Consider the following 141,433-nt stretch of genomic DNA (forward strand, 5'->3'; position numbering starts at 1 on the left):
CATTTTCAAACTCCAGTCAACTTCCCCCCCCCCCCCCCCCCAAATAAAGCGGTGGTTCAAGTCCCCAAGGCGGGAAGGGAGGGGTGCCCAGGCTCGGTGGCTGCCAGCCCCGGGTGCGGCCGCTTCTCAGGTAGGCCCCGAGGGCCGCGACGTCGCCCGGGGTAGGCGGCACCGCGCGCCAGGGTGGCGCGAAGGACGTCGGTCCTTCGGGGCTGTCTCCGGGCCGCACGGCCGAGGGGGACCGCTGGGCCACGTCGCCTACGCCCACGGCCCCGCCCCGGCTCGGCGTCCCTGCGCCGACGTCGCGCCCATCGCGCTCCGGCCCGGCGGAACTGACGCCGGCGGGCTTCCGGGGACGGCGGTGGCGGCGGCCCGCGACTGTGGGGGGGAGCTCGTGCGAGCGTCGGTGGCCGCGGGCGACGCAAGTCCTGGACGCGGCTCCCCTCGCCGCGGCTCCCCCCTCTCCGCGCCTCTCGCTCGGCCGAGCTGTCTGCCGGCAGCGACTCTCCCGGCCGGAGCTTGCGGAGCGCCGCGACCCCGCGTCGCCCCCATCGCCCCCGCCTGGCGCCTCCGAGCCTCCGCGCCTCCTCGCTCCCGTAGCGGGCGCACCTCTCCCTCGGAGCGCGTCCCTCAGCTCCATGAATGGAAATCGGCTCAGCAGGTGAGTCTGGGCCGCGGGGCGGGGTTCACCTCTCTGTCGGGGGTTGACACCGTCGCCGGAGGGTCACTGCGGTCCCCGCGCGCCCTCGCCGCGCACCCCGGTACGCGGAGCTGCGCACCCCGGTACGCGGAGCTGCGCGTCGGGCGGGCGCCCCAGGCTGCCCGCCCCCGCCCCCCCCCCACGGCATCCCCGCTGCACGAACCGGTGCCACTGCGTTGGCGAAACCGCCGGAAGGGTTGAAGTTTGGGGTTGTCCATCTTTGCCCTTTCTTTTCCTTTTCCTTTTCTTCCCCCCCCCCCCGCCCCCCGCCGGTCCTGGGGCTCGAACTCGGGCGCTGTCCACTAGCTCACTTTGCTCAAAGCTGGACCACAGCGCCACTTACGGCTTCTTCTGTGATAAATTGGAAATAAGAGTCTCTCAGACTTTTCTGCCTGGGCTGGTTTCGAACCGTGATCCCTCAGGTCTCACCCTCCTGAGTAGCCGCTGGCGCTTGGCCTGCTCTTTCTGTCAAAACGTCTGCTCTTGCGGAATCTAGAGGGACTTGCGCTCCCGTCGTTCTAATCAGAGATGAGAGGGTGAGCATGTCCTTTACGTAGGGTAGTGTGCCAGTGTGCCCCCGGAAGGCCGGGCCACCTGCCATCTCCCTTACCTGCCCTTCAGGGCACACAGCGAAGACCACTGACATCACTGATGGGATGAAGTTTACAAAATGCCATTGCTTCCAGTCTTCCTCTTCACCCCACCCCCCACCCCGCCCAAACCGTGCCTGGGGAGCATTGTAGGTAGTTTCTGAGGAACCTGGAGATGTCATTATCAGCCTGGATCACTGCTCACGAGAGGAGGGGGCTCTTAACACTAATGACAGCAGGGATTTTTTTTTTTCTTTCATTCTCTGTTCCCTAGAGAAAGCAACCATCGTATTTCTGGAAATCTGGGATTTAGGATAACTCTGGTTCTCATTGAGGGACATGAAGTAGGTGTTACATAAACAGTTTGCTTATACATTTTAAATCAAAGCTCTCTTCATCACTAAACATTCACTAATTTATAATTTTCAAAATGTTAAGGGAGAGCTTGTTATTATGGGATCACAAGTCCCTGAATTTCACATCTCTTTCACACACATTCTTGCTGTCTAATGATCTATTGTTCCCTCTCTTATCCATCTTGTTGTTGGTGGTGGTGGTGGTCCTGGGACTTGAACTCAGGGTGTGTACTCTGTCCTACAGCTCTTTGACTCAAGGCTAGCACTCCACCACTTTCAGCACAGTGCCACTTCCGGTTTTTGAGGGGTTAGTTGGAGATAGCAGTCACTTCTGGTTTTTGAAGGATTAATTGGAGATGAGAGTCTCCTGGAGAGTTTTCTGCCCCAGTTGGCTTCGAACCATAATCCTCAGATCTCAGACTCCTGAGTAGCTTAGGACTACAGGTGTGAGCCTCTTTTATCTTCAAAAAAACCCAAAACAATTTGAAAGGTACCTTGTATAAAAGGACCTAGAGAGGGGCTGGGAAGGTGGCTCAGTGGTAGAGTGCTTGCCTTGCATGCCTGAGGCCCTGGGTTCGATTCCTCAGCACCACATAAGCAAAAAGAAAAAAGCCGGAAGTGGTGTTGTGGCTCAAGTGGTAGAGCGCTAGTCTTGAGCTGAAGAACTGAGGGACAGCGCCCAGGCCCAGAGTTCAGGCCCCACGACTGGACCCAAAAAAAAAGGACCTAGAGAAATAAGAACTTTTACACATAGATTAAGAAGTATAGCATCAGTAGATGCAAAACAGCACTGAGAAATATAGAGGTGGACAGAGAGAGGGTTTTGTTACATTTCTATTGAATGGAATTTTCTGTTTCTACCATTTCTCTCTTTTTTGTGCTCCCTTTTTGCCTGTTTCACATTTTATTTTATTTATTTTTTTGTTGGCCATGGGGCTTGAACTCGTCCTGGGTGCTGTCCCTCAGCTCTTCAGCTCAAGGCTAGTGCTCTAGAACTTGAGCCACAGTGCCACTTCGGCTTTTTCTGTTTATGTGGTGCTGAGGAACCGAACCCAGGGCCTCATGCATGCAAGGCAAACACTAAGCACTCTACCAGCCCCTGTTTCACATTTTATAAAACAAAGTTTGTCTACATTGTGATGAGTTAGATTCTTACTGGTTTGTATATGTGCAAAACAGGCCCATCCTTCCTTTTAAGGTTTCTACCACATTTGTTGTTGATGGTGGTGGTGGTGGTTGTGGGGCTTGAACTCTGGGCCTGGGCACTGTCCCTCAGCTGTTCAGCTCAAGCACTCTACCACTTGAGCCACAGCACCACTTCTGCCACATTCTTTTGCCACAAATTTGATGATTTGGGGAGTATAGGTGATTTTTACAAATATTGCCATGTGGAGCCTGGTAAACTAAACCTGGAAGTTTATTAATAATCCTAATGTTTTTTTTTTGGGGGGGGTCCGGTCATTGGGCCTGAACTCTGGGCCTGGGCACTGTCCCTCAGCTCTTCAGCTCAAGGCTAGCGCTCTACCACTTGAGCCACAGTGCCACTTCGGGCTTTTTTTTCTTTTTGCTTATGTGGTGCTGAGGAATCGAACCCAGGGCCTCATGCATGCAAGGCAAGTGCTCTACAACTGAGCCACCTTCCCAGCCCCATCTCTGAGCTTTTTTTGCCCAAGGCATACTTTCCTTTTCCCACCTGGGTTAGCTTGGAACCACAATCCTCTTATTTCAGTCCCCATGAGTATCTAGTATTACAAACATGAGCACCCAGCTCTAGAATACTTTTAAAAATTATTTTTCTTTTTCTCCTTTGGAAGTTTTTTTTTTTTTTTTTTTTTTTTTTTTTTTTGTGAAAATACTATACAGAGGGGTTACAATTACATGGGCAAGATAATGAGTACATTTCTTATCAAGCATTGTAACCTCCTCCTTTGTTTACCCTTCCCATCCCTTCCCATCCCTCCCTCCGCCCCCCCCACCTAATCCTCCCCCTCAACACCCCCCCCAACCAAAGTTGTGATGTTCGTTTTTTTGACATAACAACTTGTAAATCTCATTGTTGCAATGGGTCCACCTATATCCCTATTTAAATGATTTGTTTTTTCCCTTCCTCTCCACAAATTATGCCAACATCAAATACAGTGAAAGCAGGGGTTATACCTTGGGGGAGGGTCCTTTGGAAGTTTTGTAAATATGAAACTATGCCAGAATATATTGGCAACATCTTAGAAAGTATTCATGGAGAGAAACTACGCAGTCAGCTGGTACGACTAGCTAAATATGACTCGGAAAACAAAAATTACCTTTTTTTTCTGGGGTCTTATTAAATATATATACATATTTAGCTGTCTTCATACCTGGTGAAGTCTAGTTAACATTTATCAACCATACAATTGAAACATAAAGTTAATTGTTCTTTAATGCAGTTTACCTGAGCTTGGTGTCTAATATAAAAGATAAGCTATAATTTGGCTCGATTGTTACCACCAATAAAATTTTTCTTTTTCCTGAGACTTAGATATAATTGTTATGATGAATGTAAAGTTGAGAACATAGTTGGGAAAATGTGTATTAAAATACAAAATTTGAAGTGTATATATATTTTTTGTTTAAAACACTTCAGATGCAAGTGTTCTCTAGTATGTAATAATGAATTTTGGAGTAATAATGAATTTTGCTTTTAATTCTGTTAAAAGTTTTTTTGTGTGTGTTGAACTTCCTAGGAATCATTTGTATGTTTGGATTTTTTAAATTATATGGTTACACATTAGACATAAGTTTAGTTAGTGCATTAGAGAACTTCAAATACAAATGCCATGATTGTTGGTGAATCATTCCTCACACACAAAAATTATATTTTTCTGTTTTTTGCTTTTTATTTGGAATATTGTAAATGATTTTTGTTGTTGTTGTTGGTCATTGGGCCTGAACTCTGGGCCTGGGCACTGTCCCTCAGCTCTTCATCTCAAGGCTAGTGTTCTACCACTGGAGTCACAGTGCCGCTTCCAGCTTTTTCTGGTTAGGTGGTGCTGAGGAATAGAACCAAGGGCCTCATGCATGCAGGGCAAACATTCTACCACTGAGCCACCTTCCCAGCCCCTGTAAATGATTTTTAAATATGTCCTATAAAATCTACTAATTTAGTATCATCTGAACTTTGCTGTAAAAAATGGCATAAGTTTTTGCATAATAGTGAGTTTAGCATGTGTTCTTCTGACTCCTTAGTTTAGAAGACTTCTAATGAAGCTATATTTTTTTGGTCTGATTACAGCTAAACTAAGAGAACATAGTCTGTATTTATTTCTAAATAAAATGAGGAATGAAATGTTCATATAGATTTTACTTTGTAGGACCTATGTTTTGTTTTTGTGCCATCCTAGGACTTGAACTCAGGGCCCAACCACTGTCCTGTGCTTTTTTTGTTCAAGGTTAGCACTGTAACACTTGAGCCATAGCTCCACTTTCACCTTTTTTGTGATTCATTAATTTGTGATTAATTAAAAATAAGAGTGTTGCCAGGCGCTGGTGGCTCACGCCTGTAATCCTAGCTACTCAGGAGGCTGAGATTTGAGGATCGCGATTCAAAGCCAGCCCGGGCAAGAGAGACCGTGAGACTCCCATCTCCAATAAACCACCAGAAAACTGGAAATGGCGCTGTAGCTCAAGTGGTAGAGCGCTCGCCTTGAGCTGAAGAGCTGAAGGACAGCGCCCAGGCCCAGAGTTCAAGCCCCACGACCGACAAAAAAGAAAAAGAAAAAAAAAAAAGAGTCTTGAGCTGGGAAGGTGGTTCAGTGGTAGAGCGCTTGCCTTGCATGCATGAGGCCCTGGGTTCTATTCCTCAGCACCACATAAGCAAAAAGAAAAAAAAGCCGGAAGTGGCTCTGTGGCTCAAGTGGTAGAGCGCTAGCCTTGAGCTGAGGGACAGCGCCCACGCCAGAGTTCTGGCCCCACGACCGGACCCCCCCCCCCAAAAAAAAAAAAAAAAAAAGAGTCTTACACAGACTTTCCTGCCTGGGTGGAATCAAACTGTGATTCTCAGATCTCAGACTCTTGAGTATCTAGGTGTGACCTACCAGCATATGGTCAAGGTGAATTGTATTCACAAATTAATATCTGAATTGAAACTTTTGTACAAATATTTGAGGATACATATATGTATGTTTTAATTTAAAAAGAAAGCTGGGTACTGGTGGCTCACACCTGTAATCCTAGCTACTCAGGAGACTGAGATTTGAGGATCATGGTTCAAAGCCAGCCCAGGCGTGATCAAAGTCAGCCCAGGCAGGAAAGTCCCTTAGACTTTCATCTCCAACAAACTACTCAGAAAAGGCCAGAAGTGGTGCTGTGCCTTAAGTGGTAGAGCATTAGCCTTGAGCACAAAGAAGCTCAGGGACAGTGCCCAGGCTCTGAATTCATACCTCAGGACCAGGAAGAGAGAGAGACAGACAGACAGAGAGAGAGACACAGAGAGAGACAGAAAGAGAGAGACAGGGAGAGACAGAGAGAGAAAGAGAGAAATTTTCCTATGCATGAAGAACAAAAATAAAATGAAACAAACATACATAAATGTAAATGTGGTTTGAATAACAATGAAAACAATTTTTTAAAAATATCCACAATTCCATCACACTGATAATGTCATCTTTAAATATTTTTAGGGTCATAAAGTAGGTTTATTGTTAGTTTTGAGTGAAAGCTCCATACTGATTTCTGTAGTGCTTGTGATAGTTTACATTCCTACCAGCAGTGAGTGAGGGTTTCCTCTCCCTCATTCTCACCAGTATTTGTGATTGTTTCCTTGATTGCTAATCTGACTGGTGTGAGATGGAATGTTAGTATACTATTTTACAGCTATAGATGATGAATATGTCTGCATGTATTTATTAGCCATATAGAATTCTTCTGGGAACTATGTGTTAGATTTATTTGTTCATTGTTAATTAGATTATTTGTTATTTTGCTATTTAAGTTTTTGAGCTCTTCATGTATATATGTATATATAAATACATATATGTGTGTGTATAGGTATATATTTTGTGTGTGGGAGGGGGGTCCTGGGGCTTGAACTAAGGGGCACTGTCCCCTAAGCTTCTTTTATTATTTTTTTTTTTTTTTTTAGGTCCGGTCGTGGGGCCTGAACTCTGGGCCTGGGCGTTGTCCCTCAGCTCTTCAGCTCAAGGCTAGTGCTCTACCACTTGAGCCACAGCGCCACTTCCGGATTTTTTCTTTTTGCTTATGTGGTGCTGGGGAATCGAACCCAGGGCCTCATGCATGCAAAGCAAGCGCTCTACCACTGAGCCACCTCCCCAGCCCGACCCTAAGCTTCTTTTGCTCAAAGCTAGCACCCCACCACTTGAGTCACAGCTCTACTTCTAGCTTTTTTGGTTATTTATTGGAGATAAGAGTATCACAATTGGGCACCAGTGGCTCATACCTAGCTACTCAGGGGGCTGAGCTCTGAGGTTCTCTGTTCAAAGCAGGAAAGTCCATGAAATTCTTTATCTCCAGTAAGCCACCAGAAAACTGGAAGTGGCGCTGTGGCTCAAGTGGTAGAGTGCTAACCTTGAGGTAAAGAGCTGAGGGATAGAGCTCAGGCCCAAAGTTCAAGCCCCATGACTGACCAAAAAAAAAAAAAAAAAAATAGAGTCTCAGACCTTACTGCTTGGGCTAGCTTCAGACCACAATCCTCAGATCTCAGCTTCCTGAGTAGCTAGGATTATAGGCATGAGCCACTGACACCCCACTCTTTATATATTCTTTATATGTTGTTTTATATGTATTCTTGATACTAATCCTCCATTACATCTTTCACATTTTTTGGGGGGGGGTTGGTCTTGGGGCTTGAACTCTGGGCTTGGGCGCTGTTCCTCAGCTCTTCAGCTCAAGGCAAGCGCTCTACCACTTGAGCCACAACACCACTTCTGGTTTTCCAGTGGTTTATTCCTGCCTGGGCTGGCTTTGAACTGTGATCCTCAAATCTCAGCTTCCTGAATAGCTAGGATTACAGGCGGGAGCTCAGGGCTCAGGCTCACAGCTGACCTTTTACATTTTTAAATCAAATTCTAAACTAATCCCTACATTCCTCCCCCCCTTTGGTTTTTTTGGTTGGTTGTGGGCTTGAATTCTGTGCCTGGGGCACGGTTCCTAAGCTCTTTAGCTCAAGGCAAGTGCTCTACCACTTGAAACACAACTCCACTTCTGTTTTCTGGTGGTTAATTGGAGATAAGAGTCTTGCTGGTGGCTGGGAAGGTGTCTCAGTGGTAGAGTGCTTGCCTCGCATACTTGAGCCTCTGGGTTTGATTCCTCACCACCACATAAGCAGAAAAGGCTGGAAGTGGTAAAGAGCTGAAGGACAGAGCCCAGGCCCAGAGTTCAAGCCCCATAACCACCACCAACAACAACAAAAAAGTCTCACAGACTTTCCTGCCTGGGCTTGCTTTGAACTTGCCATCCTCAGATCTCAGCCTCCTGAGTAGCTAGGATTACAGGTGTGAGGCACTGGTACTTGGCTACTAATCATTTTTTAAAGTTTTAAGTAACAATGTTATTTACCAAAGCAGTTACAAATGAATGAAAAAAAGTCTAGATATACTCTTGTTCTTTGGGAGAATTTTAAGTATTATATAGATAATTTAGAATTATTTATATTAGTTTATATGTTTACTGGAACATACTGTCCTCACAATATGCAAAGAATCTGGGGCTCTGTACAGGGGTTATTTCCAGGAAGTATTCTGTTATATATGGAAAAACCTTAGCTCAGCAAATTCTTGCCAAATTGTCTTTAACTGTTGGACTGTAGTTGAAAACTATTTTACTTTATAATAAAACCATCCAGTTCACATTTGTTTTTATATTCCTAAAATAGTTGAGTCTACCTAAAAGACAAATTATCTTGTTATTCTAGCTAAACACATTCTATTATAGGACTTAAAATTAAACTTTAAAAAAGTAATTTATTAAAAAAATTAATGTACAGGAGAGAAATGCCAGAGGAATAATTCTGTGTTCAGTAAGGTAAAACTAAAAAGATACTTTATTTACAACTGATATCTTTTCCAGACTGATGTAGTCTCTGGACGCTGGGACTAGCAGCATTTACCAGGCATTCCTACTTTGAAATTCAGTTGTCTAGGATACCCAAATAGACTCTCATTCTTGGCTCACAAAGTAAACAGATGTGAGAAAGAATATTGTGTGGCTTTCATCCATAATGGTTATGCTGTTAATATATATAACAGCCTTTCTATAGGTATTTGGAATTTCTGTGGTTTTTCTGCCATTATCTATGTAAATATTAATGACTTTCTTTGGCTAGTCACTGCTTTCAAAAACAGAAAGAGATTGTTGAGAGTCAGCAAAACGTGGTCATATAACTAATGCTTTCTCTTATAAGTGTAGACATTTGTAGCTTTGTTACAACAAGAAGTTATACATGTTTGTCAGAAATATCAGCATAATAAAATAATAAAGCAATTTTTTTATATTTAGGTAAAAGTTTACAACAGAACATTTTCAATTACAGGTTTACGTCGATACCTTTTTTACTAATATTTCTACTGATTACTCTTAATACTCACTACTAATATTTGTTTTACTAATACTTTTTAAATTATTTTTTATTATTTTTTACTAATACTATTTATTTCAAAATCCTCTGAATTTTAAAAATAGTTAAAGGCCAGGTGTTGGTCACCCACATCTGTAATCTTAGCAACTCAAAGGCTGATATCTGAGGATTGTGGTTCAAAGCCTGCTTGGGCAGGAAAGTTTGTAAGACTGTTGTCTCCAATTAATCACCAGAAAATCCAGAAGTAGAGCTGTGACCTTGAGCAAAAAAACAACTCAGGGACAACTTGAACACAGTTCAAGTGTCAGGGCCAAAATTTAGAGATTATAAAATGGGCTACTTCAGGCCAGGCTCTGGTGGCCCATGCTTGTAATCCTGCCTACTCAGGAAGCTGAGATCTGATGATCACTGATCTGATGGTTCAAAGCCAGCTCTAGCAGGAATGTCTGTAAGACTTTTTTTTTTTTTTTTTGTCGGTCGTGGGGCTTGAACTCTGGGCCTGGGCGCTGTCCCTCAGCTCTTCAGCTCAAGGCTGAGCACTCTACCACTTGAGCTACAGCGCCACTTCCGGTTTTCTGGTGGTTTATTAGAGATAGGAGTCTCACAGTCTTTCCTGCCCGGGCTGGCTTTGAACCGAGATCCTCAGATCTCAGCCTCCTGAGTAGCTAGGATTACAGGCGTGAGCCACCAGCGCCCGGAGTCTGTAAGACTCTTTATCTCCAATTAAACACCAAAAAGCCAGAAGTAGAGTTGTGACTCAGGTGGTGGAGCTTTGAGCACAAAAGCTCAGGGACAGTACCCAGGCCCTTAGTTCAAGCCCCACAACTAATAACAACAATAACAAAAAAACCTCAAAAACCCTTCTCAAGCCTTACCTGGTTGTACAGTGGCACAGCTGTCATCCTGAATTACATGGGAGACTGAATTGGGGAGATTGCCATGCCAAACTAGACAGGCAGAAAAGTCCTCAAAACTCTTACTTCCACTGAGGAAAACAGGACTCAGTGGTGGGACCCTGTGATCTCTAACTGTAAGAATCCTAGGGTTGGGCATGGGCCCTGGCTCAGTCTCAGATGTGGGCTCTGGTGGTAAGGGAGAAACTATCCTAAAAATAAGCAGACAAAAATATATCACTCAGTGCTATCTCACCAGTGTAGCAAGCTTGTAGCCTCAAATGCAAACTCTCAGTACTGCCCAAAAAGGAAAAAAAAAAAAAAATTCCCTATAGTGCTGAGAAACTGAACCTCAACATGCCTGATAGTTTATGAGATTTTTAAGCCACGGGGAATGTGATTAATAGGAGCATAATATTAAGTATAGTAGGTTTTAGACAATAAATATGAGCATAATAGTGAAGAAGGTTTTAGACAGATTTATTAAGCAAATAAGTGGAATTTGCAAGTAGGAGCTTACTAAAAGTCCCATACTAGTGTTTGCTAGTTAGCCTGGTTGCTTAAAATTTACAAAAATCAGCCAGGTGCCAGTGGCTCAAACTTGTAACTCTAGCTACTTGGAGGCTGAGATCTGAGGATCATGGTTCCAAGCTAGCCAGGGCAGAAAAGTCAGAGATTCTTATCTCCAATTAAGCACCCAAAAAGCAGGAAGTTGGGCTGTGACTCAAGTGGTAGTGCACTAGCTTTGAGCAAAAAAAGCACAAGGACAGTGTCTAGACCCTGAGTTCAAGCCCTAGAACCAGGACACACCAAAAAACAGATGTACAAAAATCAGAGGTAGCAGGGTGTTGGTGGCTCACGCTTATAATTCTAGCTATTCAGGAGGCTGAGATCTGAGGATAATGATTCAAAGCCAGCCTGGGCAGGAAAGTCCATGAGACTCTTATCTCCAGTAAACCGCCAGAAAACCAAAAGTGGTGTTGTGGCTCAAGTGGTAGAGCACTAGCCTTGAGCTGAAGAGCTCAGGGACAGTGCCTGGGCCCAGGGTTCAAGCACACACCAGCCAAAAAAAAGAAAAGAAAAGAAAAAAAGGTCAGAGGCATTTTATGTCAAATTTATAGATCAGTCTATTTTTCCAGAAGAAAACCATATATATATATATATTCATTCCTGGGGCTTGAACTGACGGCCTGGGCACTGTTCTTGAGGTTTCTTTTGTTCAAGTCTAATGCTTTACTTTGAGTCATAGCACTACTTCTAGTTTTCTGGTGGTTAATTGCAGATAAGAGTCTCATGACTCTTAAGACTCTCAAGACTTTGCTGCCCCTGCTGGCTAGGAACTGTAATCCTGAGATTTCAGCCTTCTGAGTAGCTAGGATAACAGGATTAAGATAGAAATTCTTGCTAGTGCTATGTCTTTTTCTGTAAGAACATTATTATTATTTTTTTTTTTTTGGCAGATCTTAGGACTTGAACTCTGGGCTTAGGCTCTGTTCCTGAGCTTTTTTTTTTTCTTTCTTTCTTCCTTTGCTCAAGGCTAGTACTCTTCCACTTAGCCACAGTTCCACTTCTGGTTAATTGGAGATAAGAGTCTCTGGGACTTTCCTCCTGCCTGGTTGCTTCTGAACTGTGATCCTCATATCTCAGCCTCCTGGCTAGGATTACAAGCATGAGCCACTGGCACACAACAAGATATTTTCTTTTCTTTTCTTTTTTTTTTTAACTGTATTTTTTTTTTTTTGTCTTTTCTTTTTTGGTACTGGGGATCGAACCCAGGACGTTGCACTTGCTAGGCAAGCGCTTTGCCACTGAGCTACATCCCAGCCCACAACAAGATATTTTCAATTTGTGTGTGTGTGTGTTTGCGCGCGCGCGCGCGCGCGTGTGTGTGTATGTGCATGTGTGTGTGTGTGTGCGCGTGCGTGCACACGTGTGCTAAATAAGTAAAACGTGCGTCCTTGGAAGCATAATGTATTGACAGAACTGTTTCTTCCATTAGTTACCATATAGTTCTTTGCATTGCTTACTTATGGAACAGAATTCTAGTCTTTGTCAGTTTGAGTAAAAAGAATGAGGCAATATAGAGTTCAGTATAGTAGGTTATAATTCTAACTCTGTTACTTACTAACAACACACTTTTTTTTCTGTTGGTCATAGGGCTTGAACTCAGGGTCTGGGTGCTGTACTTGAGCTCCTTTGCTCAAAGCTAGTGCTCTACCACTTTGAGCCACAGCATCACTTTTGGGTTTTTTGGTTTTTTTTTTTTGGTTGATTGTGGGGCCTGAACTCTAAGCTTGGGTGCTGTCCCTCAGCATTTCGGCTCAAGGCTAGTGCTCTACCACTTGAGCTACAGCGCCACTTCTGGCTTTTTCTGCTTATGTGGTGCTGAGGAATTGAACCCAGGGCCTCATGCATGGGAGGCAATCACTACCACTGAGCCACCTTCTGAGCCTGTCACTTCTGTTTTTTGAGTGGTTAATTGGAGATAAGTCTCATGCGTACTTTTCTGCTTAGGCTGGCTTTGAACCTTATTAATCCTCAGATCTCAGCTTCCTGAGTAGCTAGGATTACAGGCATGAGCCACCAGAGCCCAGCTAGCAGTACATTTTTGAACACATTATTTGTGCAAAATAGAACGTGAAAATTGATCTCAAATTTGTAAGGTTGGTTTAAAAATTAAATGACCTAATGTATGTGAAGCATTTGTATATTGTTCAGGACTTAGTAAGGAGCTTGCTAAATTTTATCTAGTGCATGTTATCTAATTTGATCCTGATAAGGTTATAAGAAAAAAAGTCGGGTCAGTTATTACACCTATTTGCTAGGTCAGAAAACTAACTCAGAGATAAGTATTTGATGAAGGTCAAATGATAAATTGTAGTCTGAAATATGACCTACTCTAGAATATACACATAGGCAACTGTGGAGTTGCCTATGTGTAGAATAGACTGTTTACTGTACAATAGCAAGAAATTATTTGTTTACAGTTTTTTAAGTTGATGTTCTAAGAACAGTGTCATTTTTCAACACTTGGCTTTAACATTATGTGTTATTCTTGCAATCCTCATATACTCTCTTTTTTAAGATTATATCCAATGCAATTTGTAACTGTGAAACATTTTTTTTCCCCTCTTTGGCAGGACCTGTTGGGGCCCAGCCCCTACTCATGGTGCCCAGAAGACCTGGCTATGGCACCATGGGCAAACCCATCAAACTACTGGCTAACTGTTTTCAAGTTGAAATCCCAAAGATTGATGTCTACCTCTATGAAGTAGATATTAAACCAGACAAATGTCCTAGGAGAGTGAATAGGTAAGAAGTCATGGTGTTCTTTTGCTATTTGTAGTTAATAATTATTTCTTTTTACTGTATGTCTTTTTTTGGGGGGTCCAGTCGTGGGGCCTGAACTCTGGGCCTGGGCACTGTCCCTCAGCTCTTCAGCTCAAGGCTAGCGCTCTACCACTTGAACCACAATGCCACTTCTGGCTTTTTTCTTTTTGCTTATGTGGTGCTGAGGAATCGAACCCAGGGCCTCATGCATGCAAGGCAAGCGCTCTACCACTGAGCCACCTTCCCAGCCTTTTACTGTATATGTCTAAATAACAATTATAATAACTAATAGTTTGACCTAGAACACATGATAATTTTTGTATTTGTGCTGGTACCAAGGCTTGAACTTAGGTCTCCTACTCTCCCTTGTCTTCCTTTCTCACAACTGATTCTCTACCATACCAGTTAAGCTGATAACTTTATTTTGAGAGTGATTGTACTCTGTGAAAGTCATGGTGAGAAAGTCTGCATGAATGAATCAGATCTTTGCTGTCAAAATTATTTTTGAAAGACTGGCTATTGCCTTAAATATTTCCAGTAAAACAAAATTGGAAAGGGGAAAAGAAATTTGTAGTATGTAGAAACTCCTTCTGAAAATCAAATCAGCTTGATTTTGTTGTTCTGGGAAATGCTTGTTGCTCTGTCTCTATAATCACTACTTGCTAGTGATTGCTTGCTACTAAGATAGATTTAAAACTTTTAATTTTATGTAAAATTATACCAATAGTATGTGAGTATGCTTCACTTGAATACACATTGTGTAAACAATAAAAATTATCCTGTGATCCTGTTGCTCCCTTCTCTAGTTATATAGATCTCTTTGTATATATCCTTTCAGATACATTTTCACTGTTTTTGTGAATATGAGTGTACAAAAATAAATAATGATTTGTGAATATTTACATTCATTTTCTGTGGTTTGTAACTTTGTGTGTGTGTGTTTGTGTGTCAATCATCGGGCTTGCACTCAAGGCCTTGAGCATCTTTTTTGCTCAACACTAGTACTGTACCACTTGAGCCACAGTGTGACTTCCAGCTTTTTCTGTTTATGTGGTACTGAGGAATTGAACTCAGGGCTTCACACATACTAGGCAAGCACTCTACCACAAGGCCACATTCCCAGCCACTATCCCTGAGCTTTTTCACTCAAGGCTAACTATCTACCACTTTGAGCCACAGCTCTATTTCCGGTCTTAGGGTAGTTAATTGGAGATAAGAGTCTGACAAACTGTCCTGCCCAGGCTGGCTTCCAACTGTGATCCTCAGATCTTAGCCTCCTGAGTAGATAAGAGCCACCAATGCCCATCTTGGTCGGTAACTTAAAAAAAAAAAGTATATCAAACATCTTTCCTTATCAATGTATTAAACTAAAATACTGGCTGAAAATGAAGGTATCGTAGTATCCTTATTAGATACTTCTATGAGGTTAAGAGGAATAGAAGGGCACTTGTTGCTTACAAGAAGTTCTCAGTGCAGAGTATGGTGGCTCAAGCTTATAATCCTAGCTACTTGGGAGTCAGAGATTGGGGAATTATGGTTTCAGGCCAGCCTGGACCAAAAAAAAACAAAAAAACAAAAAAAGTTAGTGAAACTACATCTCAGCCTATGCCTGGGTCAGTAGTAGTATGCACCTATTGCAAATTCAAGAGGAGCACAACAGCCATTCCTGTCATCCCAGTGAAGCAACAATAAGAAGATCCCAGTGCAGGTTGGTGAGGATATAAAAGCCAGACCCTATCTTAAAAATACCCAACACAGGACTGGAAGTGTAACTCAAGTGTTAGAGTGTCAGCCATGAGTGAAAAAGCCCAATCTTTCTCTGAGGATCTAGGTTCAAGCATTAGAACCAGCACAAAAATAAATAAAATGTCAAAAATAACCAACATATGCAAGGAACTTGTGGCTCCTTCTATAATCCTATCTACTCAGGAGGCTGAGATCTGAAGATTGCAGTTTAAAGCCAGCCCAGGAGGAAAGTGTGAGACTCTTATTTCCAGTTAACTACCAGAAAACTGGAAGTAGTATTGTGGCTCAAAGTGGTAAAGCATTGGCCTTGAGCAAAAGAGTTCAAAAATAGCACCCAGGCCCTTTGTTCAAGCCCCACAAGAACAGCAGCAACAACAAAACATAAAGTGCTGTTAGAGTGACTCAAGTGGTAGAGCACTTTCCTCACAAGCAGAAGGCCTTGAGTTCAACCCCAGCACTGACCATCCCTCACATACCCAATAAAAACAGGCTCATGGTAAGAACAATAATTATAATAATAGATTAGGGGTTTCTAATAGTTGCTATTTCAGCATAGTACAAAGGGCATCTTACTCTTTAAGAAAGAGATGAATGTGTCAGGAAGGGCATAATGAAGATGAAAGAGATTTTAAGTAGTTTCTATGTCCCAGGATGATTAAGTAATTTACTAGATTCATTCTTCTCCATGTTATACATGTTACACTCTGCCAGCAATTAATCCTTTGGTTATCCTAAGCATTGATTCTAAAAGCAAATTCTTTGTTGCTCCTTTAGCATTTTTAAACTGTGTCATACATTATTTTAGTTAATATTTTTGCATTTCATTTTACAGAGAATTATATTAATTAATTTTTCCCCTTCTTTAGAGAAGTAGTTGACTCAATGGTTCAGCATTTTAAAGTCACTATATTTGGAGACCGTAGACCAGTTTATGATGGAAAGAGAAGCCTTTATACAGCCAATCCACTTCCTGTGGCAACAAGTGGGGTAAGATGTGCATTTTGTTATTATAAAGCTGTAATTTTACCATGTCTCCTATTAAATTTACTATCATTTTGAAATCTATTTGAATAAATATATAATATCACTTATCTTTTTAATTTTTTATGTTAAAATATTTTCAGATTTCCAGAAAAGTAAGAATTACGTATAAGGGAACTCTGATATATATGCCCCTTACTCAGATCACCAACCTCCTTAGTTTTATAATTTTCTTCCTCTATTTTGCTCTTGCTCACATTTGTTTATTCCTTCCTCCTCCCCTTTCTCTCTTTTTTTTCCCTTTCTCTTTTGTGTAGGAGGGGTACTGGGACTCAGTGCCTCATGCGCCACATCTTTAGCCTTATTCTCTTTTTAGTTATAACTATATATAGAGATGTATATACATGCTTGTTTGTTTTTTCCAGGACCATTCACAATTTAGTTGTATATATCATGTCCTTGTAATGTTCAATATTTTAATGTTTATTTTCTAAGAATAAGGATTAAAAACCAAAGTATAGTTTCCAACTTCATTAAAATTTTGTGTTTGGGGGGTAGGAGGTTGTAGGGCTTGAACTCATGGCCTGGGCACTGTCCCTGAACCTCTGTTCTCAAGGCAAGCACTGTACCACTTGAGCCACAGCACCACTTCTGGTTTCTGAGTGGTTAATTTGAGATAAGGGTCTCACAGGGACTCTTCTTCCTAGGCTGGCTTCGAACTGCCATCCTCAGACCTCAGCCTCCTGAGTAGCTAGGATTACAGGCATAAACCACTAGCACCTACTCAACTTCATGAAATTTAACATTGATGTGATACTTGCTTTTGATCAATAATCCATATCCCAGTTTATTCAGTTGTTTCAGTGATGATGTTTAGCATCTCCTCTCCCCACACTCTATGACAGTATCCAGTTCAGGTAGGATACAGACATCATATCTTCTTATCCATCATTAAAGAACAGTGCCCTAGCCAGGCACTGGTGGCTCACGCCTGTAATCCTAGCTACTCAGGAGGCTGAGATCTGAGGATCGCGGTTCAAAGCCAGCCCAGGCAGGAGAGACCATGAGACTCCTATCTCCAATAAACCACCAGAAAACCGGAAGTGGCGCTGTAGCTCAAGTGGTAGAGCGCTCGCCTTGATCTGAAGAGCTGAGGGACAGCGCACAGGCCCAGAATTCAAGCCCCACGACCTACAAAAAAAATAGAACAGTGCCCTAACCTTTTTTCTTCCCTTACTTTTACTTTTTTATTTCATGCTGTTTACATTGAAGATTGACTCATAGACAAGTTATTTTGTAGAATCTCTATTAATTACATTTAATTTACATTTACATTATATTTACTTAGGTATATGTAGCAAGGATTTATATACATGTTCTTCCCTTATCAGAGCATTATATTTGTACTTGTTCCATCAATATTAACTTTGATTGCTTGGTGAAGTTGTTTCTTCTATGAAAATACTCTTTTTCTCCTTATTGTTAAGAGGCAGTACTTAAGAAAAAAGTTATTAACCGGGTACCGATGGCTCACGCCAGTAATCCTAGCTACTCAGGAGGCTGAGATCTGAGGATCACGGTTCAAAGCCAGTCCAGGCAGGAAAGTCCGTGAGACCCTTATCTCCAATAAAACACCAGAAGTTGCATTGTGGCTCAAGTGGTAGAGGGCTAGCCTTGAGCTGAAGAGCTGAGGGACAGCGCCCAGGCCCAGAGTTCAGGCCCCACAACCAAAAAAGAAAAAATTATATGAGGCTGTGACATGGCTCAAGTAGTAGAGAAAACTGCCTAGCAGCGCAGCATCCTGAGTTCCAACCCCAATACCATTAAAAAAAATTGTGACATAATACATGTAAACAAACGTCCATTTTAACCATTTCAAGGTACCCACTCAGCAGTATTAAGTATATTCTCATTGTTACATATATGATCACCAACATCATTAACAACCCTCATACCTGATTTTATTTTGTATCTTGCAAGCTGAAACTTAATACAGTACGTATTAAATAACTTCTTATAGCTCCCTCTTCTCAGCCTCTGGCAATGACTGTTCTCCTTTCTGTCTTTAAATTTGATTTCTTTTAGGTACCTCATTTATGTAAAATCATGCATTTTGTCTTTTTGTGTATGGCTGGCTTCACTTAATATAATGTCTTCAAGCTTTTTCCATGTTGTAGCATATGTTCTATTTTCCTTCCTTTTGAAGACCAAATGATATTTCATTGGATATATATTTTATTTATTCATTTTCTGTTAGTGGACACCATTCAGCAGTTGGAAAAATAATCCTTTTATGAACATGGATGTACAACATCTCTGATACTTTTCCTTTAATTCTTTTAGGTATATAACTAAGAATAATGCTGCTAGATAATTTTTGTTGATCATGGGCCTGAACTCTAGGCCTGGGCGCTGTCCCTCAGCGCTTCAGCTCAAGGCTAGCACTCTACCACTTGAGCCACAGTGCCACTTCCAGCTTTTTCTGCTTATGTTGTCCTTAGGAATCGAACCCAGGGCCTCACGCATGCAACGCAAGCACTCTACCCCTGAGCCACCTTCCCAGCCCTATTACTTTAAATTTTATTTTATTTTATTTTTTTTGGGGGGGGGGTCCAGTCGTGGGGCCTGAACTCTGGGCCTGGGCGCTGTCCCTCAGCTCTTCAGCTCAAGGCTAGCACTCTACCACTTGAGCCACAGTGCCACTTCTGGCTTTTTTTTCTTATGTGGTGCTGAGGAATCGAACCCAGGGCCTCATGCATGCAAGGCAAGCGCTCTACCACTGAGCCACCTTCCCAGCCCTTTTTATTTTTTTAATAGATATTTTTTTGTTGCTTGTGGGGCTTTAATTCTGGGCTTGGGTGCTGTCCCTCAGCTCTTCAGTTCAAGGCGAGTTCTCTACTGCTTGAGCCACAGTACCACTTCCGGTTTTCTAGTGGTTTATTGGAGATAAGAGTCTCACAAACTGTCCTACCTGGGCTGGCTTTGAACCTCGATCCTCAGACCTCAGCCTCCTGAGTAGCTAGGATTACAGGCGTGAGCCACTGGCACCCAGCTCCCTGAGCTTCTTTTGCTCAAGGTTGTCAGTTGAGCCACAACTCCACTTCCAGGTTGTGTTTTTGTTTTTGTTTTTTATTAGAGATAAGAGCCTCACTGACTTTCCAGCTTAGGCTGGCTTCAAACTACCATCCTCAGATCTCAGTCTCCAGAGTAGTTAGGATTGCAGGCATGAGCTACTGGCACCTAGTTTGGCTGTTTCTGTTAATAAACTATACAAGTGTATTTTATGGTCTGGATGTTAAGCCTTTATCACACAGTTGATAAATATTTTCTTACATTTTACAGGCATGAGCCACTTGGTGCCTGGCAATCCTTATTTATTACACAAAAGATGCCATACTATTTGCAGGTTTTCGCACTGTGCTTCATTCATTTAATAATATAGCTTGGAAATTGTTCCATAGCAAGATCTTTTTTTCTCCTTTGGCTATATTAGAGCATTTAGATAATTACCAGTATTTTGCAATGATGAATAATGCTGACATGAATAACTATGTTACTTAAATATAATTCTGTTAATCTATACTATAGATCTTTGAGATTGATTTTATTTTTGCCTTTTTTCTCAGATGTTTTTATGATTTAAACTTGAAATAATTTGTATTATCTTTTAACCTTTGCTACTTGACTCTTATCCTATCAACAGGTAGATTTAGATGTTACATTACCAGGAGAAGGTGGGAAAGATCGACCTTTCAAGGTATCCATCAAATTTATCTCTCGAGTGAGCTGGCACCTACTACATGAAGTACTGACAGGACGAAGTTTGCCTGAACCACTGGAATTAGACAAGCCCATCAGCACTAACCCTGTCCATGCCGTTGATGTGGTGCTCCGACATCTGCCCTCCATGAAGTGGGTGTTTCTGGCTTTTGTCTTTAGATGCTAAATATGAAGGCATTCTTCCTAAGAGCCCATTGTCCAGTCCTTCCTGAATTGCTCTGTTAAAAAAAAAAGTGAACTAGTCCTTTCTTTTAGGAGCTATACTTTTTATTTATTTGTCAGTCGTGGAGCTTGACCTCAGGGCCTGGCTGTTGTTCTTGAGCTCTTTTTTTTTTTTTTTTTTTTTTGTCGGTCGTGGGGCTTGAACTCTGGGCCTGGGTGCTGTCCCTCAGCTCTTCAGATCAAGGCGAGTGCTCTACCACTTGAACTACAGCGCCACTTCTGGTTTTCTGGTGGTTTATTGGAGTCTCATGGTCTCTCCTGCCCGGGCTGGCTTTGAACCGCGATCCTCAGATCTCAGCCTCCTGAGTAGCTAGGATTACAGGCGTGAGCCACCAGCACCCGGCTTCTTGAGCTCTTTTTTTAACTCTTTTTTTGTTCTTGAGCTCTTTTTTTTACCACTTGAGGAATAATTCCACTTCCAGTTTTCTGGTAGTTAATTGGAAACAAGAGTCTTGGCAGTTTTCCTGCTGGCTTTGATCCATAATCCTCAGAACTCAGCCTCCCCAGTAGCTAGGATTATAGGTGTGAGCCAACAGTACCTAGCTGGAGCTATCTATCTTAAATAGCTGATTTGTTTTCAGATATATTCTTATTGATGGGCTGGGAATGTGGCTTAGTGGTAGAGTGCTTGCCTAGCATGCATGAGGACCTTGGTTCAATTCCTCAGTCCCACATAAACAGAAAAAGCCAGAAGTAGCACTATGGCTCAAGTGGTAGAATGCTAGCCTTGAGCAAAAAAAGCTCAGGGACAGTGCCCAGGCCCTGAGTTCAAGCCCCGAGAGAAAAGAAAAAGAAAGAGAAAGATATATTCCTATCCTTTTAGTCATCCTGTTTTTAAAATAGTTTTGCTGTTTATACAATAACATCAAATTGCATTAAGACTGACAGTCTTTTACTCATCCTAACTAGCATTTCATGTGCGCATATCTATTTATGTGTGTCATAAATATGTCTTTTAGGAAAGTAATATATTTTGAAGAACATTTAGAGGAGTAACTAATATGTGTGTATGTGTGTGTGTACATGCGTGTGTGTGTGCACGTGCACATGTATGCATGTAGACATGTGGGGATAGTACTAGGGTTTGAACTTAACACTTGCTTAGCAAGTATTCTCCCACTTTAGCCATTCTCTCAATTCTAGAAATAGCTTTTTGATCTATTACTATTCTTTTTTCCTTTTGTCTGTCATGAGGCGTGAACTCTGGGCCTGAGTGCTATCCCTCAGCCCTTCAGCTCAAGGCGAGTGCTCTACCACTTGAGTACCACTTCCGGTTTTCTAGTGGTTCATTGGAGATAAGACTCTCATGGCCTTTCTTGCCTGTGTGGGCTTTGAACCTTGATCCTCAGATCTCAGCCTCCTGAGTAGCTAGGATTACAAGGGTGAGCCACAGGTGCCTGGCTTGTTAATTCATTTTTAAAAAAGAATTTTAAATAAAATTTATTATTTCATGAATTGAATTTTTTTTTTTTTTTGGGTCCAGTCATGGGGCCTGAACTCTGGGCCTGGGCGCTGTTCCTCAGCTCTTCAGCTCAAGGCTAGTGCTCTACTTCTTGAGCCATAGTGCCACTTCCGGCTTTTTTTCTTTTTGCTTATGTGGTGCTGAGGAATCGAACCCAGGGCCTCATGCATGCAAGGCAAGCGCTCTACCACTAAGCCACCTTCCCAGCCCCCTGAATATTCTTAAAGTGAAAATTTTGTTGAGAAAAGCTACTTTTTATTTTCACAAGTTGGAAAATATTGTAAGTTTCATGTGTTTATAATTATAAATATCATGGTAAATTGTTATTTAGTCTCCTCTCGTCTGCAGATTTAAATACTTGGATGGGAAAAATATTTGTATGGGAAGGAAAAGATTAAGCATGCTATTTTAATTTTTGTAGATACACTCCTGTGGGGCGTTCCTTTTTCTCAGCTCCAGAAGGATATGACCACCCTCTGGGAGGGGGCAGGGAAGTATGGTTTGGATTCCATCAATCTGTTCGGCCTGCCATGTGGAAAATGATGCTTAATATTGATGGTAAGGGAACTAAAGCCATATTCTGAATTGAGTAGGTGATTTCTATATGGCATGTGCATGTGAATTTTATACATATATATACTAGTGTCTTAAAGTAATGTTTGGATGTATATTATGACAGACTGGAAAAAATCTTTGTATTTTTATTATGTTTCATTTGCAAAAGCTTTATATAGAACTTTCCTTGGAATAGTACCAAACATGAAGCAAACACATAAAAGGAAATACTAAAAGTATGATGCAATCATCTAAGAAATTTTATTTTATAACTAACGTGATTTTATCCTTAAACTCAAAATCAACATTTCATATATATATATATATGAGAGACTTTTCTGGGGCTGGGAAGGTAGCTCAGTGGTAGAGTGCTTGCCTTGCATGCATGAGGCCCTGGGTTCGATTCCTCAGCACAACATAAGCCGAAAAAGCTGGCAGTAGCACTATAGCTCAAGTGGTAGAGCTCTGGCCTTGAGCTGAAGAGCTTAGAAAGACAGTGCCCAGGCCCAGAGTCCACAACAAGAAGGAAAGGAAAGGGAAAGGGATAGGGATAGGAAGTGGAAGGGGGAAAGGGAAAGGAAGACTTTCTGGCCTGGGCTGGCTTTGAACCATGATCCTCAGATCTCAGCCTCCTGAGTAGCTAGGATTATAGGCATGAGCCACCACCTTGTGCCAGGCTAGTCCATGAGACTCTTATCTCCAATTAACCACCAGAAAGCCAGAAATGTTGCTGTGGCTCAAGTGGTAGAGTGCTTTCCTTGAGCTGAAGAGCACAGGGACAGCACTCAGGCCCAGTGTTCATGCCCCATGACTAACCAAAAAAAATCCCAACAATAACAAACCCTAGGCATTTGTGACTACTGCTGGTGCCGAATATATTGCTAATGGTATTCTCATTTTTAGCTGCTCTCTTAGTAATACCTTCAAGCTTAAGTAAAAATAGAATAGCATGAACTGCCATGACCATTATTCAGATTGCCAGGATTTTTCTACCCTTTTTTAATCTATCAACGTTTCTTCCTATATAGTTAAATTTTTTTTGGGGGGGGGGTCCGGTCATGGGGCCTGAACTCTGGGCCTGGATGCTGTCCCTCAGCTCTTCAGCTCAAGGCTAGCGCTGTACCACTTGAGCCACAGTGCCACTTCCGGCTTTTTTCTTATGTGGTGCTGAGGAATCGAACCCGGGGCCTCAGGCATGCAAGGCAAGCGCTCTACCACTAAGCCACCTTCCCAGCCCATATAGTTAAATTTTTAAATCCAGTTCTGGACAGCATGTTTATTTTGTCCCTACCGTTTCAGTACATCTTTGAAAATATGTATGTTTTCTTATACTAACAATAATATAATGTTATATGTAAGAAAATTTAAAACCATCATTTTTTTTGGTATTTTCAAATATGTTTTTGTGTTTTTCTAATTTGTTGATTCGAATCAGAATCCAGACAAAATCCATATATCATGTTTGGTTATTTGAGTTTTTGTTCTCTCCCTCCCTTCATTTATCTCCTTTTATTTATTTATTTATTTATTTTTTGGTCGGTTGTGGGGCTTGAACTCTGGGCTTGGGTGCTGTCCCTGCACTCTTCAGCTCAAGGCGAGTGCTCTATCGCGTGAGCTACAGCGCCACTTCCGGTTTTCTGGTGGTTTATTGGAGATAAGAGTCTCATGGACTTTCCTGCCCGGGCTGGCTTTGAACTGTGATCCTCAGATCTCAGCCTCCTGAGTAGGATTACAGGTGTGAGCCACCGGCGCCCGGCTTCTCCTTTTTTTTTTTTTTTTTTTTTTTTTTGTGCCAGTCTTGGGGTTAGATTCACGGTCTGGACTCTGTCTCTTAGCTTCTTTTGCTTAAGGATAGCACTCTACTACTTGAGCCACAGTACCACTTCTGGCTTTTTCTGTTTATGTAGTACTGAGGAATCAAGCCAGAGCTTCATGCATGCTAGGCAAGCACTCTACCATTAAGCCACATTCCCAGCCCCTTCATTTCTCTTTTATGACATTGACTTGTTGCAGAACCTTAATCACATGTCCTGTAGAATTTGGAAAAATCCAAGTTTGTCTTTTCAATTTTTTGTGTTCTTACCTTGTTTCTCTGTGTTTCCTTAAAATGAAAGCTAGTGCTAAAAGTTTGACTTACTTCTGGTTTAAAATACCTTTTAAGTGCTTTTCATTGTGTCATACTTGGAGTCATACAGTACTAGTACCACCAAAATTAATTAGACCAGTCAGAGATTAGTTAGTATTTTCAGAGGTCTCCCCCCTACCCCCCTCTCTCTCACCAGTCCTGGGGCTTGGTTCAAGGCCTGGACACTGTCCTTGAGCTTCTTTGCTACCACTTGAGCCACAGCACCACTTCCAGCTTTTTTGTTTATGTGGTACTGAGAAATCAAACCCAGGGCTTCTTGCATGCTAAGCAAGCACTCTACAACCAAGCCACATTCCCAGCCCATAGGTCTCTCTTTTTTTTGTTGATTGTAGGGCTTGAACGCTGTGCCTGGGTGCTGTCCCTCAATTCTTTAGCTCAAGACTAGTTTTCTGCCACTTGAGCCATAGTGCCACTTCCAGTTTTCTGGTGGTTTATTAGAGATAAGAGTCTCACGGACTTTCCTGCCTGGGCTGGCTTTGAACTGCAATCTTCAGATCTTAGCTAGGAGTAGCTAGGATTACAGACATGAGCCACTGGTGCCCAACTTCCTGTTCTGTTATTCTATCCACATAAGTATTCTGTCTAATTGGCAAAGCACAATGTCTTATTGACTATTTATTGAAAGCACTCTAGCTACAGGTTATTTCTGCCTCATTCTATATTTCTGCCTAGAATCTAGAATTAGTTATTCCTTCATGAAGCCTTATATCTTTTCAAATGAGTACAAAATTTCCTCTTTTGTGAAACTGAGAGATGATTTATTTAATAATTTCCTATTTATTTAGATGTATATGCAGGATGAATTCCTGAAAGTGAGATTGATGTGTATTATAATTGTGGTCATTATTGCCAGATTGCCTTCCATAAAGGCTGTACATTTTCTTAGTTTAGTTTTTGTGCCAGTACTCTAGGCCTGGGCATCATCCAGCTTTTAACTCAAGGCTGCTTGAGTTCTACTGCTTGAGCCATAGCTCTACTTCTGGTTTTTGGTAGTGTTTTGGAGCTAGGAGTCTCCAGACTTTCCTGCCTTGGGCTGGTTTTGAAACATAGTCCTCAGATCTTAGCCTCTTGAATAGCTAGGATTATAGATGTGAACCACCAGCACCCTGCAAGGTTGTAAATATTGTGTATCGATGAATGGAAGTACCTATTTCCTTATATCTTTGCCACTAGAATAGTCTAATTTAATGTAGTTGTTTTTTTTTTTTTTAATCAGTTGTGAGCCTGGGCAGTGTCCCCCAGCTCTTGGCTCCTCCACTCAAGGGTAGTGCTCAACCACTTAAGCCATGGTACCACTTCCGGTTTTCTGGTGTTTTATTGGAGACAAGAGTCTCACTGACTTTCTTGCCTGGGCTGGCTTTGAACCAGAGATCCTCAGATCTCAGCCTCTTTAGTAGCTAGGATTACAGGTGTGAACAACTAGCGCCTGGAAGAATTTTTTTTCCCCTCTGGTTGTGAGGCTTGAACTTAGGGCCTGGGCTCTGTCCCTGAGCCTCTCTGCTCAAGGCTCTACCACTTGAGCCACAGCGCCACTTCCAGCCTTTTCTGTATATGTGGTACTGAGGAATGCAACCCAGGGTTTCCTGCCTGCTAGGCAAGCACTCTACCACTAAGCCACATTCCCAGCCCAAATTTTATAAAGTAGTTTCTTACCATTTCTTGAATAATCTCTTTTGTTGTTGGTGGTGATTGTGGGTTTGAACTGTGGGCCTGTGCTCTGTCCCTGTTCTCTTTAGCTCAAGACAAGCTCTCTACCACTTGAGCTACAGTGCCACTTCTGGTTTTCTGGTGGTTAATGAGTCTCACAGTGGTTAAAAGAGTCTCACGGTTTTCCTGTCTGGCCTGGCTTTAAACCACAATTCTCAGATCTCAGCCTCCTAAGTAGCTAGGATTATAGGCATGAGCCACCAATGGCCGACATTGAGTCATCTTTTCTTAATAGTAAAACTATTGAAAACAATGGATTTTCTTCTAGTCACTGTTGATTGAAGACTCTTACTTACTAAAATGATGTGTTTTTATTATATAATTTTCTGGGAACTGCAAATTTCATTTGTATTTCTCCTATGGCCCACATATTGTTTAAGAAATTAAAAAAAAATTTTCTTTTGGTCGGTCGTGGGGCTTGAACTCTGGGCTTGGGCATTGTTCTTGCGCTCTTCAGCTTAAGGCAAGCACCCTACCCCTTGAGCCACAGCGCCACTTCCTGTTTTCTAGTGGTTTATTGGAGGTAAGAGTCTCACGGACTTTCCTGCCCTGACTGGCTTTGAACCGAGATCCTCAGATCTCAGTCTCCTGAGTAGCTAGGATTACAGGCATTAGCCACCAGCGCCCAGAATTTTTAATTGAAGGTCTTTTAGTTTTCTCATTTTTAAAAAATAAATTTCTAGTTACATCATATTGTTAACCAAAGAATGTGGTCCATATTTCTTTGTACTGGTTTCTTTAGTTTTTTTTTTTAATTTTTTATTGTAAAGATACTATACAGAGTGTTACAGTTACATGAGTAAGGTAATGAGTACACTTCCTATTAAACATTGTTATCCTCTCCATTGTTTTCCCCCTACTATCCCTTCCCTCCCTACCTTCCCCAGGTTCTTTTTTTTTTTTTTAATTGTGATTAAGTGATTGCATAATTTCCCAAATTTCACAGTATTGTGGAATAATGATGCTCATTTAAAGTCACAAGTTCATTCTAACTTTCCTGGAGCAAATTGTCTATCACAGTCTATAACATATAATGGTGTACACATTTACACCATACGTGTGATCAGCAGCATGGGGATATTTAGTAGTGGTTTGACCAGATGAGTGGAAGTGCTTTGTTTCTTAAGTGGTTTCTTTAGTTTTTTATTTTCCCTTTTTAGTTTTTTTTCTACCTCTCAGCCCCCCACTGGGGGGTTGAACTCAAGGCCACATGCATGCTAAATAGCATTACATTCCTAGCCCCTTTTAAAATTTCATTTTGAAGAGAGATATGAAAAAAAACTCATGAATCTTGCTAGGTTTCCATGGGGTCCATGCTGTTGTTAAACTCCTGGGCTCAAATAAGCCATCTACCTTGGGCTGCTAAGTAGCAGGTACACGCCACCACACCAGGCTTGTATTGTCCTACAGTTGGTTGTATTTTTGTAGTCAAATAGCTGGCCAAATTTGATAGTTTAAGAGCTATTTAAAAATGAGGTATATTCATGTATTAAGGTAAAATTAATGTCCATTACAGCTACCTTTGACTATGTTGTATATGTCATTTGCTTTCTAGTTTATGTATTTATTTTGTTCTCTCAGACTAAGAAAAATTAAAATTTTAATGTGTTTGCTTCTGTTTTTTGAATGTTGCAGCTGTATTATTCAAAGTATGTAGAGGCATATCTGTTTTATTTCGTGTAAATTACAGTCTTTATAATGATAAAAATATTTTATCTCTATACCCTTTAACCCTTTTATTCAATTAAAGGATAAAAACCATGTTTTTGTAAGCTTTATCTTGTCCTTCAGTTTTTTTCTTTACACTTGTTTTTATACTTTGTTAATTACAGATATATCTTGATGTGGTATAGAATAGTTTTGTTATGGGTCAATTTAAAGGTTTTTTTTTTGTTTCCTTATTTAAGGAATAGGAAGGTCTTATTCTTCATTTTGTCAAATTACTTTATGTCTTTTTTCTAATTCTGTGTGTGTGTTGAACCTCCAAGTGGTACATTTTCTGTGCTTGTATGATGCTATGCCTAATATTAGAGAAATTTTCCTCCCAATTGTAACCTTTTCTATCTTCATGTGCTTCTCTTTGTTAAAGCAGTGTCCTTTAGGTCTCTTTAATGAGAACAATTACATTAGTTTTATTGACTACCTAGTTTTAGCTAGCAGTGAGTTATTATTATTACTATTAGTAGTAGTCATAGTATTGCCACTCCTGGAGCTTGAACTCAAGAGTTTGGACACTGTCTCTGAGCTTCTTTTTCTCAAGGCTAGCACTCTTCCACTTGAGCCACAGTTCCACTTCTGATGGTACTGAGGAATTGATCCCAGGGCTTTATGCCTACTAGGCAAGCACTCTGCCGCTGAGTCACCTTCCCAGCTCTCAGTTATTTTATTACCCGTCTATTTTGTGGTGATATTGTCTACTGAATTTTCATTAGAGGTGATTCACTTCTTTTCTTACATTGTTTCTTTTTTTTTCTTTTTTTTCTGGTCATGGGACCTGAACTGGGCCTGGGCACTGTCTCTCAGCTCTTCAGCTCAAGGCTAGTGCTTTACCACTTGAGCCACAGTGCCACTTCCAGCCTTTTCTGCTTATGTGGTGCTGAGGAATTGAACCCAGGGCCTCGTGTATGCAAGGCAAGCACTGTACCACTGAACCACCTTCCAAGTCCCTTACATTGTTTCTTATGGTGACTCTTTATGGATGCTTATAGGTTTTGATGTTCAAGTTTGAATGAGATGTGATTCTTTCTAACAACTTATTAGAAGATGGTGGGAGGAACATTAGTTGCAACTTAGCACAGTTGCTTTCCAGGTTTCTCTTCTCTGTCCTCCAGTATGCTGATGGATTCATTCTTCAAAATATAATCATAATCCCTGTGCCTCTCTGTAACAAGCATTTTAACTAATGGAAATTACTAGCCATTAATTCCCCCAAGTTCATACTAAAGTTTTTACTATTAAGATATACATCTTTTAAATACACCTTTTAAATCACCTGCTTATGATTTTAACAGTTAGAGAATTTATAAAAGGCATACAAGTTCTTTGTACTATTTTTAAAACTTTCAAGTTTGAAATTATTTAAAAGTAAGAAATTGCAAAAGAAAAGTAGGTTTCATTTTTAGAATAGTAGTGTTTTTTGAGATTATTTCTAAATTACTTGGCACTTACCCTCATTGTATTTTGTATATCTCTTTCTCTACTTTCTTCTGAGATTCCCCACTTAGTCTCAGTTCTAAACATAGTCCCATTCTTAAATGTTACTCTTCCCTTTTCAGAGTGAAAATTTTCTATTCTCATGCTAGACTTCTGTACACTGCTTATTTTTCTCTGTTGCTCAAATGGGGCTTGTGGCATAGATTTGCTAGTCTCAAGTACTTTGGATCATATTTATCCATAATTTGGCATTTTCAAAGCTTTTTTTGTTTTTTTTTTTTGTTTTTTGGCCAGGGCAGGTAGGGGGGCGGGGGGGGGGGGGAGGAGGAAGGGCTAGTACCTTACCACTTGAGCCACAGTGCCACTTCTGGATTTTTCTGTGTATATGGTACTGAGGAATTGAACCCAGGGCTTTATGCATACTAGGCAAGCACTCTACCACTATGCCACATTCCCAGGCCCAATTTGGCATTTTCTAGTTTTTATTATCTCCTCGTTTCACTGAAGATTTTTTTCCTTAATAATCTCTTTATACAGGTTCTAGGAAAAAAGGTGGGAAGTCTTGGAACCAAATTGTCACATGATCATACTGGAATTTACTGAAGTCTAGCTCTGGGAATACTTAAGAAATAATTACTTAATAACTATCAGTCAGAAAAAGTTAGAGAAATTTGAATTTTGAACTGATAATAGTAGTGCATATCAGAACTGGTATGATCTAGCATGCTTAGAGAGAATTTAACACTTCAGAGAAGAAAATTATTGGTGACCTCAGCATTCATCTCCATAAGTTAGAAAAATAGCAAAAATTAAGTGCAAAAAGACTAGAAGGAAATAAGATTAAAAAACAAAAATTAATGAAATAAAAAGCTTATCTCTGTCCTTTTGGTTGGGAGACTTCACAGGATTGTAAGAAGGATAGTGACATGATCATATTTGTTTTCCAGAAAGAGACCTCTGGCAGCAGTGTGGAGAATAGATAGAGGACAAAAAAAAACTAATCTGAGAAGCCAGTTAGGAGGCTTTTCAATCACTAGTTCAGGTAAGAGATGGTGATGATCTAATGTGGGATGGAGAGAAAGGAACATATTACAAAGATTAATTACAGGCTGAGATCTGAGGATCATGGTTCAAAACCAGCCTAGGCAGTAAAGTTCGTGAGACTCTTATCTCCAATTAACCACCAAAAAGCCATTAACCTTTAGTGGAAAAAAGTTCAAGGACAGTCCTCAAGCCTAGTTCAAGGCACAAGAGAAAAAAATGAACCATTTAATTAGGTTAATTAAATAAAAGACAAATAATTAGAAAGAACATGGCAAAGAAGAAAAAAATGGAGGTATAGTTTCTTGTATGTGGAACTGATTGGAAAAAAGTAGACTAGAAGCTTTACTAGATGTCTGAGAAATTATCTTTGCAAATAAACTACAAGGCTATCAAGTCAGGACTCGACAAGAGAAATTGAACTAGTAGTAGATACATAGAAATATGATTTATGCAGTTATAGCGCTAAGAAAGCAGATTTTAAATCCCTAAAGCCCCCTAGAGGGACAAGCCAGAAATAAGTCTGAAGTTCTTGTCTACCAGTAGAATTTCTTCTTTCCCTCTTCCTCAAGCTTCAGCTTTGCTTTTAAGCCTTTCAATTAAATGAATTACCCAGGTTAATCTCTCACATAGAATCAGCTGGTTGTTTTTGTTGTTGTTATTGTTGTTTTTTGCCAATCTTGGCAGGGCCTGAGCACCGTCCCTGAACTTCTTTTTGCTCAAAGCTAGCGCTCTACCACTTGAGCCACAGTGCCATTTCCAGCTTTCTCTGTGTATGTGGTGCTAAGGAATCGAACCCAGGGCTTCATGCATAGTAGGCAGGCTTCTACTGCTAGGCCCTATTCCCAGCCAAAATCAACTGTTTTTAATTACAAATAGCTTCATACAACACCTACATTAGTGTTTAATTGAATAAATGGCAACTAGTACTCTAACCAAGTTGCCACTATAAGGAAAAACATTAAGAACCACAACAAAAAAATACTTGGCTTGAAATTTTTCCATGATGATTAATTTCTTAAAACAATTTTCAGTTGCAGTTACTGTGCTACAAGATAAACTGGTTTCCAAGAAGGGCATCCCCTCCAGTATAATTTACATTGGTGATTCGGCTTTCTGCCAACTTAATATGGGGAGTAGATTGATCTGTTGTTTCTGGTTGGTTGGCAGTATAACGTGTCCAAAGTTTGAGGATTCCATGGAATATATAGATAGAGACATTTGATGTGCAGTTTGATATGTAGTTAAGTCTAAAAAGCTGCAGTGGTGGGAGGTAAAAATATAAATAATGAGCATTGTGCAAAATGCTCTTTTTTATTTTTATTTTTATTTATTTTTTTGTCATGGGGCTTGAACTCAGCCTGGGTGCTGTCCCTAAGCGCTTTTGCTCAAGGCTAGCACTGTACCACTTTGAGCCACAGCTCCACTTACAGTTTTCTAATGGTTAACTGATAAGAGTCTCAAAAGAGACTTTTCTGCCTAGGCTGGCTTCAAACTGAGCTAGGATTACAGGCATCAGCCATGAACACCTGGCGAAAGCCCTCTTTTCTATCTAAGTAGGTTGCTTAAAGGTTCCCACTTTGGTCTGGTAGCTTGGTTCTTCTTGATTATTCTGCTTAGACAATACTGCAAGTAAAGAAAGGAAAACATGTGGGGCACGGGTGGCTCACACCAGTAATCCTAGCTACTCAGGAGGCTGAGATCTGAGGATCACAGTTTAAAGCCAGCCTGGGCAGGAAACTGTGAGACTCTTATCTCCAATAAACCACTCAGAAAACCGGAAGTGGCACTGTGGCTCAAGTGAAGAACTGAGGGACAGCACCCAAGCCCAGAGTTCAAGCCCTATGACCAACCAAAAAAAAAGAAAGGAAAACAGAGCTAGGTACTTGTGGCTCACGAGGCTGAGATCTGAGGATCCTGCCAGTCCAGGCAGGAAAATCAGTGAGACTTTTATCTCCATTTTCCACCAGAAAACTGGAAGTGGTGCTGTGGCTCAAAGTGGTAGAGTATTAGCTAAGAGAGAAAAAGATCAAGGACAGTGTGCCAGGCCCCATTACCAACTACAACAACAAAAACAAAGGGAGGGAGGGAGGGAAGGAGGAGAGAGGAAAAGAGGAACTGCTTTGAAATGTAAGCTTTTGTTCTTTTTTTTTTTTTTTAAGTAGGTTATGGGGCTTGAACTCTGGGCCTGGGCACTGTCCCTGCGCTCTTCAGCTCAAGGTGAGCGCTATACCTCGAGCCACAGTGCCACTTCCGGTTTTCTAGTGGTTAATTTGAGATCAGAGTTTCACGGACTTTTCTGCCGGACTTTTCTGCCTGGGCTGGCTTTGAACCGTGATCCTCAGATCCTCCTGAGTAGCTGGGATTACAGGCGTGACAGTGCCAGCAGCTTTAGTTCTTAACTAGTTGTTTCAAGGTAGAATTAAGACACACCTTAGAAGACCTGTTTTAGATTGTTCTAGACCAATAAGAGGGTTACAGTTTTTTAATCCTTTTAATGGTTACCTTATGTAAATGCATCTTACCATATTCAAACTAGCAAAACAGATTGTGAACCTGAGCTCAACTGATGAGACCAGAGGGTAGGCCTTCCTGCTTTAGGAATAAATAAAAAAACAGGCTTCCTGCTCTTTGTACTTGTTTGCCAGATTTTTGGTAATGGCACTCCCTTCTTCAGAGTACCCCTTTAAAGTGCCTTATTCTTATGCTATACTGCAACATCCCAAGCCATTTTCTCCCCCCCCCCCCCCCCCCCCTGCCATGGGGCTTGAACTCTGGGCCTGGGCGCTGTCCCTCAGATCTTCAGCTCAAGGCAAAAGCACTCTACCACTTGAGCTACAGTGCCACTTGAGGTTTTCTGGTGGTTAATTGGAGATAAGAGTCTCACAGACTTTCCTGCCCATAGTGGCTTTGAACTGCCATCCTCAGATCTCAGCCTCTTGAGTAGATAGGATCATAGGCATGAACCACTGATGCCTAGCATCCCAATCCATTTTCTAAAGCATGGTGGCAGATACCTATTATCCCAGAACTTAGGTAAATGAGACAAGAAGATCTTGAATTTGAGCCCAGCAAGACCCCATCTCAAAAAAAAAAAAAAAAGAGTAAGCTCAGTGAATTGAAGTTAGAGAATTTGTTTGGATCTTTAGGTCTCTTCTCTTGTCAGGTCAAGATTTACCCAAAGATGTGTCTTCCAAACTCCTATACAAATGATTAACAGGCTAGTGGACTACATTCTGGAAACCAAGGTAGGGATTCTATCTAGGGAAACTTCTGAATTCAACACTTAGTATGTTTACAGTCATTTAATCTCTTATTTATGTACAGGCCTTAGCCCTGGACTATGCCTGGTATACTTCCAGATTTATGCAAGGAAGAAGGGGCAGCTCTTAGCCAAGGCATTTTTAGCACTCTATAAGTTCCTCAAACTGCTTTCTTCTTTCTTTTTCTGCACCATCCCCATCCTTTTTATCACTAGTTCCACAGGCACCTATACTATTTCAAACTGTAATGAGGACTTAATAGTGTAAGTTTGGTTGAGTTTTACTTTTCTCAACATAGTGGGCTTATTATCTTTTTTTTGGGGGGGGGGGTCCGGTCATGGGGCCTGAACTCTGGGCATGGGCGCTGTCCCTCAGCTCTTCAGCTCAAGGCTAGCGCTCTACCACTTGAGCCATAGCGCCACTTCCAGCTTTTTTCTTTTTGCTTATGTGGTGCTGAGTAATCGAACCCAGGGCCTCATGCATGCAAGGCAAGCGCTCTACCACTGAGCTACCTTCCCAGCCCTTATTATCATTTTCTTGGATCCACTATATCAGTTACAACTTGCCCAATTCCAAAATGTTGATTTATTTCCTAACCTGTTTTTCCCTCTTCATAGGTTTATACATTCTTATAATTCCTTATATTTTTAGTGGGGGGGGGAATAAAATTGTCTTTTTTTGTGTTTGCAGGTCCTGGGCTTGAACTCAGGGCCTGAGCACTGTCTCTGAGCTTCTTTGGCTCAAGGCTAGTGCTCTACTACTTGAGCCACAGCATCACTTGCATCCTTTTCATTGGAGATGGCCTTTCCTGACTGGACTGGCTTCAGACTGTTATCCTCAGTTCTTAGCCTCCTGAGTAGCTAGTATTACAAATGTGAGCCACCAGCACCCAGCTGAGATTGTCTTTTTAATTTGTGAGGTTAAGGACAGGAACTTTGGTTCATCTTTAAGTTCCAACCCTTAAATCTATGATACCTGATTTATCCGTGTCAAATTGCCCCAAAACTTAGTGACTCAAAACAGCAATTAATACTTTCAAAGAGTCAGAACTCAGGAGTGGCTAAACTGCTTGGTTCAAGGCTTCTCATAGACTTAAGTCCTATCATGGCTTTACTAGGGTTGGAAGACTCACTTCCAGAATGACTTTTTTTTTTTTTGGGGGGGGGGGGGGGAGTCCAGTAGTGGGGCCTGAACTCTGGGCCTGGGCGCTGTCCCTCAGCAATTCAGCTCAAGGCTAGCACTCTACCACTTGAGCCACAGCGCCACTTCCGGCTTTTTTCTTTTTGCTTGTGTGGTGCTGAGGAGTCGAACCGAACCCAGGGCCTCATGCATGCAAGGCAAGCACTTTACCACTGAGCCACCTTCCCAGCCCAGGAAAGTCAGTGAGACTCTTATTTCCAATAAACCACCAGAAAACCAGAAGTGGCCCTGTGGCTCAAAGTAGTAGAGTGCTTGCCTTGAGCTAAAGAGCTCAGGGACAGGGCCCAGATCCATAGTTAGAGCCTCACAACCAACAACACACACACACACACACACACACACACATACCTTGAGGTAAAGAGCTCAGGCATACACACACACACACACACACACACACACCTTGAGGTAAAGAGCTCAGGGACGGGGCCCAGATCCAGGGACAGGGCCCAGATCCATAGTTAGAGCCTCACAACCAACAACACACACACACACACACACACACACACACACACACACATACACATACCTTGAGGTAAAGAGCTCAGGGACAGGGCCCAGATCCAGAGTTCAAGCCTCACAACCAACAACAACAAATACACACACACACACACACACACACACACACACACACACACACACACACACACACACACACGGTAAGTGGAAATTTTTAAAGAATAAATTTCTAAAAAGCATTTTATGAATTGTTGATGAATAAAAAAATCTAATAAAAGATGCATTGATTTTTTTAAAGGTGTACTGTATAACCATAATGAAAATAAAATAACTTCAGTAAGTAACAAACGTACCCTGTGTTCACAAACTGAACAACTATCCCACTCATTCTGGTCTATTTTGGCAAATCGCTTTTCTCAGTTTGCTTTATCTAGATACTGCCAATACAAGTAGTTAATAATAATTTTCCCAAAACTCAAGCTATTTTTAATTTTATGTGTTTGAGTTCCAGTGCCTTTCCATTGATTTTTAATTTAATTTATAGCACAGTTTGCCTATCTTGTTAACTTTTAGGTTAACAAACTAACATCATTCTACAATAATTATTCATATTTATGTCCTCTTTTGTTGTCTCTTGAGATATGAAATTCTCAAAAGTATATATTATACTAATCTTGATTAGTTTCTTAATAGTGTTTTAGATATATTAAGATAATTAGTGAAATTTAAATTTTACCATTTAGATCTTCTTTGCTATGAAATATCTGCTTCTATCCATGCCACTTTGATTGTCTTATTGTAGTTTGTGCAACTCTACCTATTATAAATGGTAATTAATTGCTGTACGTATTTTATATATTTATTTTTTTATTTATTTATTTTTGCTGGTTGTGGGGCCTGAACTCTAGGCCTGAGTGCTGTCCCTCAGCTCGTCAGCTCAAGGCAAGCACTCTACCACTTGAGCCACAGCGTCACTTCTGGCTTTTTCTGCTTATGTAGTGCTGAGGAATTGAACCCAGGGCCTCATGCATGCAAGGCAAGCAATCTACCACTGAGCCACTTTCCCAGCCCTATTTTATGTGTTTTCTAGCAGTCGATTGCATTTTAAAAAGTTTCATGTTGCCAGGCACTGGTGTTTCATGCATATAAACCTAGCTACTCCAGTGACTGAGATCTGAGGATCACAGTTCCAGAGTCAGCCTGGCAGCCAAGTCTGTGAGACTTTTATCTCCAGTAAACACCAAAAAGCCAAAATCTGAGCAGAGGCTCAAGTGGTAAAGTGCTAACCTTGAACAAGAGAAAGGTCAGGGATAGTGTTTAGACCATGAGTTCAAGCCCCATACTAGCACAAGAAAAAAATTTTGTTACCTCTTTCTCTTACAGTTTTTATGTTTTGCTTTTATATCTTGTTTAAAGAATTCTTTCTTCTAAGAATATAACAATATTCTATATTTTCCTTAAGTGTTTGCTTTCCTTTCATATTTGGGTTTTTTAATAGAAATTTTATTTTGTTTATGGTATGAAGTAAGCTTTCTGTGAGAGTCTGTGTTTCTTTTTATCCCTTAGATAGTATCAAATCTTCATGAATGGTAGTGCAGATCTTACTCTTAAGAATTGTCTTAGCCGGGTGCTGGTGGCTCACGCCTGTAATCCTAGCTACTCAGGAGGCTGAGATCTGAGGATCGCGGTTCAAAGCCAGCCCGGGCAGGGGAGACCGTGAGACTCCTATCTCCAATAAACCACCAGAAAACCGGAAGTGGCGCTGTAGCTCAAGTGGTAGAGCGCTCGCCTTGATCTGAAGAGCTGAGGGACAGCGCCCAGGCCCAGAGTTCAAGCCCCACGACTGACAAAAAAAAAAAAAGAATTGTCTTAGCTAATTACCCACCCCCTTGGGCTCATGGTGTGGCCCCTGCTGGCCACCCCACCAAGGCAGCAGAAGGCCTTTAGCCACTGCCCATCAATCAATCATTGTCTTAACTGCCAGCCTCTCAAGACTGGGCCTGGATTAAGGTAGTGTGCTATTCTCCCCTTCTCTACTCTGACCTGCCCCACAAAGTGGATTTCCCCAGCGGGTCCCCTCATCCCTTGATCTCAAGGTCCTCTTCATGGTGGAAGTATATCCTGTATCTTTCCTTTGTTGTCCTTGGGGAGACCCCAGAGTGCCCCTCACCTTTCTCCAAAACCATCTGCTTCTATGTGGGTGGTGGCGATAGCTCTAGTTTATCATATATAATTTATATTTTTTCAATGTCATCATGAATGTAACCCCTGTGTAACTGTGAACAGCTCATGGCTTGGCTTGTGTGTATGCGTGTGTATATACGTGTGCATGCATGTGTGTGCATGTGTGACACTGTCATGTCTTGGGTAAGAGTCAGAGCTTGGGTGTAGAGAGGGAGGGAGGACACACATCCTTGAGTTTTCAAATAAAACAACCAGAAAATTTAAGAAAAAGAATTGTCTTAGCTATTCTTACTCTCTTTTATGTTATTTATGGTATCAATTGATTAAGTTTGGGGGGATAAAGGGGTTATATATATCCTGTTGGGTTATGTTCAATTCTATTGAAGTGAATCTGCAGATCAATTTGTGATAATTTACACAAATACAGTATTTTAATTACCACTAAACATTTCTATAATATATCTGTTGTTTCTCTAGGTCTTACCTATCTTTTGTTTAGACTTCTTCCCATTGCCTTAAATTGTTTTATTATGATTGTTGTCTTTTAAAATAATATTTTAAGTTGTTTGCTAGGGTAAAAGAATTTATTTTTTTTTGTTGGCTTTAAATCTAGACCTTCCTGAAATACTAGTAATTTTGAAATTTGTCTAGATTTTATTGTGCTTTTCCATATGGTTGTATTATGAAATGTAAGCATTTTGTTTTCTCCTTTTCAACTCACTATGAAAAAGTGATATAGTTCCATATCAGTACATACAAGATCTTCTCTAAAGTACTTGTATAAAGAAAAGAAACTGGGCTGGGCACCCATGGCTCAAGCCTGTAATCCTAGCTACTCAGGAGGCTGAAATCTGAGGATTGTAGTTCAAAGCCAGACCAGGCAGGAAAGTCTATGAGACTCTTTTTTTTTTTTTTTGGGGGGGGGGGGGGGGATCCGGTCATGGGGCCTAAACTCTGGGCCTGGGTGCTGTCCCTCAGCTCTTCAGCTCAAGGCTAGCACTCTACCACTTGAGCCACGGCCCCACTTCCGGCTTTTTTTCTTTTTGTTTTTGTGGTGCTGGGGAATTGAGCTCTACCACTGAGCCACCTTCCCAGCCCTTCCATGAGACTCTTATCCCCATTTAACTACCAGAAAACCAGAAGTGCGCTGTGGCTGAAATGGTAGAGTGCTCACCTTGAACTGAAGAGCTGAGGGACAGCTCCCAGGCCCAGATTTCAAGCTCCGTGACTGACAAAAAGAAAAGAAAAGAAGCTGGGGCTGGGAATTTGGCTTAGTGGTAGAGTGCTTGCTTACCTAGCAGGCACAAAGCCTTGGATTCGATTCCTCAGTACCATATAAACAGGAAAAGCCACAAGTAGCACTATGGAGCTCAGGGACAGTGCCCAGGCCCTAAGTTCAAGCCCCAGGACAGGTCAAAAAAAAGAAGAAAGGAAGAAAAGAAGCTCATGCCTGTAATCCTAGGTTCTTAAGAAGCTGAGATCTGAGGATGATGGTATGAAGCCAGCCTAGACAGGAAAAGTCCTGTGAGACTCTTTATCTTTAATTAACTACACAAAAACCAGAAGTGGTGCTGTGGCTCAAAGTGGTAGAATGCTAGCCTTGAACACAAAGAGGCTCAGGGAGCAGTGCCCAGGCCTAGAATAGTGTTTCTATTAATTTACCATTATATTCTTTTTTAATAAAAGAGGAATACTTATTTGGTCAATTGTGTACCCACACTGTAGAATAATATGCAACCATTTCTAAGAATATAGTTTGCTGGGTACCAGTTTCTCATGCCCGTCATCCTAGCTATCATCTGGAGGCTAAGATCTAAGGATCGCAGTTCCAAGCCAGCCAAGGCAGAAAGTCCCTGAGACTCAGAAAAAGCCGGAAGTGGCACTATGGCTTAAGTTGGTAGAGTGGTGCTAACCTTGAGAAAAAGCAGCTCAGGGACATCACCTAGACTCAGAGTTCAGGATGGGGGCTTGGAGGCGGGGGGGGGGGGGGGGGGGGGAGGGGAAAAGAATATAGTGATATAGAAAGATTTCCAAGACTATTAATTATAGAGCATTTATCATTTGACCTTATCTATGAATTGTATCTATATTTTAATCTAAGTACACGTTAAGAGGATAAATATGTTTATATGATGATTGTTACTTAGAGATACTTGAAGAGAGGGGAAGGCTCAGACTGGAGAGCGTCTTTACTTTGTGTATCCATATAGCATTAAAGGTTTTTTTTTTGGGGGGGGGGGGTTCGGTCATGAGGCCTGGACTCTGGGCTTGGGCACTGTCCCTCAGCTCTTCAGCTCAAGACTAGCACTCTACCACTTGAGCCACAGCACCACTTCCGGCTTTTTTCTTTTTGCTTATGTGGTGCTGAGGAATCGAACCCAGGGCCTCGAGCATGCAAGGCAAGCGCTCTACCACTGAGCCACCTTCCCAGCCCACATTAAAGGTTTTATGATAAAACTTCACTCGTGTGCTATTTCTGCAGTAAAGAAAGGAAAAAGTAGGTCAGGTGTGTTGTTGCACTAGGGAGACAGGCAGAAGGATTATGAATTCAAAGCCAGCCTTTGCAACATAGTGAGTTCTATCCAAACTCCATAGTGAGAAATAGGGTCATGGCTAAAGTGGTAGTGTTTAAAGCAAGCTGGAGGCCCTGAGTTCAATCCCTACTTTCACCAAAAAATAAAAAGAAGGAAAATTCTGGCCCAAGCATGTTAGATCACAGGGGTAATCCAACTACTTGGGAGGATTTTAGTTTGAGGGCTTCCCAGGCTAAAAGTTAATGGGATTGTGGATGCATACCAGTAATCCCAGCTACACAAAACATATAGGTAGGATTGAAGTCCAAACAAAAACACAGACCCTATCTGAAAAATAACTAAAGTAAAAAGGGCTGGATGCATAGCTCAAGTGATAGACTGCCTAGCAAGTGAATTCCAGTACAATGATTCCAAAACAGGGTGGGAAGGGGAAAGGAGAGAGAGGGAACGAAGCAGAAAATGAAAGGGGAAAAGAAGTGAGTGTTGATGGCTCTTACCTGTAATCCAGGCTACTCAGGATGCTGAGATCTGTAAACTACAGTTCTAAGCCAGCCCAGGGAAGAAAGTTCATGAAATTCTTTTTTCCAAGTAACCATCCAAAAACTGGATGTGGAGATGTGACTCAAGTGGCAAAATACCAGCCTTGAGTGAAAAGCTAAAGTCAGTGCCCAGGCCCTGAATTTAAGCCCAATACTAACAAAAGAAAAGGAAAGAGCCAGCTCTTTCTACTCAGGAGGCTGAGATCTGAGAATCATTTCAAAGCCAACTCAGGCAGGAAAGTCCATGAGACTCTTTTCTCCAAGTAACCACCAGAAAATTGGAAGTGGCACTGTGGCTCAAGTGGTAGAGCGTTCACCTTGAGCTGAAGAGCTGAGGGATAGTTCCCCGTCCCAGAGTGCAAACCCCACAACTTACAAAAGAGAAAGAAAAAAGAAAAGGAAAGAATTTCATCATGCTGTTAGGCACCGATGGCTCATGCCTGTAATCCTAGCTACTCAGGCTGAGATCTGAGGATCCCTGTTCAAAGCCAGCCCGGGTAGGAAAGTCCTTGAGACTCTTATCTCCAATAAACCATTCAGAAAACCAGAAGTGGTGCTGTGGCTCAAGTGGTAGAGCGCTTGCCTTGGGCTGAGGAGCTGAGGGACAGTGCCCAGGCCCAGAGTTCAAGCCCCATGACCGGCAAAAAAAAAAAAGAATTTCATCATGCTTGTTGATTGTTGGGAAACCATTAACTATTGCTCAGTGACGTTAAGAAGACATACCCTTAATATTACTCCCACTAAATAGAACTTAATACCACTGTCATTTCAGATCATTAGAAGATAGGGAAGAATCTCAGTTGAGTAGATTAAATATTGTGAGGTAGCATAGAAAGCCTTGTTAAGAAAGCAATTCCCCCACCAGCTTATTCTCTACAGGACTCCTTTGTCCCCTCTAAGTCTTGTCATACCTCAAACCCCTTATCTGTAGCTGTGGTAAAGAACGGATGGTTGAGAGGCTATAACAATTGGTATTTGGTCTTTCTATTCTTTTGCCTCTTAGGCAAATCTCAAAGCTGCTTAATTTTGGAAAAATTTGTATATGTGTAAGTAAACTTAAGGGATCATTTTAAATTTATAGACAGTTAATTATTGAGACACTGCAAGTTTGAAATATTAATTTGTATCATTTTTCCCCCCTTAGTTTCTGCCACTGCCTTCTACAAAGCACAACCTGTAATTCAGTTCATGTGTGAAGTTCTTGATATTCATAATATTGATGAGCAACCAAGACCTCTGACTGATTCTCATCGGGTAAAATTCACCAAAGAGATAAAAGGTGAATTCATTAGCATTTAGAAGAATATAACTGCAATGTGCATGGATATAACAGCCTGTTATTGGAAAAATTTTAGGATTAAAATGTGTTCATGTAATGTCACCAAGAAAAATATAGATCAGTTGTAAAATATAACAGTAAACTCATTGTTATAATGTCATAGGAAGTGTTTGAATGACGTACTGAGTAATGGAAATAGTATCAATACTAGGCAATTGTATTTTTCTTTTACTAACTGCAGGGATAAGAAGGTCTCATGAGAAAAGTCTTCTTTAATGCTATTAAAAAGTAGTAAGCTTACCTAAAAAATCTTGTTATTTTAAAACTGAAGTCATTCTTTAAAGCCGTTCTAATACAATGACTTATTTTTCTGAAATGATAGTGAAATTTTAAATTATATTCCTTTGGAAATTTATGAATATGAGGCTAGTATGTTCCTTGTGTTATTCTGGAGTTATAACAGCTATTTAATGTACATTCTGGAGGTGACTAGTGATCTTACTTAGTAGCTAAATTTGTACAGTGGTGTTGCATTGGATGTTCATTTAACTTCATCTCTGTAGAATCTCCTTAAAGTAAGGAAAAAGGAAATAATTTTAATGGTGTTCTAAAATTTATAGTTTATGTACATTTCCTCTTTTATAGTTTTAAATACATTTAATATACATACACAGTTTTATATCTAAGCCTGTATATGCTGTACTTTATCAGCAATTTAAAGAAGTGTTAAAGAGTAATTTGTGTTATGTGTAATTCTTGCCCTGTTCATGATTTTAGTACCTCATCCTCATGCAAGATGTGATTCCACTGCATTATTACATTATTTAGAGATGAAAAGAAATTTGATATTCTCCAATCAGAATGAATAGCATAAATTCTACTTTTATTAAATGTTAGTTCTTAAGTAGCCAGAGATGCTTTTTATTTTAGATTTTACCCATTTCTTGGAGATAAATTTCCAGCTTGTGATTTGAATGAAGCATTCAGTTTTGTTTATTAAATATCTGTCAGTCCCCTGAGTCAGTTAGAAAATAATTATATCTTGTTTGCTCCAGAAATCATTCATTTTTTGCCATTCAGTAACCATGAAAGAGGCAGTCATAAAACACTGAAAGAAAAAAATCCTTCCTACTTTGAGAATAAACATCCATCAATCTCAAGTAATTTAAATGCCAAAATAGGAAACTGTTAGCTGTAACTGTTTTGCAACCGTACCATTGTCCTTTGATAATCTGTATTAACTGTACAGTTAGTGTTGTCAGGAGCTTAGTACATTTCCTACCATTATATATGTGATCATCTAAGTGCCATGGTTTAATAGTGGAGTTGCTGCTTAGTTACCACCTCTGATATCATGAAGTCACTTACATTATCTTGCGGTAACTATGCAATCAACTCATATCACCACTCTATCACAGAAAATACAAGATGTACAGAACAAGGACTCTCCTGCTGCCCGAAGAGCATGGACTCGATCTTAACTTCAACTGCTCAGGGGCCCAAAGAAATGACTGAAAAAATGACTAGAAAGCATTATAAAGTTGATGTTATAGTGAAGGTAAAGCCAAGTTTATAGGTTAAATATTTATTAAAACCAAAACATTTTTGGTTGGATGGAGGGTTTGGGGAGGGACCTGGGCAGAGAATTATCTAGTCCATTTTTTAAATAATTTTGACTTTGTTAGCCTCTGGATTTGGGGCTAATTGTGAGGAGCCTGTGATCTTAGATTTGGGGTTGAAAATTTGCATTGGATCTAATTGACAAACCAAATTTTTTTTTTCTCCACTTGAAGTCAAGAAGGTTTAAAAAAAAAAGTAAAAAAGAACTTTAAAGTACATCATATATATTCTAGCCACAGTAACTCAAAAGAATAAAATTTTGTGTTCTATGCTATTTGGATTTAACTTTTAGCTTGCATGTGGAATTATAATTGATAGTAATATAAATTATTATAAAAATGTGTTTTTAGTATATTCATTTTATTCCAGTTGAACTTTTACCCAAATCTTTAATAATAATTTCTGGAGCGGCTTCTTTGTCCAGTAAGTTATATAGTTAGAAATATTAGGAAAGTATTTTTACAAACAGTAGAGAAAATATAAAAGTTACATATTGGATTTGCTTTTTGGTAAAAGCATATTTTATAGGCGTGTAGAACCTTATTAATATTTTTTTAAATTCAGAGAGACAAAACAGTTGCCTACTGGCTCAAATTACATACATTTCACTGTCTATACCCAAGACATGGTATTTTTTGCATGTTACTTTATTTCATAACTATTATTTCTTGTAAGATCTTCCTATGTATTTTCTAATCTCCTTTACAATATAATGGCATATTCAATTCTCTAGCTAAAATTTTAGTTTTATAGCAGTAGTTATCATCTTAAAAAAATTTCTTACTGATTTCAATTAGAAATAATTTTCAACAAAAACCCTTATCAATCTCATACAGGAACACTGTTCACTTACCATCTTAATTTGTATTGATATCTAGTAAGACAAGTTCAGTTACTATGAGTGGAGTTTGTATTTTGTACAACAAAGTAATTAGATAAAATAAATTATAACAAAATTAAGTTGTGATAGGGCTTATGAGCCTTGGCTCTGTTGACATTGTGGGCTGGATAATTCTTTGTTGGGTTGGGAGGTGGTGCTGTTCTGTGTATTATGGGGTATTTAGAAGTATCCCTGGCCTCTACACAATAGTTGCCAATAGCACCGCCCAATTGTAACAGCAAAAAATGTCTCCATAGGGGCTGGGAGTGTAGCTCAGTGATAGCGCACTTGTCTAGTGTTTGCAAAGCCTCAGGCTCGCCTCCCAGCTCCACCTGAAAAAAATATCTTCAGACATTACCAAATGATTTCTAGACAGGCAGTTTGTTCCCTAGTTGAGAACCATTGCACTCTAGGAATAAAAAGTATAAGGGGGGAAACTGAAGGAAAGGTAACTCTTGTCCAAAAGGAATTGTACTCATTATCTGCCTTATGAAATGAAACAACACCTTAATAATAACAAGAAATTATATACAGAGAGTAGTAAGCACAAATCCTGTCTGTGAACTAAAATTCATCCTCTATCCCTTCTTGACTTTTTACCCTTTGGAGTCTAGGGCATACTTTAGGAATGGAGATGATTTCTGTGACCAGGAGACATTCTCTACCAGGTCCAAAGCTGCACTGCCAATATGGCAGCCACTAACCAGGTGTTCACTATTTAAATTCGGTAAAATTAGCCAGGCATGGGCTCAATACTCAATACCTCAAAAAAAGTAAAAATTTTAAAAATAAAAGTTTTTAGTTTTTCATTTATGTACATAGAAATATGTTAGCACAGATGGAGAACAGTATCTCAGAATATAGTCTTTGACAGTACCAAAGAAAAATTGCCAAGAAAACACAAAGTTCAAAGTTCAATCCTCACTTAAAAAAATTTTTTTTTCATCCCAAAGAATTTTATCTGCTATGTATGCCAGGTTTCCTGCTCCATATCTGTAGTCCCAGCTACTCAAAAACCAGAAGTAGTGGTGACATTGTCTAAAAAGAAATGTACTCTTGCCAGGCGCCAGTGGTGCATGCCTATAATCATAGCTACTCAGGAGGCTGAGATCCGAAGATCATGGTTCAAAGCCAGCCCAGGCAGGAAAGTCCGGGAGACTCTTATCTCCAATAAACCACCAGGAAACCAGAAGTGGTGCTGTGGCTCAAGCGGTAGAGCACTCACCATGAGCTGAAGAGTGCAGGGACAGCACCTAAACCCAGAGTTAAAGCCCTATGACCAACAAAGAAAAAGAAAAAAGAAAAATGTACTCTTGGGCTAGGGATGTGGCTTAGTGGTAGAATGCTTGCCTAGCATTCATGTAGCCCTGGGGTCAATTCCTCAGTACCATATAAACAAAAAGCCAGAAGTAGTGCTATGGTTGAGGTGGTAAAGTGCTGCTAGCCTTGAGCAAAAGAAGCTCAAGGGCAATGCCCAAGCCCTGAGTTCAAGCCCCAGCACTGGACAAAAAAAAAAAAAATGTACTCTTGACCTAAGTAATTATAACCCCTCTGTACATCACCTTTATAGTAACAATTTAATAAAAAGGCACAGTAGGCAATTTTGCAAGACTCTGTCTTTAAGTGAAAAGGTCTGGAGTATCACTCAGTAGTAGAACACTTTTTAGCATACATGAGGCCCTAGTTTCAATACCTAGCACCACGCACACATTTAAAGAGACGGAATAAAGGGCTGGGAATGTGGCTTAGTGGTAGAGTGCTTGCCTAGCATGCATGAAGCCCTGGGTTTGGTTCCTCAGTACCACATAAACAGAAAAAGCCAGAAGTGGCGCTGTGGCTGAATTGGTAGAGTGCTAGTCTTGGGCAGAAGGAGCTCAAGAACAGTGCCCAGGCCCTGAGTTCAAGTCCCAGAACTAGAAAAAAAGGAGGAATAAAGAAGGAGGAAAGCAAGAAGGAAGATAGATAGATTGGTTGATTGCAGCTGATTTAAAGCCCATTTCTTCACTTTCCAGAGTTGGCAGGGGATCCTTGAACCCTTTAGGTGCATGAGTGCAGGGATCCAGGAATGTTTAAAATTATGTACTAAATTATGTGTATGTTCATTTTTAAATTTATTGCTTTCATCAGATTTTTAAAGGGGCCAGTGACTCCTAAGAATTTAGGGTTCACCTCCTTTAGGAATTGTTTTGGTTTTGAATTCTTTGATTTTTTTTTTAATAGTCTTTAAAAAGAGTCTGTGTCACTGTGTTATACTTCCTAAAAATAGTTCCTCCCACTTTCATTAGAAGGGTCCAATATTTTTTCTTTCAGTTTTATAAATGTTTGAAGGGCTTCCTTCTTGATTTTTTTTTTTTTTTTGGGGGGTCCGGTCGTGGGGCCTGAACTCTGGGCCTGAGCGCTGTCCCTCAGCTCTTCAGCTCAAGGCTAGCACTCTACCACTTGAGCCACAGCGCCACTTCCGGCTTTTTTTTTCTGCTTATGTGGTGCTGAGGAATCGAACCCAGGGCCTCATGCCTGCAAGGCAAGTGCTCTACCACTGAGCCACCTTCCTAGCCCCTCCTTCTTGATTTTTATGAAATTCCCATTGTTAGTGAAATGGCTGGACTATTTAAATGCTTTGAATAAACTATCTTGAGAACTACGAAAACTCTTTTACTCTTCTTTCCCTCTCCTACCATAAACACCTGAATTGATTTTAAAAATGAATTTTTTATTAATAGAGGAATTTTCTCAATCTTTGGGCTTTGCTAATTTTCTGATTTCATTTTTTAATAAGTGGAGCTTGATAGGTTTGACAGGTTTGAAATTAAGTCTAACATGATTGTAAGCATTATTGGCAATGTTATATCTAAAATTCTTTGTTAATATATTGCCAAGTCATGGATTTTCTGTCGAGAATTGAGTTTTTATAGTAATGAACAGGCTTGTAAATATAATCTGTAACCTCCATTTTTCTTATTGATAACAGGTCTGAAGGTTGAAGTGACTCATTGTGGAACAATGAGGAGGAAATACCGTGTTTGTAATGTAACGAGAAGGCCTGCCAGTCATCAAACGTAAGAAAAGCTGGTGTTTGTCAGAGCAGTGGTGTGAAGCAGCTTGCTCTAGGGCGTGAGTTGGGTGTGTCTCGTTGGCAATAGTAATGTAAGAGTTGTTCATGTTTGCTTTCCTTTCTTCCCAGTTTTCCTTTACAGTTAGAAAATGGCCAAACCGTGGAGAGAACAGTAGCACAGTATTTCAGAGAAAAGTATACTCTTCAGCTGAAGTACCCACACCTTCCTTGTCTACAAGTGGGACAGGAACAGAAGCATACCTACCTGCCACTAGAAGTAATGTATTTGTGTGCTTATGGATCTCTTCATGGTCATCACTACTTTGAGGGTTTATTCTGTAATCTGAACTTTATTTTTTTTTTATCATGGGGATTGAGCTTTATTGTGTCCCTCAGCTTTATTTTACAAGGCATTCTACCATTTGAGCCACCACAGTACTTATGGTTTTCTGGGAGTTAAGTGGAGATGATTGTCATAGACTTTCCTGCTGAGCTGCCTTTGAAACACAATCCTCAAATCTCAGCCTCCTGAGTAGGTAGGATTACAGGCATGAGCTACCAGCGCCCAGCTTGAACTATTTTTAAGATGATTCAAAATTTAATTCATTCTAAATTTCCTTAAGCAAACAAAAGATGTTCCTGTATCATCCTAACACTGTTAGCATTCTGATATACTTCTTTCAGTCTTTTCATCCCATGTACATTTTATCTAATTATAATCATACGGTAGTAGTTTTATTTCTCGCACTTTTTTTTTTTTTTGTTGTTGTTGGTTGGGGGCTTGAACTTTTGGGCCTAGGCACTGTCCCTGAGCTCTTCAGCTCAAGGTTAGCACTCTACCACTTGAGCCACAGAGCCACTTCCGGCTTTTTTCTTTTTGCTTATGTGGTGCTGAGGAATCAAACCCAGGGCCTTATGCATGCAAGGCAAGCACTCTACCACTGAGCCACCTTCCCAGCCCACAGCTCAAGGTTTTGAACCGTGATCATCATATCTCAGCCTCCTGAGTAGCTAGGATTCACAGGCGTGAGCCACTGGCGCCCAGCTGTCTTTGCTTTTTTACTTAACATAAAAAGGAGAGGTTTGATGAAATAGGTTTAATTTTTTTATTTCATGCATAGTTCTCATACATATACCTCAAAAAGATATATATGTGAAGCATGAAACTTTTTTTTTTTTTTACTGTGTAGGTATGTAACATTGTAGCTGGGCAGCGGTGTATCAAGAAGCTGACTGACAATCAGACATCCACTATGATCAAGGCAACAGCACGATCTGCACCAGATAGGCAAGAAGAAATTAGCAGATTGGTTAGTACTTAGCCCTAGAAATTTAATTTAAACATATTAGGGTGAGCTACTGTCTTTATCGTCTAATACCTTTTAGCATTTCATGGGTGATCAAAATGAAAAGAGATGTTGGATAGTGATATTTAATAGAGGTATAAGTAAACCTTAGTAAGTCATGAGAAGTCCTTCTAATTTAACCGTAAACATTTTCATTAGATTCAGGGACCTGATTCTGCCAGAACTAATGTTTTAATTTAGTTAATTGAAAAATCCACCTAAAAGAAGGAGGAGAAGATGTTAAGATATTGTAACTAGAAGTACTAGAAGTCTTAGCGATTGGTCTGAAATTCCTGTCTTAGTATCAGACTGACAGTCTGAATAATGAAATGAAGGACAACTTCACTAAGGGGAAGAGAGGAGAGAAATTACCAGAACCACCTTATAAAATGAGTTAACATTTCACAGTTTATATATATACATCAGAACATCATATTATGCTAAATAAAATCATGCAGTGCTATCTGTCCATATGAAAAATAAAGACATAAAACTAATAAGCAAATTTAAAAATAAAAGGACCTCCTGAAAAGGGAAGAAATGTGGAACTATGACTGTTGCATACACCAAAAAAAGTCTTTCAGAAGCAGTTTTAAAGATTATTGGAAAAGTGTTATAGAACTGACTTGTTCATTTTTGTAAGCCAATTACAAAAACAAAGACCTTTTTTTCTTATCATTTTGGAAAGAAGGAAAGGAAGTTATGACATAATCAGGGAAATGCTGTTCAATCATGATTCTTGATATTTCATTATTGATATCTTATTCTCAGTATTTCTCTGATTGTACTATAAAGTTGTAAAAGCTGTCCCAAGATCTTTAATAGACAAAGACAACTCCCTAACTCTTTTTTGGAATATGAAATAGTGGAGTTTTTATTACACAGTTAGCAGGCTTCAGGCAGCCCATTGTTAGAAAGGCCTGCAGCCTCCAAATCCTTAACACAGTTAGGAAACAGGCTAGAGAGAAAGAAAGAACAAAAACAATACCAACAAACCAATTCAGCTCCAAGGGAGAGCTAAATTGGGATGCCATGATTGGCAACGAGACAGGACACAGGACAGGATCACGGAGACACGTAGCATGGTGTCCATAACTCTTGACTAGTAGTTGTAATTCATTTTTACAGCTTAACTATTTAGGAAAGTGGTAGTTATAGTGCTTAAAATAATTGGCTTTATGGGGAGGGAGGAAGTGAGAGAAGAGTTAAGGGAGTATAATAGAGGTTGGACCTATTCAAAGTATAATATGCATCTACAGAATAACAACTGCTTCTGTGCTCATAAGTAAAGAAAAAAATATAGGCTCTGAGCCAAGCATGCCAATACATGCCTGTAAATCCCAGCACTTGTAGGGCTGAGGCAGAAGGATTTCTAGTTTAAGACAAACCTGGGCTACATAAGGAGACCCTGTTTCAAAAAAGAAAAACAGACTTTGAGTCCAGGTATGCTACCCTAGGTTTGAATAAACATCTTGTTTTTCCACTAGTCATTTGCTTTACTAAATCATTTAACTTTTCTAAGCTTTAGTTTTGCCCTATGTAAAATACAGGTTATATAAGAGCTACTTTTTTTTGTTTTGGTATTACTAGGTTTGAACTCCCAAGTCTTGTGCTTACTAGGCAGGTGCTTTACTGTTTGAGCCACACCTCCAGCTCTTTTTGCTCTTGTTTTTGAGACTGGGTCTTGCTTTTTGCCCAAGCTGGCCTGGACAACACTCATCCTATTTAATATCATCCCACCATAGCTGGGATGATAGTTACGTACCACCCCATCCAGCTTTTTTCTCTTGAGATGGTAGTTTTACAAACTCTTTTTCCCAGGCTGGCCTAGAATTGTCTTCTTCCCAGTGTCAGCCTCTGTTGTAGCTGAGATGACAGGTATGTACCGCAGCACACAGCTATTTGTTAAGATGAAGATTTGTGAACTTTTTGCCTGGGATGGCCTCAAACCACAATCTTCCTGATCTCTTTTTCCCCTGTGTGGCTGGGATTACATGTATGATCTACCAGTACCCAGCTCAAGTCCTACTTTTATGGCATATGATAACTGTGAAAATGTTAAACACTTAAGCCAAGCATGTCTTGGTAATTATTACATTTTATAATCTTCCCATCAAGCTACACTAAGACATCATAACAGATGAAGGAGAAAAAAGGATAATACTGCCTAATTTAGAAAAGGCTTTTCCTGCTTATTGTGGAAAAAATCCTGTTTACATATTTAAATTATGCAGTTTTTTTTGTTTGTTTGTTTGTTTTTTGGTCGGCCGTGGGGCTTGAACTCTGGGCCTGGGCGCTGTCCCTCAGCTCTTCAGCTCAAGGCGAGTGCTCTACCACTTGAGCTACAGCGCCACTTCCAGTTTTCTGGTGGTTTATTGGAGATAGGAGTCTTACGGTCTCTCCTGCCCGGGCTGGCTTTGAACCGCGATCCTCAGATCTCAGCCTCCTGAGTAGCTAGGATTACAGGCATGAGCCACCAGCGCCCGGCTTAAATTATGCAGTTTTTAATGAACTGTGCACAGCTTTGAATACCCTTCTCTTTTTTGTCTTGTTTGACCTTTACCCTGAGAGCAGGTGAATGTGTTTTGAAAACAGCTATCATAGTACATGAACATGGAAGATCCAACACTGAAATATAATCATTTTATTTACAATGTGATAATATTTATCTGAAAACACTGGAGTACATTTTATATAAATTGTAAGTCAATGACTTGTAATGTTTTCTATCAAGTTTGCATAAAATTGGTAGTAAATGTCTGGATTCTCCATAATTAAAGGTTCTTTTTTTTCCCCCCTGCCCTGTGGAACTGGGGATTGAACCCAGGGCCCTGTGAATACTAGACAAGCACTCTACCACTGATCTACATCCCGCCCAGTCAGAGGGTCTTAACCTTTTTTAGGTGAGGTATTTCTCTCTCTCAAAACATGTTATGTTTAATCATTTTAAAATACCATTTTCATCTATCAAAAATAGTTGATTTTTTTTATTTTTCAACCCAACACATACATTTAAATTTTGTATAAAATAGCAGGGTATTCACTTCCTCCAGTCCATTCATGATGCATAATTCCTCAGGCTAATATTCTCTGCTCTATTATTTGGGCACCATTGATTAGAACTATTATAAAATATACAGTTGACATAGTGAAAAAAAGAAAGAGGTACTAAAGTAAAGTATGAGATCTGGGGGAATTTTGAGAATAACAGCAAACTTTTCTGTTGTTAGGTTCGGAGTGCAAATTATGAAACAGACCCATTTGTTCAAGAATTCCAATTTAAAGTTCGGGATGAAATGGCACATGTAACTGGACGAGTACTTCCAGCTCCAATGCTCCAGTATGGAGGACGGGTAAAGACTTTTGATGTTTACTTCTGCACCTGTAGTTCACTGATTATAGGACAAGGGCATCCTAAGTAAGTCTTGAGTTTAGACCTTTTTTTTCCTGCCATTCCTGGGGCTTGAACTTAGGGGCTTGGCATTGTCCCTGAGCTCTACCACTTCAGCCACATCTCTTCTACTGGCTTTTTTGGTAATTTATTGGAGATAAGAGTCTCATAGATGTTGCTGCCTGGGCTGGCTTTGAACTACAATCCTCAGATCTCAGGTCCCAGCTAGGATTACAGGCATGAGCCACCAGTGCCTGGCTAGACTTTTTTTTGGTTGTTCTAACAATATAGCTTGTTACAAGGTGTCTTTGTTTTTAGTTTAATAGAATTTTGGGGTTTTAATGATAAAAGTATAAAATTGATTCCGTCACTTCCATGTAGAGTATCAAATATATCAGTTTAGCAATCTGAAATACTTATTTTCAGCTCACTGAAATAAACATGTTAAGTTTTTCCTCTTTTTTTCCATGTTATTCCCCTCTCTCCCACAGAATCGAACAGTAGCAACACCAAGCCATGGAGTATGGGACATGCGAGGAAAACAATTCCACACAGGAGTGGAAATCAAAATGTGGGCTATAGCTTGTTTTGCCACCCAGAGGCAGTGTAGAGAAGAAATATTGAAGTAAGTTATGCCATTGCTTTGGTTTGAGAACATTTTTTGTGTTTATATTTTTGTTCTTTAGTGGCACTGGAGATGAATCCAGTGCTGTGACTATACCATAGGCAAGTACTCTGTCACTGAGATCTACCCTAGCTCTGTATTTAGATATTAAATTACTTATTATATTTTAACAGATACTGCCTCAACACGGAATATATTAATCACTGAACCTTTTTGTGTGTGTGTGTGTTCTAATTTTTTTTTAATTGTGAACATACTGTACAGAGAGGTTACAATTACATGGGCAAGATAATGAGTACATTTCCTATCAAGCATTGTAGCCTCCTCCTTTGTTTCCCCTTCACATCCCTTTCCAGCCTCCCCCTGCCCCTCCTCCAATGCTCCCCCCTCACTGAACCTTTTGAAATGCATCTTCATCCAGCTAGGCAAATTGGTGGACACCTATAATCCCAGCTACTTGAAAGGCTGAAGCCAGAAGTTCAAGGCCACCCAGATAACTTAGCAAGACCCTGTCTCAAAAATAAAAATATTAGCTAAGGATCAGTGGCTCACACCGCCTGTAATCCTAGCTACTCAGGAGGCTGAGATCTGAGGATTGCGGTTCAAAGCCAGCAGGAAAGGCCAGTGGGACTCTTATCTACAATAAACCACTCAGAAAACCGGAAGTGGTGCTGTGGCTCAAGTGGAAGAGCACTCACCTTGAGCTGAAGAGCTGAGGGACAGCTTTTGGGCCCAGAGTTCAAACCCCATGACCGCCCCCCAAAAATAAAAAAAGCCCCTTGAGAGTCTTATCACCAATTAACTACCCAAAAACTACAGGTGGAGCTGTGACTCAAAGTGATAGAGCACTATCCTTGGGCAAAAGAGTTCAGGGGCAGCACCCAGGCTACCCCTGCAACAGACAATAAAATAAAAAGGCTTTTAAATTGTTCAGAATATAGCTGAGTAATTCTGGGTTAACTTCTAGTACCTCTAAAAAAAATTTTTTGATTCATGTTTCTGGACAATTTGAGCAACTAGCTTTGTAGTATAGCTTTGTAGTATATAGCAACATTGCCATTTTTCTTTTTTAATGGTACTAAAGATTTAACTTAGAGCAAGCACTCTCTACCTCTTGAGCAACCCTCATTGCTTTCATTAATTTTTAAATAGAGTCTCATGATTTTTCCCAGGCCAGCTTGGACTGTGTGATACTTTTGTTTATGCTTCTTACAACTGGGATGACAGACAAGTGCCAGGAGGTCCAACTTTATTACTTTATTACCAGTTGATGGGAACCGAGGCTGATTCCACAGGAGCCTGGCTCCTGTGAATAGTGCTTCAATAATCATGAGTGTGCAGGTCTCCCTCTTGAATGTTGGCTTATACTCCCTTGGACATATACCTGAAAGTGGCATTGCAGGGTCATTTGGTAGGTCTATCTTTAGAGGTTTTTTTTTTTTGTTTTGTCAGTCGTGGGCCTTGAACTCTGTGCCTGGACGCTGCCCCTCAGTTCTTCAGCTCAAGGTAGCACTTTACCACTTGAGCCACAGTGCTACTTCCGGTTTTCTGGTAGTTAATTATAGATAAATCTCATGGCCTTTCCTGCCCGGGCTGTCTTTGAACCATGATCCTCAGATCTCAGCCTCCTAAGTAGCTAGGATTTGCCTAGCCACCAGTGCCCCACTTCGTTAGGGTATTTTTTTTAAACTCCATACTAATTTCCATAGTAGTTATACTAGTTTGGGTTGTGTGAGAATTCCTTTCTCCAACGTCCTTACTAGCATTTGTTGTTTGTTTTTATGATTGCCATTCTGACTGGAGTGAGATTAGAACTTCACTGATGAATGTATTCATTAGCCATTAGTACTTTTTCTTTTTTTCTTCTTTTTTTTTTTTTTTTGGGGGGGGGTCCGGTCGTGGGGCCTGAACTCTGGGCCTGGGCACTGTCCCTCAGCTCTTCAGCTCAAGGCTAGTGCTCTACCACTTGAGCCACAGTGCCACTTCCGGCTTTTTTCTTTTTGCTTATGTGGTGCTGAGGAATCCAACCCAGGGCCTCATGCATGCAAGGCAAGTGCTCTACCACCGAGCCACCTTCCCAGCCCCTAGTACTTTTTCTTTTGACAACTGTCCAGTTCATTTGCCCATTTATTAATTGGATTATTTATTCTTTTTTTTTTCTTTTTTTTTTTTATCAGTCGTGGGGCCTGAACTCTGGGCCTGGGCTCTGTCCTTCAGTTCTTCAGTTTTTCAGCTCAAGGCTAGCGCTCTACCAACGTGAGCCACAGCACCACTTCCGGCTTTTTCTGCATAATTATGTGGTACTGAGGAATCAAACCAGGGCCTCATGCATGCAAGGCTAGCACTCTACCACTTGAGCCACAGCGCCACTTCCGGCTTTTTCTGCTTATGTGGTGCTGAGGAATGGAACCCAGGGCCTCATGCATGCAAGGCAAGCGCACTACCACCGAGCCACCTTCTCAGTGCCTTATTCATTCTTTTGACGTTTTAATTTTTTTTTTTTTTTTTAGTTCTTTGTGTATTTAGGGTATTAAACTTTTCTCTGTTGAATATTTGGCAAGTATTTTCTCTTACTGTTTGGGTTGTCCCTCGAGTCTGGTCATTTTTCCTTTGATATTTAGAAGCTTTTTATTTTATGTAATCCCATTAGTCAATCCTTGCCCTTATATCCTGGGCAATTGAATCTTTAATCAGAAAATATTTACCTATCCCCCTGTCTTCCAGTGTTATCCTTATGTTTTCATGTAGTAGTTTTAGTGGTTTCTCCTTGTAGGGGTTTCACGGACCAGCTGCGTAAAATTTCCAAGGATGCAGGGATGCCCATCCAAGGTCAGCCTTGTTTCTGCAAATACGCACAGGGAGCAGACAGTGTGGAGCCCATGTTCCGGCATCTCAAGAACACCTACTCAGGGCTGCAGCTCATTATTGTCATTCTGCCAGGGAAGACACCAGTATATGGTAAGCGTGTCTTAAAACAGCATTTTTCAGGGATGGGTGTATAGCTCAGTGTTATTGTATTTGCCTAGCATGTTCAAGGGCTCTGGATTCAGTTTCCAGCACTGTAAATAAATATGTGCGTCCATGTATATATGTATGTGTATATATTACATTTTGGCATATTTACCTTAGGATTTCAAATCCTAAAGCTTTCAAATACTAATACACATTTTATGCTGTACTATTTCAAATCATATATTATTACTTTTAGATAAACCTGTAAGATAAATAGTTCAAAGAAGACCCTTAGAAATTCAAACCCCAGCCGGGCACTGGTGGCTAATGCCTGTAATCCTAGCTCCTCAGGAGGCTGTGATCTGAGGATCACGGCTCAAAGACAACCCGGGCAGGAAAGGCCCTGAGACACTTATCACAAGTTAACCACCAGAAAACCAGAAGTGGCACTGTGGCTCAACTGGTAGAGTGCTAGCCTTGAGCTAAAAAGCTGAGGGGCAGCACCCAGGCCCAAAGTTCAAGGCCCATGATCGACAAAAAAGAAAAGCAAAAAGAAATTCAAGCCCCAGAATCACAAAAGAGAGAGAGGAAAAGATCCTTAAAAAAGAGGGTTTTTTGTGTGGGTTTTTTTTTTTTTTGGGGGGGGGGGGGGGTCTGGTCATGGGGCCTGAACTCTGTGTCTGGGTGCTGTCCCTCAGCTCTTCAGCTCAAGGCAAGCGCTCTACCACTGAGCCACCTTCCCAGCCCAAAAAAGAGTTTTAATAGCTAAAACAGACATCAGAAGACAGTGATTTGAGAAAAGTTATTTAATAAAAATGGTGTTGAGGAGCTGGGAAGATGGCTCAGTGGTAGAGCGCTTGCCTTGCAATGCATGAGGCCCTGGGTTCGATTCCTCAGCATCACATAAGCAAAAAGAAAAAAGCCGGAAGTGGCGCTGTGGCTCAAGCGCTAGAGCGCTAGCTTTGAGCTGAAGAGCTGAGGGACAGCGCCCAGACTCAGAGTTCAGGCCCTACAACCGGACCCCCCCCCCCAAAAAAAATGGTGTTGAGATAACTTGAGTGTCCATATAATGTAGGTTAAAAGCACAGACTGGAGTTAACCTGTGTGACTAAGTATCAGGTATTGTCCAGATGTACTGCTTGTGTGGTGCATCTGAATAAACTAACCATACTAAGCTATAATTTTCTATGGAACTAATAATATCTAACCTATATATGATTAGAAAACAAAATAATATTCTGTGAAACAATAAATTAAGTATAAATCACTGGGTATTGGGAAAACATAAACAAAATGCAACTTTAAAACAGCTGAATGGAGAAAAATAAATTTCTCTAGAGAGACAGAAGGGGTCTGAGACTGTAGCTTAGTGCTAGATCACTTGCCTGACATGCACAAGGCCATAGGACAGTTTACAATACCCCACACACATACACACACACTAGAAAAAAAATCACTAAGAAAACTGTTAAATTTGACCACATAAATTTTTTGTGTTTGTACTGGGGATTGAACTCAGGGCCTCTTGCTTGCTAGGGCAAGTACCCTACCAGTTGAGCCTTGTCTCTAGCCACTCTGCTTTTTTTGTTTTTTAAATACTGCTCCTGGGGCTTGAACTCAGGCCCTGAGGGGCAATACTTGAGCCTTTTTTGCTCAAAGTTGGCACTCTACTACTTAGCCATAGCTCTACTTCCAGCTTTTTTTTTTTTTTTTTTTTGTCCGTTGTGAGGCTTGATCTCTGGGCCTGGGCGCTGTCCCTTAGCTCTTCAGCTCAAGGCTAGCGCTCTACTACTTGAGCCACAGTACCACTTCCAGCTTTTTTTGTTTATGTGATATTGAGAAATCAAACCCAGGACCTCATGCATGCATGGCAAGCACTCTACCACTGAACCACTTTCTCAGCCCCCAGCTTTTCTTTTTATGTGTCATTAATTAGAGATAAGTCTCTTGGGCTTTCCTATCTGGGCTGGCTTTGAGCTATGATCCTAAGCCTCCTGAGTAGGTAGAATTATAGGTGTGAGCTACTGGCACCTAGCTTGTTTCGATTATTTTCAAGGGGAGGTTTCTTTCAATTTATGCCTAGGCTAGCCTGGGCTTTGATCTTATGCTCCACCATGAGGATGACAGGCATGCATGTGCCACAAAGCCTAGCCATTGTGCTTCCCCTGCACATGGGTAACAGGTATATGCCACTGTACTCAGCTATTGGTTGAGCTGGAGTCTTTCAAACTTCTTTTTGCCCAAGCTGACTATGAACCATAATCCCCTTGTTAGCACTCTAGTAGCTATGATTGGAGGTGTGTGTGTGTGTGTGTGTGTGTGTGTGTGTGTGTGTGTGTGTGTGTGTGTGTGTGTGTGTGTGTGTGTGTGTGTGGTGTGTTTGCAGTACTTGAGATTAAATTTATGACCTTACATTTGCTAAGTGCTCTAAAACTTGTGTCATGCCCTAATCTTGCATTTTTTGTATGTACAAAGAATACTCAGTATACATATATGATAAAGGAAGTAGGAAATATGAAATGAATCTGGGGAAGGAAACATATGATAGGGAGAATCATGGAAGGGGTAACTGATCAAGAAGCACCTTAGACATGTTAAATTGTAACTGCCTTATACAACCTTTTGAAATTTAGAATAAAATTACAGATTAAAAAAATATTCTTTAAAAAACTTCTAAAATTGGTCTGGGAATGTGACTTGGTGGTAGAATGCTTGCTAGCATGCATGAAGCCCTGGATTCAATTCCTCAGTACCATATAAACAGGAAAGGCTAGAAGTGGTGCTGTGGCTCAAGTGGTAGAGCACTAGCCTTGAGCAAAAAACACCCAGGAACAGTGCCCAGGCCCTGAATTCAATCCCCAGGCCTGGCAAGAAACAAACAAGAAAAAAAATTGCTAAAATCGTTGAACACTGGTGGCTCACATCTGTAATTCTAGCTCCTCAGGAGGCTGAGATGTCAGCATTAAGGTTCAAAGCCAGCCTGGGTAGGAAAGTTTGTGAGACTCTTATCTCCAGCTAGTCACCAGAAAACTGGAAATGGCTCTGTGGTTCAAAGTGGTAGAACACTAGCTTAGAATTCAGGGACCGTGCCCAGACCCTGAGATCAAGACCTATAACCAACAAAAATAAGTAAATAAATACCTGAAAAAATTTAAAATAAGTAAAGTACAGTATGTTCAAACATTTTTGTAGTGATTGAAAAAAATAAGTATAGAATTCAAAAGATAGGTTTTGATAAAATACAGAGAACTATTTTTTTAATTCAAAGAACTTGCAAATCAATAAGAAAAGATAACCCCACTTAAAAATAAGAAAAAAGATAGAAAACAGATAATCATCTTATAAAACATGCTCAGCAGTATTGGTCATTGAAGAAATATTAACTAGGGGCTGGGAAGGTGGCTCAGTGGTAGAGTGCTTGCCTTGCATGCATGAGGCCCTGGGTTCGATTCCTCAGCACCACATAATCAAAAAGAAAAAAGCCGGAAGTGGCGCTGTGGCTCAAGTGGTAGAGCGCTAGCCTTGAGCTGAAGAGCTGAGGGACAGCGCCTAGGCCCAGAGTTCAGGCCCCACGACCAGAACCCCCCCCAAAAAATATATATATATTAACTAGGCTAATATAGGGGTTGATGTCTGTAATCCTAACTACTCAGGAAACAGAGATCAGGAAAATTACAGTTCAAAGCCAGCCTGAGCAAAAAATTCACAAGACCAGAATCTCAACCAGTTTAAGCTGGATGTAGTGACACATCTGTCATCCTAGCCACAGTAGGAAGCTGGCTGGGGCAAGAATTCAAGACCCAGAGTGAGCAAAAGGGGTCAGTCTGATTAAAGTACAATATATGCATGAGAAATACCAGAGTGAAACCCTGTTAACATATACATAAAAAGTGAATGACAGGAATGTTGAACAGATCCTATCCAGACCATGTGTCCTAGTGAGAAGTGGACTGGCTACATATGGAGATAAGTGAAGGAATATGAACTTGGTCAAAATACTTTATGTAATGCATAAAAATGGAACACTGAAGCTTATTGAAAATAGTTTTGGAAGAAGGCAGGAGGGATGAGAATGAAGAAATGGGTAAGTCCGATCAAAATACATTGTATGCATATATGCACTATCCCTCAGCTCTTCAGCTCAAAGCAAGTGCTCTACCGCTTGAGCCACAGTACCACTTCCGGGTTTTTTTTTTTCCTAGTGGTTTATTGGAGATAAGAATCTCATGGACTTTCCTTGCCAAGGCTGGCTTTGAACCGTGATCCTCAGATCTCAGCCTCCTGAGTAGCTAGGATTACAGGCGTGAGCCACCAGCGCTCGGCTGACTTTTTTTTTTCTTATGATGAAGGAAGGAACAGTGTTTTTCCTCAGCTGGTTAAGTTCATAGTTAGGACAGACTACTGCAAACAAGATAGACTATCAGCAGAACAGCAAGATGCTAATTTGTGCAGTACACACACAGCAGAGGACTGTCTCAAAGCAGTGGCTTAGGAGTCTGCTTATATAGTATATATGACATGGAACAAAAAGTTTTAGAGAAGTGACTGATCCAAAAACAAAGGGAAAGCATTCACAGGATTCAGCATGGGAAACTGGGAAGGTAACTATGGTAAATACTAAAGTTTGCTTACAGATGCCTCTGGAATCTTTTATGAGCTGATATGGAATATAAGGGAAAATTTACATTCCATCTTTAGGTCAGAAAGGTGGGGCAGGATAGAATGGCCATCTGTCTTTGTAAAGCTATGTCTTTTATATCAGAGAAAGAAAGCAGAGAGCCCCTCTGTCTTAGTTGTCTTTATTTCAAGAATCCACCCCAGCCGGGCGCTGGCGGCTCACGCCTGTAATCCTAGCTACTCAGGAGGCTGAGATCTGAGGATCGCGGTTCAAAGCCAGCCCGGGCAGGAGAGACCGTGAGACTCCTATCTCCAATAAACCACCAGAAAACCGGAAGTGGCGCTGTAGCTCAAGTGGCAGAGCGCTCGCCTTGAGCTGAAGAGCTGAGGGACAGCGCCCAGGCCCAGAGTTCAAGCCCCATGACCGATAAAAAAAAAAAAAAGAATCCATCCCATTTGAGAGGTTAAAAAATTATTGCTAAGTAATTAAGCTAATTTTCAAGGCAGTACCCTTTAAGTTTTTATGGCTTTGTTTTAGTATTGGTATAGCTTTGGGCATCCTGTAATACAACAATGCATTTCAAGTGGGATGCATACTAACTTTATGTCCAATAAGTAAATTCACTTTCAGGTTTTTTTCTGACTAGGGCTACTTGTGTTTGTTCCATAGCGGAGGTAAAACGTGTAGGAGATACTCTTTTGGGTATGGCAACACAGTGTGTGCAAGTGAAGAATGTGATAAAGACATCCCCTCAAACTCTCTCAAACTTGTGCCTAAAGATAAATGTTAAACTTGGAGGAATCAATAATATTCTTGTACCTCATCAAAGGTAAGCTCATCACTTAGGGAAATAATTATTTTCATCTTTATTTTTTACATATGACCATATGTGGCTATTGTAAAATCTGTGTTAGAGGCAATCTCAGTGACTCTTGCCATAATATGTGTAGACACTTTTGCCAAAAAGAAAAAAATTTAAAATTTGGAATGGTGAGTTTATGTTGTTTTCCTGTAAATCCTCTCCCTCTACCAATTTTCATTAAGTATGCAACATACCTCTTTCCTAGCCAGAAAGTATCAAGAACTTTCTCTTTCTTTACATTTTTTTATTTGGTAGTTATTAAGCTGTTTCATGAGGCTACTTACCTACCTAGAATATGAGTGTGGAAAGAAATAAGGTCTGGCAGCAGGACAATGTGGCTGATCAAGTAACTTTTTTTCTTTTTGGCAATCTTGAGATTTGAACTCAGGATTTTACACTTGCTCTTTGGCTACTCTACTCCTTGAACCACACCCTCAGCTTTTCACTCTGATTCTTTTTGAAACAGTGTCTCAATTCTTGCCTAGGTTTGGCCGTGATCCTCCTACCTATAGTTCCTGCTGTAGCAGGCACTTTTTATCTTGCCCACCTTTTTCTATTAGGATGGGGCATCCTGAACTTTTTTTGCCCAGTTGGGTCTCAAGTCATGATCCTCCTGGCCTCTGTTTCCCAAGTAGCTATGATTATAGACATGACCCAATATCATCATCTTGAGCACCTTCTTTAAAACTCTTAGGGAATATTCATATATTATGCATATATTATATCACTGAGGAGAGAAGGCTGTTATTTGGAGACTAAACAATAGGTTCCCTTTTCATAGCTGAAGCAAGTAGAACTCAAAAGTTAAATATTTGAGCCAGATGCTGGTGGCTCACACCTGTAATCCTGGCTACTAAGGAAGCTGAGATCTGAAGATCATGGTTCAAAGCCAGCTTGGGCAACAAAGTCCGTGAGACTCTTATCATCAATAAATCATCAGAAAACTGGAAGTGGTGCTGTGGCTCAAGTGGTAGAACACTCTCCTTGAGCCGAAGAGCTGAGGAAAAACGCTCAGGCCCAGAGTTCAAGCCCCCAGGCCAACAACAAAAAAAAAAGTTAAGTATTTGGTGGTGGTTGTTTTTTGGCACCCATCCTAGGGCTTGAACTCAGGCCTAGGCACTATCCCTGAGTTTCAACTAGTTCTCTACCATTTGAGTCACAGCTCCACTTACAGCTTTTTTGGTAATTATTTAGAGATAAGAGTCTCATGGACTTTCCTGCCTAGGCTGGCTTCAAACCACGATCCTCACATCTCAGTCTCCCTAGTAGCTAGGATTACAGGCGTGACCTACCAGCACTTGGCCAAATTAAGTATTTTTACTAGCATGTACCAAAGTTAAGCATTAGAACAGTATTGTCTTTTGGTCCCATTTTTCCAGCCTCTTCTCTCCCTTATGACACTCATAAATATAGAATTTTATCAATACACTCAAGGACTAAGAAACAGTCTCCAGATTTTAAAAGATGGGATTTGGGTTTTGTTTGTTTTGTTTGTTTGGTTGTTTTTTGTTTGTTGTTGTTGTTGTTGTTTGTGCTGGTACAGGGGCTCAAACTCAAGGCCGGAGCTTTTTTACTTCAGGGTAGTCTCTTGAGCCTCAGTTCTGCTTCTGGCTTTTTGTTGGTTAACTGAAGATAGGAATTTTAAAGACTTCCCTGCTCAAATGGGCTCAAACCACAATCTTCAGATCTCAGCCTCCTTAATAGATAGCATTACAGGCATGAGCCACTAGTGCCTGGCTAAAGGATGTAGTTTTTGTTTTTGTGCGGGTTTTTTGGTCAATCGTGGGGCTTGAACTCTGGGCCTGAACACTGTCCCTCAGCTCTTCAGTTCAAGGCAAGTGTTCCACCACTTGAGCCACAGTGCCACTTCAGTTTTCTGGCCATTTATTGAAGAAAAGAGGCTCACGGACTCTCTTTCCTGCCCAGGCTGGCTTTGAACTATGATCCTCTGATCTCAGCCTCCTTAGTAGCTAGGGTTACAGGCATGAGCCACCGACGCCCAGCTAAGGATGTAGTTTTTAAGATAAGTGGAAATATTTAACTACTTTAAGTGTATGTTACTCCAACTTTTCTTCTGGCTAGGGAAAGGAATATAGTGTAGGCTTTCCATGATCACTTTGAATCTAAAGTTTAATGATTCTTTTTTTTTTTGGGTCCGGTCATGGGGCCTGAACTCTGGGCCTGGGTGCTGTCCCTCAGCTCTTCAGCTCAAGGCTAGCGCTCTACCACTTGAGCCACAGCGCCACTTCTGGCTTTTTTCACTTTTGCTTTATGTAGTACTGAGGAATTGAACCCAGGGCCTCATGCATGCAAGGCAAGCGCTCTACCACTGAGCCATTTTCCCAGCCCAGTTTAATGATTCTTTTGAGAGATTATATAGACCTCAATATTTGTTATTTTTAAAAATTGGTGGGTAATATGAATGTGAATAATTTTATTCCAATTACAGAGAATACTAGCATCAGTTGTTCTCTGAAACCCTAGCACCAAGGCTTAAGGCAATAACTAGCTTTCCATAAAAATATCACAGATTGTTTTGACATCTTTTACTTCATTGACCCAGCACTCATAAATTAAATCATTGGAAGTCACTGGACATTGGTGAAAGTAAACTATACAACTTGTGGGTAGAGATGGGAGGGAGGGACTAGAAGAGAGTGAAGGAACAAAAGATACTATACGATAGGAAATGTACTCATTACCTGACCATGTAATTAAAATCCTCTGTACATCACTGCTATAATAATAAAGTAGCTGGGCACCGGTGGCTCACGCCTGTAATCCTAGCTACTCAGGAGGCTGAGATCTGAGGATCACGGTTCAAAGCCAGCCAGGGCAGGAAAGTCTGTGAGACTCTTATCTCCAATAAACCACTAGGAAAAAAAAAACGGAAGTGGCGCTGTGGCTCAAGCGGTAAAGCACTCACCTTGAACTAAAGAGTGTAGGGACAGCACCCAAGCCCAGAGTTTAAGCCCCACAACCAACCAAAGGAAAAAAAAAAAAGACAAAAAAAATAAAGTAAATTAATTTTTTTTTTTTTTTTGTCGGTCGTGGGGCTTGAACTCTGGGCCTGGGCGCTGTCCCTCAGCTCTTCAGCTCAAGGTGAGCACTCTACCACTTGAGCTACAGCACCACTTCCGGTTTTCTGGTGGTTTATTGGAGATAGGAGTCTCACGGTCTCTCCTGCCCGGGCTGGCTTAGAACCGCAATCCTCAGATCTCAGCCTCCTGAGTAGCTAGGATTACAGGCGTGAGCCACCAGCGCCCGGCAAGTAAATTAATTTTTAAAAAGAATAAGTCAGTCAGTAGTTCAGTCATGTACAACTGTTGAGATAAGATTTTCTCTGTGCTGTCAGTGGCCTGCAGTTATGTTGTAATTGTCTAAATCATATAAATGAATGATGAATTATCTAACCTTTTAAAAATTGTATTTAAGACCTTCTGTGTTCCAGCAACCAGTGATCTTTTTGGGAGCAGATGTCACTCACCCACCTGCTGGTGATGGAAAGAAGCCTTCTATTGCTGCTGTGAGTATCCGTAGGCAGATTTATGTTATCTAAGGTTCAGACCAAGGGCTGGACGCATAAAGTGGTAGAATACCTGCCTAGCAAGCACTAGGCTCTGTTGTCTGTCTGTCTGTCTCTGTCTCTCTTTCTCTGTCTCTCTCTGTTTCTGTCTCTGTCTCTCTCTCTCTCTGTACCTGTCCCCCCTCCTCCTCCTTCTTCACTTCTTCTTCCTCCACTTCTTCCTCCTCCATTTCTATCTCCTCCTCCTCCTGTTGAGGGTAGGGTGAGTGTCTTAGGAACTTTTTTGTCCCAGCTGGCCCAGAATTGCAATCCTCTCAATCTCAGCTTCCTAAATAGCTGGAATGACAGCTATGAACCACTGTTCTCAAGAACTTTTTATCCTGGCTGGACTCGAACAAGAATCATCCCAAGTAGCTAGGATTACAGGTGTGAACCACCATACTCATCTTGTTAATCAACTTTAATGAACATTTTTTTGGAACCTTCACAAAGAGTGGTTACTCTGGTATGGCGGGGGCGGGGGGGTTCCCTCAAGTGCCATATATAAATCAAATTTTTTAATTTCCTTACTGAAATCAAAGTCAGATTTCCATTTTTGGAGCATGGCCCTTAATATATGTTACCCTGGAAGAAAGTATAGAAGCAGAGTGGTAAGCTGAGACTGTCACTAGAATAATATTGTCTCCTTTGGTCCAGGCACATAACAATAATAAACAAGGCACAGACTAACAGACTAAGTTTGCCAGTCTCAAAACCAAGGTTGAATTTTAAATTTATTTATGTATTTATTTTATGGTACTAGGGCTTGAAATTAGATTCTTGCATTTGCTAAGCAGGTACTATACCACTTGAGCCATTCTACCAACCCTCTAAGATTGACTTTTCCAAAGATCAGGGGAAGGTATGGAGGCATGGTCCAGGTGGTAGAGCACCAGCCAATGAGCAAAAGCATCAGATACCAAGTTCAAGTCCTGATCTCAAACAAAGACAAAAAAAAATAACCAAAGGTCAGATTTAGAACACTACTACAGCCCACTAAGATTCAGGATGTCTTTTCTAGAACTTTGTAGTAAGGGAGAGAAATTCATGATTTTAAAATTTATGAAGTGGGAATAGGGCTCAGTAGTAGAACCTGTTCCTAGCATGTGGAAGGCCCTGGGTTGAATACTAGCACGACAAAAGTAAAATAAAATTTATATAACATAACTTCTAAGGTGGTGCTGAGATCTTAATGATGATTTCTGGGATGTGTTAACTGAAGTAGAAAAGAAAGGAGTGGTTTGAATTGGTTGCCCCATTGTTCTTAACTCTTTTCTCTTATTCTCATGTGCATGTCTTTTTCTTATCTAACTAATCTTTAGTTCTACCTAAAAGATGTAGAATTCAATTGTTAAATGTAAAGTACCAAACTATTCATAGAAAATTGTTTGTTTTTTTTTTACATGATTCTTGGTCTTTATTCTGTTCTTCACTGGAATTATCTATTGTGATTATTCTGAAAGTAAATAGTGGTAAACAGAAAGGTTATAGTAAACTATAACTATAAGTAAAATTCATCCTGTTTTGATTACTGTTTTTCTTTGTGTTTTCCAACCTAGGTTGTGGGTAGTATGGATGCCCACCCGAGCAGATACTGTGCCACAGTAAGAGTTCAGAGACCCCGACAAGAGATCATACAGGACTTGGCCTCCATGGTCCGGGAACTTCTCATCCAGTTTTATAAGTCAACTCGGTTCAAACCTACTCGTATCATCTTTTATCGGGACGGTGTTTCAGAGGGACAGTTTAGACAGGTTGGTTACCTAGGATCTCTTTAGAGTATGTTCAGATCTAGTGCTGTGCTTTATATGTAGTTCTGCAGTTTAAATAGTAAAATCAAAATTTGATGCTTCTAACATATTTGCTGTTGATATGTAAGCCTCTGCCAAGAGGTAAAGTGAAAAGTATATAGAGCTAAGAAGTATTTAGAGCTAAGGAACTCATTAGATTCAAATTACTATATTATATGATGTAAAAGAGAACAAATGTTAAATCTTTACATTGCCTCTTCTCTAGGTATTATATTATGAACTACTAGCAATTCGAGAAGCCTGCATCAGTTTGGAAAAAGATTATCAACCTGGGATAACCTACATTGTAGTTCAGAAGAGACATCACACTCGATTATTTTGTGCTGATAGGACAGAAAGGGTAAACTTAAAATCTGTTGTAACACTACTGTGCACCACACTTACCCAACATAGTTCATAGAACATTGAACAGGTGTCCTTTGCTACCATCCGAGCTTCCAGTTCTCTCTTTTCTCTGCCTCTCTCCTTTTCCTCCCCCTCTCTTTGCAGTGCTGGGGATTGAAACCATGGCATCTTAGGCAAGCACTCTATAAGGTTAACTGATTTAATCTTCACAGATACTATGAGATAATAATTACTCTTATGCTCATCTTGCACATGAGGAAACTACTATTGCACATAGAGTCTGGCAGGGTGACTGAAATGGTAGACCGCATGCCTAGCAAGAACAAGGCCCTGAGTTCAAACCCCAGAACTGCCAAAGAAAAAAGAAAGAAAAGAGATTAAATAACTTTGGAAGGTGGTTTCACATGCAAGCTGTATGGCTGTGCCACTTCTCTAATAGCAGTAGTAACAGCCTTTAAGTTGTTAACAACTCTGACTCCAAATTAGTAGGTACATTTCTTTTTTTTTTTTTTTATTTTTTTTATTTTTGGGTCTGGTCGTGGGGCCTGAACTCTGGGCCTGGGCGCTGTCCCTCAGCTCTTCAGCTCAAGGCTAGCGCTCTACCACTTGAGCTACAGCGCCACTTCTGGCTTTTTTGTTTTTGCTTATGTGGTGCTGGGGAATCGAACCCAGGGCCTCATGCATGCAAGGCAAGTGCTCTACCACTGAGCCACCTTCCCAGCCCCTAGTAGGTACATTTCTAAACCTAGAAAATCTAAATTAGATTAAGTGATTATGGATATCTGAAATTTAATAATGGCACTCATCCATTTGTTTACTTTTCTCTCACCCTTCTTCTAATATGCTACTAATAATAGATAGAGATTACAGTTCAGGAAACAAAACTGAAACACTATGCCCTAGTCATAAGTAGAAACTGTGATATGAACCTAGGCATTCTTCTGCCAAATAGGTTATAACTATTTTGTTGTGTATTACTAATTGGTGAGAATAGACTTAAGAGTTACATGTCTTCCCTGGCTGGCATCAAACCATGAACCTCCAAAAGTCTCAACCTCCTTCTGAGGCTCCTTCCTACTCCATTTTGGCTGAGTGCAATAGGCACAAACCTGTAATACTAGCTACTTGGGAGATAGAGATAGGAGGATCAAAGTTAAAGGTCAGCCTGGGAAAAAAATTCAGAAGACTCTATCTCAACCAATGGCTGATTATCCCTGCTGCAGAAGAAGCACTGTGGTTGGGCACAGTGGTATGGATCTGTCATCCCCACCATCAAGGGGAAACATAAATTGGAGGATTATAGCTGAGGCTGACTAGGGCATAAATCAAGATCCTACCTCAAAAATGAGCAATACAGAAGGGGGCTGTGAAGTCCCCTTCCTAGCTGTGATAGAATACCTGCCTAACAAGTGTAAGGCCCTGAATTCAATCCAAGTACTTAACCAAAAAATGCTGGCAAAGACTTTCAGCAACATTGAGAAATAGGAATTAGGAGCTGCCATGGTATTTCATTCCTGTAGTTTAAGAACTTAGGAAGATTGGAAGTTCTAGATCAGTCTGGGCTACATAGCAAGACTTTGTCTCAAAAAAAAGGAAGCCAGGTCCTATGTGGAGTTTACTCTCTCTCGCTCTGGCTCACTTTCCCTCTCCCTCCTGCCATCCCTCTTCCCTTCTTCTCTTCCTTCGTCCTGTCCTTTTCCTCTCCCACTCTCTGCTAATCCTATGGCTTGAATTCAGCGTCTGGGCACTGTCCCTGAGCTTTTGTGCTCAAGGCTACCACACTACTCTTAAGCCATATCCTCCCTTCCTCTCCCCTTTCTCCCTCTCCCCTTTTTCTCCCCCCTCCCCTCCCCATTTCTCTCTTTGCCAGTCCTGGGGCCTGAACTCTGGGCCTGGGCACTGTCCCTCAGCTCTTCAGCTTAAGGCTAGTGCTCTTACCACTTGACTACTTGAGCCACAGCACCACTTCCAGCTTTTTCTGCTTATGTGGTGCTAAGGAATCAAACCCAGGACCTCATGCATGCAAGGCAAGCATTCTACCACTGAGCCACCTTCCCAGCCCCTCTCTCCCTCTTCTTGTCTTTTTCCATCTCCCACTCTCCGCTAATCCTATGGCTTGAATTCAGGGCCTGAGCACTGTCCCTGAGCTTTTGTGCTCAAAGCTAGCACACTACCACTTAAGCCATACCTTCACTTTGGCTTTGTGTGTGTATATGGTTAATTGGAGATAAGAGCCCCAGATTTTCCTGCCTCTGTTATCTTTGAACTGCTATCCTCAGATTTTAGCCTCCTAAGTAGCTAGGCTTACAAGTATGAGCCACCAGCACCCACCTTTATAGAGTGCACCCACCTTTATAGAGTCTGCTCTGAATGACAGCTTAAGCAATAGTAGTTCAAGATGAAAGTTGGTGGTTAATTGGAGATGAGAGTCTCACAGACGTTCCTGCCCAGGCTGGCTTCAAATAGTGATCCTCATATCTCAGCCTCCTGAGTAGCTATGATTACAAGCTTGAGCCACCAGCACCTGACATTTATACATTTTTAATGTACTTTCAGATGCATTATTCATCTTTGTCTTGTTTGTTTAAACTTTGACTAAAAAAAAAAATCTAGGTTGGAAGAAGTGGCAATATCCCAGCTGGAACAACTGTTGACACAGACATTACACACCCATATGAGTTTGATTTTTACCTCTGTAGCCATGCTGGAATACAGGTAAGTCTATACTGTGGTTGAAATGTTTTAATTCAATTCTTATAGGTCATATACTTAAAATCTCACACAAAGGCCAAGAAATACTCTTTCTGCCTGCCAAGTTATTTCTTTTTTGTTGTTGTTGTTATGGGTTATGGGTTTGAACTCAGGGCCTGGGTACATTCCCTGCATTCTTTTGTTCAAGGCTAGCACTCTACCACGTTGAGCCACAGCTCCACTTCTGCTTTTTTAGTGGTTAATTGGAGATAAGAGTCTCAGGCAGAAAAGTGATCCTCATATCCAGCCTCCTGAGTAGCTAGGATTACAGGAGTGAGCCACAGGCACCTGGCCCAAGTTTTTCTGTATGAAACTTTCAGTAAATAAATTTCTTCCTTTCCCTTACTTTGAGGGCTTTTTTTTTTTTTTTTTGTCGGTCATGGGGCTTGAACTCTGGGCCTGGGCGCTGTCCCTCAGCTCTTCAGCTCAAGGTGAGCACTCTACCACTTGAGCTGCAGCGCCACTTCCGGTTTTCTGGTAGTTTATTGGAGATAAGAGTCTCACAGTCTCTCCTGCCTGGGCTGGCTTTGAACCGCGATCCTCAGATCTCAGCCTCCTGAGTAGCTAGGATTACAGGCGTGAGCCACCAGTGCCCGGCGAGGGCTTATTTTTATAAAAATGCCAGAGTATAATTAGATCAATAGCCTGAACCTCTCTAAAATGGGCCCTTCAATTAATCCAAACATGGTTTGTTTTTGTTTTGTGCCCATTCTGGGGTTTGATCTCAGGGCCTGATCCCTGTCCCTGAGCTTCTTTTGCTTAACGATAGCACTCTACCACTTGAGCCACAGCTTCACTGCCTGCTTTTTTGATAATTTATTGGAGATAAGTGTCTCACAGACTTTCCTTCTTGAGCTGGCTTCAAATCACAATCCTTATTTCTCAGCCTCCTGAGATGTGAGCCAATGGTGCCTGGCCCAAACTGTTTTGTTGTTGTTGTGTTGTTTTGTCAGTCATGGGGGCTGAACTCTGGGCCTGGGCACTGTCCCTCAGCTCTTCACCTCAAAGCTAGCACTCTATCACTTGAGCCACAGTGCCACTTCCGGCCTTTTATGCTTATGTGGTGCTGAGGAATCGAACCCAGGGCCTCATACATGCAAGGCAAGTACTCTACCACTAATCCACCTTCCCAGCCCCCAAAAACTGTTTTTGAAAACAATGTAAAGTAGCCTCCTATTTTTAGGAAATCTTAATTTTAAATTCATTTATTTTTGTTGTAGACTGATGTACTGGGGCTTGAACTCAGGGCCTCATGCTTGCTAGTCAGGTGCTCTACCACTTGAGCCATGCCTCCAATTCTAATATATACTTCTTTTGATAATACTTCATACAAACCTTAGACATGTAGTGGTAAGATATTGAATATAAAAGAGTGCAATTGTAGAAAATATTTTCATTAATTTGCTCACTTTATTTGGTAGACTATAAACTTTAATTCATAATGGTTCTTGCAGCAGCAGCAGAGAATAAACCCACATTCCCAAGATATCTAAGCAGGTATAACCCATACTTGCCACTTATTAAAATAGAAATTTCAAGAAGATAAACCCATATACACTGACAGACTGACAGCTTTAAATTTTCAGACTCATAGCTTTAAAATATTGCGTGCTCATTTACTTATGACATTGTAAGTCTGTGTGATACTGGGGTTTGAACTTGGAGCCTTGCTCTTGCTAAGCTAACCACGCTCTAACCCTTTTTTAAGCTTGTTATTTTTGAGATAGGTATTGCTGCCTGTCCACGCACATACATCTACATCTGTCTGTTTTAGCTGGGATGACATATGCATGCCACCATGCCCAGTTTCTTTCCATTTAGATGAAGTCTTGAATAGATTTCTGCTTGTACTGTCCTATAACTTGATCCCCTCCTTCTCATAGTAAAGATTATATGTGTGAGCCAGCAGTGCCCCATTTGCTGTAGGGGTTTTTCTAGAGCTTAGCAGCATGATTTTCAGATTGTTCTGGCAGACTGCACAGAAAGCAGAATGGTCCTGTCATCATGCAGGGCTGACCATTTGTCCTTAAGTATATCCTGGTATTGTTACCTTGGATATCCACATAGGGATGGTAGCAAGGTGTGGGGAACTTCACTGTGGGGACATTGTAAAGGTAACCATTGGAGAACTCCAGGAAGAGCTTATATGTCAGGCCTTCATTTACTGTACAGCTGCTCCATGAGTAGACCCTACCCATTTGAAAAGGTTAGCTGGTTCAGTGCAGGCAGAAATTCCTTTGCAACCAGACATCATGAGAGTCATGTGCTCCAGCTTTTAGCCTCTTGCCAGCAAGGCCCTGGATAGCTTCCCCTATTCAGCTCAGTCCCCTTCGAGGGCACCTAGGTCACAATTCGAGTCAGCCATCTAGGTAGGCTTGGAAGGAAAACTGCAGCTGTCCAGCACTTGGGGAAGGGGTTTTGTTTATTTTATTTCATTTTTTTTGTCAGTCATGGGGCTTGAACTCTGGACCTAGGCGCTGTTCCTCAGCTCTTCAGCTCAAGGATAGCACTCTGAAGAGGGGAAAGCATTCTACCATTGACCTACCTTCCCAGCCCTAGCACTTCGGTTTTTAAGACAACATTTTTCTAGGTAGCTCAGACTAGCCTTGAACTCACTGTGTACCTTAGGTTGGCCTCCAACCTAAAGTGTACCACCACACCTGGCAATTTACCATTTTAACCATTGTTAAGCCTACCAACTCCCTACTCCCTCCTACCCTCACCTCAGCTCCTGGCAGCCAATGTTACTTCCTGCCACTATAAAAAGGTACCTTGGAAGTGGCGCCATAGCTCAAGTGGTAGAGCGCTTGCCTTGAGTTGAAGAGCTGGAGGACAACGCCCAGGCCAAGAGTTCAAGCCCCACGACCGAAAAAAAAAAAAAAAAAACTATAAAAAGGTACCTTGCTACTCAGGGGGTTGAGATCTGAGAATTGTGGTTCAAAGCCAGCCCAGGCAGGAAAGTACTTGAGGCCCTTACCTCCAATTAATCACCAAAAAAAAACAAAAAAAAAAAACTAATGGAGTTGTGGCTCAAGTGATAGAGCTAGACTAGCCTTGAGCTAAAAATGTAGCTCAGGAACAGCCAGGCCCCAGTGGCTCACGCCTGTAATCCTAGCTATTCAGGAGGTTGAGATCTGAGGATCATGGTTCAAAGCCAGCCTGGGCTGGAAACTCTGGGAGACTCTTATCTCCAATAAACCGCTCAGAAAACGGGAAGTGGCACTATGGCTCAAGCGGTAGAGTGCCGTAGAGTGCTCGCCTTGAGCTGAAGAGCACAGGGATAACGCCCAAGCCCAGAGTTCAAGCCCCACGACTGACAAAAAAAAAAAGGGGGGGTCTCATAATATTTGTCCTTTTATAAGTGGTTTATTCCATTTAGCATAATACCTTCAAGTTGAGTAATATTCCATTCATCCATTAGTGGGCACTTAGGATATATCCTCCTCTTGGTTATAATGTCCAAATTATCTGCTTTTACTCTTTTTGTGGTATATACCAGAATCAGCTGAATTTTAAATTTATTTTCTAATTAATAGAGAGCTTTCATATATAACTTTTAAGTCTATGCTGAAAATTCATTTAAGAGTTTAGCTATCAACAGAATATTCCATTAACTTCACAGGGTACCAGCCGTCCTTCCCACTACCATGTTTTATGGGATGATAACTGCTTTACTGCAGATGAACTTCAGCTGCTCACTTACCAGCTCTGTCACACCTATGTTCGCTGTACACGATCTGTTTCCATACCTGCACCAGCGTATTATGCTCACTTGGTGGCATTCAGAGCCAGATATCATCTCGTGGACAAAGAACATGACAGGTGATATGAAAGCATAACAATACCAATTTTTAGCCAACTTCAAATGTGCTCTGATTTTCTCAGGAAATTTCCGTAAGCACTTCCACATTAAAGTTAAATTATTGGAGGAATTAGTGCATCATATGAAAAGTGATTAGAGCTGACTGCTAGAGTTGTGATGCTTTATTCAAATATGCTGGGTAATAATGAAGTTTTATTTAGAAAAAAAAATACCATTTACAGGAAAACAAATAGAACTGGGAATTACCATGGTAAGTAAAATAAGCCAGACCCAGACATATATCACCATATCTTTATATGATAAATATAGGAAATAAAAATTAAGACCTGAAGCCAGGCGTTGTTGGCTCATGTCTATAATCCTAGTTACTCCAGAGGCTGAGATCTGAGGATTATGGTTCAAAGCCAGCCCTGAGAGAAAAGTCCCAAGACACTATAATCTCCAATTTAGCCACCAAAAAAATCTGGAAATGGACCTGTGGTTCAAGTGGTAGTGCTAACCTTGAGCAGAAAAGCTCAGGGACAGTGCCTCCAGGCCTGAGTTCAAGCCCTAGTACTGGCACCCAAATTAAAAAAAAAAAAAACAGAAAGAAAGAAAGAAAGAGGAGTGTTAAATTCTGAAAGTTTTTTTTGTGCCTGTATAGAGACGAACTCAGGACCATGCTCTTGCTCAGCTTTTTCTCTCACAGCTGGCACACTTCCACTTGAGCCATGCCTCCAGTTGTAACTTTTTGCTAGGTAATTGGACATAAGAGACTCCTGAGTAGCTAGGATTACAGATGTGAACCACCAGTGCTCCAGCTTGAGTTAGTTATTGAAGCTATGTGATAGACACATACTTCATTATACTGGTATGAATTTTCTAATTTTTTAAAATTTCTACAATACGTAACAGTTTTCAGAATCTTTGCATCAGAATAAATTTGTTTATTGCTACTTTTCTTACAGTGCTGAAGGAAGCCACGTTTCAGGACAGAGTAATGGACGAGATCCACAAGCTCTTGCCAAGGCTGTACAGATTCACCAAGATACCTTACGCACAATGTACTTTGCTTAACATAAGTCCAAGTGTGTCTGGGAAGAAGCACTGAAAGATGAGTCATTGTACAGCCTACGTTGCCAGTGAGGTTGGTTCAGTAGGGATGCCTCTAACTGTGTAGTGGCCACCACCGTGGGAGGTCTGGTCCTTCTATTGATCCAAGGAAGATTGTTTACTTCATTGAGGAACGCAGCACATATTTATGCAATATGAACCCAGCCAGCTGCTTTATTGTGCAGTCTCCTGTAGGAAGTATTACAATTGTTTCATTTTCACTTCTGATAGTCTAACCCTTTTAATGCCTTTACCTCAAGTTGCTTGGCAGCACAACTATCTTTGCAAAAAAAAAAAAAAAAAGGAAAGAGAAGTTTAAAAAACACATACATGAATGAATAACCAGAGTAATTGTTGACTATTATATGTGTGCAAAAAAAGTGCACTCATATATTATAAAAAGAGTCTGTATTTTTAAATGTGTACATGCATACTTCATATGCATACATATCTGGAACTAGACTCATGACCTACATGTGTATCTGTGTATATATTTTATGATTCATTCCAGTGGGGAACTTCATTTCTGTTTTATTTTCCCTTTACTACCACTTATATCTCTCTCTATCGCCTTCCTCATCTACATTTTTTCCCTTCATGCTACTGTGACATTCAAGTGTTTTATACACATAGTTTGTTTGAATGTGACGCACAGCGAACTAGACTAGTGTTTTGAGATTGCACACCTGTCTCCTGTCTCAGTCCTCAGCTCCGTCTTATGTGAGTGTGTCTGCTCTTTCCTGCTGTGGACTTACATTTCCATGTGTGCAATGTGTACATAAGCAGTAGCAATCTAAATTATTATTTTCTTTAGTGAATTTGTTAAAGCTGCTATAAATATAAAACCTTGTCAGAAGTTGTAACTCAGATAGAGAAATCCCTTAAAGCTTTTTTTTTTTTTAATAAAGGGCAAACATTTTAAAAGATTGGAATTCTTAGGTTGAGGCCTCCAAAATTGTGTGAAGAAAGAAAAAGATTCTTGGGAGGAGGGGGTACTAACTTTTATTTTTGCTAGTTTACTTACTGCCTCTCATGTTTTAATGTGATTTTCATATATATATTTTTATATATATGTGTGTATATATAAACATATATGTATGCATTTTGAAGTATAACTTTTCTTTTATATTTGTTAGAATAGTGCTTTAAAAAACAAAACTGTATTGGCTACATCTTCAGTCTTACAGGAAAGCTGGGTCTGTCTGACATCCTAGCCACAGGCAGTAGGCAAAACCTCCACCTCCATCACTTTAAAAGGGCAAAGTACTACAGCCTTAATTTTAAAAGGAAAGTTTCTTGATTTTTAGTTTTAATATGTCTTTTAAAAAATCATAATGAAGCAAAATTGAATGAGTCTCATCTTGAAGGTCACAGTTATATTTCAATTAAGAAATGATATAACAGTTTGAGATTTAAAAGATTATCAAATTATGTGAAAATAGAATCATGTTTATTGAAGAACCATACTGATTATTTTCATTTTACTAAAAGGAATCAGGAAAATACAGGATTGTACTTTTAAAAGGCTTTTGTTTTTGCTTTTGCTCACTTATTACCAGTGTTAACTTTCTTTTTAAAATTAAAGTAAAGCTGGGCACCAGTGGCTCATGCCTATAATCCTAGCTACTCAGGAGGCTGAGATATCAGGATTGAGGTTCAAAGCCAGCCTGGGCAGGCAAGTTGGTGAGACTCTTATCTCCAATAAACCACCAGAATATGGGAAGTGGAGCTGTGGTTCAAGTAGTAGAGTGCTCACCTTGGGCTGAAGAGCTCAGGTACAGCACCCAGGCCCAGAGTTCATGCCCCACAGCCAACCAAAAATAAATAAATAAATAAAAGTAAAGTAATAGTTATAAAGGAAGTTAGGACTTTGATCTTTTAAGTTGGTTAAATCATAGAAACATAGGAAAACTTTTTCTGTATTGATTTATTTGATCAACTTTCGTTAATATCTTCAAGATGTTAAAAAGTACTATAAAGCTGTCAAAAACAGGTTTATTGATAACATTGGATTCAGGTGAGCAATTGCACTTTGTAACTCAAGAAAATTGCATGTCAAATTTTCTGTTTGAGGTTTTGCTGTTTTAAGCACTGGTTTAGAGTAGAGACACTACAAACTGTTTCCAAAGGGCGTTGTTATCCTTTCAGAATTCCATCTACACATGAAAACTACAGGACTTAGATCTTTTGTTTTTCTTTTACTTGTAATTCACTGTTATTGCCAACTTACTGTATGTTGAGCCTAAAATCTGAGCCCATGTCCTCCAACAGGCATGAAATCTTTTGTTCCTCTGCCAGAAAACTAAGAAAGTACTGTATTTCATGTTTATTATTTTGAAGCATCTGAAATGTAATTTACAACACTGTTTTCAAAGCACTTTACAAAAGATACTTGTATAGTACATACTTTTTTTTTCTTTCATATTCCTCTACTACCAAAAAAAAAATCCTTTAAAAATGTTTGGGGGTTGTTTTTGAGACAGTCTTACTATGTAGTGAAGAGGTTGGCTTCAAACTACCTGGCTGAAGCAGGCCTCTTACCTCAGCCTCCCCAGCTGGGACACCAGCATTCATGGCTCAGTTTGTTGTTTTCAACATTGAAATTTCACTGATTTTGGTCAGGAACATAGACAAAAGAAGAAATAGCATGCATATATATATATATATATATATATATTCTAGAAGGTAAAATCTTGACTGAGGAGCTGGATGTTGTAGTGAATGCTTGTTAATTCAGCTTCTTGAGAAGCTGAGTTAGGAGGATCATGGTTCAAAGCCAGCCCAAGCAAAAGTTAGGGAGACTATCTCAAAAACAAACTCAGCATGTTGGTATATGCCTTTAAACCCAGCTACTGAAGAGGTGGAGTTCTGAGGATGATGGCCAAAGGCCTGCCTAGGAAAAGCACAAGACCCTGTCTAGAAAACAAACTAAAAAAAGACTGGGGCATGGTTCAAGTAGTATAATGCTTACCTAGTAAGTGCAAAGCCCTGAGTTCAACCCCAAATACCACAAAAAAAAAAAAAACCTTTATTGATCTATGCTTGCTCAGTAGAAATCTTCCTTAGGGAACAACTACGAGTTCCCTTTGTCTTATTTACTTTGCTGCCTCATGTTCAGTCATTGGAACACTCATATGCTAAAGCAAAAACCTTACTTAATCTGACTCTACTTGGAAGGACTTTTTTAACAGAAAAATATTTTTCTAAAGCTTTACCATTTGAGTAGCTTCTTTTTTAGAATGCTCCTACACTACACAGCATTGCTAGCTTAAGGTTAATTACTGAAAGAATATGCATAGTATATTTCTATTTTGTTTATTAATGAATTGATATATCAACCTTAATTACAAGGAACCTTGTGCTTGGAATTTTAAGATAATAAGTGGGCAGATACTTCTTGAAATTTGTTCTAATCATTTTTGCATTCCTGGGCAGAATTCCCAATCTTTTATTTTTCTAATGGAAACTTTTGTTGCTGTTATCATTTAAATATCATTAAACTATCAGTATCTTTTATACCCCTCCCTTGCTCACTAGCAAGATGATGAATGCTATACTTTGCCCTCCTGTTTTTTATGATGTGTCTCATAGAGTGATTTTAAAATGTCAATCTGAGCAACTGGCATAAATGATTTTCATATGAAGAAGAGTTGGGAGTTGGCAAATGTGTCTGGTATGTGTGACTGTATTACAGTATCCAGTTACTGGCACTGAGAGCCATACACATAGAATTCTATAGCTGCTATATTTATGTAAGTAGCATCTGACAGCTGCTGCACTAAACAATAAGGAGATGAACAGGATTAGACCCTTTTTGTTGTTTTGTTTTTCTAGATAAGATGATGCAAGTGAAATATCAAGATAACAAAGGGTGCTGCCATTTTAGTTTAAATTTAATTTCCAAATATCCTTTGTTTTAGTCATGTAGGTTTTGTCTTCTACAGTTTAAAAAAGTGTACCTCAACCTCCTTGGTACTTTCATTGTCTTAATAGTTACCTTTTAACAGGTTTCGGGGAAAAACTATTCTGTGGAAATATCCCTGTTTGTGACCTATTTATTTTTCTTCCTAAAAGTTTCTGGTGGAATGTTCTAGGTGTTTCAGAAGGCATTTGATAAAGATTCATCTAGTTTTCCAAGCAAGGTTCTCACATCGACCTCACATCGACATACATAGTCCCTGCTTAAGCCAAGCACCGGTGGCTCATGCCTGTAATCCTAGCTACTCAGGAGGCTGAGATCTGAGAATCAACGGTTCAAAGCCAGCCCCAGTAGGAAAGTCTGTGAGACTCTTATTTCCAATAAACCACTAGAAAACCAGAAGTGGCACTGTGGCTCAAGCAGTAGAGCGCTTGCCTTGAGCTAAAGAGCTCAGGGACAGCGCCCAAGCCCAGAATTCAAGCCCCATGACCAAAAAAAAAAAAAAAAACCCAAAACATAGTCCCTGCTTAGCAAGCACAAGTATATGCATTATACAGTCTTGAGTTCAAAGCCAGCCTGGACTGGTCTAATGGATCTTAAGAGTCTTGGCAGATGCAAAGCCTGTGAAGGGAAATAAAAGCTGAGCTGCTGTTGAGTAAAAAAGACTAGCAAAGGAAAGGGTGAGCAGTTGAAGTACCAGCAATAGATCTTAAATCCAGAACAGACACTTAGCCAACAAATGAGGTGGGTCTTTTCAAAGGCCCATGTGACTTTGCGCAGGGCAGTGACTGGACATGATTAGAGTATTGTGTATTCTTCCTATTTCAAACCTCAGTGATAATGTTTTGCTAAGTGTAACTGCTGACTCGCATAATTTTCATTCAGTATCATTAAGCCTGACTAAATATTTGCTTAGCTCATCCTCTTAGGTGTTCTTCTATTTCAGAGAAAGGTCTTGCTTACCAGTGCCTTGTACTTAATTACCATTTATGAATTAGTCAAGTTGCAAAAGGTATTGTTACATCATTTTTCTGACATTTTTATGCCACCTTGTTTATCCATTGGAAGTGTTAGTCCTTTTCATTCTTTGTTAAGCTTTGTTTATAGCTTAAAGCACCAATATTAATAGTTAGAGGACTTCAACTGATAACCTTTCTGAGTGGCATATGACCTTGGTATAGGGTGTGTCTTTGTTATTTCTATTTCCTTTCCATTGTCCATCACTTTTGTGATTCTAGGCACCAAAAAATAAGCCAAGAATAGATATGTAAAAGTCAATGAAGAAAAGAAAGAGAAATAAACATAGTGGTAAAAGTCTGTAATCCCAGCACATAGGAGACTGAGGCAGGACATTCTTGAGTTCAAAGCCAACCTGGACTAGAAACCTATGTCAAGAAAGAAGCTAGGTGTGATGGTTCATACCTGTAATCCCAGCTACTCAGAAGACAAATATTGGGAGGATCATAATTCCAGGGACAACCTGGGGAAAAAGTTAGCAAGACCCCATATCAACCAATAACTGGCCCTGGTGGTGTATACCTGTCATCCAAGCTACCAAGAAAAAGTAAATAAGAGGATCATGATCCAGGTCAGCCCAGGCAAAATGTGAAGCAAATAAAGCAAAAAGGGTGTAGTAAAATGGTAAAGTCCTTGTTTAGCAAGCACAAGTTCAAGCCCAAGTAACAAGGAAAAAGGGGGAGTGGGAAGGAAGGAATTTTTTACTTTTTTCCTGTTTCTAAAAATACTGTATTCTGCTTATAGTTTTTTTTATGTCAGTCAATATGTTTTTTAATTGTCAAGGCTTCTTCCTGTTAATAATTAGTATTGCGAGTTGAAATTGGCCATAAAAAGTACTCTAGTTTTTTATTAACCCTGTTATCTGTCCCAGACTATTTAAAAATAATATTCACATAATTGAAATTATCTATTTCTTCCAGTTGATGCTTAATTTACTTTAATAAACTTCAGAATTGTTCCATTTTTTAAAAAAAACAGTGTACTAGCTGGGAACCAGTGGCTCACAGCTTTAATCCTAGCTATTCAGGAGGCTGAGATCTGAGGATCACTGGAACCAATCCAGGCAGGAAAGTCTGTGAGACTCTTATCTCCATTAACCACCAAAAGGCCAAAAGTAAAACTGTGGCTCCAGTAATAGAGCAGCACTAGTCTTGAACACAAAGGCTCAGAGACAACACCCAGGCCCTAAGTTAAAGCCCTAAGACCAGCACAAAATAATAATAATAATGGGAACTGCGCTGTGGCTCAGGTGGTAGAGCACTAGCCTTGAGCTGAAGAACTGAGGGACAGTGACCAGGCCCAGAGTTCAAGCCCCACAACCTACAAAAAAAAAAAAAAAGAATGCTCTAGATTTTACATTGTTGATGAAATCTTAAGAATCTTTTGTTCTTATAGCATGGAAGTTAAAGTTTTTTAATTTTATTTTACTGTAAAGATGTTGTACAGAGGGGTTACAGTTACATGAATAAGGCAATGAGCATATTACTTGTCGATCATTGTTACCCCTTGTTATTGTCCCAATATCCTTTCCCTCCTCTTCTCCCTCCCCCCCAAGTTAAAGATTTTAATTGGAATTAAAAATAGAATGATATAGTTAACATGGAGGGTTAAGAATTTACCAATGAAAATCCCTGTTGAAATACCAGGTAAAAAACACTGTGACAAAATTAGGATCTTTTCAAATCATTCAGTCAGTCATTGGGCTCCCTTCCTTTTGGGAAGCATTGTGTAAGGTAACCAAAAATCTAATGTTATATCAATGTTTGAGATCTTTGTAAAAACTAAGGTGTTCAGAGTAGACTCTGAATTTGTTTTTTAAATAAAATTTTAAGGCAAGATAGTTCTTAGAAAGTGCCTTTTCAAAAGATGGTGCTGTAGTTTGTTTATTTTCCAAACAGCATGAATTGTTTTAGAATTCCAAGAATATGATAGAATCATATAAATGATGTTACTTGTTGTCTTGAAGCTGGTCAAGGGAACCAAGAAAAGCTTTTATGTAGTAAAGTAAGTGAATGCTCACAAAATTTTAAAATAATTTTTAATAGTTAACCCTTTTAATTCTCAGCTGTGTTTAAAGAATCTATAAAATAACAAATCTTCTTAACTTTTTAAATAAAATAATGAGCACAGTAGCAAGTGCCCAAAGAAGTACCATGCCAAGATCTATATAAACTACCCTTCCTTTTTTTTGTTTTTTGACATAGATTGACCCCAAGCCTAACCTTTTCTAATCAATCATTATTAAGAAAAAGTGCCCATAAAGGCACTGTTGTTGTCATTGAAATCATTTTAAGAGACGGGCGCTGGTAGCCCATGCCTATAATCCTAGCTACTTAGGAAGCTGAGATCTGAGGATTGTTCAAAGCCAACCTGGGCAGAAAAGTCCATGAGACTTTTCAATTAATCAGAGAAAAAAGTTGGAAGTGGTGCTGTGGCTTAGTGGTAGAATGCTAGCTTTGAGCAAAAGGGGCTCAGAGAGAAGCCCCCTAGTTGTTCAAGAGTTCAAGCCCCAAGACAGACAGAAAAAAAGAAATCAATTTAAGAAAGAAAGCAAATTGATTATACCTCTTATCTGTAGGGGAAAAAATTAAGGTACTGACAAGTATTTTATACTTCAAGTATTTGCTAGTATCTTTAAAATAAAATTTTCTTTTTACCTCCCTAGGGTAAGGAACTGTGATAAACAACAATAGTGTCTTTAAAGGGCATGATCAGTTCATCAAAAATAGGACATGGGTGAGTATAGAACTCACTGGCAGAGATACAGAAAAGTAAGGAAAACAGCAGGACCACTCATAGTGACTAGAAATTCAATAGTCTGCCAGAAAGCAAATTTCCATGTAATCAGAAACAGTGTACACAGCAACAGATGATTACTTAGGATCACTTAGGCTCATTTTCTTGCTTTATGAATTTGATAAGCATTCTTCCAGAAAATAAGTAGAATAAAAATCAACAAAAAACATCACACCTCAGAAACCTTGTATGCTGCATTGTAAAATAATGATAGTAATATTATATTGATTGTTCGGTGTCTTCTGTGTCTTTGCAAATATTCATGCACATTAAAACTTTTTCATTTTTTATAATGTCTTTAGTTGTTATGTGTTCCTTTTTTAAGATTAATTTTCAATTGTGATATTTATATTTATTGGCAATTTATGTGCAACTTTTTATATTTTGCTTAGATGTGGGTTTTTAAGGTATTTTATTTTTATAGATATTTCTAGCTTTTCCTCTTTCTTTGTAATGTTAGCAAACATTAAGATTGTGTGATAATATACCATTCAAATAGATGTTTGCATTTTTAACAATAAATCATTAACGCTATTCTCTAACTTAGAATATTCAATGTTGTTTATATAGTGGGTATTGAAGACAGTTTTTAGATTTCTTTCTGTATGTGGAGGGGAACTGGGCTTTTTTTAAATTAGATCTTTTTTTTGTTTCCTTCAGTAACAACTAATACCAATTAGATTTACTTTACTGGATTGCAGTTTGGGAAGAAAGTTGTCAAGCAAGTGATTTTTACATGTCCGTTTCTAGTTTCAGGCACATAATTCAGGATTGGGATTATGGGGGTTTTTTTTGGGTCCGGTTGTGGGTCCTGAACTGCTGTCCCTGAGCTCTTCAGCTCAAGGCTAGCACTCTACCACTTGAGCCACAGCGCCACTTCCGGCTTTTTTCTTTCTGCTTATGTGGTGCTGAGGAATCAAACCCAGCGCCTCTTGCATGCAAGGCAAGCACTCTACCACTGAGCCACCTTCCCAGCCCCTGGGATTGGGATTATGGTATCTTTTCATAGACGAGGGAAACAGGAGGCAAATGATTCAGAAGTCATTGATAACTGACTTTGAAACATGTATTTCCTCCCCGTATAATTATATGGAAAATGTGCTACTCTAAACTTTTCGCTGAGTATCAGTGAAGAAATAAGAGTTTAAAGGAGCTGAGAGAGCCAGGGAGATAGGCTGGTTCATAGATTATTTCAGTTCATTAAAATTTTAACAAATAATAATTCATAAATGTGGACTGAAGTATAATTATACAGTTTTTTTTTGGTTTTGTTTTTTGGTCGGTCCTGGGGTTGAACTCTGAGCCTGGGCGCTGTCCCTCAGCTCTTCAGCTCAAGGCGAGCGCTCTACCACTTGAGCTATTGAGCTACAGTGCCACTTCTGGTTTTCTGGTGGTTTATTGGAGATAGAAGTCTCACGGTCTCTGCTGCCCGGGCTGGCTTTGAACCTCGATCCTCAGATCTCAGCCTCCTGAGTAGCTAGGATTACAGGCGTGAGCCACCAGCGCCCGGCTTAATTATACAGTTTTAATTGCAAGCATTTATAGTTGCTCCAGTTTCCTAGTAAATAGATCAAGATTATTTGTATTGGCACATTAAATTTATTTTTTTTTAAGTACGTGAAAAAAGTATGTTTCCTTAAGGTAGTATTATTTCCTTTTTTTTTTAACACTATGAGTTTGGTAAGGGATATTTTTTCTGAAAGAAATTTCAAGAGATAGCTTTTATTTTTTTTTTGGGGGGGGGGTCTGGTCGTGGGGCCTGAACTTTGGGCCTGGACGCTGTCCCTCAGCTCTTCAGCTCAAGGCTAGCGCTCTACCACTTGAGCCACAGCACCACTTCCAGCTTTTTTCTTTTTGTTTATGTGGTGCTGAGGAATCGAACCCAGGGCCTCAGGCATGCAAGGCACACACTCTACCACTGAGCCACCTTCCCAGCCCCTCAAGAGATAACTTTTATCCCATCCTCTTGACTTTTAAATTCCAAATTATTGGGGCTTTAATACATAAGACTTTACTGTACAATATTTTATTCTGTTCTTACACTGTGAGGGAAGGAAATGGGAAAGTTTTAAATAAGGGTTATAGGAAAATGGTATATTATGTAAAGTGTGACAGTTTAAAATGAGTCTGCATGTTGTTTATTTCCACATTTTTTCCAGCTACATAAATTTTTTTATACTGGTTCTGAGTTATTTCCCTTACCTCAACATCAAGTACTCATTGGAGATTGGTAGATGATGGGACTTTGCTAACTATTGAGTAAAAACTAATTTTCAAACATTTTATATATATTGTTGCTAGCGTATGTCCTACTTTTATAGTATTGTGCTTAAAAATTTTCAGTTTTATTAATTACATTTTCAACTGTCCTAGGTTGACAAGCATATAATCCTTGTAGACTAACAATTTTTTTTTTTTTGGGTCCGGTCGTGGGGCCTGAACTCTGGGCCTGGGCGCTGTCCCTCAGCTCTTCAGCTCAAGGCTAGCGCTCTACCACTTGAGCCACAGCACCACTTCCGGCTTTTTTCTTTTTGCTTATGTGGTGCTGAGGAATCGAACCCAGGGCCTCATGCATGCAAGGCAAGCACACTACCACTGAGCCACCTTCCCAGCCCCTAGATTAACAATTTTAACAATGCCTCTAATCCTGTGTTTTCTTTTTCTGCCTGAAATCTCCTGGGAAACCTAGTACAGAGCTTATTTTAATGGTTGGCTCCAGAAATGCCAATGCCTGGCATCAGCACTGCCAAACACAGTGAAAGACTGAGTGTTCTGCCTCCATGCACAGTCCACTTCTTCAGAAAGAAGTAACTACGCAATAAGTCACAGATCATCCCACAAAGGAAGTATCAACAGTATCAGACATAGAAAAAAGACAGGAGGCCGGGTGCCTGTAGCTTACTTCTATAATCCTAGCTATTCAGGAAGCTGAGATCACTATTCAAAGCCAGCCCTGGCAGGAAAGTCTGTGAGACTCTGATCTCCAGTAAACCACCAGAAAAACAGAAGTGGCATCTGTGGCTCAAGTGGTAGAGTGCTAGCCTTGAGCTGAAGAGCTCAGGGGACAGCACCCAGGCCGAGTCTAAGCCCCATGACCCACCAAAAAAAAAAGAAAAAGAAAACAGATAGGATAGTTGACCATTAAATTTTTGCATTTATCTTATTTCCAAAATCTGTGTGCACACCTATAATTTTATCTTGGATATTAAGAGGCTGTACCAGAGACTAGAGAAAAAACATTACTCTGGTATTTCATACCTAAAACTCATTTTCATGATGATTGACTGGAGGAACAAACAAAAACCCCTGAATTAGGCCATTTAGTAGTCCTTTTCAAAGAAGAAAAGGCTCTTTCTGCATATGTAATATTACATATATGATCCTATCTTTATATCTGTGAGAACAGGAAGTCTTTGAAAATAAATTGATGAGTGGGATGTGAGCCTGTGCAGTGAGGGAGAAATGCGAATAAGATTTCTTTGCCAGGATCTCTACAAAAAGCTTAAGAGTTGTTTAATATTTTCCAAGTTGTTGCAACCACACAGTCATGGCAGCTGTTGATGTTTTACAGAAGAAGCCAAAGAAGGCCCCTCTGTCATTTCTGTCTATGCTAGGCGGTGGTTGGTCTCAGCCCAGAGCCACATGTCTTCTTGGCAAATCAAAGTTGTACAGGTGCTTCAGAATTGCAATAATAAAAAGATAAAATGAAATATTTATCCTTAGTTAGAACCATGGCATTGCTATCAATGTAGCTCTTCCAATTTTCTTTTTTCTCTAGAAAACACTAAGCTGGGCCTTACTAGACGAGGCAGTCTGCCCAGTAAAGAAAATGTTCTTGCTGAGCACCGGTGGCTCACACCTGTAATCCTAGCTACTCAGGAGACTGAGATCTGAGTATCGTGGTTCAAAGCCAACCCAGGCAGAAAACTCCGTGTTTTTAAAGAGGGGAAGGTATTGTCTGTACCCTAGGCTATGAATTAAGAAAGCTGGAAAATGTTTAAGATCTTGTGGAGGCAAAGCATTAGAACATTCCAGTTACTACTTGCCATTCTCTGTATGTGACTTTTTTTTTTTTTAATTCCATGACTCTTATCTCCAATTAACCACCAGAAAACCAGAAGTGATGCTGAGGCTCAAGTGGTAGAGTGTTCGCCTTGAGCTTAAGAGCTAAGGGACAGTGCCCAGGCCCAGAGTTCAAGCCCCACAACCATCTAAACAAAACAAAGCAAAAAAAATTATTGGTGAACACTGGTAATTCACAAGAAGAAACTTCTGTTTGAGGAGGAATAGACTTCATCTCTCAAACCCTGTTTCACAGACAGGGAATGATCATTTCTATTATTGATGATAACCCTGTAAATCCTTTTCAAATTCAAAAACTAAGAATAGCCAGGCTCCAGTGGTTCATACCTGTAAACCTAGCCTCAGGACACCAAGAACTGAGGATTGTGGCTCCAAGCCAGCCCAGGCAGGAAAGTCTGTGAGACTCTTATTTCCAATTAATCACCAAAAAGCCATAAATGGAGCTATGGCTCAGTGGTAGGGTGCTAGCCTCAAGCACAAAAGCTCAGGAACAGCACCCAGGCCCTGAGTTCAAGCCCAGGACAGGCACCAAAAAATAAATAAATAAGAAATAAGCCAGGAATATAGAGGCCTAAGGGTATACCTCAGTGTTAGACAGAACACAGGCTTAGCATGCACAAGGCCACTCCTACTGTTGAAAACACACACACAGAATGGCAAGCAGTAACCTCCACAAGATCTCAGAATTTTCCAGGAGCTTTCTTAATTCATAGCCTAGGATAGAGAAACGACCTTCCTCTCTTTAAAAAGAAAAAAAAAGAAAAGCATTTAGAGGCAATTTATATAGAATACTGTGGATCACATGCAGAAGTTACCACTTGATCAAAAAATCAAAATATTTTCTGTATTCTCATTTCCATTTTCAAACCATTCTTTGGTTTGCCTGGTTGTAATCAGTATTTTATGCTGTTTATGAATCACAAAATTCTTCATCTCCTTCCATAATACACCCCCATACAATGAAACATAAACAGATGAAAAGGCAAAACAAACATTAAAGAAAATCATTAGTGGAGTGCAGGGAAAAAGGGGGAAAAATCACTGGCATATAACTTTAGTTAATGTAAATGAAAAACTCAGTTAACTGAGAATTAAGATGGAAACTTGGCCTGGGTTCAGTCCCCTGCAGTACAGGGGGAAGATGAAAAGTGTGGATGCAGCAACCAGAGAACATTCTGCTAGCTGTCAAATGATAATAAGAACAAATTGTTTATCTAGGCTATATATATACTGTAGCAAAGTGAAGAAGCTTTCTTGAAAGTAGTATTTCATGAGGCTGAGATCTGAGGATCACGATTCAAATGTAGCCTGGGCTACATTTGAAACTTAATCTCCAGTTAAGAAGTGGTTCTGTGGCTCAAGTGGTAAAGCACTAACCTTAAGCTGAAGAGCTCACGGACAGTGCCCAGGTCCACAGTTCAAGCCCCACACCTGATAAATTTTTTAAAAAATTAAGTAGTACTTCAACTTTCTGCAATAGAGATTCCCTACATTCTTATGGAAAAATAATTTATAGCTTATAGTTTAACCATACGCTGATTTCAACTTTAAAAAGTTGGTGATGTTTTGACACATAGCTTCTTACATAAAATTTTTATTAATGAATACAGACTTCATTCCTCTTAAATATTCTGATTTCTGTTATATAAATTCTTGCATATGCGCCGGTGGCTCACGTCTGTAATACTAGCTACTCAGGAGGCTGAGATCTGAGTATCATGGTTCAAAGCCAGCCCGGGCAGAAAAGTCCATAAGACTCTTATCTCCAGTAAACCACTCGAAAACTGGAAGTGGCACTGTGGCTTAAACAGCAGAGCACTCATCTTGAGCTGAAGAACACAGAGACAGTGCCCAAGCTCAGAGTTCAAGCCCCACGACCAACAAAAAAAAAAATTTTTAAATTGTTGCATATGATTTTTTTTTTTTTTTTTTTTTTTTTGCCAGTACTGGGGCTTGTGAACTCAGGGTCAGAGCACTGTCCCTGAGCTTTTACTCAAGACTAACACTCTACCACTTGAGCCACAGCGCTGCCTCCGGCTTTTCTGTTATACTGAGGAATCGAACCCAGGGCTTCATGCATGCTAAGTAAACACTCTACCACTGAGCCACATTGCCAACCCCACATATGACTTCTTGATGGGTAAAAATTCTATTATATTAAAAAACATTAAGCCAGCTATGGTGGTGTATACCTGTAATCCCAGTACTCAGGAAGCTGAGGCAGGAAGATGGCAAGTCCAAAGCCTGCCTGAACTCCAAAGCAAATTCTAGGCCAGCGTAGGCAATATAAAATCCCTGCCTCAAAGGTTTTTTTCTCTTACTTTTTTTAACTCAACCCGTTCCCCAGTTAACCCTGAGCTACAAGAGAGAAGATCTATATTTTGAAATACAGTAATATTTAAAGGCTTATAACTAAAAAGATTTAAGAACTTAAATATGCCTTTGAAAGCAGGAAGGGCTCTAAAACCTGAGCCAAGTGCTTGGAACTCAGCCATAATCACTGTATCATTGGTTGGTTCTGTGTCTCTGTGTGCCTTTCTTCCTTCCTGGTAAAGATGCTTGCTGCCCTCACCTACCTCACTAAATTTGTGGAAACAAGATACATTTGTGAAAGCACTTTGAGCTGTTCTGAAATTCTCGATAGCAGGATACTGTGGTGTGAAAGTTTGCTGTCCAGTTGAAAGTGTCTTCAAGTGTGGTAGATCATTGTATAAACCAGTTCTAGAAGAAACCTGGGCTTTTCCTGCTGTGGTGGTCTATCCATCCTGTTCTTTTTCTTCCCTGCACACAGGGCCTGGTTTTTGGTTTTTGTTTTGTTTTTTTGTAACAATCTTTGGCAAAAGCATGACTTCTCAGAAACCAAACTCTTTTGAGTGGTGCTAAGGCAATTGCAGCCATACTTTGTGTTAATGTGACAGTCATCAGCTACTTAGATGTAGATGTGACGTGATCAAGTGCTTTTGCTGCATATTGTCCTGTGTCAGCAGTTTTCATTTTGTTTTTTGGCAGATTTTTGGTATATGGCTTTGGAGGAGAAGGCTGGTTTTAAGAAGGAAAATGGGAGCCAGGCACCAGTGGCTCACGCCTGTAATCCTGGCTACTCAGGAGGCTGAGATCTGAGGATCGTGGTTCAAAGCCAGCCCAGGCAGGAAAGGCCATGAGACTCTTATCTCCAATAAACCACCAGAAAACCAGAAGTGGCTCTGTGGCTCAAATGGTAGAGCTTGCCTTGAGCTGAAGAGCTGAGGGACAGCGCCCAGGCCCAGAGTTCAAGTCCTATGACTGACAAAAAAAAAAAAAAAAGGAAAGTGGGTTAATTTCTAACCTGTTGCTCTGAAGAATTGAACTTGGCTTTACTTTAATAAAAATTCCAATCACAGCCAAGCACCAGTGGCTCATGCCTGTAATTTTAGCTACTCAGGAGGCTGAGATCTGAGGATTGCTATTCAAAGCCAGCTCAGGCAGGAAAGTCTATGAGACTCTCATCTCCAATTAACCACCAAAAAAGCTGGAAGTGGAGCTGTGGCTTCAAGTGGTAGAATGTTAGTCTTTTTGCGGGGGGGGGGGGGGGGGGGGGGGTCCGGTTGTGGGGCCTGAAGTCTGGGCCTGGGCGCTGTCCCTCAGCTCTTCAGCTCAAGGCTAGCGCTCTACCACTTGAGCCATAGCACCACTTCCGGCTTTTTTTCTTTTTTGCTTATGTGGTGCTGAGGAATCGAACCCAGGGCCTCAGGAATGCAAGGCAAGCGCTCTACCACTGAGCCACCTTTCCAGCCCCCAGAATGTTAGTCTTGAGCAAAAGAGGCTCAAGGACAGAGCCAGGCCCTGAGTTCAAGCCCCAAGACCAGCACACAAAAAATTAAATTCTAATCATTGTATATCTGTATAAGTAAAAATATAGTCAAAATCTTTTATGGTAATAAAATTCTGAGCACCCACAGGTAACATCAGGTGACTACTGAATTATCGTGGGAGTTGTGGGCAAAGCCTTACATTTCCCCAGTCTTACGCATCTCTGCGGGAAAGAAGATCATTTCTAAGAACTCAAAAAGTGTGTATCCCTATAGGTATAAGCAATTCCCGTAGGAAGGATGCATTTTAGGTACACAGGGTATGATATATGCAGCATTTAGTCTCGTCCCTACTGATGCTGACTGCCTCTTAAGGCAGACTGTTGAGCTTTTCCACCTCGCTGCTAATAAAGAGGTGTCTGTGGCAAGTTATATAGGACAATGAGGTTTCAAGTACTAAAGGTGAAAAGTTGGGATGATTTCATGCTTGGAATGAACACAAGTCTTGGTGTGGTGAGGCAGCTAATACTGCTACCCGGAGACCATTAAACAGTTTCTGCTATAAGGTTTGGCATTATCTCTCCAGCTATGGACCCATAAAAGTATTACTCTTTTTTTGTGGATAGAAACCATTTGTGTGGTAGACTAGAATGTGGACTTACTTGTAGGTTGTGGAAAGCAGTGGTGTGTGTATGTGTGTGTGTGTGTAAATATACCTTATAACACTATACATACTGACTTTATAAAAATAATGTGCTCTTTCTCCAGTGTTTGGGAAACTAAAACTGCAAAATGACCAATTCATTGTAACCTGACCACTCTAGCAAAAGTTCTTATACACAATACACAAACACACACACATACACATCTCAGTGTTGCTAACTGCTCCTACTGTAGTTAATTGCTGCTTTTTCTTTTCAAACCTAAGTAATGGATGAAGATATAGCCATCTTTTTAAAGGGAACTTTTTTGAAGAATAAATACATAACATGGGGATGGAGGGAGACTGCTTGCAAAATGTCCTGTAGGTGAACAAATAACCTTTTAGATTTTACTTTTTAATCATCTCGATCATGTGTGCCTATTTGTATTGCAGATATGAACTATTTGGGGGCTAATCACAGTTTGTTTTGAAACTGAAATCTTAACAAATTCCAAGTAACTTTTTTCTTTACCCTCCTTTCCCACTGTAACTATTCTTGCCAAATATTTTCCAAGGCAAAATGATGAGAGCTCTCCAGACCCTCCTCTTCCTTCTCCTCATCCTAGCTCTTAGGCCTGGCCTTGCCTTATCTTTAGTTGGATTTTCCCAAGTAAGAAAAGTTTACTGTAAGCTAGACACCAGTGGCTCATGCCTGTAATCTTAGCTACTCAAGAGCTGAGATCTAAGCTGTTTGAAGCCAGGTGGGGCAGGAAAGTCTGAGACTATTCTCTCCACTAAACTACCAGAAAGCCAGAAGTAGAGCTATGGCTCAAGTGGTAGGGATAGGACCTAGGCCCTGAGTTCAAGCCCCAAGACTGGCACCAAAACAAAATTACTATAGGATTTTTAAAGCTACAGAATTTCAAAATGCTTATAAACCTTTTTTATATGTTTGGTTAATAGTAGAGTGAGTCTGTAGTTTTCTAAGAGGACCAGTAAAGTTATGGAGTGATCTAAACATGGATGCTGCATTTTATTAAGAGGAGTTGTAAATGGTGGGAGGTGGATGGGAGTGCAAGTCTATGACACATGGATAATCACTGTATAATTAAAGCACCAAATGCTGACTTCTATCACTGTGTACTAGGGAGCTGGGCTTTGGATTTGGCTGTTATTTTAACTCAGATACTGTGTAATAATGATAAGCTAAAGGCCAATAAGGTTTTTAAACAAAAGTGCTTATTTTCACTATCTACAGTTTGGTAGTAAATTTTCTATTTTCAATGAAACTGTCTTTCCCTTAAAAATGACTACAAAACTCTTATGGATGAGATTAAAAACTAGAGGAAGCTGGGTTTTAAACAGTTGAGTCACTTCTAACACTTTATGTTAAAGGAAGCAGTCACAGTTGTCCGTGAGCCAAAATGGCACAAAAGTGCCCTGGTGACAGGACTGCGCGTCCCGCGCCATTCCATATACTGGAAGAGTTCTGTGTTGTCTTTATTTATCCTTGATTCAAAAAAAAAAAAATAATGATGGTTTTCGTGTTGCTTAGCTTCAATTTGAAGTGTAACTTTCACTAATAACTGCAATAAAAAGAAAAGCTTTGCTCCAAACTTTGTTGTGTGGTCATCACTAATAACACTAATAGCTAAGGGGAGCTTAGACTTGAGTCATGAAATCCTAGGATCAAACCTTAGCTATGAGACACTGGGCAAATTCCTAGATGCTTCTGAATTTCTTTCCTTTAATACGAAAGAATGTTAATAGAGCTGTTGGCACTTAGTGAGGTAATACATGGAAGTGCTCAGCATATGAATGGAGTTCAGTCTTTAAAGAGGCTCTCTACCTCTCCACAAAAACACTCATTTTCCCTTCTTAAATAAAAAACATCAAGCCAGGCACTGGTCCGCCCTCCCTCCCCCCCCCCCCCCCCCCCCCCCAATCCTGGCTACTCAAGATACTGAGATCTGAGGATTGCAGTTCAAAGTCAGCCCAGACAAATAAAGTCTAGAAATAGAGCTGTTGTCCAAGTGGTAGAGTGCTAGCCTTTTTTTTTTTTTTGGGGGGGGGGGGGGTAGGGGGGAGTCCGGTGGTGGGGCCTGAACTCTGGGCCTTGAGCTCTACCACTTGAGCCACAGTGCCACTTCCAGCTTTTTTTTTTTGGTCGGTCATGGAGCTTGAACTCTGGGCCTGGGCGCTGTCCCTCAGCTCTTGAGATCAAGGTGAGCGCTCTACCACTTGAGCTACAGTGCCACTTCCGGTTTTCTGGTGGTTTATTGGAGATAGGAGTCTCACGGTCTCTCCTGCCCGGGCTGGCTTTGAACCGCGATCCTCAGATCTCAGCCTCCTGAGTAGCTAGGATTACAGGCGTGAGCCACCAGCGCCCGGCTCCAGCTTTTTTTTTTTCTGCTTATGTGGTGCTGAGGAATAGAACTCAGAGCCTCATGCATACAAGGCAAGTGCTCTACCACTGAACCACCTTCCCAGCCCTAGAGTGCTAGCCTTGAGGGAAAAAGCTGAGCGACAGCCCCCAGGCTGAGTTCAAGCTCCAGTACCAGCATTTAAAAAAAAAAAAAAAGGGCTGAGCGCCGGTGGCTCACGCCTGTAATCCTGCTCTGGATCAAGTGGTAGAGTGCTCGCCTTGAGCTGAAGAGCCCAGGGACAGTAGTTCAAGCCCCATGACTGACAAAAAAAAGGGGGGGGGGGGGCCTGGCGCCAATGGCTCAGGTCTGTAATCCTAGCTATTCAGGAAGCTGAGATCTGAGGATCACTGTTAAAAGCCACCCCAGGGGCTGGGAAGGTGGCTCAGTGGTAGAGCACTTGCCTTGAGCTGAAGACCTGAGGGACAGCGCCCAGGCCCAGAGTTCAGGCCCCACAACCAAACCCAAAAAAAAAAAAGCCAGCCCATGCAGGAAAGTCCATGAGATTCTTATCTCCAATTAACCATCAGAAAACCAGAAGTGGTGCTGTGGCTCAAGTGGTAGAGTACTCTCTTGAGCTGAAGAACTCAGGGACAAGGCACAGGCCCAGAGTTCAAGCCCCACAGTCAACCAAAAAAAAAAGGGGGAGGGGGCAGGCACCGGTGGCTCACGCCTGTAATCCTAGCTACTCAGGAGGCTGAGATCTGAGGATCCTGGTTCAAAGCCAGCCCGGGCAAGAAAGGCTGTGAGACTCCTATTTCCAATAAACCACTCAAAACAGGAAGTGGCACTGTGGCTCAAGTGGTAGAGCACTAGCCTTGAGCTGAAAAGCTGAGAGACAGCGCCCAGGCCCAGAGTTCAAGCCCTATGACTGACAAAAAAAAAAAAAAAAAGGTCAGTGGTTCACATCTGTGATGTTAGCTACTCAAGAGATAGAGATTTGGAGGATTGTGTTTTGAGTCTAGCATGGGCAGAAAAGTCCAAGAGACTCTACCTCCAAAATAACCAGCAAATAGCTAGGCTGAATGTGTGCTTAAGGAGTAGAATGCCAGTTGACCCAGCAAACTGGGTGAGCACAAGGCCCTAAATTTAAATTAAAAAAAAAAAAAAAAACATTAGGGCCAAGGCGTAGTGATACAGGTCTATAATGCATAAATACTCTGGAGACAGAAGTCAAAAGATCTAGAGCTCAAGGCCAGCCCAGGCAAAGTTAGACCCTATCTCAAAAAAAAAAAGGGCTGGCGGTGTGGCTGAAGTGGTAGAGTGCTTCCAGGACCTAGATTCACTTCCCAGTACCACTTAATTTTTGTTATTTTTTGCAAATTCTTCATTGTGATTGATTACATAATTTCACAAATTTCACAGTATTGTGGGATAGTGAATACTTAGTTAAAGTCACAAACACATTCTAACTTTCATGGAGCAGTAACACTTCAAAAAAAAAAAAAAGCTGAGCACAGGTGTGGCACATACCTGTAATCCTAGCTACTCAGAAGGCTTAGATCTGAGGATTGCAGTTCAAAGTCAGCCTGGGCAGGAAAGTCTGTGAGACTGTTATCTCCAATAAAGCACTAGAAAACTGGAAGTGGCACTGTGGCTCAAGTGGTAGAGCACTCGTCTGGAGCTGAAGAGCTGAGGGACAGCCCCCAAGCCCAGAGTTCAAGCCCCACAACCAGCCCAAAAAAAAAGAAAAAGAAAAAGCTTAGTAACTTTGTCAGGAAGAGATAGGAATTAGGAGGGCTGGGAATGTGGCTTAGTGGTGGAGTGCTTATCTAGCATGCATTGAAGCCCCGGATTCAGTTCCTCAGTACATAAATTAAAAAAGCAGGAAATGGTGTAGTGGCTCAAGTGGTAGAGTACTAGCCTTGAGCAAGAAGCTCAAGGACAGTGCCTAGACCCTGAGTTCAAGCCCCAGGACTGGCAAAAAAGAAAAAAATAGGGCTTATTTCCTTCCATACAGAATTTAGACCTAAAAATATGTGGGGAGGGAGGAGGATTGGTAAGGAGGAGTAACCAAAGTACATTATATGCCTGTATAGGAATAATCACAATGAGAACACTTTGTACAATTAATGTATTTTTTCATGTGTGTGCCAGGCCTGGGGTTTGAACTCAGGGCCTGGGTGCTGTCCCTGAGGTTTTTTGCTCAAGGCTAGTGCTCTGCCACTGAGCCACAGCTCCACTTAAGGATTTTGGGGGCTGGGAAGGTGGCTCAGTGGTAGAGTGCTAGCCTTGAGCTGAAGAGCTGAGGGACAGTGCCCAGGCCCAGAGTCCAGGCCCCACAACCGACCAAAAAAAAAAAAGGAGTTTGGGTGGTTAAGTACTTATGACCTCCAGAGAGCAAGACAGGCCATCAAGGCACAGTGAAAGGTGAACAAAAGAAGTTTATTTACACTATTTACACCTGAAAGGGGTATTGAAATTATCTTGTCCTGGGCTAGATATCCAGAACCAAGAGCAGCCTCAACCCCCAAACCTCCAAGCCTCCACTAGGCAATCCTGACCCCCCCCCCCCCCCCCCCGACCTTCATTAGTTGGTCTGCAAACCTCCGAACCTCTGACCTCCAACGCTCCAAAGGGGAAGGCTTTCCCCTTTCTTCCCTTCCTGCTCCACTGCGGGCCTCTCCATCTCCACAGGCCTGCCCTGCCCTGCTCCGGGAGGCGCCTCTCCACAGGCCTCTCTAGAGGAAGGTCCCAAAGGGCCTCCCGAGGAGGCCCCAGATGGGCTCCCGAGGCTTGCCCCGCCCTCCACAGGGCCTGCCGGGCTCGGCTTTGGCAGGCTTTCCCTCCCGCAGTCCCGGTCTCCTCCGGTCTCCGCCCAGCCCTCTCCCCGCAGACCTCTCCCCGGCTCCTCCCAACTCCCCTCTCCTCGGGGCTCCAGCTGTCCTCCAGACTCCGCTCTCAGGTAAAAATGTTAGGCAAGACAGGGTGGCAGGGATGTGTGCCCTGTTTGTGTCACATAGAATGATAAAATGACATTTAAATAGACATTTCTGGAAGGAGGCCTGGAAAGGGAGCGAAGCTGAACCCGAGACGCTTACTTCTTCTTTGTAAGGTCCATCGGCATGAATGATCAGTGGGCAAGACGAAATAATCCTGAATCTCTTGGCAGCGCACCCCCGCCCGGGAGGCCACCTCCTTCCAGGCCTCACGCAGCAGGGTCACCCCGCAGGTGACAAAGCGGGGCGGGCGTGGTCGCCCAGCAACCGCAACCGGAGCGCCACACAACAGAAGCCTGGAGAGAGCGAGAAGAGGGGAGGTGGAGGGGAGCGACGCGGCGAGACGCAGCCTGAAGCCACCTTCTCCTAACTCTGTGTCAGGTATTTAAACCCCCGCCAGAACCCTGCTCCGCGAAGGGGCCCTGCTGGGCAGCCAGGCTCCTCACAAACGTGGACCAACTCGACCCTGCTCTTCCTCCCATCTAGGTGGGGCCGTGGGGGCGGGGACGGCGCTTTCCCCCACCGGCTGTCTGGTGCCAGCCCCTGTGCGCCAGCCACATGGTACTAGAGAGGGATCAGGGCTCCTGCTCGGCAGATCCCCACCAGCCTGGTGTGCAGCCTGGAAGAGGGTAAGAGAGCAAGCTCACTGGAGTGCTTGTAGCAAAGAGGGGTGGAAAGTGGATTAAGGATTATTTTTCCTGCCAACCCCATTTGGTGGGAAGGAAGGACCCCATTCTTCCCATTACCTGCTCCAAGCTGTGCCTTCAGAGGGACCCACCCGGTGGAAATCCAGCTACATAGCCAAATTGCTCCATACAACTCTATCCAGCAGAGTGCCTGCAGGAAGAGCCCACCAGGACAGGCTTACTGCCCCCCAAGGGTGCATTTGAGCCTGTCTACGGCACCTTTCCCTCTGCAGGTTGTATCTTGAAACAGGCCTAGGAATTTGAGATCATGGCTACGCTGAGTCTCAAGCCAAGCCAGCGCTTCCAGCTGCCTGAATGGAACACCAACACCTACTTGTTGTGCAGCAATGCAGAGCAGCAGCGAGAAGCTTGCCATCAGATCCGCCAAGAGGCGCGAGTCCTCCGCAGTGAGACCAACAACCAGGTTGGGGACCAGAGTGGAGTTATATAGGTCCAAGGAACCAAGGATAGCCACACATACACAACAATTTCTCTCTCTCTCTCTCTCTCTCTCTCTCTCTCTCTCTCTCTCTCTCTCTCTGTGTCTTCCAGACTATTTGGGATGAACATGACAATAGTACGAGACTATCAGAGAGGATCGAGACTGTCAACCGATGGAAGGAGATGCTGGACAAATGTCTTATGGACTTGGATGCTGAGATTGACACCCTGATACAGGTAGAAAGCCTGACTGAATGCCAAGACACTGCTGCAAAGATTGACCCTCATGCCCCACTTCCAGGTCTGGGAACCCTTGAAGATGAGGGGGGGGGCGCGGAATGGGGAGGCACAGTCATCTGACTCACTCAACTAGTCCCCTCTGCTAAAGTAAGGATAAGAACACCTTCCAGGGCATGGCCCCCCTTGCCTCCCATCCTCCTCTTCTCTAGATGAAGGAATCAGCAGATCAACACCTGCAGGCCAAAAACCTGCCTCTGGATGTGGCCATCGAGTGCCTAACCCTCCGGGAGAGTCGGCGAGACATTGACTTGGTGAAGGACCCTGTGGAAGATGAACTCCTTAAAGAGGTGGAGATCATTGAGGCCAGCAGGAAGGCCTTGCAACAGAAGGTCAATGAGGCCTTCGAGCAGCTCTGGTAAGAATGAGGAAGACAAGTTTACATGCATTTGAGACTTGAGGTCTTGAATGTGCAGCAAAGCTTTGCGGGTAATGAGGAACTGGCTCCTGTATTACTTTTTGTCCCTCCAAGTGCTCCTGAAAGAAACCACTAATTGCCTGTAGTACTTTTTCCACTGTCTGGACCTAGTCTCAGAATCTTTATCAGGATCCCACTCTAGGCAGCCATTCTCACTTGATGGGAAGCATGGAAGCTGAAGTCCACTTGCCACTACCCTGAGTGGCTCATCATGAGTGTACATGTGAGCCTTTGTGAGTGTGACCACATGGTGTACCCCACAGATGTGTACAAGCACTCAAGAAGCATAACGGTGTTCTCTGGGAAGCCCATCCATCTCCACACAGGTCTCCAGCTCAGTTGTGGCAGGAACTGCATTATCTTCTGCTGGGAAAGCTTCCCAGACCTCCTCCTACTCACTCCCCCAGAATTCCCATAGTACAATGAGGACTGCATCCCCAGCCTGGCAGGGCTAGGGCCTGGCAGATCACCTTCTGATCCAATCTTCTCTTTTCTCCAGTCTCCTGCAAGATGTTCGACAGCAGCTCAGCTCTGACCATCGGGGCAAAATGGAGACCTTGGAGATTGATAGAGGTTGTCTCTCTCTCAACCTCACATCCCCAAACATCTCCCTGAAGGTCAACCCCACACGCATCTCCAACAGGTAAGCGGAATGTTTCAGTCACACTTTTCCATCTCGCAGGGGCCACACCTCATGACTCTATTAATCATTTCTTGCCACTGCAGCTCCCTCACACTCCAGCAGTGGGATGACACCAGTCGGTTCAACAAGAAGCATGCAGAGGCTGAGATGAAAGCTGCTTCAGAGCTGAGGGAGGCCATCAGCCTAACTATTGTTCAGGTGATTGAAACCCTGCAGCCTGCTCTCCACGGCCAGTGAATGGCCGACGTGTGCACTCAGTGTTTACCTTTAGTTCTCTGTTGATGCTACAGCACCTCTCCCTCCACTTAAACAGCATCCTCCTAAAACCAGGAGTTTACATCTTTCCCTTGCCTGCTCTCCTGTTCTGCAGACCAACAATGAACTCGAAGCCCAGAGAGTAGCTACAGAATTTGCCTTCAGAAAGCGGCTGAAGGAGATGGAGAGACTTTACAGTGATCTCAAGTGGCAAGAGAATAATGTGAGCCTACCCCTAGAACCCACATGCTGTTGTGTGTGTAGAAGAGGTGCCAGTGCCTTACCCAAAAGCTCTAGACTTGGACCCCCAGCATGAGTCCAATAGGTAGAGAATAGTCCCTTTATCCACTGCAGACTTTGGAAGAGATTGAAGAGATGAAGAAGGATATCCGGCACTTGGAGGATGATCTGCACAGAAAAATGATGAACCTGAAGCTGGTCCATAGCCGGCTGGAATCCAGAACCTTTCGGCCCAATTTGGAGCTCTGCCGGGATGAGGTACGAAGGTCCCCAGTAGGATATAAGTCCTCTTGTTAAGCTTTTCTCAGGATCACCTCCAGCATATGCTTCTGGTAGAGTAAACCTGGCTTCCCAAGGCACCCCTCGGGCTCACTGACCTTGGAAGCCTCATTCTGCTCCTTTGCCTCCAGGTACAGTATGGCCTTATTGATGAGGTCCACCAGCTAGACACAACCATTGCCATAATGAAGGAGAAGCTGGCTCAGACACTGTAGGTTTGGGAAGTAAATAGGAGGGTGGGATGGTGGTCTATCTATAGGGCCTCTTTCTGCCCAGTGGTTCTTTTGGCTTGAAACTGGTGAGCGCAGCCCAGCCATCCCAACCTCATGCAGAGATGAGTTACCATTGCCTCTTCCTCTAGAGATGCTCTGGATACCCTGTACAAGCACCTGGCCCGACTGCAGGCTGCCATTGCCTGTAAGGCCAACTCCATGCTGCTGGACAAAAAGTGCTTGGACATCCGACGGAAGCTGGTTGTGCCTACTGAGAAGTATGTGCCCCAAGTGGACACCTTCACCCGGACCACAAACCGTGTCCTGAGTCCACTCAAAATTGGCCACCTGCAGCTGACCTAGCATTAGGAAACAAAGGAAGGTTGGGTGGGAAATGGGGAAGTGGGCGAGGGGAGAGTGAATCTAATAAACATGGAGACTCTCAACTCCGGCTTTTCTCTGTAGCAGGGAGGGAGAAGGTTCTTGACCCTCTCATGTCAGCCTCTCAAATTCCACCTGCCAAATTCAATTCCCTTAGGGAGGCCCCCTCTTTGGGCTAGGGCAGCAACACCTGTGCCCTAGCAGCTGGCTTCCATCCAGCTTCTCTCCAACTGATGCCTTGCTGGCCCTTCTGATACCCACAGGGAGGCTAGGATCACACGGAGAGGACTTGGGACTGGGGTAGTCTTGGCCCAAGTGGAGCCAAGAGCTAGAAGAACTGTCCCAGGAGGGATGAGGTGCTTCCCAGAGGGAAGAGCAGCCTGAAGTGACCTGATGATCTGGCTCAGTGTTCACCTTTTCAGAACCATTTAGTGGTCACCTGATTGTGAAGCCATTTAGAAGGATGGGGAGTCGGAAGTGCACCTGGTGGCGATTTACCTCTTCTGGCCGCTGGGCGGCGCCGCGATCCGGGGAGCGGCTTGGAGGCTCTTGGCCACTGGGGGGTGCCTTGTGGTCGTAGGAGGAAGGGGTCGGGGCGGCGGCGCCGGAAGTGACGGCTGATTTGTGCGCGGATGGCGGCGGCGGCGGCGGCGGCGGCGATGACGGCCACGGGTGGTGGTGGTGCGGGCGCGGCCCGCTCCCTGTCGCGCTTCCGAGGCTGCCTGGCCGGCGCGCTGCTCGGGGACTGCGTGGGCGCCGTCTACGAGGCGCACGACACCGTCAGCCTGACGTCAGTCCTGAGTCACGTCCAGAGCCTGGAGCCGGACCCCGGAACGCCGGGCAGCGCGCGGACAGGTGCGCCGGGCCTGCGCCTGCGCGGGGGGCTCCGCGGAGGGCGCTGAGCGGGGGTGCGAGAGGACCAGGCCCCGAGGGTGGCGGCCCGGCGGAGGACTCTGCGTGCCTAGGCCTGTGCCTCCCTCCCACGCTCCGCCCAGAACGTTCTGGCGCTCGGTGCAAGCCCGGCCTGGCGCGGGGCCTCCGCGTGCACGTCCCTTGCCCACTGGGCCCGTTGTGTTGTCCTTCCAGGAGTCCGCCCGCTCACCCTCCTGCACGCAGCAGGCCCGGCTGTCCCCCAGCCCCGCCTGACCCACAAGTCCCGCTTCCCCAGTTCCCCCAGGCCCGGCGCACCGGGCTCTTCGCACACGGTGCTGACCCAGGCAGAATTTTGCCTGCGCAGTCCCTTCCTGAAATGCCATCTCCCCCGTTGTGAGGAGCTGGTCATCGGCTCTCAACCTGCAAGTCGTGTCTAAGCTAAGACAAAGGATCTGATTATTCTTCAGGAGCACGTAGAAAAGTAGGAATGGGGGTGTGGTCAAAACCCGCGCACACCCTGTGTGTAAGAGGAGGGAAGGAAACCATTTATTAGGAGAAGCAAGTGGGCAGCAACCAACCTGAAGACAGTATTGCAAGATGGAGACACTGGTGTCTTGCAACAGAGAGGTTAAGGAAAGTCTAGATTAGTAAAGTGCGTGTTCAGGGCGTCGAGGGGGAAATGGAAAATGAAAAGATCGTATAGTGGGGTATGCAGGGAGGATCAGAGAGGAGCTCTCCCAACTGGAGGCTCCCTGGTCTGCCTTAGATCAGCTGAGGTATGGGTGGTGGGAAGAGAGAAGAGCAGCTCCCTGCCTGGGGAAGAGCCAGGATTCTATGGCCAGACATACTATTGCCTGGAAGAGGGTGAGGTTGAGGGTAAAGGAGAGAGACAATGGGAGAGTGAGGCCCCTGGGGAAACTGGCTAGGGTGACCTTCACTTTATTAGGAGAGACTCACTGCCTCTGGAGTGGAGCCTGGAAAGTACAGTTTTGAGTAAAAGCTGTTAGCTGCTCTTCCAGTGAAGTAGAAGTCAGAGCCACCTCAGAGTGAAAGGCTGGCTTTACAAACTTAACTGTGTAAGGAATGGGTGAGGGGCTTACTAAAAACTTGCTCTTCATTACTCTTCATACTCTTCATTCTCAAAGCTATGGCTGGTAATAGTTCGTTTGAATAGTCCATGTTAGAAGTTTTAGAGCATAGCCAATGACAGTGGTACGTACCTGTACTCCCAGCTATTTGAGAAGCCAAAGTAGGAGGATTGTGAGTTCCCATCCACCTTGGTAATTGAGTCCCTGTGTGTGTGTGGGGGGGGGGGGGGGGGGAGTGTCTGAACTTAAGGTCTCCCTTAGCCCTTAGCTTTTTCACTGGAGGCTAGCACTCTACTACTTGAGCCACATTTCAATTTTTGGCTTTGTTGTGGGGGAGCAGATAATTGGTGATAAAAGTCTTATGAACTTTACTGCTTGGGCTGGCTTCAAACCATCATCGTCAGCCAGGGGCTGCTAGCTCACACCTGTAATCCTAGCTACTCAGGAGGCTGAGATCTGAGGATTGTGGTTTGAAGCCAGTCTGGGTAATGAAGTTCTTAAGACTCTTATCTATAACTAACTGCCTGAAAAACTGGAAGTGGCACTGTGGCTCAAAGTGGTAGAGTGCTAGCCTTGATCAGAAAAGCTCAGGGACAGTGCCCAGGCCCTGAGTTCAAACTGCACAACCGAAAGAAAAAAATCCTGATCTTCAGACGTCAACCCCCAAATATCTAGATATAAGTGTGAGCACTGGGGTCTGTCATACTCTAAGCAAAATTTAAAAAGTGTGGAGGAGGGGCCAGCCCTATTTGGGAGGACCTGAGGCTTGGCTGCCAGGATTAGTTTTCAGCAAGTGCTAGGGAGCAGTAAGTAGGTGGTTGAGGAAGGAAGGGCCATGCTGGGAAGGGCTTTAGAGGCCAAGCCTATGAATTGGAATCTCATCCTGAAGGCAGCAACCATTTTGTGTGTGTGTGTTGAGGGGGCAGGGGTACTAGAGCTTGAATTTAGGGCATGGACACTGTCCCTGAGTTTTTTTGCTCAAGGTTAAACATCCAGTCATCTTGAACCATAGAGGAAGAGGAAGAAGGTAGGGATTGTCTGACTGCATGGATATTGCATTGCGGTAGTCTTGGAGACATGAGAGACTAAGCAAGTCATATTGAGTAGAGCTGCTCTAAGGGACAGCCAGAAGGACTGAGAGGATTCCCTTCAGAAATGTAGCACATTGGGCTGGGAAGGTGACTCAGTGGTAGAGTGCTTGCCTTGCATGCCTGAGGCCATGGGTTCGATTCCTCAGCACCACATAAGCAAAAAAGCCGGAAGTGGCACTGTGGCTCAAGTGGTAGAGTGCTAGCCTTGAGCTGAAATGCTGAGGGACAGCACCTAGGCCCAGAGTTCAGGCCCCACGACCGGACCCAAAAAAAAAAAAAAGAAATGTAGCACATGGTGTGAGTAATTTGCAATGAAAAATTTCTGGAAATCCCAAGGCTAACCATGGAGGCTTCTTAGAGCCTATGTAGCTACACAGGTGAGAGACTGATACAAAGTCACTGTAGACATATCGTACCTTGAAGGAATGAGCTGGAGCCTATTTTCCTGGTCCACAGCCTGCTCTCACTCCCTGCTCTCTCCCTGCAGAAGCACTGTACTACACAGATGACACAGCCATGACCAGAGCCCTGGTGCAGTCCCTGCTGGCCAAGGAGGCTTTTGATGAGGTGGACATGGCTCACAGGTGAGGGGGATGGCCCTGGGGTGAGTCAAGCCAGGTGGGCAGAGCTGCTGAGCTGCTCCACAGAGGGATGATGTCTGTACGTGTCTGGGACCCTCACCCTCAGCAGGACCCTTTCTCCAGTTGATGCAGATTCACAAGCTAAAATGGCAGCACTGCTGGTACAGGTACCTTAGGTCTCCCAGGCCACCTCCTCCAACCCAACCCATCCATTTCTTCCAGCCCCAAGAAACATTTTTGAAATTACATTCTGCCTTCCTTCTCCCTGATAGATTTGCCCAAGAGTATAAGAATGACCCTGATAGAGGTTACGGAGCTGGAGTCATCACTGTCTTCAAGAAACTCCTGAGTCACAAGTGCCATGATGTCTACGAGCCTGCTCGGGCCCAGTTCAATGGAAAGGGGTCCTATGGCAATGGGGGCGCCATGCGGGTAGCAGGCATCCCCCTGGCCTATAGCAGCATCAAAGATGTTCAAAAGGTATTGGGCAACTGCCCCTGGGATTCTCCAACTCATCTGCAGTGGTATTCTGGTAATGATTCCTTCTCTCCCTAGTTTGCTCGTCTCTCAGCCCAGCTGACCCATGCTTCCTCCCTGGGTTACAACGGTGCCATCCTGCAGGCTCTGGCTGTGCACCTGGCTCTGCAGGGTGAGTCCTCCAGCGGGCGCTTCCTGGAGCAGCTCCTGGGCCACATGGAGGAGCTAGAAGGGGATGCCCAGTCAGTCTTGGCTGCCAGGGAGTAAGTATAAGTTGGTGGCGGGACAGCATGGGGACATCTAGCATTGCCCAAAGCAAAACCTGCCTTCTTTCACTGCAGACCTTAGGGAGGGTGGGAAGAGGCCCTTTTGGCTCAACTGGATTGTTAGAGTACCTGTGGGAGCCTGACCTATCCTGCTCACTTTCCCATGAAGCCCTTCTACCTGTTTGTCTGTCTGCTAGCTCTGACTTACCTGAAATTTCTCTCCAACCTCAGGTTGGGTATGGAGGAGCGTCCATACTCTAGCCGCCTGAAGAAGATTGGAGAGTTGTTGGACCAGGACTCAGTGAGCCGAGAAGAAGTGGTGTCTGAGCTAGGTAGGTAGACTTTGCTGGTGATTTGTTCCTCAGATCCAGGGTAGAAGGGAAGCACAGAGTTGTGCTTGCTATCCACTTTAACCCTGGGCTGGTAAAACAACGAGAGCCTTCCTTGTAGGGCCCATGGCAGGGTTGTGAACACGGTGCCCTCAGCCTTGTAGATTGGTGGCCCAGAGCAGCCGCTGATTGCCAATTTCTTTTTTTTTTTTTTTTTTGCCAGTCCTGGGCTTGAATTCTGGGCCTGGGCACTGCCCCTGAGCTCTTCAGCTCAAGGCGAGCACTCTACCACTTAAGCCACAGTGTCACTTCTGGCTTATGTGGTACTGAGGAATTGAACCCAGGGCCTCATGCATGCAAGGCAAGCGCTCTACCACTGAGCCACCTTCCCAGCCCCTGATTGCCAATTTCTGCAGCCAGTGTCATAACGGTTTTTTATTTGCCTACCACTTCTCTGTGTCCTAGACATATTCAGAATGCCTCACAGATGTGACCTGAATCCTCTCCACAGCTCTGGGAGAAGGATTAACTTTATTCACTCCGCACTGAGGAGTGAAAGCCAAGAGCAGGACAGTCAGTGAGTGTCCTTTCCCAGCCTGCAGCCAACCTGATGGGGGAAAGTCACTCCAGGAGGTGCACTGTGGAGCCTAGGTTCTTGGGTTGGCGCTTAGCAAGTGGCAAGAAGCCTGGTGCTGGGGGGCAAGTCATTCCCTGTGGTCCAACTTCCCCACAGGGAATGGCATTGCTGCCTTTGAGTCTGTGCCCACCGCTATCTACTGCTTCCTGCGCTGCATGGATCCTGACCCTGAGATTCCCACTGCCTTCAATAGCCTCCAGAGGACTCTCATCTATTCCATCTCACTCGGTGGGGACACAGACACCATTGCTACTATGGCCGGGGCCATTGCTGGTGCTTACTATGGGATGGATCAGGTGCCAGAGAGCTGGCAGCAGAGTTGTGAGGGCTATGAGGAGACAGACGTCCTGGCCCAGAGCCTACACCGAGTCTTCCAGAAGAGTCTGTGAAGGCCACAGCTGCTGAGCTTCTGCCAGGTGCCAGAAGGACCAAACACAGCTCAGAGTGAAGGTTCCTTCAGCTGTTTCCCCTGCCTTGATCTTTCTGAAGCAGAGCCTGGACCTCACCTCTTAAGGCTAGGGTCTTGAGAGGTCCCAAGAACAGTAAGTAGGGACTGGTGCCTCCTTACTGCTGGGGTTCTGGCTTTCTGCAGAGCCATGGGCCCCCACGAGTCATCAGTGAAACATGAAGGGACCCGGGCAGGTTTTATTTAGAAGAGTACTTGTGACATTTGCTTTTTCTTTTTGTCTGAGACATGGGATCTGGAGAGGAGAAATAATCTGCTGTAGCATCATTCCTCCCTGTTGGTTGTTAGCCAACTTGGCAGATAGCCTGTCCTTGACTGACAGGGTCCCCAACAGCAGGTTGTTTGGACAAGGGACAAACATTTGCACCCAGCCTCTCTAGGTGCATACATAGACCTTGTCTGTAATGGTTTGTGACAGCTTCCAGTGGAATTCACCGCAATAAATGTTTTTTTGGTAAATCCTGGTTGTTTCTTTCTCTTTCTCTCTTCCCTGGTAGCTTGACCTTCTCAAGCCTAATGTAGTGCTTCTGTCTGGGCTGCACTCTCTGCAGTGCTGGGACCCCAAGGAGACAGGTGCTTTGTTGTCAAGAAAAGTCTTCCAGTTCCCCCAGCCTGCCTTAAGGACAAAGCAGGCATAACGTGGTGGCTTTTCCTGTGGGAAGCCACAGAGAGAGGCCCAGGCAGTTGCCGACATGCTTCCCATAGGCAGTGGGTAGGAACAAGTCAGATTACCCTAACTTCCTCAAATAGGAGCTAGGCCAACTAGGCCAGGATTGGGATTCTGTGGAAGATGGGGTGGCACCTGTCACTGATTGGGAGGGAGGTGTGTCATCCTAGGTGTAGCCTCAACGCTGTTTGCCTCTTGTCTTGATACCTATCTGAAGTCCTCTCCCCGCAAGGAGATTTTGCACAGCATCCATTTTGAAGAACAGTTAGGTGAGAAGAAGACACTTCCCCTAAACCATGGGGATGTCCTAAGTTGTGTGGGGTGGCCTACATCTGTAATCCTAGCACTCAGGAAGCTGAGGTAGGATTGCCAGTATAAGGTCAGCTACATAGGGAGACCCTAACTCAAAGGAAAACAAGGGACATTCTCTTCAGAAGCTTCCAGGCTTGGTGAAGGAAAGGCTAGGGCAGACTACAGAGCCTTTGCTGTTTCAGGTCAGTTGCCCTATATTTCCCCAGTCAGGACAGGTCTGTATGCCAACTGCTGAGCGCAGTTGGCTGTGAACAGTTGCTTTCTACCCAGGACAGTATCCCTAGCCCCATCCTCAGCACTGGGCCTGGCTCTGGCCTTGCCCTCAGGAGCAAAAATTCACAATTTCATAATTTGTATCAGATGTCAAAGTTTTGCCCTTGGGATTCTGAGCTAGCGGCCATGCTCTACTACCCCTGAGGGATTACAGGAATATTCTGATGAAGTTCAATCTGTCTCTCCCAGCTCCAGCTACTGCCCTTTAGTTTTTTGGTTGTTGTTTTGGTGCTAGTCCTAGGGCTTGAACTCAGGGCCTGAGTTCTGTCTCTGAGCTTCTTTTGCTCAACTCTACCACTTGAGTGACAGCTCTACTTCTGACTTGTTTTGTTTTGTAGTTTATTTATTTTGCCAGTCCTAGGGCTTAAACTTGGCCCGGGCACTGTCCCTGAGCTCTTCAGCTCAAGGCAAGGCTCTACCACTTGAGCCACTGTGCCACTTACAGTTTTTGGTGGTTAATTGGAGATATGGAGTCTCATGAACTTTCCTGCCCGGGCTGGCTTTGAGCTGTGATCCTCACAGCCTCCTGAATAGGATTACAGGCGTGAGACACTGGCACTTAGCTTGTCCCTGAGCTTCTTTTGCTCAAGGCTAGCACTCTACCACTTGAGCCAGAGCCATGTACAGCTTTTTCTGTTTATGTGGTACTGAGGAATCAAACTCAGGGTTTCATGCATGCTAGGCAAACACTCTACCACTAATCCACATTCCCAGCCCTTTTTGGTAGTTTAGTGGAGATAAAGGAGTGTCACTGACTTTTCTGCCTGGGCTGCCTTTGAACCATGATCCTCAGCCTCCTGAATAGCTAGGATTACATTGTGAGCCACTGTTGCCCAGCTACCCGTTGGTTTCTTAAAATGCCTCTTGGTGCTTGCACAAGGTCTTTGCTACATGGGAACATCTAAGGTTTCTGATGTGATGACAGAAGCCCAGGGTGGAGAGCTGGTGAGGAACGCACTTGGTAACAAGAGCCCAGAGAAGTCCTTGGACCTTCCTTGCTGCCTCTGCATAATGCAGTGTCAGCACGGTGCTGTTTTATACAACAGATTTTATTGAGGTCATGTCAACACAATAGTGTAATTTTTTTTCTTTTCAAAAAGAAGTCCTGTCTTTGGCTCCTGGTACAATTTTCTGAATCACTGACACAGGGTAAATGATAAATAGAGAACTAAATTCCTATACCAGATTGGAAATGAAATAACTAGTGGAAAACACTTAAACCTTAATCTTAAAAAAATGAGAAGCAGGATATTAAAAATGTACAAGGTAATGTAGTTTTCATAGTTAGAACCTGACATTGTTTATCAAAGCTAGTCAAAGGACACCTGCAACTCACATCTCATAAACATTTCAGAAATGTCTGCCACCTTCCCTAAAGGCTTGTGGAATCCCATGGAGCTAGCTCTGAAGCCTTCTTTGTTTGCCTTCCCCGGTGCCTACTTGTTTCCTGGGAAGCCCACTGTGACCTGGTTGATTTCTGCCCATCAGAACCGCTCCCTAACACAACAGGTAAGTGGTTTTGACCCGGGGAAGGTTAACTCCTTAAGTTGGTTCTCTAGGGTGTTAGGAAGAAATGCACCATGAGCCCCAGCCAAAACCTTTTCTCCCAAAAAAGTCACTCGGGCAAGTCTAGGATTGCTTCTCTCTCTTTAGGAATCATTGGAGAAATTGGGGGAGGGAAAGGGGTTGGCACACAACCTGAGGAACCACAGCTTAGAGAGTCAGAAATCAGCCATCCTCTGCCTTCATGGACAGTTGAGTGGGCCTGAATTGGAACAGTGCAACAAGATCACTTACAAGTGACCAAGGCTCACACTTGGTATGGAGATATGGGCAGGCTTAGAGGAGGCTATGAGCACCAAGCAAAGACCATCTGTGCATGGACAGCAACTGTCCCATCACCTCAGCCAGCCAGCCTCCTGCAGAGGCACTGATGGGGAGCGGAGGAGGATGGCAGAAACATTCCAGTTCCGCCTGTTGGCTGCCTTTCAGGGCCTTTGCCTTCTGGGCCCTAACCTGCTTACATCAGGAAATTGCAGAGAGTGGAGGGAGAAGTCTCCTACAGATTATCCCTCTGGTAGACACAACCCACCCTGTGGTTCTTATTCAGCCTTCATCCTCAAGCTTCTATGTCCCCTGTTTAGAGCACCAAATGAGAGGCTCTGCCTTGGGGACACTGGTTGGGGGTGGCAAGGATCCCTTAAAAATTTGGAATGAGAGGGCTGGGAAGGTGGCTCAGTGGTAGAGCGCTTGCCTTGCATGCCTGAGGCCCTGGGTTCGATTCCTCAGCACCACATAAGCAGAAAAAAAAAAAGCCAGAAGTGGTGCTGTGACTCAAGTGGTAGAGTGCTAGCCTTGAGCTGAAGAGCTGAGGGACAGCGCCCAGGCCCAGAGTTCAGGCCCCACAACTGGACCCAAAAAAAAAAAAAAAATTTGGAATGAGAAAACCAGGCCAGTCCAGCAGGTAAAAGGAAGAGTATTCTTGTCTGATCATCAGTCCTGCTCTATGACATGATCTGTGCAGATACTTCAGTATGATCTTTCCAGCACATAGCTGGCCTGCTCACTGCCCTCATCCTAAACAGGACCAGCACAAGGATGGGGAGAAGCTTGGGAGATGGAGGGAAGAGCTACTGACCTGCCCCCAGCCCAATGCCCTACCTCTCCCAGACTACTTTTCCCCATGTCTGTGGCCAAAGCCTTCCCAGGATCCTGCAGAAGGTCATAAAATTGTCCCAGCCAGGATAGGCCCAATGATGTCACAGCACCACCTGGGGGTTGCATTAGCAGCAGGGTGTCCACACCACCTCCATTGCCTCCTTTTCCCAACTGTCCTACACGGGTGTTCCTGGGGAGCCAGAAGAGCCCCAGCCTCCTAAGACTGACTGTGAAGGAGCCTATACCCCATTTCTTGAGCAAGGATCCCCATCCCGTAAGTAGGTGCCATCCAGGGGCCAGCAGGAAGGGCTGTTTCCCTCAGAGGATGGATGGGGAGCTCAGCCCCCTCTGGCTGAGCCGGTTTATCGGGGCCCAGCAGCAGCCAGGACATACATAGGGACTGGACTGAATACCTGGGTTCCTGCCTGCAGACCAGGCAGGGCAGGAACAGGGGTTCAACTCCCTTACTGCACAGACATCTGGGGGAGAAGAACTCAGGCCAACCCCTTCTGGTAAAGCTCTCGGCCTGCACATGGGAAGCAAGTCAGTCTCCTCCAGCCAAGGCTACGGCCGCCTCTGTTCAGCCTCTGGCTGTTCTCTTTAAATGGAGGTCTTTGTAACTGAAAGGTTGCTCTACCACTAAAGAGGAGGAGGCCTGGACAGCAGGGCCCCCACGGGTTATGTGGGGCAGAGCAAGAATCCCGAAAAGGAAGAGTGGATGTACTTGGTGGAGTAGAGGCCATTGGCCTGGTCCGAGGGCATCTGCACCCAGACTTGGTCGTTAGGCTGCAGCTGGAGCACGGCCCCACCAGATGCCTGGTCCAGGTAGCCCTTCTTGTATTCGTCGTAGGTGTAGGTGGCTGGCACGTTGTTCTTGTACAGAGCCACCCACACGTTGGTGCCCTTGACGTGTACATGGTAAGCAAAGTAGTAGACGCCGCCCACCGGGCAAGTGAAGATGCCAGTGGCCGGGTTGTAGCCGCTGTGGCCGTTGTAGAGAGTCCGGTCAAACTTCACTGGCATGCCGGAAGCAGGGAAGGGTGAGGTGAGCACTGCGGTAAAGGCTGGTGTGCTATGGGCAGACAGCTCACCCAACCCAAACTGTGGCTTCCCCTTGCCCAGCACAGCGCCCTCTACCCCGCCATTGGGCAGGTGCAAGCCTGCGATGCCAGTCTCATCAAAGGCCCCAGGGGCTCCAGGGGGGCCGGGAGGCCCAGGAGGCCCAGGAGGGCCGGTGAGTCCTGGGGAACCTGGGACTCCAGGGGGCCCTGTGGGCCCAGCAGTGCCAGGTTCTCCTACTTTCCCCTCTCCCGGGGGTCCTGGCAGGCCTGGCTCACCCTTCAGGCCTGGAAGACCCTGGGGCCCGATAGGACCAGCTGGGCCCTGGAGTCCTGGGATTCCTGAGGGGCCCCTCAGGCCAGGCTGCCCAGGGAGCCCCAGCTCACCTTTCTGCCCTAGGGCTCCTGCCACCCCTGGTCCTCCGGGGCGGCCTGTGAACCCTGGCTCACCTTTGGGCCCGGTTGGTCCAGGAGGCCCATGGGCCCCAGGAAGTCCCCTCTCACCTGGAAGCCCAGGTTTCCCAGCCAGACCGCTGGGCCCTTGGTCACCCCGAATGCCAGGCACTCCTGGTGGTCCTCCAGGTCCTGCATCACCCTTAGGCCCTGAAGGCCCACGTCTGCCAGGGAGTCCTGCAGACCCAGGAAGTCCAGGGGGACCGCCAAGACCCTGTGGGCCTTGCTCCCCTGGCTCTCCATCTTCCCCTGGCTCACCCCTGTCCCCTAAGAGCCCTGGGACCCCCGCAGGGCCTCTGTCCCCTTTGGGACCTGGTAATCCCGGCATACCATAACCAGTAGGACCTATCAGGCCAGGGGGCCCCCGAATCCCTGGCTCCCCTTTGGCCCCCATGGGGCCCTGTGGCCCTGGCACCCCTGCTACCCCTGGAACCCCCACACCATCTACCCCAGGGGGTCCTTTTGGACCCACAGCTCCTGGTTCCCCTCTAGGGCCTGGAACCCCAGGAATCCCAGACTCACCCTTGTCTCCGGGGGCCCCAGGGAGTCCATCCAAGCCTGGTTTGCCCAAGCCAGCTGGACCAGGGAGGCCAGGGGGCCCGGGGGCACCCCCTTGCCCAGGGGCTCCAGGCAGCCCTGGCTGACCTACTCCATTATCCCCTTTAAGGCCTCGATCTCCTGGGGGTCCAGGCTCCCCCTTGGGTCCTGGCTCCCCCTGGAATCCTGGGGGACCTGGTACCCCTTGGGCACCTGGTTTTCCTGGTACAGTCATGCCTGAGGGGCCAGGCAGACCAGGGGGGCCTGGGGGTCCCCGGAGGCCCTGGTCTCCTCTTATCCCTGGCTCCCCCCGAAGCCCAGGCTGTCCTGGTGGTCCAACCTTGCCTGGGAGCCCCGGGGGACCAGACTTGCCCATCCGGGAGAAGCCAGGGGGGCCAGCAGGGCCAGGCTGCCCATGGAGCCCTGGCTTTCCAGTGCCTGGCTTTCCCGGGAAGCCAGGGGGACCAGGGGGGCCCCGTGGCCCAGGCTTCCCAGGTGGGCCGGGCTCTCCTTTCAGGTCCATCGGCAGCAGTGGTAGAGGCATTTCTGAGAGGAAGAAAGATGAAGAGAAGAGGCGGGTCAAAGGCCTGGACAGTAGGAACCCCTATCTCCCTATCCCCCGCAGCAGTGTGGGGTACACTGGGGAGGAGCTGGCCCTGTAGTTGCTCAGGAAAACCATCCCTAGCTGTCCCTTTCTGCCCTCATGGAAGGGGGAGTTCAGGAGCCATCCAAGGGTCTCCTGGGCTGCAGGTTATCCTCACCCAGGGCTCGCGTGAGCCCATGACTCGTTCCTGCATAAACCTGAGAGTAGAGTGGCCACCAGGGGGCACCAGCAGTCTGCCTTAGGGCCAGCCAAAGCTAAATCACCCCAACTTCCCCAGTGTCTCCCAGCCTGCCCCCATCTGAGGACCACTTGTGCTGGTCAGCCACAGCTCATTTCCAGGTACTCTGAGGCTGAGAAGACCCAGAGCAGCCTCAGGAGACATGAGAGGGCTTTGGTGGGGACTGGGAGCCTGTGTTGGAGGCCTGGGAGGGTCTGATGGAGGTCAGGAGAGTTGGGGAGTCAGGAACTGTTTGAGGCATGTGGGGAGGGGTGCGCTCTCACCCAGGTACTGGCCCTTGCCCTCACGGAAGGGCGGTCCCACGGGCCCCTTCTGCATGGGCTGCACATACTTCACTGGGGCATAGCCTGCTGCCCCACCAGCCCCACCACCGGCGGACACCCGTGGACCACACCCCAGCAGCAGCAGCAGCAGCAGCAGCAGCAGCAGAGAAGACAAGGGCATTAGAGTCCCCAGCATGGCGTCTGTCTGTGGGCGTGCTGCAGGGAGAAAGAGAGGAGGGTCACTCAGTCCCCCAGCTCACAAGAAGACCAGAATTCAGATATTTGCGAGAAATTCCCAAAGGCACAGGGGTCTGTGGGAGCCCCTTCTTAAACCCCTTTCAGGCCAGCCTTTTGGAAGCCAGTCTCTCTGCAATCAGATGTGCCTTTGGGAACACCAGTCCGACCTCAGTGTGTCCCCCACTAAAAGTCTTTTCAAAATAACACCCATGAGCATGCATCAGGCTGGGCCCTCTGCCAGGCCCGAGCTGAGCTCTTCAGAGCCCAGAATTCAATCCTCATTACACTTGAATAAGGTGTTGTTACTGATCTCGCCATCTCTGTTTATTGGGGTTTGAACTTGGGGCCCTTGTACTTGTAGACAGTTTGCTCTACTGCTTAGGTCACACCCCCAGCACTTTCTGCTTTTAGACTGTTTTTCAGATAGGGCTGTTTTGTGTCCTGGTTGGCCATGGACAATGATCCTCTTAGCTATGACCTGCATAGCTGAGGTGAAGGTACAGCCACCATACCGGCTTATAGGCTGATGGGGGTAGCGGGGAGGGACTCTTGTTAACTTTTTGCCAGGGCTGCCTTCAAATCATGATCCTCCAAATCTCTACCTAGCAGTAGCTGGAATTACAGGCATGAGCCATTGAACCAAGTGATATAGGATTTCAGTTAGGGGTGATAAAATATAAAACAGTATGCTGATATTCACTCAACTCTGAATATAAAATATATTTTAAAATTACATTGTACATTTAAATGGGCCAGTTGTAAGATGTGTTATATATTAATAAAACTGCTTTTTGGGCAGGGAAATGTGGCTCAGTGGTAGAGTGCTTGCCTAGCATGCATGAAGCCCTAGGTTCGATTCCACATAAACAGAAAAAGCTGGAAGTGGCACTGTGGCTCAAGTGATAGAGTACTAGCCTTGAGCAAAAGAAGCTCAGTGCCCAGGCCCTAAGTTCAAGTCCCAAGACTGGCAAAAACAAACAAACTGCTTTTGTTTTTGCCATACCTGAGGCTTGAACTTTGGGCCTAGGCTCTGTCTTTGGGCTTCTTTTGCTCAAGGCTAGTACTCTACCACTTGAGCCCATAGTACCACTTCTGGCTTTTTCTGTGATTAATTAGAGATAAGAGTCTCACAGTTACTTGCCCGGGCTGGCTTCCAAATGCAGTCCTCAGATTTCAGCCTCCTGAGTAGCTAGGATTACAAGTGTGAGCCACCATAGCCAAAACTACTTTTTTTTTTTTGGTTGATCCTGGGGCCTGAACTCGGCCTGGGCGCTGTCCCTCAGCTCTTCAGCTCAAGGCCAGCGCTCTACCACTTGAGCCACAGCACCACTTCAGGCTGAAACTACTTTTTTTTTTCTCTCTCTCTTTTTTTCTTTTTTTTTTTTTTGTCGGTTGTGGGGTTTGAACTCTGGGCTTGGACGCTGTCCCTGTACTCTTCAGCTCAACTAGCACTCTACCACTTGAGCCACAGTGCCACTTCCAGTTTTCTAGTGGTTTATTGGAGAGTCTCATGGACTTTTTCTGCCCAGGCTGGCTTTGAAACGTGATCCTCAGATCTCAGCCTCCTGAGTAGTTAGGATAACAGGCGTGAGCCACCAGAGCCCGGCTAAAACTACTATTTCTAAAAGGCAGCTTAACAGCCTGCTACTCAGAGCTGTGAGGACAATGTGCAAGTATTATCATTGCACTTTATTTAGCCAGCATCCATCATTTGAATGAGGGGCTACGTGGCATTTTTCACACCCAAGGAAAGTCCCTCTTCTCTTAACACCCTTTCTCTGGACTCCTCTCACCCCACCCAGGGCCCCTTTCTGCACCTGTGCCTGGCAGTGAGCAAGGAGCAAAGCTCTACCTGCAGCCATGAATGCAGATCTGGGGATGGCTGTGAAGCCACTAACCCACTTTGCAACCTCAGCCGGACAGTAACGCCAACCACATATGTTTTCCCTGTGCCCCAGGTCAAGTTCTACTGCCACGGCCTCATCAATACTAATTATCATCACAAGCAAAGAACCTATCCATCTCACCCTACCCTATTGAAGAAGAAGCTCTGGCTTAGGGCTGGGGTACGGCTCAGTGGTAGAGCACTTCCTTAGCATGTGCAAGGCCTAGGGTCCCAACCCCAGTACCAAAAGGAAGCAGGGGGAGGGAGGGTGGAGCTGGAGCTTAGACCACAAAAAATTGCCCAGGCCACATGGCATGTAAGTGCTAGAGCTGAGTTCCCATCCAGAGCGTAGGTCACTTATTGTGACAGATGCCAGGACTCAAGTCTGCACAGCACAGTATGGGCCCATGAGGGATGCTGATGGAGCATGAGGCTAGACACTGTTTTGGCATTTGACATTTAACCCTTGGGTCAGCCTGCAATGTATGCTGCCCCTGATTCGGAGATGAGGAAATAGGGTAAAGGGTTTGTTCTTTAACAGACTCATAGGCAGAACCTACCTAGGATGGACTCTTTTTTTGGTCAATTGTGAGGCTTGAATTCAGGGCCTGGGCGCTGTGCCTGACCTCTTCTGCTCAAGGCGAGCTCTCTACCACTTTGACAGCTTTCACAACTCCACAGACTTTCCTGCCTGAGCTGGCTTTGATCCAAGATTCTCAGATCTCAGCTTCCTGAATAGCTAGGATTATAGACATGAGCCACCAGCACTGGCCTAGATACTTAAGCCCACCCCTAACCATCATCACCCACCCCACTTCTCCTGAGTATGGTAGGACAGGATCCTCCCACCCTGGCCACCTGAGGTGAGGGACTGCTTGCTAGGTGGGTGGGAGAGAGGAAGGGGCAGAGTGTAGAACAGGAAGTAGAGCAGAGGGAATGGCTGCTACCCTTCTTTGGCCAGGGCCAGGATTAGGACACTACCACAGGGGAACTCAAGACAGGCCTGGTTTTAGGGAAGCCAGACCAACCAGCTTTCCACAGTAGGACTAGAGGGTGATGAGGTCAGGAAGATGCCTAGGCAGTCACAGTGCCACAGGAAAAGCCCTAAGGCTAGGCAGGGACAGAGTCCTAGTGAATTGTGTGCCTTTCATTCCTCCTTGGTAATGGAGATCCACTAGGAAGGGCTCCTGGCCCCTGCCTATCCCAGCATCTTCCACACCCCACTGTGTGTGTGTGTGTGTGTGTGTGTGTGTGTGTGTGTGTGTACCAGAGAGACAGGTAGAGGCCAGAGAGAGACCAGAAAGAGACAGAGATACCCTTGCTAAGATCAGGAACCAGATCTCAAGCCAGGCCCTGAAGCAAATGTTTCCTGAGTGCAGAGTGCGAGATGGCAGCTGGCAGGCCTCAGGCACTGCCTGTCTTATGCACAAAATGACTGAATTCCCACCTCATTCAGGAAAAGATGCTATTCAGGGTCCCTATTCTACGGAAGAGGAGACGGAGGCTCAGAGAAGCACTGAGGTAATGTGCAGGAGCTGGGAGGGCAGGCAAGAAGCAGAGGCCTGTGGCTACTGCCACAAGGGCTGAGAGGGACGGGAGGGAGGAGAGCATACCAAAGAGCAAAAGCCGGCCAGAAGAGTGGGCAAGCAAAGAGGAGGAGGCTCTCTTCCAGCTTGGGGCGCCTGTGGGTTTGGAGGGAGGGGCGCTGTGGCTCTTGGTTTGAGGAAGAGCTGGCATGTGCCAGTCTGGGCGCTGGGAGGTGGAAAGGAGCTGGTGGCAGGGAAAGGGGGCACTAAGCCTGTTCAAGGGGCTGCGGGAAGAAAGTATGGCCTTGGAGTTGCATAACTGCTCCTGTGACATAGAGCAGCCTACACAGCCCCGCATCCACGGAGCTCTTGCCACTACTCACTGTCCCCGCCCCTTTTCCACCATGCAGACACCATGCCAGGCCTCTGCCCATTCTGTCTCTTGGAGTTTCTCCACCTTTGTGGCCATAATCCTCATGTATTCTCTCACCCCGCCCCCTTCGGTTGTGGGGCTTGAACTTTCCTGAGCAGCTAGGATTCCAGGCATGAGCCACAGCACCCAGCTCAGTCCTCATGTATTCTTGCACTTTGGGGAAGCCCATGAGCTGCCCCTGCTGATCCCAGTGAGCCTCTGCCTGGCTCTTCTGCTCTCGCTGTCCCCACGTCCCCCTCCCAACTCCTTGCCCAGCAACAGGGCCTAGCTGGCACATCGGGGTGAACCAGAATAGTTGAAGGGTCCAATTTACCTCAGTATGTGTATGGATGTGTGTGTGTGTGTGTGTGTGTGTGTGTGTGTGTGTGCTAGGGCTTGAACTCAGGGACTGGGCACTGTCCCTGAGCTTCTTTTGCTCAAGGCTACTTGAGCCACAACTCCACTGCTAGCTTTTTTGGTGATAAATGTTTATTTTTTGGGGGGGGTCTATTGTGGGGGCTGAACTCTGGGCCTGGGCGCTGTCCCTCAGCTCTTCAGCTCAAGGCTAGCGCTCTACCACTTGAGCCACAGAGCCACTTCCGGCTTTTTTCTTTTTGCTTATGTGGTGCTGAGGAATCGAACCCAGGGCCTCAGGCATGCAAGGCAAGTACTCTACCACTGAGCCACCTTCCTAGCCCTGATAAATGTTTATTGACAATAAAAATCTCAAACATGCTGGGTACTGGTAGCTCATGCCTGTAATCCTAGCTATTCAAGAGGCTAAGATCTGAGGATCATGGTTCAAAGCCAGCCCAGGCAGGAAAGTCCGTGAAACTCTTATCTCCAATTAACCACCAGAAAACTGGAGGTGGTGCTGTGGCTCAGTGGTAGAGTGCTAGCCTTGAGCTGAAGAGCTCAGGGACAGTGCCCAGGCCCAGTTCAAGCCCAACGACTGACTCAAATAAAAAAAACCTCAGACTTTCCTGCTCAGGACTGGCTATGAACCCTGATCCTTGGATATCAGCCTCCTGAGTAGCTAGGATTACGGGTGTGAGTCACCAGCACCCTGCTACCATCAGATTTTTTTGTTGTTGTTGTTGCCAGTCCTGGGGCTTGAACTCAGGGCCTGGGCACTGTCTCTGAGCTTCTTTTGCTCAAGGCTAGCATTCTATCACTTGAGACACAGTGCCACTTCCAGCTTTTTCTGTTTATGTGGTGCTGAGGAATTGAATCCAGAGCTTCAGGCATGCTAGGCAAGCATTCTACCACTAAGCCACATTCCAGCTCTACCATCAGATTTAAGGCGCATACCAGTACCTCACTTAGACTTCGCATAGACATGTATCACACCAACCAGGAAGTCCCTTCTCCCAGATGAGAGGGCTCCCCAGGGCTAGAATGGGAAATAGTGGGGACATCCAGATGGCCTTAACTAAAGAGTTTCAGCTAAGAATGACAGCACTGAGAAGAGAGGAGGCAAGGGCTTCATCTGTTCTCAGTTCCTCAGGCAAGGGTTGGTGGCACACAGGGTGTCAGGGGGGTCCAACGGGACAATCCTGAGGCTTAAGCTAGCTCTGCCCATGACTAGCTGTGTGACCTTGGGGCAAGCCATCACCCTCTCTGGTGACCTCTTGGGAGGTGGGGCTGCAGGGGTATGGAGCCTGCCTGAGGAGGGACACATCCAGGAGACGCTGATTCAGGGGATTGAGCCATGGCGGCAGCGGGGTAGACGCGGTGTTTGGACAGCTGCAAGTCCTTAACGGGGATTTCCCCCCTTTTCAACAAATCCCCGTAAAACAGCATTTCATCCAAGTCAGCATTTTGTGGCAGCCTGGCCTCCTCCCAGGGAGGCCAAGGAGACAAGGAGACGGGCCGGGAGTGGGGAGTGCTACGGGGTCCCTCAGACCAGACGGGACGGGCCCCAATGGGAAGACCTCTACCCTGGAACAGCCAAGGAGAGGCCCTGCCCACCCAGCCTTGCCAAAGGAACCCGCGCCAGGGGCAAACAGCAGAGGATGCTTAGGAGACCCCACCACAGTGAGGTCCTGACACTCGGCACCTTGTCCTTGGTCACAGCAGAGGTCCAGACCACAGAGGACAGGAAAAACACCGCGGACCCCAGGCCACCTCCCAGGCTCCAACGGACCAGGCAGGGTGAGGCTGGCGTGACCCTAGACAAGGCAGCACTCAGCGCCTTGGATGGGGGTTGGAATCCAGGCCCCCAGGCTCCTCACCACCATCCCAGACGGGCAGGCGGCTAAACGGAGGAGCGGTGGAGAGGCGCTCGGCTGGCCAGCCAAACCACAGGTATGTTATGAGACGCTTCCTGTTGTGGAGACATTTCTGCGGATCCTCGGCCCCACTCCCCAGACTCCATGCCTCTCTCTGGTCTGCAGGCCTGACGCCACTCTCCTGGGCTCTGTCTCTGGCACCTGGTCAGAGGAACAGCTCAGGGGCTCCCTCTCAGGGCCAGCCCTGGGAAGCACTAGGCCTCAGGACCAGGGGCCCCTGGTCCCTCTGCACAGCTCCTTACCTGCTGGGTGATTATGGGCCAGTGACCCTGGGAAAAGATCATTGAGACTGTCTGACCCTCCAGCCCCTCCAGGTATGCCCGCTTGCCTTACTCCTGATGACCGGGAAGCCTCACTTTGGTCCAACCACCAATCCTCCTGTTACCAAGTGACACCTGTCCTCCAGCCCTCAAAAGACTCAAGTGGCTTGCTACTCAAACCTAGGATCTTGTGAAATGACCACGTAAAGTCGATTTGCTGACTGGTCATTCAGAGAAGCTGACCAGGCACCACAGAGCCTACTCAGGATTAAAACTGAGTTATGGATCTGGAATGGAGGGGGATGGAGGATTGGAGCAGAGGGCTTGACCCCCAGTTCTGCTTCCCCAGTGGGCTGTTCACACATCTGAAGGGCTCCCAAGCCTCCCCCCTCCCCTGCCCCGCCAGCCCTTCTTCCACCTAATATCTGAAATAGGGGTTTCATTTCCCACTCAAGACCCAGGTCCTCCTTCTTAGGGTCTTCTTGGTCTGTGGATGCCTGCCCTGCTGCTTTCCAGACTCTCCAGCTTCAAGTCCACATAGGCCCAGTCCTCAGCCTGCTCTGCAGACCTGTCCCAGAACCTGGGCTCACGTCCTCTTGGAACAGTCTCTGTGGACCCAGCCTCTCCTTTCCCCGGCTCTGGTCTTATCACCAAGGAACTCCCTCCTCCTCCCTCCCGACCTCCCCCTAGGGCCTTCAGCTCCTGCTGCACTAGCAGCCAAGCACTTTTGCCTATCCCTCTGCTGTCTCCACCCAAACGGTTCTCATTTCTGTCTCTCTTATTACCTCCGCCTCCCCCACCCCCAGGTGCCCAGGCCAAAGCTCAACATCACTTTTGGCCCTTCTTTCTTTCCTTACAGGGAAGAAAAGACTCTCGAGCCTATCATGCTTTGGTACAATTAGGAGAGGCTGCCTCCCCCCAGCCATTGCCCCTCCTGGGCACTCTTGGGCACCCAACCTGCACAACTACACATGACATTTCTAAGCCTGACCCCTCAGATCACAGATCCAAACCCGTGGTCTCTGTCTCCTCTATTCTCTCACTGTCTTTCTTCCCACCACCTCTGCCCTTCAGAGACCTGTACACCTCCAAAATGCAGCTCAGCCAAGAGCCAGCCAGTGGCTCAGACTCAGGAGCTGAGATCTGAGATCATCATGGTTCAAAGCCAACTCAGGCAGGAAAGTCCATGAAACACCAATATGACCCACCAAAAAGCCAGAAATAGAGATGTGGCTCAAGTAATAGAGCACCAGCCTGGATGACAAGGGACTGTGTCCAGGCTGAGTTCAAGCCCCAGTAGCAGCGCGCGCACACACACACACACACACACACACACACACACACAGCAACCCAATGCCTGACACATGCCAGCCACTCCACCACGAAGGTTCAATTTAACTGCCAAATAATTATATGGGTGATCACAGCAGCCTCTCGCCCAGCCCCCGCCGTCCCCACCGCCCCTCTGTTTTTTCAGCTTTGCCCATATAGATTCCAAACTTTAGCCTTGACCAGAATCATCAGGACAGTTGTTGAGACACACATTCCCAGTCCCAACCCTGACTCTGCAGGGGTGATCCAGGCCTCACCTCAGCGTCTCTGCCCAGCCCCTGGGCGAGGCTGAGGGGGCCTGCCTGGGGACCACGAGGAACACAACTCTTCCAAGGCCCTCTGTGCCTTCCCGTGGCTCCCTAGTCCCAAGAGGATAAATTTCATGTTACTGTGCCATGCATGTGGCTGCCTGGAGGAGGAGAGCAGACAGGGTAGAGGCTGGTTGTGCGCATAGAGAAGCTGACAGTGTGGTGGAGGAAGGGCTGTGTGGGGGATGGGAGGACTGGAAGTCAGCTCAGTGGAGGAACCATATCTGTTCCAGCTGCACCATCTCTGTCCATGGCTGTGCTGTCGCTGCCTGCGTGTCTCCGCATCTCTCCCCTGACACGCTTGGTAACACCTGGAAGACAGCCCTGATGGTCTGTACTTGCTCATGCTATGTCAGTCCTGTGTCGGCCTGCCTTGCTGGGGCCTTACAGGGACTGAGGGGTCTGATGTCTCTGTGCTCCATCACCGGTGACACAGCCCACTAAGTTTAACCATGCAAGTGAGGACGCTCCTGAGTCCAAGCACCTAGAATCTGGAGTCGGGGCAGAAAGTGGTGGCCAGGCTAGACCAGGCAGAGGGCGGCATAGGAAGGTGGCTCTTTCTTGTCTGCTCTGTCGGGCTTCAGTTTCATTCAAGTCCCCATATCTCTCACCAGGCAAGTGAGGCACCCAGGCCGCAGGAGACCCCAGCTTGGGAAGCAGTATTAGACAGAGTCTTTTTTTTTGGGGGGGGGGGTCCAGTCGTGGGGCCTGAACTCTGGGCCTGGGCGCTGTCCCTCAGCTCTTCAGCTCAAGGCTAGCGCTCTACCACTTGAGCCACAGCGCCACTTCCGGTTTTTTTCTTTTTGCTTATGTGGTGCTGAGGAATCGAACCCAGGGCCTCAGGCATGCAGGGCAAGCGCTCTACCACTGAGCCACCTTCCCAGCCCTCAGAGCAGCTTTTCTAGGTGCCCACCCCTCCTCCCATCCACCTCACTCTGACTGTGGGTGGCACTCAGCACATGCTCAGCAAGTCTGCCTTCAGGGACATACTGGCTGCCCCCCTCCCATCTTGGGCCCAGCCCCCAGGGTGGCTTACCAGAGGGCCCGTTTCTCTGTGGCTCTTCTCAAATCCTCCCCAGATCTGGGCCACAGAAGGCCAGGACCGAGCATTCTTCTCTACAGTTGATTGCATTTACTTTCCAGGCCTCTGGCCTCTGCCTATCTCTGAGTCTGGTCCCCCCTGTGCTTGGGGAGGAACCCCTCAACTACTAGAGCATGCAGAGAGATGAGAACAATCAAGCAGGGCAGACAAACCAGGAAAGCTCATGAGGGAACACCACCAGAGCAATCATGGATTGGCCTCTCTGGCAGGTGACTGGAAGCAGCTGAGTCCTCTCTACCGAATGCTCCTCCCAGCAGAGGCCTCGAGCCTGTCCAGAATGATTCTAATTCAAGGGTCCCGGGATCTGGCCATCCCGGCCTTAAGCCGGGCAGGCTGGACTTCAGGCTCCAACCCTTCTCCTTCCCCTTCTGGTTCGCATTTGCAGCCTTTTCCGGAACGCCACCGGCACTGCTGCTGCCCCAGCCTGCCAAGATTCCTGGGCCTCTCTCCTGGGCCTCGAAGCTTCCCTGCATGGTGGCGGCGGCAGCAGCAGGAGGGGCTTGGCTGGGCAGAGACAGGCCCGGTGGGAGTGCAGCCAGGCCACTGCACCCAGGCTGGGCCAAGCAAACACTGCTGTGCCAAGGAGCTGGGCAAAATAGTTCACAAATGAGAAAAAGCTGCTTCCGATTCAGCCGGAGTTTTACAGTGCACAGGGAGCTGAGGTCACCTGTAAGAGAGGCTGCCCTCAAGGACACCCTGGGCCTGGGAGGGGCTTCTACTCCAGCAGGAGAAGGCAAGGTTAGACAGCAACAAGCGCAGGCCTCATCCAGCCTGATCTCAATCGCGCTTACCTTTCAGATCAAAGGAGCCAGGGAGGTCTCAGTGGAGGCAGGGCCTGAGGATGGAGAGGAGTAGTAAGAAACCACCAGAAGCCGAGATGCCCCATACCTGACCCTCAGCCTCACCGCACTGGCCACAGCTTCTTGCCAGTAGCCCTGCTGGACCCGGGGGCACTAAATGAGCCTGGTGTCACAGGCTGGGCCATACTCCCCCTCTTTCTGAATTCCATGTACACTTAGTGTGCTCAGAGTACCTGAGCTGAGGTGGACATGTCCTCTTTTATCAGAGGGGAGCTGGAGGGGGGGCTTCTGGATCCGTACTGGCAGAGTCCCCTCTCTGCATCAACCCTAGTTAGCAGTGGCCCTTAGGTTGGAAGACATGCATGCTGTGTGTCCAGGACTGGGCCGCCGAACACAAAAGCATCTCTATCCCATGTCCTGCTGGAGGCATCAGACAGGTGACAGCCATGCAAGTAACTAAGATCTCCAGGATGTGGGAGATGCACGCTCTCTCCATATCCCCTCAGAATGCTTCCAGGCAGAAGACATATTGAAGCTGTATTCTGAAGGATGAGGAGTCTGAAAGGTAGACAAGGTAAGATAAAAGAATTTCAAAGGTGGGCACCAGTGGCTCATGGCTGTAATCCTAGCTACTCAGGATGCTGAGATGTGAGGATCACGGTTCAAAGCCAGCCTGGGCAGGAAAGTCTGTAAGACTTATCTCCAATAAACCACTCGAAAACCAAAAGTGGCGCTGTGGCTCAAGTGGTAGAGCGCTTGCCTTTAGCTGAAGAGCTGAGGGACAGAGCCCAAGCCCAGAGTTCAAGCCCCATGGCCGACCCAAAAAAAAATAATAAAAAATAAAAAAGAATTTAAAGCTAGCTACTCAGAAGGCTGAGATCTGAAGATTACAGAGAGGATCTCAGTTCAGAACCAGACCCAGCAGGAAAGTCCTTGAGACTCTCATCTCTAATTAACCAAAAGGCAAGATGTGGCTCAAGTAGTAGAGCACTAGCCTTTAGTAAAAAACCTAAGGGACAGCACCTAGGCCCTAATTTCAAGCCCCAACACACACATACACACACACACACACACACACACACACACACACACGCACACACACGCACACACACACGTACTGGAGATGGCTGTAGGGATGCCTTGACAGATATAGGGAAGGCCCAGAAGTGTTAGTAGGGTTGAGGAGGACAGACAGGAGCTGCGGCTGGAATGGGGGGAGAAGGGGAAGTCTTAAATGCCACGCTTGCATTTGTCCGTGGGGAGCTATGGAAGGTTGTGGAGTAGGAAGGTGGTGTAGTCCAAGCCCTGGATGGCCAGGTCCCCATTTCTGCTTCAACCAAAAACAGTGCCAGGCTCTATCCAAGGCCCTAGTCCAGGTGGCTACACAGAGGGACAACGGCTAGAGTCCAAACCCAGACAGGACTCCTAGGTGGATGAGGAGGGGACACGCAGCCAACCCACCTGGCAAGAAGGGCTGCCAGCTGCGTCACTCTCTCCCCCAGCTGCTTGCTTGCTTCTGCCCACTCCCATGGAAACTCTGGCATCCCAGCCCTCACCGTGGCTGCACAAGCAGTCAATGCCAAAACCAGCCCATCCTGGGCCTTCTCTCCAAGTTGGCAAGCTCTGCCTCCATCCGGCCAGTCTGAACATCAAGATCCCTAAGCTAGTCAAGATTCCATTTTCCAAGCCCCCAGCCTGGATGAAAGGTCCCACTTAGCTGCATCCCAGCTTCTCTAGCCCAGTCCCTCCCCCACCATGAGGCTGGGGGAAAATGAGTTCTGTTGGGTCTGGCTTTTGAAAGTGGAAAAGGAATTTAACTGACAGGGGCGGGGTGGGGGGGTTGGGAGGGAAGGGGAGTTATGATCTGGGCCAAGGAAGAGCTCCAGTGAGGGTATGCAGGTGAGAAAACCCTGAACACACTGGAGGGATGAAGAGGATGGAAACAAAATAAACAAGAACTGGGCTAAAGATGGAGCTCATTGGCAAAGCACTTGACTAGTGTGCGTGAGGCCTTGGGTTCAATTCCCCAGCCTCAGCATGTAGGGAGACACAAAACCCAAACAGACCAAAAATATTTTCTTTTTTTAGTAGTGGGGCTTGAACTCTGGGCCTGGGCACTGTCCCTCAGCTCTTCAGCTCAAGGCTAGCGCTCTACCACTTGAGCCACAGCGCCACTTCTGGTTTTCGAGTGGTTTTATTGGAGATAAGAGTCTCACAGACTTTCTTGCCTAGGTTGGCTTTGAACCACAGTCCTCAGATCTCAGCATCCTGAGTAGCTAGGATTACAGTCATGAGTCATCGAAGCCCGGCCAGACCAAAAATTTAACTAATTAATCACAGCTAATATTTATTTTGCTAGGCACTGTTCTGGGTTTTTGTTTTTGTCTTTTTCAATGCTGAAGATTAAACGCAGGGCCTTGCACACACTAGGCAAGTGCTTTACCACTAGGCAACAGGCTAGTCCTAGTGTGTGTGTGTGTGTGTGTGTGTGTGTGTGTGTGTGTGTGTGTGTGTGTGTGTATTAGTCCTGGAGCTTGAACTCAGGGCCTATGCTCACACTTGACTTTTTCTGTTCAAGGCTAGTACTCTACTGACTTGAGCCATAGCTCCACTTCTGGCTTCTTTGGTAGTTAATTGGAGATCAGAGTCTCATGGACTTTTCTGTCCGGGTTGGCTTCAAATAACAATCCTCAGATCTCAGACTGATTCCATGTGTGAGTCTCTAGGACTCAGTTGAATTTTTTGTCTATTTGTTTGTTTTGTCAGTCATGGGGATTGAACTCTTAGCCTGGGCACTGTCCCTCAGCTCTTCAGCTAAAGGCAAGCGCTCTACCACTTGAGCCACAGTGCCCCTTCCAATTTTCTGAGAGGTTTATTGGAGATAAGAGTCTCATGGACTTTCCTCCCCAGGCTGGCTTTGAACCATGATCCTCAGATCTCAGCATCCTGAGTAGCTAGGATTACAGGCATGAGCCACTGGTGCCTAGCTGAATTGTTTTTTTTTTTTGAAACAAGGTCTCACTATGTAGCCAAGGCTGATCTTGAACTCTCCAACTTCCTTGCCTCATCTTTCTAAGGGCTGAAATTACAATGTGTACCACTACAATGGCTGTGGGTATTATCATTTATCATCTTGTTTAATCCCCACAATAACCCTTTCTACTGACAGGGAAACTGAGGGACCAAGTCCATACCTAACTTGAGCTGTTGGCTCCAAAGCCTGGGTTCTTAACCACTAACTGCATAAATGACTTCACATGACAGGTCTGGCTGCTGTCAGACCAAGAAATGCTCTGACAAGGCATTAGGGTCAGAGACCTGGGCTCAGCTCCAAACTGGCTCTTCTCCTCTCCATCAGTTTTAGCCCTTAATAACTGTTTCTAATCCCAGGTACATTGGGAGTACCAGAACAGTACTCGCATGCTCGCAAAACATTATTTTAGCAAACTCCCCTGCAGTCTTGGAACAGTTGTCCAGTTTTACTGAGAAGGGGAGTGGGGCTCAGACTGCTCACATCTAGCCCCCGGGTTACGGGGCAGGAAGGAAGGGGACAGGAGCTACACCTACATCTGCCCAGCCCCAAAGAACCAAAGTCCCCGTACTGGGGGGAGATCTGGGTCCTGCTCCACCCTCCATCTCCACCATGCCAACCGCAACCAGATGGCTCCAGGGACCGGAAAGGCTGAGTACCGAGTGGACAGCTACAGCCAAGGGACTCTGGAGCCCTCCCTCAGTTTCACAAAATGGGAAAGCAGGGTGGGTGGCTGTGCCAGGGCAGTGCCTGAGCCCCCTCCAATGGGACTCTGTTCTTAACTCCCCTCCTTAATCTTCTTCTTGAGCCCTTCCAGACAGCACTGTTCCTCTGCACAAAGCCTGCTGCTGGCTAAGCCTAAATCCCAGGCCAAATGGCGGAAGGACAGTCTGCACCCTGTACCCACAGCTAGTGAGGAGGCCCCAGACCCACTTCCCCACTCCGACTTTCTAAATGGAGGGGCTCGGAGCCCCGAGGTGAGCAGCACTCCTGCCAGAGGTAAATCACTCCCTCGCCCCACACTCGCACTACTGGTAGGTTCTGGGCTAATCATCTCTTTTTTTTTTAAATCATAGGTTGAAAGAATCACTGTATACAATTTGTGTGTGTGTGTGTGTGTGAGAGAGAGAGAGAGAGAGAGAGAGGGAGGGAGGGAGAGAGAGAGAGAGAGAAAATGGAGGCTTGAACTCAGGGCCTCAAGCTCTTCCTCAGCTATTTTGCTCACAGTTGGCACTCTATCACTTGAACTGTACCTACAATTCCAATAGTTAATCTGAGATAGGAGTCTCACCAACTTTTCTGTCCAGGCTGGCTTTGAACTGTGATCTTCAGATCTCAGATTCCTGAGGAGCGAGGATTACAGGTCTATGTGCCCAGCAATGCAATTCTTCTAGCAAGAAATGGAAGAACAAAACAAATCAATTTTGGATGCCAGAATGAGAGCAGAACTTGTCATACAGGACTTCACTGAAGGCTCACGGTTACGATGATAAATCTTACCGTGATGCCACCCAGCAGTCCTGTGGAAGGAGCAAGATAAGAAAAAGGCCCCAAATCTAAGAAAAAGGCTCAGAGAAGTCACTAGTTCAAGTTCAGCAGCTAGCCAGCGGGGGATGGTCCCAGAGCTTGAACTGAGCTTGAATGAGTCCAAAGATGCTGAGGACAGCTCCCCTCTCCCTAGTCGAGACACAGTGTTGGGGGCCTCCTCCCAATTCCTTAGCTCCTCCTGGCTGACCCCCAGAGATTCCACCCTGGCCCAGCCCCTGCTGCCACTGTAGGAGGGGGGCGCTGCATTCCTGGCTAAGCAGTGGATTTGCTGTGCTCTGGGAACTATGAAAAGAATGTTTGCCACGAGCTGAGCTGAGCGTGGTCGCCTGTCAGGGAGCGTGGCCTGGAGGGCCCACGCAGAGCTGTGCAGCAGCCAGCCCAGCAGGAGAGACAAGGCTAGACAGAAGGAAGAACTTCCAGGTCATGAGGGCTGCAGACACTGGCTGGGGGTGGAGGCCAAAAAATTGGCCTCTGGGATCTTTCAGGAAAGGAAATACGACCTCCCCACCCCACAATCTCATTTCCACTCACCACAGGCTTTAGGGAGATCCAGGCTGGTATGACTGGCCCATCTCATAGATGGGTTACGGACTCAGAAGAGATTATCTGAGGTCACAGAGCAACTAGAGGCAGAACTAAGAGCAGAGGCCAGGGCTCTGGTCTCAGTCTCCTTCCCTACCAAGGCTGAGGTCTCTCCATCACAGAGATCGCCAAGGGGGTCTTAGATACTAGAAAACACTAACTCTGTCCTCATTCTGAGCAACCCATGCTGCCCACCTCCTTCCCAGAAAAACAACCTGTGCTATAGAAATGCCTGGCACTCTGTGGGTGCTCAGCAACCATGCCACACTCTGGAGAGGGTAGTGGTCAAAGAGGTAAGTATAAGCAACAAAAGCTAGGGATCCTCACAGACCAATACTCAACAAACAGTCTGCGTGCTGACCTTGCTGAGCCTCCACTCATTTCTGTTAAATGGACCACTAATTCCTGCCCTGCAGCATGGTAACAAGGATTAAATGAGAAATGTGAACATGGACCTGTGCACAGCTAGTGCCCTGTAGACTCTTATTATCCCGTCAATGTATGAGTACATACCTCATACCTCAGGCCAGCGTTGCAGGCTGCCTCTCCCCAGGAGGCAGCAGTCATCTGCCCCCTGTGAAGGTGGGCCTCTCTGCTCTCCAAAAACAAAAATCCTACTCATGCAATCTGCCTGGGGACAGTTAACACTCTATTCTCTCTGTGTTTTGTATGTCTGTGTCTGTCTGTCTGTCTTTCAGTTTGTCTGTCTGTCTGTCTCTCTCTCTCTCACACACACACACTTCTTGTATTGGTACCAGGGCTTGAACCTAGGGCCTGTGCTCCTGGTCAGCTTTTTTACTCATGGCTAGTGCTCTACCACTAGAGCCATATCTCTAGCCCACCTTTTTGTTGGTTAACTGGAGATGGATTTTTCTGCCTGGAAGAGTTTCAAATCTCAGTATTCCAGGTCAGCTTCTTGAGTAGCTGGGCTTACAGGTGTGAGCCACTGGCACCTAACCTCATTCAAAACTTTCTGAGAATCTAAGTGGAGGCAGGCCCAGGTCCTCCTCTGTGCTTCTGGATCTAACCACAGAGGTGATGGACACTGATCAGAAATCTGGGTAAAAGTTCTAAAAGCTGTGACCTGGAACCACTCCTCACCCCTCCAATAGGCAAAAGGATCCTGGAGACAGGGACTGGCATTCATACTGAGTAGCTAAGGAAACTGAGGCTCACTGATGGGCAGTGCCAGGCCCATCTGACTCTCGAGGTCAGTTCTTCATACTGGACGTGCTGCCTTCACTCCAGACACACCGTCCACATCCTACCCATCTGGAAATGTCCAGAGCAGAGAGCTTCAGAACTCTCTTCCTGGGAGAGTGACTTGTCTGACCAATGTCTGGGCACACAGGTGCACACTCTGGCCTGGCACACTCATTCTAGAGATTCCGAACACTACCTCCAACTTAGTCCCAGTCACTGCAGTTTATCAGACCCTGGAGCCAAACCCACATCTCTCCAGTGCTTGCTTCCTTCTGGGACAGATCATAGGGTTCCAGTACAAAGCTCCTGGCCCACCTTCTCCTCACCCCACGGCCCATCAGGCCCGCCCCTGACTCCTCTCCATCCACCTCATCCTCTCATCCCCGGGGCAACAAGGCACTTCAACTCCCTCTTCCTCCTCAAACTGCCCAGCCTCCTCCCATGCTACCCTGCCTCAGAGGTTCCCGTTTTTGCCCCAGTAGCCAGTGATTCCCAGATTGCATCACTCAGCAGCTCACACCCTGCCTTTGAACAAGACCCTTGGAAATCTGACCTCCAAGCAATATGAGCCCCTCCTACTCCCCACTGTGTGACCCAACAGTGCCCTATTACTCACTGTCTCAGAGAGAAAGAGAGAGAGAGAAGTAGAGAGAGAGAGGAGAGAGAGAGGGAGAGAGGGAGAGGGAGGGAGGGAGGGAAGGAAGGAGAGAGAGAGAGATATGCTCTGCACATGCTCTCCCTTCCAGCAACATGTGCCACCCTTCCACCCCTGCATTGGACAGAATTCTCATTATCCTTTTTTTTTTTTTTTTTGGCCGGTCGTGTGGACCTGAACTCTGGGTCTGGGCGCTGTCCCTCAACTCTTCAGCTTAAGGCGAGTGCTCTACCACTTGAGCCACAGCGCCACTTCTGGCTTTTTCTGCTTATGTAGTGCTAAGGAATCGAACCTAGGGCCTCATGCATGCAAGGCAAGCACTCTACCACTGAGCCACCTTCCCAGCCCAAATTCTCAGTATTCTTGAAAGCAACAGTCACCTCCTGGTGACTCCGGATGGTCTTGCCGTCTGCACCCCAGGCATGCTCTTCTGGGTTCTGACTTGCAGGGTCCCTCCCCCATGGGTTCCTCAGCAGGTTCCTGTGACCACAGCTGCATTCCATATGGGACCACTGGGCCTCTCTAGTTCTTCCACTCAACTTTTGGGGCTAGCTCTTCTGAGGTCCCTTCTTTCCAACAAGGGGGCCTATGACTACCACTGGGAGGGATCTGGAATGATTGGTGGGGGGGCCAGAGGGACTGGGAAGCTGGGCCCAGACCTCCTTTGATCTGACTTGGGCCCAGGGCAGGGGAAGCAGTGGGGCCTGGAGGCTCAGGCTGACAGCCCACCCTCCCTCTAACAGACACATCCCCTCTCCTTGTTCCCTTCCCTTCCTCTGGGCCAGAGTGGAAACACTCATATGCACTTGGTAGACAAAATGAAACCCGAGAGAGACCCTGGTGAGCATGTGGAGTGTGTGTGTGTGTGAAGGCACGCACATGTGTGCATGAGTATGTCTGGCTGGGCCATGTAGGGCCTGCTGTTGAGCCTGCAGCTGGGGGGAAGGGCAGGAGAGAGATGAGAAAGAGAGAGGAGAGAAAGAGAGCATGCGAGGGGAAGGGGGAGAGAGAGGAGAGAGGTCTGCTGACATGTGGCTGACAAATGTTTGATGTGGTGTACGACTGTGTGATTTTCCACTGGAAGGAGAGTCCAGTTGACACTGGGGTTCACACACCACTCATGACTGTGTGTATCTGTGGTTAGTCCTCAGTACCCTCTGGGATGTCTCCATGTCCAAGGGTCCGTCAGGGTGCACTAGCCCAGCCAGACGGCATCTATGCCCTCACCAAGACTACCAGCTTTCCTTAAGCCTCTCCCAGACCCTCAATTCCTCTCCCGCCCGAGAGCCCCTCTGTTCAGGGCAGTGAGGATCTATCTTAGCTCAAGTCCCCGGAGAGGGGCACCCTGCTGTCCGGCTCCAGCCTGCCTGCCCCCCCCCCCCACAGCCCCCAGACCTGCCCCCCCCCACACACGCACACCCATAGGCACCCTGGGACCAGCTCTGCTACCATAGGAGGTGGCAGGAAGACCCTGGGCTGCCAGGATGCTCTGCTTGGGGTCAGTAGTGCAATTGTGTCAGGAACCTACACAGTGTCAGACACACACACACACACACAGAGCAAAGTCAGAGGGAACTGCCTACCCCATTCCCGGGCCTTCCAGAGAAGAGCTCGGGGCTCGCTACCTGGGGCACCTCCTGGAGCTACTACGGGCAGAGGCTGTTTTCTGGGGACCTGAGTCCTGAGTTCTTGAGCAGGGCCCCAGAACTTTGCAGGAGGGCTTGGGGGGCAGAGACAGGACACCGAGGCACGAGGAGGGGCAGCGAATCAGGAAGGGCAGGAAGATGAGGAGAGGGGAGCCGGGGGGGCTGGAAGGCCGCGGGGGGGCCTCTCCCCGGCCTGGAAAGGAGACGCTCCCGAATTTTACAGGTGGGAAGCCCGGCTGCGCCGCCGCTCGCTCGCTCGGCCGGGCCCGCGGGCGCTGTCCGGGGCTGGCGCGCCCGCGGCAGGGGCGGGAGGCAGAGGCGCTGTAGCGGGCGATCGGCGGGAGTGTGGGGCGCGGGACCGGGACGGGCGCGGGGAGCCCCTGCCCGCCGTTACCTGCGGGGCGGCCGCCGGGCGTCGTCGGGGTCCGCGCCGCCGGAGCTCCGCGTCGCTCTGCCCGCCCGCCGCGGAGTGGGGGACGGGAGGCGCGGCGGGGAGGGGCGCGGCGGGGCGGGGCCTCACCCGCTCTTTCCACCGGCGCCGCCAAGGCCCGCGCCCCTCCCGCCCGCCCGGCGCCCCGCCCGCCCCACGCCGGCCCCGGACCCCAGCCCATCCCTGTCCTCGAAGGGCCACCTGTCCTGCAGGGAGGGAGGGAGAGGGCATGGGGAGGCCCCGCAAGGGCTGCACAGAGAGACACCCCCCCCAGGTGCCCTGGGCAGCCTCAAGACCTCCCCCCTCCCCTCTCCACCCCCCCCAGGTGCCCTGGGCAGACTCAAGACCTCCCCCCTCCCCTCTCCACCCCCCCCCCAGGTGCCCTGGGCAGACTCAAGACCTCCCCCCTCCCCTCTCCATCCCCCCCCCAGGTGCCCTGGGCAGACTCAAGACCTCCCCCCTCCCCTCCCCTCTCCACCCCCCCTCCCAGATGCCCTGGGCAGACTCAAGACCTCCCCCCTCCCCTCTCCACCCCCCCAGGTGCCCTGGGCAGACTCAAGACCTCCCCCCTCCCCTCTCCACCCCCCCAGGTGCCCTGGGCAGACTCAAGACCTCCCCCCTCCCCTCTCCACCCCCCCCAGGTGCCCTGGGCAGACTCAAGACCTCCCCCCTCCCCTCTCCACCCCCCCCCCCAGGTGCCCTGGGCAGACTCAAGACCTCCCCCCTCCCCTCTCCATCCCCCCCAGGTGCCCTGGGCAGACTCAAGACCTCCCCCCTCCCCTCCCCTCTCCACCCCCCCTCCCAGATGCCCTGGGCAGACTCAAGACCTCCCCCCTCCCCTCTCCACCCCCCCAGGTGCCCTGGGCAGACTCAAGACCTCCCCCCTCCCCTCTCCACCCCCCCAGGTGCCCTGGGCAGACTCAAGACCTCCCCCCTCCCCTCTCCACCCCCCCCCAGGTGCCCTGGGCAGACTCAAGACCTCCCCCCTCCCCTCTCCACCCCCCCCCAGGTGCCCTGGGCAGACCAGGAGCCAAGCCTGGTCTTGTTGGCTTTAGGGAACTCAGCACAGGTGGCCTACTAGAGCTGGTTAAAAGTCACCTTTAGCCAAGTGGGGACCCACAGGAGACGGGAGCGATAGGATGCGCTTGAAAAGCCTTCTGGCTGGGTGAGTAAGGTACAGCCACCACCCAGGGGGCCCTGGCATCGTCCTGGCATGGCCCAGGGAGGTGGGAGGTTCGAGTGCGAGAGGAGCTGGGGAAGGGCTGGATGTTGGGATGAGGGACTTGGAGGGGGGTCGTCAAAGGCAGCCATCAGTCAGGTTTTTCAGTAGATCCAGAAGGAGAGCATTGGGACTGGGTGTATGGGGCTTCCATGAATGGAGGAGAGTTCTGGGCTACATGCGAGGCTCCTTAGTGTATAGCTGGAAACTGAGACCAGGAGGTGGGGAGGACCCTGGGGAAGCAGGGCCCCAGAGAGGGCAAGTTAAGTGCCTCAGCCAAGAGTGAGTAGAGTTCGGTAGTTCATGCCTGTAATCGTAGCTGCACAAGAGGAGGATTTCTACTTGGGCAGAAAAGTCTGTGAAATTCCATTTTCAATTAACCAGCAAAATGCTGGACTTCAGGCATGGTTCAGATGGTAGAATAGCACCAGCCCTGAGCAAGAGAGCTGGCTTCATGGAGGGAGGGGTGGCAGAGTAGCAGGGAGGAAGTCTGTAAACCAAATTGGGAAGTGCGAAGGCCAGCAAGACCCACGGAAACAGTGAAGAACCCTTTGGGATGGGCAGTTGTGGGTTGGTGTTTTGAGGTGAAGTGCAGGGCAGTCTCCAGGCTGTGGGGGTAAAGGAGAGCACCACAAGGAAGGAGGTGGAGGCAAGGAGGACAGTGAGACCCATTAGGTGAGTTGAGTCCAGGAGAGGGGGCTGTGGTGTGTGTGTGTGTGTGTGTGTGTGTGTGTGTGTGTGTGTGTGTGTGTGTGTGTGTGTGTGTGTGTGTGTGTGTGTGTGTGTGTGTAAGGAGCCAAGCCCTTTGCAGTTCCAGAAAAGGAACAAGGAGCGCCCAGGGCTGTCCGTCTGTGGGTCAGGTCTACCTTATGGCCCCTTCCCCCTCCTACTGTCTGCCCTCCAAGGGCCTCCCACTTTGCTGTCTCCCTGCCAAGATACACACCAACCCCGCCACTCCTCAGTGGGGCCTCTCGCCCTCACCCACCCCCAGAGCCTGTGCCTACTCTATCCCACCCTTCAGGTTGGGGGGCTGCCAGGGGCCTGTGAGTCTAGACTTCCAAGCCCAAGGGAGCGCCTGCAAAGCCAGGCTGGGACACTACCTGAGGAAAGGGGTCTGGGCAGGGTAGCTAGGCAGACACAGGCAGGAGGGGTTAATCGGGAAACCACCCCACCCACAGGGGGGATGGAGGGAAAAACTGGCCCTGAAGAGGGGCATCAGTGAGGGCTGAATGTTCAGAGGACGCCAGGCCTCTGGAGTTAGATTGCCTAGGTTCAAATCAAAGCCAACCACCACCAGCCAAGGGCCTTTTCACAAATTACTTAATGCCTTATGCCTCTGCTTCCCTATATGTTATGTTCTCTTAGGCTCTGCGAAGATTCCATCTGTTCATTCACATTAGATCATGCAACTATGTGAGTGTGAGCTGCGCATAGAGGAGAGAGAGGGTACAACGGATGGGGGCTGTGGAGGAGCACACAGTCAGTCCCAAGGGCTTTATATAGGCCCCCTCCCACCTGTCAGCACATACTCCTGAATCGTGTGTGTGTGCGTGTGTGTGTGTGTGTGTGTGTGTGTGTGTGTGTGTGTGTGTGTGTGTGTGTCCTTGAGCTTGAACTCAAGGCCTGGGCACTGTCCTTGAGCCTTTGTGCTCAACACTAGTACTCTACCATTTTTTTTTGTCGGTCATGGGGCTTGAACTCTGGGCTTGGGCACTGTCCCTGCTCTCTTCAGCTCAAGGCGAGCGCTCAACCACTTGAGCTACAGCACCACTTCCAGTTTCCTGGTGGTTTATTGGAGATAAGAGTTTCATGGACTTTCCTGCCCGGGCAGGCTTTGAACTGCGATCCTCAGATCTCAGCCTCCTGAGTAGCTAGGATTACAGGCGTGAGCCACCAGCACCCAGCTGCTTTACCATTTTGAGCCTCAGTGCCATTTCCAGTAGTTAACTGGAGATAAGAATCTCATACTTTCTTGCCTGGGCTGGCTTTGAGCCATGGTCCTCAGATCTCAGCCTCCTGAGGAGCTAGAGTTACAGGCCTGAGCCACAGGCCTGGCTCCATTCCTGAATCTTTTGAAGCCCTTGGGCTTGGGTCTAAGTGCCACACACCATTTCCAGAAGCTTTCTGCCCAGTGCCCTTCATGGAGACAAAGCTTTAGATCACCCAGATCTGGGATGCCAAGCCTGAGCCCTGTTCCATTGCCAGATCCTATGGTCTTAGTGTTCACTACCATGAGAACACTCCCACCCCAAGGGACCTCTGGCAGCCCAGGTCTCCCAGGACCCAACCTCAGAGGCTGAAACAGCCTCCTCATGACCTTGTGGCTGCAGTGGGCTTGTCTACCAGCCATTGCTCCGTAAGCCTTGGGACAGGAAATGAGAATCCTAAAGCCAGAGTCTGTCTATGGTCTCAAGACTCACCTCAGATGGGCTAGGAAAGTGGCTCAGTGGTAGAGCACTTGCCTTGCATACATGAGGCCCTGGGTTCGATTCCTCAGCACCACATAAGCAAAAAGGAAAAAAGCTGGAAGTGACGCTGTGGCTCAAGTGGTAGAGCGCTCGCCTTGAGCTGAAGAGCTGAGGGACAGCGCCCAGGCCCAGAGTTCAGGCCCACGACAGGACCCAAAAAAAAAAAAAAAAGACTCACCTCAGAAGTAGGACAGGCCAAACTCCCAGCCAGCATGCACCCCCACCCGCCACCCCCCACACTGGCCAGGGCCTTCTGCCTTTCCTATATTTGTGATGGTGTCTCTGTGGGTCTGCTCTCCTACAAGAACCAGTGGCTAGCCATCTCAAGTACTGAGCAGGGGTGTCATAAGGGTGGGTGGGCTGGGCGCTGGTGGCTCATGCCTGTAATTCTAACTACTAAGAAGGCTGAGATCTAAGGATCAAGGTTCAAAGCCAACCTGAGCAGGAAAGTCTATGAGACTTTTTTGGGGGGGGAGGTGGTCTGGTCGTGGGGCCTGAACTCTGGGCCTGGGCACTGTCCCTCAGCTCTTCAGTTCAAGTCTAGTGCTTTACCACTTGAGCCACAGCGTCACTTCCAGCTTTTCTTTTCTGCTTATGTGGTGCTGAGGAATTGAACCCAGGGCCTCATGCATGCAAGGCAAGCGCTCTACCACTGAGCCACCTTCCCAGCCCCCTATGAGACTCTTATCTCCAGAAAACCACCAGAAAACTGGAAATGGTGCTCTGGCTCACGTGATAAATCACTCGCCTTGAGCAGAAGACCTCAGGGACAGTGCCCAGGTCCAGAATTCAAGCCCCATGACTGACAAAAAAAAGGGATGGGGGTGGATGGTTAAACTGGACCATAAGAAGCCTAGAAGCAGCTCAGTGTAGCCCCCTGCAGCCTCACAATAGCACTGGGTCTTATGGTTCAGGTAACGGGGCTGCGTTAAGCAGACCAGGGTCTGGAGCCCAGTGTTGTTTCTCTGAGACTGTGAGTAGGGGACCTCATTTCTCCACACCTCAAACTCTAGCTCTGTAAGAGGGGGATAACTACAGTGACAACAGCCGATTCTCGAGGGGCTTGTGCCCATGCCAGGCGCTGTGCTGAGCACTCTGTGTGTATTAATTCCTTAGCCTCTTACCGTGATTTGTATTATTACCATCTCCACTTGGTAGATGGGGAAAAGGAGGTTCATAAGGGTTAACTGATTTACCTGTGGTCACCAGCTAGGGAGTGAGCTACAATTTGACTCTAAGCAGGCTAATTTCATCTTTCTTCCTCTTTATTTATTAAAAAATTTCCCCCTGTGTATCCCAGTATTAGGCTTGAACTCAAGGTCTGGATTCTGTCCCTGAGCTTTTTTGCTCTATCACTGGAGTCACAGCTCGACTTCTGGCTTTTTGGTGATAACAGTTTCACAGACTTTCACATGCAGGCTAGCTTCAAACTGAGATCCTCAGATCTCAGCCTGCTACATAGCTATAGGCATGAGCCAATGGTGCCTTTCTTTCCCTTTAGCACCGTGTTGTAGGATCTCCTAGAAGAAGCAGTGAGTTCTCTTCACCAAGTGAAGACACAAGAAGATCTGTAATCCAGAAAGAAGGCTACCCAACTCCATCATCATACTGGTGCCCTGATCTCAGATCTCTAGCCTTCAGAACTGTGAGAGATAAATGCTGTTTAAGCCAGAGAGAATAATAACATAATTAATATAACCCTGACACATGGTGATGGCTCAAATAACCAAGCACTGAATAAAAAATGTTCATATTCATCATTACTAACATTTACTATGGAATCATAACCATTATTATCTAACTCCTGCTCTATCTACAACAGAGCTAGCTGAGATCTAAGGATGGGGTTCAAAGCCATTCAGGCAGTAAAGTCCCCACGTAAGACTCTTACTTCCAACAAACTACTCAAAAACCAGAAGTGGTGCTGTGGTTCAAGTGGTAGAATGCCAACCTTGAGTACAAAGAGGCTTAGGGACAGCTCCCAGGCCCTGATTTCAAGCCCCACAACCAACAGGAAAAGAAGAGGAAGAGGAAGAAGAAGAGGAGGAGGAGGAAGAAGAGGAGGAGAAGAGGAAGAAGAAGAGGAGGAGGAGGAAAGAAAGGAAGGAAGGAAGAAGAAAGAAAGAAAGAAAAAGAAAGAAAGAAAGAAAGAGATAAAGAAAGAAAGAAAGAAAGAAAGAAAGAAAGAAAGAAAGAAAGAAAGAAAGAAAGAAAGAAAGAAAGAAAGAAAGAAAGCCAGCCTCTGGCTGTGGCCCCTGGGCTTGGAGCCTGGGAAGACTGGGGTGTGACCCACCCCTTGCCACCCCTCTGTCTGGCAAGCTAAGGAGAGGGATGTTTGCACAGATGTGTGGCCAGGGGCGTGTGAATGGTCTGGGGAGAGGGTGCGGTGCTGGTAAATTCCCACTCCACCAGGAATTCTGCCCCTGACTCCACATCTGCTAGAGGACTGGCCTCCTTGTTCCAAGATTCCTGGGAAGTCCTTCCCTCTGTCTAACTCTTCTCCTTCCTTGATTTTGGTTGCCCAGGCCTCTCTTCCAGAGCTGAAGAGCTGGAAACCCCTTCTACAGCCTCCATCCTTCTCCCCACTTCCACCCCAGGGACCTCTCAGCTCCATCTTCAAAAATCCCAGTAATGCGGTCGAAATTAAAGTTACCTTAACTATTCTAATCTTATAACAATTTTGCTTCAATCAACATCTAAATGTGACCACATGTGCCCAGACCACCCAGTGTCTTGGCTGGGGGGAGGGAGGGAGTATTCTCTTTAGGGGATGGCAGGCAGAGGTCTGCTCTCAGGCATGGCCTGGTCCTGGTGGGGGGCGGGGGGGCTGCTGGGGAGAGGTCTCCTGGTCACTGGGCCCTCCCTCTGCTCTCCTCTGGCCTTCTCACAATGAACAACCCTTTCCCCCTCCACCTTCCCAAGGGCAAAGAACATATTCTCCCCAGAAGGTGGGCTGGTGCTCTGGCAGGCAGGGGTGGGGGGAGGGCCTGGGGTGATGCTGCATAGACACGTGGAGGCAGGGCTGGCTGTGTGGGAGTCACAGGGGGCTTCCCACTCACAAGAGCTTGCTTTAATGCTCTGTTGGTTGCCCTGAAATTCTAACCATTTTTCTATCTTTTTCATTTCTTTCTTTTTCTCTCCTTCCTTCCTTCCTTCCTTCCTTTCTTTTTTTGGTGAGTCACAGGGCTTGAACTCTGGGCCTGGGCGCTGTCCCTCAGCTCTTCAGTTCAAGGCTGGTGCTCTACCACTTGAGCCACAGAGCCACTTCTGGTTTTCTGGCAGTGAATTGGAGATAAGAGTCTCACAGACCTTCCTACCTGGGCTGGCTTCCAACTAGATCCTCAGCTCTCAGCCTTCTGTGGAGGTAGGATTGTAGGTGTGAGCCACCAGCACCTGGCTCTTTCCTCTTTTTCTTTCTTTCTTCTTTCTTTCTTTCTCCTTCCTTCCTTCCTTCCATCTTTCCTTCCTTCCTTCCTTCCTTCCTTCTTTGTCGGTCATGGGGCTTGAACTCTGGGCCTGGGCACTGTCCCTCAGCTCTTCAGCTCAAGGCTAGCGTTCTACCACTTGAGCCACAGCGCCACTTCTGGCTTTTTCTGCTTATGTGGTGCTGAGGAATCAAACCCAGGACCTCATGTATGCAAGGCAAGCGCTCCACCACTGAGCCACCTTCCCAGCTCTCTTTCTTTCTTTTTCTTTTCTTCTTCCCAGTACTGGGACTTGAACTCAGAATCTCATTATCTCCTTCAGCTTTCTCACTTAAGGCTGGCATTCTACACCTCCACTTCTGGCTCTTTTGCTGGTTAATAGGAGACAAGACTTTTCTGCCTGAGCTGGCTTCCAACTATGATTCTCAGAGCTCAGCCTCCTGAGTAGTTAGGATTACAGGTGTGAGCCACCAATCCCCTCTTAACAATTTCTGAACAAAAACTCCACATTTACCTCTTGCATGGATCCTAACAAATTACATGGTTGTATGAAACATGCCCATACACTCCTCTTTTAATGGACCCTCTCCACCTCATACTAATAGCCAACACCTGCTCAATGAACATTTGCATTTCCAGTATCTACATGGTGCTAGAAACCTAGGCTAGATGCTCAAGATTCAGGAGTGAAAAACACAGACAAGCCTGGCTTCACAAAACTACCCTCTCTACACACTTACCCACATGCCCATACAGCAGGTGTGCATCGCACTTCCCAACCCATAAAGCTCATGGTAACCCTCACTGCCAGCTAGAGAATACTCAGTATGTGCCAAGAAATTTACATCCTCAAAACAGCCAGTAAGGTTCGCAGTATTATTCCCATTTTCCAGATTAAAAAGACTGAGGCTTCCCAGTCAAATCATTTGTCTGGTGTTTCGTAGTTCCTAAGTAGCAGGATCAGGACTTGTTTGTCCCTCATTTTGCTTTTCTCTCCTTCCCCACATCTCACATTCAGCGGTTTTCTGGAGCAGAAGCTCCCAGCACAGAGGGTAAGGTCTAGCTCATCTTCACATCCCCCGCCCCTTGGCATAGGACTGCAACTGTGTTCAGTGAGGGAGTTCACATACAGACATACTGCCTGAGGAACACAAGGAAATACACAGTTAAACATAAAAACACATATGAAACATGCAACGCATTATCTAGTGACGGCATTCCCTTCCTAGTTCTACAGCATACTTATATGTGCCTCATAAGCAACATGGAAGTAGCGGCTGCTGTGGCTGCTCATTCCTGGCACACAGCCACTCTGCCATACAAGTTAGCTGTGGCTATGATAACATGAGTCCCCGCTCACACAGGTGCTGGGTCCACCCGCGCTGTCCTCTCCGCCCTCCTCTAGCCTACTTGGGGTACAGATGTCCTCATGGCTGACAGTCCCAGGGGAGGTGACAGAATGAGCAGCTACTTTCCTGCATCCACCGGGGTGAGGGAGTACTGCTCCTCGCCAGCTCTGGATTCAATCAGGGAAGGCTTCCTGGAGGAGGCCTCTACCCCAGCTGGTTAAGGGAACCAGGTCCAAGCACGAGGGTGCTGCTGTCCCTCCTGTGCTCCTCAAAACACCCCCCAACTTCTGCTACAGCAGCGGCTCCACCTCCTTCCCACAGCAGAAACTTTCCCCTCTCCTCCGCCAGAGCGCAAATTGCCCCCAGGAATGTGCTGCATCCCACAGCTCCCCTGGCAGTGGCCAGCGGCTGTCCTGGGGTCAGGCCTGGCCCTACATCAAAGACTCGGGTTCGGTAACAGCATGTCTCCTCGCTGGCGGCCACCCTCCCCTCCCTCTCACCACCCCATTCGCTTCCAGGGAACAGCACATGGTAGCACTTAAGCACAGGAGGATGGAGGATGCTTTTCCTGCACCCCCCCCTCCCACGGGCCACAATGGGCTACTTGTTAGGAGACTATTTTAATTTTATTTAATGCGATTTCAGCTCCTAGGGCCTGTGTTGCCACTGCCCCATGGACTTACTTGGATGCCTGGTAGAAATTCAGGGGAGGCCAACCTCCCAGAAGGTGTAACCTGACTATGGAAACTTCATAGGGGTTGGGGTCTGGGGAAGGAAGGGGGCTCTTACTTCAGCGGCTGGGGCAGGGGGCCTGCACACCCATCCAGGAAGTGGTTAGGGTTAGGGGCGGGCTCAGAGCTTGAGAGTTTGGTGCGTAAGCGAGCCAGACATCTTGGCCAGTGAGCTCTTCCCATAGCCTGGGTTCAGTAGGCAAGCAGTCAGCCTAGCAGCTGTGTGAGCTTTGCTTTTGGGGGTC

At 45.0% G+C, this 141,433-nt stretch overlaps 4 protein-coding genes across 7 annotated transcripts; 3 read left to right on the plus strand and 1 right to left on the minus strand.

Moving 5' to 3' along the window:
• Positions 1-580: 580 nt before the first annotated feature.
• On the plus strand, positions 581-75,997 carry LOC122112579 (protein argonaute-3). Of its 2 annotated transcripts, XM_042685435.1 has the most exons (19): positions 581-661; positions 13,247-13,418; positions 16,049-16,169; positions 19,867-20,075; positions 22,049-22,185; positions 41,550-41,684; positions 47,153-47,240; positions 47,366-47,513; positions 48,427-48,546; positions 51,813-51,935; positions 52,465-52,598; positions 55,372-55,556; positions 60,838-60,997; positions 64,466-64,556; positions 66,155-66,349; positions 66,612-66,746; positions 69,365-69,466; positions 73,125-73,324; positions 74,273-75,997. In XM_042685435.1, exons 1-19 carry the CDS (start codon positions 643-645, stop codon positions 74,379-74,381), a joined length of 2,583 nt encoding a protein of 860 aa, XP_042541369.1. In that variant the 5' UTR covers positions 581-642; the 3' UTR covers positions 74,382-75,997. The 2 variants fall into 2 exon arrangements, with proteins under 2 accessions (XP_042541369.1, XP_042541376.1); XM_042685442.1 differs by lacking the exons at positions 581-661; positions 13,247-13,418; positions 16,049-16,169; positions 19,867-20,075; positions 22,049-22,185 and adding an exon at positions 30,169-30,230.
• A 19,931-nt stretch (positions 75,998-95,928) lies between these two features.
• Tekt2 (tektin 2) lies at positions 95,929-99,878 on the plus strand. The gene is made up of 12 exons (XM_042685453.1): positions 95,929-95,991; positions 96,199-96,406; positions 96,512-96,654; positions 96,945-97,135; positions 97,264-97,389; positions 97,602-97,807; positions 98,367-98,510; positions 98,594-98,708; positions 98,881-98,988; positions 99,120-99,263; positions 99,416-99,495; positions 99,646-99,878. The coding sequence occupies exons 4-12, from the start codon at positions 96,980-96,982 to the stop codon at positions 99,857-99,859; spliced, it is 1,293 nt and encodes a 430-aa protein (XP_042541387.1). The 5' UTR covers positions 95,929-95,991; positions 96,199-96,406; positions 96,512-96,654; positions 96,945-96,979; the 3' UTR covers positions 99,860-99,878.
• A 615-nt stretch (positions 99,879-100,493) lies between these two features.
• Adprs (ADP-ribosylserine hydrolase) lies at positions 100,494-106,148 on the plus strand. Of its 2 annotated transcripts, none has more exons than XM_042685461.1 (6): positions 100,494-100,732; positions 103,417-103,513; positions 103,783-103,990; positions 104,066-104,250; positions 104,485-104,585; positions 105,316-106,148. In XM_042685461.1, the coding sequence occupies exons 1-6, from the start codon at positions 100,510-100,512 to the stop codon at positions 105,606-105,608; spliced, it is 1,107 nt and encodes a 368-aa protein (XP_042541395.1). In that variant the 5' UTR covers positions 100,494-100,509; the 3' UTR covers positions 105,609-106,148. The 2 variants fall into 2 exon arrangements, with proteins under 2 accessions (XP_042541395.1, XP_042541401.1); XM_042685467.1 differs by having other exon boundaries at positions 100,641-100,732; positions 103,617-103,990.
• Positions 106,149-109,407: 3,259 nt separating this feature from the next.
• On the minus strand, positions 109,408-122,900 carry Col8a2 (collagen type VIII alpha 2 chain). 2 transcript variants are annotated; one of them, XM_042680979.1, is made up of 3 exons: positions 122,893-122,900; positions 112,749-112,964; positions 109,408-112,189 (listed from the first exon to the last, which is right to left on the minus strand). In XM_042680979.1, the coding sequence occupies exons 2-3, from the start codon at positions 112,942-112,944 to the stop codon at positions 110,274-110,276; spliced, it is 2,112 nt and encodes a 703-aa protein (XP_042536913.1). In that variant the 5' UTR covers positions 112,945-112,964; positions 122,893-122,900; the 3' UTR covers positions 109,408-110,273. The 2 variants fall into 2 exon arrangements, with proteins under 2 accessions (XP_042536913.1, XP_042536903.1); XM_042680969.1 differs by lacking the exon at positions 122,893-122,900 and adding an exon at positions 122,136-122,151.
• Positions 122,901-141,433: the final 18,533 nt, after the last annotated feature.

Source organism: Dipodomys spectabilis, unplaced genomic scaffold (genome assembly GCF_019054845.1).
Source record: "Dipodomys spectabilis isolate Male_0828 unplaced genomic scaffold, ASM1905484v1 ptg000002l, whole genome shotgun sequence".
Classification (NCBI taxonomy): Eukaryota; Metazoa; Chordata; class Mammalia; order Rodentia; family Heteromyidae; genus Dipodomys; species Dipodomys spectabilis.

Bases quoted from the DNA above. Each gene is read 5' to 3' on its own strand.
- Tekt2 (XM_042685453.1), top strand. From the start codon at position 96,980: ATGGCTACGCTGAGTCTCAAGCCAAGCCAGCGCTTCCAGCTGCCTGAA. The intron at 98,989-99,119 runs GTGAGCCTACCC...TATCCACTGCAG, and splicing joins TCAAGTGGCAAGAGAATAAT to ACTTTGGAAGAGATTGAAGA. The intron at 99,264-99,415 runs GTACGAAGGTCC...CTTTGCCTCCAG, and splicing joins TGGAGCTCTGCCGGGATGAG to GTACAGTATGGCCTTATTGA.
- Adprs (XM_042685461.1), top strand. From the start codon at position 100,510: ATGGCGGCGGCGGCGGCGGCGGCGGCGATGACGGCCACGGGTGGTGGT. The intron at 104,251-104,484 runs GTAAGTATAAGT...CTCCAACCTCAG, and splicing joins TCAGTCTTGGCTGCCAGGGA to GTTGGGTATGGAGGAGCGTC. The intron at 104,586-105,315 runs GTAGGTAGACTT...ACTTCCCCACAG, and splicing joins AGAAGTGGTGTCTGAGCTAG to GGAATGGCATTGCTGCCTTT.
- LOC122112579 (XM_042685435.1), top strand. The intron at 20,076-22,048 runs GTGGGTGTTTCT...TAATTTTTGTAG, and splicing joins CGACATCTGCCCTCCATGAA to ATACACTCCTGTGGGGCGTT. The intron at 66,747-69,364 runs GTAAACTTAAAA...AAAAAAATCTAG, and splicing joins GTGCTGATAGGACAGAAAGG to GTTGGAAGAAGTGGCAATAT.
- Col8a2 (XM_042680979.1), bottom strand. From the start codon at position 112,944: ATGCTGGGGACTCTAATGCCCTTGTCTTCTCTGCTGCTGCTGCTGCTG. The intron at 112,190-112,748 runs GTGAGAGCGCAC...TCTTCCTCTCAG, and splicing joins GGGCAAGGGCCAGTACCTGG to AAATGCCTCTACCACTGCTG.